The sequence below is a fragment of the Haliotis rufescens genome, unplaced genomic scaffold, assembly GCF_023055435.1.
Source record: "Haliotis rufescens isolate VD_foot unplaced genomic scaffold, xgHalRufe1.0.p SCAF_11, whole genome shotgun sequence".
Classification (NCBI taxonomy): domain Eukaryota; kingdom Metazoa; phylum Mollusca; class Gastropoda; order Lepetellida; family Haliotidae; genus Haliotis; species Haliotis rufescens.
The window spans coordinates 36,189,932-36,334,110 of NW_025963791.1; the positions used below are offsets into that span (position 1 = coordinate 36,189,932).

Sequence of the window (144,179 nt, forward strand, 5' to 3'; positions counted from 1 at the left end):
GAAAAGTTTTACGACAATCTATATGGACACAACTTCACGGTGATTACTGATAATAACCCCCTTTATGTACGAGTTGAACTCCACTGGACACGTGTGGTTGGCTGCATTATCCTCATTCAACTTTGACATCAAGTACCGTCCAGGCAAGAATAATGAAGATGCTGATGCACTTTCAAGATTGCACCAACGGAAACAGAAGATATGGCTGCAACATCTGCCAAGGCTGTGCAACAGATGCCAGACACCAATATATGTGGAAAGTTTGTGTTTATCTGCTGAAATTATTCAAGATGATGACAACAACAAACAGAACATCGCTGTTATGTCTCTCGGGGACTTGAGGAAAACTCAGGTTAAGGATCCAGTTCTCCGCAAGGTCATTGCTGGAATTCATCAAGGCAACATGCCTGAAGATATACAAGTAGCACTGTCCAGGGAATTCAACCATCTTTTACTCTGCTATCGAGTTCTCTACCGTGTAACTGTACATGATGGGGTTGAGAAGAAACAACTGGTTCTGCCTGCTAACTTCATCAAGGTCAAACTTGACAGGACTGCATGAGGATATTGGCCACATGGGAAGAGACAGAACATTGGCATTGTGCAGTGACAGGTTTTACTGACCAGGCATGGCAAAGGACGTGGATCAGTGGATTAAGACTTGTGATAGGTGCATCAGGAGAAAACCTACAGAGAACAGGGCACCTTTAACATCTATTGCCACAAGCCAGCCTTTGGAGCTAGTTTACATTGACTTTCTTTCTCTTGTAATGTCTAAAGGAGGATACCAACACAGTCTTGTACTCACAGATCATTTCACAAGATATGCTCAAGCCATTCCAACCAGGAACCAGACTGCCAAAACTACAGCAAAAGTCCTTTTCAACAATTTGTTTTTCCCCTCAGACTGCACTCGGATCAAGGAGTCAACTTCGAGAGCAATCTTATCAAGGAACTGTGTAAATTGGCTGGAATTGACAAGAGAAGGACAACACCATATCACCCACAAGGAAATGGAATGACTGAGAGATTTAAACGTACTTTAATCAGTATGCTGGGGTTCCTACAGCCATCCCAGAAGACCAACTGGAAGTCCTACGTTGCACCACTTGTCCACGCCTACAACTCTACATGACATGAGTCAACAGGAGGAAGTCCCTTCTTCCTCATGTTTGGAAGACAGCCTCGCCTGCCCGTGGATGTAGCTTTCGGTATTGGTGAGCCTCCAGGAAGTCACTCCGAGACCAACTACATCAAGGAACTGAGGCAACGCCTTTCAGACTCGTTCAAGTTGGCCACAGTGGCAACCGAGAAAGCGCGAGGAAAACAACAGGATCTCTACAACATCAAGATCAGTGGGGCTACTCTTAGTTCAGGGGACGGCGTCCTAGTGAAACAGCTTGCCTTTGATGGGAAGCACAAAGTGGCAGACAGGTGGGGAAATGACACCTATGTTGTTGTGGATCAACCTAATCCAGATGTTCCTGTGTACCGTGTACAGAAGGGAAATGGAGAAGGGAGATTCAGAACACTTCATAGGAACTTGCTGTTGCCAGTTGGTTCATTAGATTCGCCTCAGGATTATACACCGGCTGTTCCTGTTCCTAAATCTAGGAAGACGTGCATGAAGAAAAGGATGGAAGAACACAAGATGCCCGATCCGTCAGATTCGGAAAGTGATTCTGATGAACATTACCCCATGCTGCTAACACTTTCACAGCCTGTTGACCCAGCCGTCAGTTCTTCAGGGACGAACATACTGCCCAATGTTTGTCCCGTTACTGAAGACGTGGAACCCAGTGGATCCAATGGACCAGAAGAATCTGTTTCCACTGATGCCATGGATTCGACGAGGAGAAAGGGTGCTGAGGTCAGAGCAGGAAATGTATCTCAAGCTGAGATTGAAACGGAGACCAACGTGGAACAGGAACCATTACAAGACTTGACACCAAAAAAACCAAGAAGGACACTTAGGAGTGTTCTCCCAACTCCGCCACCTAGGAGATCCTTGAGAGAGCGTCACAATCCTGCATGAAAGACGAGTTGAGATTATTGCATGAGTATTGTACCAACAACATCAACAGACTGGAAATGCAGGCATATATGCAGGTATAAATGTAATAATATATAGCACAGTATTTTAGTACACTAAGTCTAGTAGGAGTTATGTACATAGTTCTATGAAAGTGTTAGTAAATATTAACTGATGTAGTGCATATGAATATTAGGTTTATATTACTCTCTCTCTCTGTGTGTGTGTGTGTGTGTGTGTGTGTGTGTGTGTGTGTGTGTGTGTGTGTGTGTGTGTGTGTGAATGTATGTATGTGTGAGAGAGAGAAATCATGTCTGTGACCGTATTATATACATTTTACTTAATTGTGTCATTTCATTATTAGGCATAGAGACACATATAAAGCCATACTGTTGGCATTGACGTGATGAGCCTGCGTCCCTGAAACGAGGTTGGTATTTATGTGCTAATAGGTATATGTATATATTGTTATATTTTGATGTGTATTGTATCATATAAATATACAACTGATGGTTGTTCTGATAAGATATGTTTAAAATCATGTTCATGGTAAACAGTACATATAATGTGTTTGTTTAATTATAGATTCTTGTAATTGTATATTTACTAATTCAACCTTATTATATAATGTTTTAGGGAATTATCTTCCATAACCATATTGAAGTGGGATTTCCATATCCCCTTCTGAACACAGAATTAATCCCATGAAGAAACAATAGTCTGACGATATTTAGCGCTATCAATAGTTTTGCCAGTGATACTTAACGATATTTGAATATGTGTGGCCTCATAACTCACAGAAAATATATTGCATGGTGTCACTTTCCCGATTATATTAAATTCCTTTCTTGAAAATTATCAATGATAAATAATGATTGTAAGTGTATGGACTTATAATTTCTGTTATTTACAACAGTAATCCGATAGAGACAATGTAATTGTACCATGGATCGTTTCCTGACAAACTCCAGTCCCCAAGATTCTTAATGGTATTTGAAGATGTTCGCCTCATCTGTTCTATGTTCACCATATATCATGTTTTGCCGAAAGTAAGAGGGAATTATAGGGATCTTGTAATGAATGGAAAATGCATTATTACTTTGAATAAATTTATTCGGAATTTCGACGAATCTATACCAAGTTCATTGTGCCCCTATGTATATCATTGTCTATAACCGTATCTACAATGTATAGTAAACAACCGATATCTTGACTGTTTGTAATTGCCATCTATTGCATTTAAGGGCGTTTTTGTTTTAGCAGTATAAATATATATATATATATATATATATATATATATATATATATATATATATATATATATATATATAGAGGTTATCACGCGAGTGTGTTTGGGGATGGTAAATATCCTGCATTAGGAATAAACATTGTATTTAGCGAGCCTTGGCGAGCTAAATACATAGTGTTTATTCCTAATACAGGATATTTACCATCCCCAAACACACAAGCGTGATAACCTCTTTATCATATAATGTCATTCTTTAAGTCTGTGCTTCAAAATCGCTTTCCCTCTCTCACAAACATTACCGAAACATTGCGAGTTTTCCTGGAATGCGCGCATTAATATGTTTTACGTCACAGGGTAAGTGATGTGTCAGTCGGACAGTGACAGTAGCCAATATAGTTCCAACTGAAATCTGTTTCTTATACAGTGGCGAAGCAACATATACGCAAAACAACAATTGTTTTTAATTGCCTTTCGCGGCAATCCATCGGTCTGTCCGCTAGAGTAACTGCCCTTTGTCAAAGGGAAGCTACTCTAACCCTAGTCTATGAGACGTCACGGCCACGGTCAGACGTTGTTGACAGTCGGTCTGTCCTGTCATTACAATAAAAAGTGTAGTCAGATGTACACACAGCGACAAAACGAAACAAGGTAACAATTCAAACATATTTCCGCCAAACCAACTATTTTTATTTGTGGAGGAGGTTTCAAGCCGCAGAGGTCTACAAGCACAGATATGGCTACTGATCCCGCTTGGCTAGGCCTCGTGCCCTCGCTAAATTGTTTCGAAATTTATATCTCCAAAGTTGACAAAACTTATAAAATGCCTTAGCTACGTCACAGTTAGACACAGATTTTCAGTATATTAGACTGTTCTTTTGATAATGATAGCAATTATACCTGTAGTTTATCCAGATTCCCGATGGTTAATTCTGACTCGATCCCCGAATGACAAGGGCGACGCCATGTTTGTTTATAAACAGTGAATCGAAAGTAGTCCCTACTTGACCTTTGATATTTGCATCTCTATCCGCATATGACCCCAACGGATATCGTTTTTATCCGTTGGCTTTATCCTGCCGAGAAACCTACCCATTATATGATATATATATATATATATATATATATATTGGGATCTCTGACACATTTCATCACATCAAGACCAGCGTTCGTGTGTGGATCACTCATCATCCCTGATTCCCTGCCTGGCCCATCTCGGTAACATAACCACTGTCGCCTCTGGTGACAATACAAAGACTATTTTCACTGACTTTTGCTATCACCACTGTATTTTTATATTTGATACTGACCAGTGCCATCATATTATATACTGTCATTGGATATTGTACAACCACTCTATAGTGTACTGCCATTGTAATTGCCGTGAAGTAGTTGATTGTAAACTACTTAATTTTGTAATACATTTGTTGATTGTATACGACTTGTTGTTTATTGGTTTCCCACAATGTTCTTTTACGTACAGATTTCTGGATTAACATTGTTTCAATCTGGGAATCGACACGTAACAATATTTATTGTGCTCACCTAAACTTTGTTTATGTTCAACACTTATGACGCTTGTAGGAAAGTAATGGCACATGAGACCTGTTAAATTATGGAAATATGACGTTTAGAGTATTTATGTATGACTGAGTGATTACTGCATAACGTCGCATCAGCAATTTGTCAGCTATTCGGCGGCGAGAAAGTATTTAGTTTTACTGTGTTTCAACAAACAATAAATGTCATGAAGAAAATCACTAAAATTACAGTCCAATATCACATTCAAAGGTAACACAGCATTGAGGACATAAAGATCCGGGGTAGAATAGGTCTTCAGCAACCCATACCTGACGTGAAAGGCGACTCTGCTTGTCGTAAGAGGCGACTAATGGGATGGGATGGTCAGACTCGCTGACATGGTTCATGCATGTCATCGTATCCCAATTGCATGGCTCGATGTGCATGACGTCAATCACTGGATTGTCTGGTGCATTGCTTGCTGTGACCTCTGTACCTCAGCCCTCGTCGAATTCTCTGGGTTCTACGTCTTCAGTAACGGGATAAACATTGGGCAGAGTGTCGGTATCTGAATAAGTGCCTGCTGCGTCAACGGGTTGTAAAGCTGTCAGCAACACGGGATAACATTATTCGTCTGATTCGATGAATGCATTTATCACGATAATTGTGTCATAGTTTGGATACACGGGAGTTATGCTTTGACGAACTGCTGGATTCCTATTAGATCAAATTCATTACCGCATTCGACGTAATACGCGCCCACGGCGATGTTTGCTGATATATTGACTAGTGAACAATCCCAATTAGCACCCCTTCCGACAGATCAATGTAAACGACACTTATTTATTCGCGTATTATACGCACTCGTGTGTTATATGCACCCTTAATTATGGCAATTTAATTCTGGATAAATATATCTGTCGTATATTAACATTTCAGGCTGTCAGCATAAACCACGAAATTTATCTTTCAATTCTTGGTTTTATTTCACCAAAATGATATTCTAATAAGAGCTTCCTATTTCTAATTTTGAGAGCGCCCTGGGCGCTTATTACGTCGAATACGGTAACTTACATTTAGAGTTATTTTACAGCAGATAACTATGTGCCAAGGCTGCGAGCAAATATTAACATCAAGAACCTGACACATTTTACACACAATGGGACAAGAGAAAAGCTCTGCACAATTACTGTCATTTACTGTTGACACTAACAGGCATAAGGACCTACTGTGTGGATTTGGCAGCTTTTATAAACAACCCGCTGACCGACTGGGGGGACTAATTGGAGAAAGATCCAAATCCATCATCTTTCCCAATTAGACGACACAGACACAACTCGTACACAACATTAGCGTTATATTTGTCCACCATATAATTAAAACCCGGGAAACGTTTGAATTTTGTTTTCGCTTCGATAAACATTCAGGTTTATGCTTTAAAAAGATACCTACGAAATAGGAGTTATATATTTTTAGTACATGTAGCTCTGGTTGAAACGTATGAACGCAACAAAACACTTTCCATATTCATAAAACATCGTTGCTGAAGACGGAGTCGATTGTACGATGCCGACTATATAATGAGCATGGGTTTATCAATCCCCTTAATATAGTGATGATATCTGGTATTCGTGAAAAGACGAGTGCATCCTGGCTCACCGATGGCACTCATGAAATGCAAATCAACTGTTCATCTTAACAAACACGGGAACATGTGGTAAAAATCGAAATAAGGAATTGCATCGGACATTGAGGCGTCAGCTTTGGAAAATGTCCTCCACACGTCTCAAACGTTTCAAACGCTTTACTGAGGCCTTTATGGTTGTAATCTTGATAAAACAACTTTTGAGCAAGAGTAGTATGGCGCTGTTTGTATCATTCGAAGAAAGAGCATGCCTTGTGAAATGTCGACACCAAGCGCTGGAGTTGCGGGAATATTGCATGACATAAAGGCAAAGTTGACTGTTGGAAAGTTGAAGGCACCCTCTTGTCATACAGTCATGTGGAGAGTTTTTCTCACTCTGAATCTTTATGCATATATCTAAATATAATTAAATTTTCGTTGTGTTCATTGAAATTCCTGCATTCTGATTAGCTGAATTGGTCACGTGTTTTTGCATTGATTTCCCAATGAATGTAAAAATTCAAAAATAAGCCCCGCTCGCCGAGGCGCACTACTTTTATTACTGCGGAATTTCAGGGAATCCCAATATTACAGTCGAGGGAATTCCCTTTCTGCTCACATGTATCGTCATGCACAGGACATTTAGCGACATTCATGCATATTCATTGTCCAAACTACCCTTTGAAACCGAAGGCCGAGGATGAATTGAACAGCAAACGTGCAGGCTCACTTGCCTGTTTTTTTCCCGCTCGCCTTGGTTCAACTTTCATGTCTTCGTTTTTCATTTCTAACTAGCATTTTTCCAACTGTGTTTTCCCGTTTACAGGGAAGTAATGTATGAATCTGGTGGTAACTGACCATGTCATCTGAAACAGCCGCCTTTTCCTGTACATATTTCTTCCGGTTCGTTCCAGTCTGACTGTTGCAGTTCTTCTCGCCTCTTGCCTTAATTGACAGGTCTAATGAACATTGTTTTGACCCTACTCTCCGTTGATTGGCTACTGACTGTGTAGTCGTGTCAAGTTATGTGCATGAATTAAACGATGACTTGATTCATGTCTCGTCACAGTATGTATTCATACACCTGGAATGTTTATCAATCTCGTCATTTTTGTCTGCTTTGATATATTTAACTGTTTTTTAGTTAAACTATTGTAGATAAAACATGTTTTACGTTGTCGAATTTAATTATAAGCATTGACTGTGTATTTTTTTCGGTTCATTGTGGCATGAATCGAAAAACCGATGTGCAAACTGTATGAATTCGCGTAGCACTTGAACTGATCGGTTTGCGTACTTGGACGAATAATTAGGAGAGAACGACATGCAGTGTTCCGTCTTTGTTTATTGCCATTCTTGCACAGGGTGACATCCGGTAAGGGGTCCCGCGGCATGGCTGCCAAGAGAGGTTACTCCCATATATTATATTTCATAACAGCCTCTGATGGTACGATACGATAATTGTACACAACCTTTCTTATAAAACAATGGTGGACACCCTGATAATGCGTGATCTACTATGTACTAAAAATGACTGAGTTTGTTTTTGTTGATTTTTATTCATTATTTGTGATTTGTGCAGTACAGCACCCTTTGGAGTTGTGATTATCATGTGCATAAAATAACGTTAATCCATCTCTTCTGTCGGGGACATTCCCGTATCTCTGTATTTGTTAATTATTTTATTTTCTTTGATGGGAGTTAACATAACTCGACAGAGTATCGGGATGTTCCAGTCCATAGTTCGTAATGATATGTAGGGTAAGCCAGACCTAAATACAAGCTATCTTATTATATTATGCTTCCTGTTTGGTGTTAGATGAATACATATTGCGCTGGTATTGCTGCTCTGCTGTGGTGACATACATCCACACCGCCGATCTACATGTTCAGATCTTAGTATTACTCATATCAATGTTCTGTAGTCTTCGAGATAAAAAAATGATTTAGTGCATGCCGAATGTCATGAATTTGATATTATATGTATATCTGAATCATGGATACACCCTGGTATGTTTGATAATGAAGTTGATATCCCAGGTTTCATTCATCGTTGCGTAAGGACAGACAAACAAGGGGTGGCGGAGTTAAATTAAAGATACACTCCATCTTAAAGACAGGGGAAACATGGATTTCTTGGAATTAAGCTGTATGGACTCAGATCACGTTGAAGAACGCCATATGTATGATGTACATTTTATAGAGCAGGTACCAGTTCCTACTACCGGAATTTGATATGTGCCGTAAAAGGCGACTATGCTTGTCGTAAGAGGCGACTAACGGGATCGGGTGGTCAGACTCGCTGACTTGGTTGATGCATGTCATTGTATCCCAATAGCGTGGATCGATGCTCATGATATCAATCACTGGATTGTCAGGTCCAGACTCGATTATTTACAGACCGTCGTCATATAGCTTGAATATTGCTGAGTGCGGCGTAGAACAACAATCCAAATACAGACTAGTGTGTATATCTTTTAACAATCATATTTCTATTTGTTCCAATAGCATTAGGGCATTTATGCAGTTGGATTGCACATAACACGTACCATTTTATGGAAATTAGTAATCACCATAATCACAAATTGGTAAAATGAATGAGTTATATAAAAATTGGAGGCTATTCTTTTGAAGACGGTATTTCAAGCTTCTTAAACAGTTGATCCTCGGACTAACGTTGGGAATAATAATATCGATATGCAACTGCCACTGACCATCACGCTGTAGATTTTGTCCAATATGTTTGTAAGAATTAACAGATTCAGTCTTGCTATAAACCATACAGAGATCTAGCATTTTTGTGGCTGCTCTCATCCTCGAAGAAAAAAGTGGTTCAGTCTTATTATGATTTAAATTAACCTCCCAAGTTTCTGCCAATTTTGCTATCAGTTCTAAATCTGTACTTAATGATTTAGTTTATGAATCAGGGACATCAATAATGACATATAAAGAAGTACCGTCAGCGAATAATTTAATATTGCACTGAATATTATCCACTATATCATTAAAGAAAGGACATAATACTAATTACCCTAAGACCCAACCCCGAGGGACTCCTGCGTTTACTGGTTTTCTATTAGATTTACAGCCATTTATTTGTCAATTGTTTTCTATTCTTTAAATAACTTTAAACATCACGGTTCAACCGCTAATAATTTTAATTTCATTTGTAGCAGATGCCGGTTTTCCATTTTCACTTGTTAGGATGTTTAAGTTAACATGGACTACGTTTTACTGAAGACGTTTAATATAATATAAATAGAGTATCTGCGTAAGACGTCTTTTAATGTAACTTGACGTTTAAGTTTTTTTTGTGATCGTTTGTTTGATATTTAATGCCGCATATAGAGTCAGATGCTCGTTTTCCTTTATACCTGATAGGAGGTATAAGTTAAAATGGATGATTACTGAAAGAAAAGTAAGACGTTTGATTAATATATATTGATTTTTGATAAGTTATTTTCTAGCGGGATGGCCTTTTATGACGATTCTTCATTTATCTTGACATTTAATTTTTGTTCATCAGTTTGTTTGTTGTTTTAAGCCGCATTTAGCAACATTCCAGCCATATGACTACAACCTGTAAATAATAGTCCATGAGCCAGACCCCCAAATTTCATAAAGCGGTACCACCTGGGGTGGCAAAATCGCACCATGGTTTTTTGAAAGTCATATATCCATATATCCTAAAAAGTGGAATAACTTTACAAGCAAAAGTCATATAGTGAAAAATGACCCCTCTGAAATTTGAAAGCTGGATTCTCTATACACTGGTATGTAATAAATGTTCAACACAGTAATTATATAGGTCACCAGAGGTCAAAAGGTCACAAAATTTTACCCCTGACGAAAATCTTACCTCTTCCAAGAAATTCCACTAAAAATACCACATCAATGGTACTTTCTCAAACAAAGTGGGTTATAATTGAAGCCAAGAAGTACACAAGGCTATTAAAAGTCTGAAAAGATGGAATTTATTGTCTTTGGTGGTGTAATACAGAACGGTATTTGATGCATTTTTAATTAAATGTGATTTTGCGCTAAATGCATGCAAAATTTGTAAGAAGTTTTACTTCTTGAAATGTATCGTTATATTTTGATAAAGAACCACTCCCATTGTTATTAGTCATGTCCTTTAAATATTCAGGTGTTGATTAAGCTATACTTTGATGTAATTAGGTTGCCACTAATCCAAGATGAATGCCATCTAGTATCATATTTGAACTTGGTTTTAACCCCAATATATTGCTAAATATTACCCCTTGTCAAATATGTTGAGTTAGAAATATGAAAGGAAGAGTCTGCAAAAAAAAATGTTTTGTTCTAAAGTTGAATTTCGAGACAATGACTGGTCCCTTTCAATGGCTGCCTCATGAAACCAAGAACAGGGATGTGAGCCATGAGCATTTTGTGAGTATTTGCATTGAACATATTTTTTTAAAGGAAAACAAATTCTAATATTTAGCTCTCCTTAACATGTAGAAGAGTTTAAATGATTAAATACACATTTTCTAAGTGAAATTAATTAATGTTTTTAAAAAGAAACCTAAGCAGTGTCGTCTGCTTTTCAAGGGAGATAACTCTCATCTTCCTTTTTCCTAAGGGAGCAGTTAATATTTAGATTTTTTCAAAACAATTTATGGAAATTTGGGAATACATTCCTGCTACTATTTGTTAAGCACTCTTGAATAGAACTTAAGTAAATAATTACAAATTACTATAGCCTGGCTATTTAAATTTCAGTGCAATCATGGAGGATGACAGCACGAACATCAACATCAGATGTTTTGACATTCATGATGACAAAACCTTGTTGCTGGCCAAGCTGAGTCGATTGGCATGCATATTTGATTGTGATGACAAAGAGCCTGAATTAAATTCATCGAAGGACTGGGAATCATGAGTACGTCTTTTGAAAGCAGTAGAGATCCGGAACCATTCAAGTATTCTCAGGATTGCTGCAACAGTTGCTGATAATGAAGTACCACAAATTCTCTACCACAGAAACTGTAGGAATAATTTTACACTGAAGAGAGACCTCGATGCAACTGACAAGCATACAGACGCCAAGGACACAACACAAAAGTAACTCAAGAGAAACCTTGGTACAATGTGTTGATCTGCGCTCAGACCAAAGTGTCAGACAGGCTGCGCAGGATAAAAGTGATACCAGAATGATTGCAATTGTCTCCAGAGACTAAGTCGCTGCAGAAGGACATTTCCATCGATTTTGCTATAGACTCTATACTAAGCATGGTTGGTTGGTTGGTTGGTTTGTTGTTTAACGCCGCACTCAGCAATATTCCAGCTATATGACGGTGGTCTGTAAATAATCGAGTCTGGACCAGACAATCCAGTGATTAATATCCTGAGCATCGATCCACGCAATTGGGATCGATGACATGCATCAACCAAATCAGCGAGCCTGAACACCCGATCCCGTTAGTCGCCTTTTTACGACAAGCATAGTCAACCTTTACGGCAAGCATGGGTTGCTGAAGACCTATTCTACCCCGGAATCTTCACGGGTCCACTGAGCATGGAAAGATGCCACAAGCCCACTCTGGTGCTGCTGCAACTGCCACAGACTCTGTTTCATGCGACACTGACCAAACATATACTCAAACTGAAAAACGTTGTCATGAAAAATTGTTCCAATTCACCAGGTATGTTTTATTTGACACACCTCAAGTGGTAAGACTGACGGATTTATCCAAAAGACTGGTTGATTGGTTGTAAGAATCTGGTGTAGGCCAAGATAAAGTGAAAACTTCAACCAAAAAGCACATCCACAGAAAACTCAAAAGTGAGTTTAGAGAGAGTATCCATATACCTGATGACAAAGTCAAACTTTTAGTCTATCCCGACAACTTATCATTGACTGGGCTTGTCAAAGAAAATCAGAAGTTGAAGGAGCAGCTCCTAGATTCCAAGCAAAACACTTCTCACATTGATAAAATGATGATGAATGTATCTGTTGTGCTCAGAAATGATGTCAAGGGGCAAGATGTTACAATGCCTTGGCCACCAGTACCAACAGAATTGAAGGATGCATCTGCCTACATTCCTGCATCAATAAACGCACGTGAGGTGATACTGAAAGCAGACTGGGACCTTTTCGCCAAAATGATCCTGATTGGCCAAACAAGAAAGCTGGACATGAAAAATGTGCTGTCTCATCGCCTTGGTCTAATACCATGGGCTTTGGGTAATCCAGAAGGAACCATGAGGAAAACAAGTAAGGCAGCTCTGGCTAAACTGCTCAAGAAAGATTTGTCACCAGTAGAATCTATACCTGAAAATTCAGCTTGTGTGATAGACGGAATGGCAAAAAAATACAAAAAATACTGATGTATTCAAATCATATGTCGTTTGCTAAAGTTTCCAAAGCCATCCTTTCATCGGCCTTGTGCGAAGGAACATGCTGTGGGCGTATTGACATTGTATTTGATGTTTATCGAGATGAATCAATCAAGAATGCAGAGAGAGCCAACAGAGGATCCCAGCGTGGGATACCATTCAGGACCCTTGCACCTGGACATAGGGTTAAACAGTGGAAGAATGTCCTCCTGAACCCAGAGAACAAGACACACCTGATTGAGTTCCTTGTTACGGACTGCAGTAAAGATGAACAGAGAAGCAGACTGGCTGAGAAACAATTCTTTGTTACCATGAGAGAGACTTGCAGACGGGTAACGGTGGAGTCAGTCAACAATGTTGAAGCCCTCAGATGTAGCCAAAAAGAGGCAGACACCAGACTCCTCCTTCATGCAAAACATTGTACTGATTCTGGCTTTACTGCAGTTGTTATTGTGTCTGAGGATACGGATGTCTTCATTATTGGCTTTGCATTCTCATCGAAACATGAAGGGTGGAACCAAGACACGCACTGAATATGTTGACGTCCAAAAAGTTGCTGACACGCTGGGTCTTGACAAATGTGTAGGCCTTCTGGGACTACATGCATTCACAGGCTGTGACACCGCCAGCTGCTTCACTGGAAGAGGAAAGGTTTCAGCCCCCAGGTTACTGACCAGTGACGTAGACAGGAACACATTGACTTGCTTAGGCACAAGCTGGGATGTTTCATCACAGCTGTTCAAGGCACTAGCGTCACTAGGGCCAATTATCAATGTGCTGTATGGAAAAGGAGCTTGGAGGCTTTTCCTGAGTTTCCCTCTCCAGTTGGTCATGGTTTGAAGGAGGAGGATGGAGCCTTGGTTATTGACTGGGAGGATGCACCACCTGCTCCTGAGACAGTGATGGAATTGATTGCATGTAACTGTCGAAAGAAGTGCTGAGAGGAGAGCTGTACCTGCCTACAGAGTAACATCAAGTGTACATATCGTTGCAAATTACAGACATGTAACAATCAGCGAATTGAGGACGAGGTTAAATTTGAAGCGGGTGATGATGATGATAGTTCAGATGATGAGTAATCAACACTGTCCTATACCGTAGCAGAATCCTTCGTGGCTACTCTTGTTCAGGTCCACAATTATCAAGACTATTATTTCACACACTCATGTGTTAAAAGTAGTTTTTGACAGTCTAATTGTGTGATGTTATCGAATATCCACCATGCAACAATTAGTTACATTTTATGTTTAGCACATATTCAATTTTACCTTACTTTGACCTTCAATTTAATTTTGTGTGCCCGAAAAACAGAACAATGTACCTTTGACAACTTCTGGCTGTTATAATTTGGATATTATAGTTATTATTTCATGCTTATTTCAGGCAGTCTAACTTTTGCATGTTTTCTTTGAAAAATGACATTTATTTGAAAATGCGTCAAAAATCGTTCTGCACAACACAACCAAAGACAATAAATTCGATCTTTTCAGACTTTTAATAGACTTGTGTACTACTTGGCTTCAATTATAACCCACTTTGTTTGAGAAAGTACCATTGGTGTGGTATTTTTAGTGTATTTTCAGGCAAGAGCTAAGATTTTAGTCAGGGGTCAAATTTTGTGACCTTCTGACCACTGGTGACCTATATAATTACTGTGTTGAACATATATGACACACCAGTGTACAGAGCATCTAGCTACCAACATTTTGAGGGGTCATACTTCACTGTGTGACTTTTGCTTGTAAAGTTATTCCACTTTTTTGTTCCCCTTACCCGGAAATATGTTCTCTTGGATTCGACTCGGGTGTCCGCCTTTATATGGTGATAACTACCACTAAGCTGTGAGTCCCGGATTGCTTTCAATTTTTTTTTTTATCTATGGATATATGACTTTCAAAAAATCAAAGTGCGATTTTGCCACCCCAGGTGGTACCAATATCTGGTCTGGCTCATGGAGTCCAGAACAAAATGAGCTCGAAATTGTAGGCAACGATCCATGCCGTCGGTGAACGATGACAATATCAACCACGTCACCGTGGCAGACCACCTGATGCATTAAGTCGTCTCTTACAAGCAGCAAAGTTTGTTGGGGAATTATTCTGATCCATGAAGTTATATACAAATTTAAATACTTTCTCTTTATCAAATAAGAGAAACGTATTTATCGAGCAATTATTATATTATTTGATACAACATTGGTGGCAGCCTCTGAAGAGAAACCGGATGTGGGTAATCAGGTGAATACATTATCAGGCAGTCTACGGTTCCTTGTGTTTATCTTAAGGAAAGGTGAGGTGAGGTGAAATGGGGTTTAACGTCGCGTCCAAGATTATTGCACTTATATAGCGACGTGCATGTACGTGTGTGTGATGCCGATTTATAGTGCTAGCTCACTGAGATACCATGCCGCAGTTTAACATGAATACCCCACTCAGACACAGTATACTGACTCCGAGCCGACCAGTCCTTGTTTTAGCCCCTTAATGCCGAGCGCCAGACAGGGTAACAACAAGTACCATCTTTTAACGTCTTTTGGTATGACGCGGTCGGGGATCGAACCCCGGACCTTCCGCTCTCCGGGCGGACGCTTTACCTCTAGACCACGGAGGCGGTCTCTTAAGGAAAGAGTAATAGCTAAATAAGAAGACACGTTGAGACGGGCAGATCAGTTGTCTGTTCATCATTGGTATGTATTATCGCATATCATCGAGTATTTCATACCCAGAAATACCATTTTGAACCGTCGGCGTTTGACATCATAATCTTCCTGGCTTGCAAAAGTCTCTTTGCACAATTTCCTCAGTGAAAAAGAATCACAGTTTTGGGATCAAACGTTAAGAAATTCTGCTTTTATGATTTTCAATTTTAAAATATTAAAACGTATTTTTTACGGCTTTTCTATTGGATGAGAGGTCGGTCACATGACCGCAAACATTTTGACGTTTTTCACGAGATTGAATTCTTGAAATGACGTAAACACTGACGGACTACTTCCTGGGAATTCCACAGCGGGAATAAATATTGAAGGATAGTTTCTGGTTATTTACATGTAGAAAACCTAATCTTGAACGTTGCTTCATATCACGCATTGGGATAAGTCAGAGTGTATAACTACATGCCCGTTCAAGGATATCCTCTCTTCGACTCATCCTAGTGAAAAAAACGAAGAAATGCTCACTCGGTTGATGCATGTCATCGTGTCCCAATTGCTTGGATAGATTCTCATGATGTCACACAGGAGTGTGGCGTCAAACAACAAACAAACAAACTAAACTAGTGATTTCCATATTCACTTCAATGTGCTATTTTAGCCGTGTCAAACAGATGCGAAACTACGAAATTCATGAAAACTAAACTCAGACGTTTGCAGAATAGTGTGCAGAATCATCAACATATGGTTGCAGAAGTTACCAAAATTGACCGCAGAATTCTGTTTTTGGGGGAATACAGCGGAGATTGAGTTGAACCGTGTCTTGACTGACAAGTGACAGTCTACACCAATCTATAAATTTACCTAAGTATCCAGTTGATACTTCATTGTAATGACCTTGCAATGATCGGTAAATTTATCAATGATGACAAAGACATGTAATCGCCACAGGTTCATGAACAATTTCCGAAATCTCCCCCGTCACGTCGGACATTGTAACGTCCTGTATTCAATGTAAATGTATTACGGCGCGCTGTCGCTGTGACCGACTTACTGGGGTAGCTCTTAAGATACTTGTTATGATAACCAAACTACCAAAGATGTTCCAGTAGGGCAATTTTAGCTGACATACACTCGTGTAACCTCTCGTTGTGATGAACTATGTAATTCCGCGTTACAGTTCGTTGTTGTGTGGCTTTCTGTGTGAACACGAAGTTACACGTACTAAAATAACTTGTGTAAAACAACCCCCGAGTTATAATATAGTGTTATTAAAAACTTAAAAGAATTGACTTTCTCTTTGTGTGAGTTCCGACGTTCATGCAGCTTGGTCCCAGGTCTCTGAAGGATCATGCTCAAATGAACTCACACAAAGTGAAAGTCAAATTAATTAAACTGACAAATATTCAGCAACGGTCTACGTACTTTGCGCCTGAAAAAAGAAAGGTTTTTAACAAGAAAAAAATGTTCAGTTTTGAAATGCACGCCATCAACCTCTGTCTAAACGTACATGTATCAAACAGCATATATGTACACTACAGTCACGACACACCACACATGATTTGTTATACTCTGTGATTGTTGAGAAGACTTACATGTCTCCGCATGAAACATTTATAACTTATTACCTGTTCGTGATATAGTATTTATTTCCAGTCATTCACTTGTTAGTTTAACCTGGGACCCCTGTGATCTCTTTGAACCACTCTGTCCCTTACTGAACCAGATCACATTATTCTATTTGACGCTGTCTGATTGACCCGCTCCAGAAAAGAGCCTTAATGCATTTATAACGATAATAGTGTCATGGTTTGGATACACGTGAGTAATGCTTTGACGAACTGCCGAATTCCTATTAGTTTCAACACATTAACTTCCATTTAGAGTTACTTAACGTGTATCACAGATAAGTAGGTGCCAAGGCTGCAAGAAAATAATGATATCAAGCACCTGACACATTTGACAACTATTGGAACAAGAGACGAACTCGGCACAATTACTGCTGGACAAATGTCATTTACTATTGATTTGACACTTGTTGGCATGAAGGACCAGCTGTGTGGATTTGGCAGCTTAATACAACCCACTGACCGCTTGGTGTGACCTATAAGCGACATATCAAATTAGCCCCAGTCCCAATTCGATGACACATAGCTCGAATACAACATAAGCTATATATCACCATATGTGGTCACCATATTATGTATAAACACCCGGGAAAATGTGTCACAATTGCATCCGTTTTGAAATACATTGAAATTTGTACTTTCAGAAAGATACCTACGAAATATGGACGATAGAGTTTTAGTAAATGTCGCTCTGATTCAAACTTATGAACGCAACAAAACTCGTTTCACATTTACAACAAATCTCTCCTCAAGGCAGAGTCGACTGTAAGATAGCGAATATATTAGGAGCATGTGTTTATGAATCCACCGGTGGCACTCGTCACAAACATATACAAATGTAAATCAATTGTTCATTTGAAGATAGATAGATAGATAGATAGATAGATAGATAGATAGATAGATAGATAGATAGATCTTTATTTCCTCATTGTTCCAGATACTAGAAAAAGTTGTCACATCTAGTAAATCAATAATAGACTCAACAAGAATATTTCTTTGTTGTTGAGTCTTTTTACAATAAATAAACACATGTTTGATAATATCAAAAGCAAATGTGCCGCATAAACATTCATCAGATTGTATACTGTAGGTGCTAAGACATAATAAATATGCTAAATCATAGAAGTGTTCTGGCCTTTCAATTGTTAGTAACCAAAGTTTGTGTACCTTACGTGATCGTATAAGAGGGTATCGTTTTAGGTTTTCTCTTTGACTGAATCTCTGCATGAATTACGTTATGGGCACACACGCTTATTTGTTCTTTAACTCGACTCGCCCATGCATGTTTTGGGGGGAAATGAGAATAGGTGGTATAGGTGTTTATATCATTGTTGAATTCATACTTGTTTACAAGTGAAAGCATATGGTATACGGGAGCCATTTTACATTTATCATCTTTTTCTTTTATTGTATCGAGTGCATACTGAACAAGTCTGTGCTGCAATAGTCTTTTAAATGCAAAGTTAATGTCACTATTACATAGTCTTCCAAGGAATAAGAGAGCTCGTTGATCAATGTACGCCTGGAGAGAAATTAAACCCAGACAATCTCTGGTGACGACGGAAGGAGTGCGTCCAGACAGTCCTTGGATCTTTTCGCAAAAATAACGTTGAATAATTTCAAACATTTCGTATTCCTTTGGTGACAGTTTACCCCATACACTACAAGCAAATAATCCACATGGTAAAGCACATCGGAGCTGAATGATGTGTCAAATCTCGAAATGTCCTCCACATGTCTGCCACAAAACGTTTTGAAAGCATTAATGGGACCTTTTTGTTCTGATCTTCATAAAACAACTTTTGAGCAAGAGTCTTGTGATGCCTTTTGATACCTTCGTACAAAGAACATTTTCGATTGTAAGACTGGACTTGTGGGAATATTGCTAGACATAAAGGGAAAGTTGACTGTTGGAAAGTTGAAAGCACCCTCATGTTATACGATTGACAGGATCGGGTGGTCAGGCTCGTTAACTTGATGCGCAGATCTCAATTGCCCAGATCGATGCTCATGATGTCAATCCCTGAATTGTATGGTCCAGATTTGATTATTTAAGGACCGCTGTCACATAGCTGATTTAAACTACAAACAAACATGAACGTGTTATAAAGGCTCTTGCACAAAACGTTTTATCTCTAACCCATGAATGACAGTCCTGCTGGGGTCCATGCAGGTAGCAAAGGTACTGTAAGTCCCCATGGTCCTCAGTATGGTGACCTCACTTTAGTTGCTGGTGATATATAGCCCTATTTTATCTATTGTAATGTTATGAATTGTCATATTTTATGGTTATGTACTAGTTTTAAACATATATCTGTGATAATCTAGTTGTTTTACTGTCCTTTGTCGACAGAATTTTATACAGTCTACATATATATTATTTTAGTCAAATTTTGTCTCGTCACGATATGGCTGCAATATTGCCGATGTGACGTTAAATATTACCTCACTCACTCATGAATGAATGAATGAATGACAGAGTAGGAAATACACAAACTTCAACCATCGGAAGACACAAGACTACAAGAAACAAGACAGCCATTAAAAGAGACCATGACATCAACAATCATTTAATCAATAGCCCCAAATGGAAAACTCTATACTGAGATGTTGTTAGCTCGCTCGGTTTATCCCTTAGGTATCCTGTGTGAGATGAACTAATCTGTCTTCAAAAATCCGTTACTGACTTCCATAATTTCGTTAATCATATTGGCTTCCTGGTTGCCTAGTTATCGTAATTGTTCATCCCTGAACTGTAAATCCTGAAAAAATCTACTTGTCCACAAATCAACATGTGATTTGTTCACTCATTTGCCTGATAAGAGCAAGACAAAGCCCGGATACACCTCTTGAAACCATTAAGAAGTTGTTTTGATTCATTTGAAGAACAGCGACCAACTGATTTCTCACTAATCCCGTACTGAGACATCGTGTGACACTTTCTCAGAATCGTGTATGTGTCTTGCTTAATCCGGATAGGGTGATTGTTGTCTCCACAGCAAGGATTAAATAATACAGGGTTCACCAAAATAGATATTACTTTAAATAGTCGTCTACATAAGCCTATACATTGATGAACATCACAGTTTCTATTCATTAATATTTTGTATTACAATATCCGTATTCATATACAATGAAAGCGACAAAACCCTTTTCATAGCCACAAGAAATCTTTGTAAAATCAGAGTCGATTGTACGATTCCGACTTTATCATGAGCCTCTGTTTCTACACAGTCAAATCGCTGGATCTCAGGATTGGAAATGTAACCGACTGCGAGTGAAGAATGTCAATACATTACGATCGGGCGCTGTTTTGAGAACACAAGCTATCAATTTGATTACTTCAGCTAAATAAGCTGATATCCCCGTTAGCTGTTCTGCACAAAAGACCCTTAAGTTCAGCAAAGGTTTTATCCGTGACCGAGATAGCAGTCTAGCTGATGAAACCAATGAAGACATTGTATCAGGACTTTGCAGTCAATGTGTGATTGAAACCAAACGATTCACATATCGCAAAGATGACCGAGTGTTTCCATCCAACACATGTTTCGAATTTTGATACAGCAGCTCTACCAAGTTCTATTGCAGTTGGTTGTTTCTCTGTGCCTGTAGACCTCTACATCTCACGACTTACTCGCTGTTTCAAATGTCAGAAATTTGGACATTGGCAGATTGATGTACAGGTAACGCTTCAGATGTGGAGAAATTATTCCTGATGGAAACACATGTACTAAGCCTCTGAAATACTCCAACTGTCAAGGTGATCATATGTTGTTTTCAACTGCTGTTAATATATGTTTCAGTCCATTGTACCAAACATTAAGTGTGACCAAACAAGATACAAACACCCATGCCAAGACACAAGCAATATTAGTCGCACCTGCAAATACATCAGGACCTTCTTATGCTTCTGTAGTTAAAACGGCACCCGTACACTGCCAGGCAGATCTGTCATGGGCATTAGGAAACACACGAGAAAGTTTCTGATATTGAAAGTTCCAGCTCCAACATCAACCGCAGTAGCATCAACATCAACAGAGACAACCCCAAAAGCTATGGTATCAAATAATGCTGAAAGTCCAAAAAATCAAAATCAAAAGGCACTCAAAGATCCTGTGCAACTCAACAACAAGTGTGGGTTGCTTGAATATAGGTGAGGTGAAATGGGGTTTAACGTCGCGTCCAAGATTATTGCACTTATATAGCGACATGCATGCACGTGTGTGGCTGCTTGTACTAGTCCGGACTAATGCCGATTTATAGTGCTAGCCACTGAGATACCATGACGCAGTTTAACATGAACACTCCACTCAGACACCGTATACTGACTCCCAGCCGACCAGTCCTTGTTTTAGCTCCTTAATGCCGAGCGCCAGACAGGGTAACAACAAGTACCATCTTTTAACGTCTTTTGGTATGACGCGGCCGGGGATCGAACCCCGGACCTTCCGCTATCTGGGCGGACGTTCTACCACTGGGCCACGGAGGCGGTCTGCTTGAATATAGTATCCCCACACCTGAGCACTAGTGGTCATACAAGTGGCCACTCTCCACACAACAAAGTCAGGAGTCGATCCCCTGTTAAATTACTCTACTTTGATGAGTAACACAACTTTTATTCCAAGAGATTTGCAGAGGTCTCAGGACCAATTTTAACGAGTTACACTTATTAAAACAAGATTTTCAGCCGTTAGTAATCTGTCTCCAAGAGACGTATCTTAAACATACAGACACATTTGACCTAAGGCAGTACAAATTATTATTCATTATTCATTCTCTCCCCCAGTCAGGTAGGACGTCAATCATAGTGGTGTTCATCTAAATACTAATCTGCAGGCTCTTGCTATCAATCTTACATTGATATTGCATTTACTTTGTGCTCTTTGAATATCCCACCTTCATCTGCTCTTCAACGATCTTATCTTCAGACTTTAGATGATCTGTTCACTGAGCCCTGCATCATCACTATGTCTCCAAAATTTAATTACGCACTCCCATGTGCAAGGTGAGGCACATGGTTCCAAAGGCACGACGTGCTTATAAACAAAATAAGCGCCAATCTTGGAGGAACTATGTCTCAAAAATTTAATCACGCACTCCCATGTGCAAGGTGAGGCACATGGTTCCAAAAATAAAATGCAAAGGTTCAAAGTCGTCTGTGCATCATCTTAATGGCATTAACAACTGATTAATCTGACAATGCAAATTACATTCGCGAAACGCTAGCCAAAACATCTTCATCATCAAATTATGTCATTGATTTTCAGAGATATCAGAAACAACAGGAAAAGAAAAGTTGTTTTTTTTATTCTAATAATTGTTACAGGTTACAGATGGATCAAAGGATGGTAGCGCAGTTGCTACTGCCACTAACATTGGGTTCAGAACAGTATCTGTTACCATATAACAGCTCTATTTACAGCAGAAGCGAATGCAATTTTAACAGCTCTAAAATATATCAATAACCAATCTAAACATACGAGGGGTGTTCATTAAAGATTTCCCCTAAACCACTTAGGGTTATTATATTTGGTTGAACTTTCACATATGTAATGATACATGTATCTATGGGTTATGTCTAAACTTGCAGCACCGAACTATCAATCTTACCACTTTAACAGGTGTTATGATCGAGTAGGGTATGACAATGGAGCCAGTAGAATACCGAGCAGTGATTAGGTTTTTATATTTGAAAGGTCGCATACCAAAAATAACTTTCGATGAAATGAAAGCAACTTATGGGGAAGATGCCCCATCATATGACGTTGTTAAACACTGGCATCGCCAGTTCAAGTGTGGTCGGACATCTGTGGAAACAGCTGCCGGTCCTGGTCGCCCCCATTCAGCCACTGATGAGGACACTATCCATGAAGTGGAGACCGCCATTTTGGCAGACCGACGTATAACTGTTCGCCAGTTAGCACAAGATGTCAAGATCAGTGTAGGGTCTGTGGAAAAAATCATCCATGACAATTTGAACATGCATAAGGTGTCTGCACGATGGATTCCCAGGTTGCTCACACCTTTCCAAAAGCAGGAACGAGTCAATTGCTCAAAGGATATTTTGGACATGTGCCAAAAAAAACAGGCAAACTTTTTTGACAGACTTATCACACAGGATGAAACATGGGTCCATCACTATGATCCAGAGACTAAAGTTCAGTCGATGCAATGGAAGCATGTGGAGTCACCACCCCCAAAGAAGGCATGTGTCCAACCCTCTGCAGGCAAGGTCATGCTCACGGTGTTTTTGGACCAGCGCGGAGTAGTGATGATGGATTTCTTGGCAAAGGGTACCACAATTACAGGAGCTTATTATGCTTCACTGCTGCGGAAATTGCGGGACACTATCAAGCTTAAGAGGCGTGGCATGCTGACCAAGGGTGTCCGTCTCCTGCAAGACAATGCTCCAGTACACAACTCTTATGTTGCCCAGACAGAAGCGCGGTCCTGTGGCTATGAAATCCTTCCACATCCTCCTTACTTTCCTGACCTTGCACCATCTGACTTCTAACCTCTTTCCAACCATGAAGTCATTTTTGAAGGGAAAACGTTTCACAGATGATGAAACACTGATTTCTGAAGTCAAGTCCTGGTTTGAGACGCAAAATGAGGGCTTTTACAAGCGAGGTCTCCATAGTTGCATAAAACGATGGGAGAAGTGTGTAACACTTGGTGGTTCCTATGTGGAGAAAGACTAATACCTATGCCGAGTTTCATTCCACTAGGTCCATCGGAAGTGGGTCAGGGGAAATCTTTAATGAACACCCCTCGTAAACAGTTCATTATATTTTCAGATTCTCTGTCGTTACTTCATTCTATTAAAATATGTCTTGTAAACATCTTCTTTAACATGAAATTGTTGAATTATCTAATAATATTGCTATCAGCCAAAATGCCATCGTATTTTGTTGATTACCCAGACATGTTTGAATTATTGGTTACACAAATCTGTGACACCACTTGTGATTGTAAACCTGTAAATCGATGTTACATCAAACATCTGATGCAAAAGTAGTGGGACAACCAAGTAGGTTTCTATCGGTTTCACCTACTTTGGTTGTCAGGCCAGACCTGAAGAGGTCGTTATGCAGCGATGTTGTATTGGCCATTCAGTCTGCACTCGTGAATATTTATTGAAAGGTGAACATCCTCCATTCTGTATCCCTTGTGATGAACGAATCACCGTTAAGCATGCCATGCTTGTCCGTGTTGATTTTTCCATCATTATTTCAAATCATCTGTTAAGGATCTTTTTAATAGTATTTATTCTCGTTTAATAATTGATTTCTCTATTGTCATGGAGGGTGTTCAAGTTATTTCATTCTAGTTTGGGAATGGGATCTATATGAAGCATCTTGTGTGTTAGTATGATCACCCGGTATGATCATGATTGCAATGCTCTATTTGATCACAGAAAGACACATAGTGTATAAATCTATAGTGTATATTTTATAGCATCAGCTTTTGAATTACTTTAAACAGAAAAGATGCGAAATATTAAATGGTATTTATTTATTTATTTATTTATTTATTTATTTATTTATTTATTAAGTATGTATGCTGTTCTGTAATACAGTATGTGTATTTTTGTCAAATCAAGTGGTTCAATAGTACAGTTCGGAGTAGACTAAACTTGGCGCACTTAGGAACCACCTATCCAAACATCATACATTTTACCATAGTTACACACACATGTATATGAGTGAGTGAAAGAGTTGGGGTTTTTCTACCCTTCAAACAATGTCACAAAAATGAGTACACATACATGTATATGAAGATCAATAACCATGTCAAAAATATTTGAAAAACAAATGTAAATAGTATCATTCATTCTTAAGTGCATTGACCACATGTGGACAAATACCGCCTTAAGAACACATCCTTATTGATATTTGCCTTAATGCCATTTTCAGCAAAACAGTGCTCACATCGCGTATTTCCCTAACTGCATATACACAAAGACCATGCAGCGACGTTCCATTGATGACGGGGGCGGTCGGGTAGCCTGGTGGTTATAGCGTTCGCTCGTTACGCCGAAGACCCGGGTTCGATTCCCGACATGTGTACAATGTGCGAAGCCCATTTTTGGTGTCCCCGCCGTGATATTGCTGGAATAATGCGAAAAGCGGCGTAAAACCACACTCACTTAATCACTCCATTGATGACGTACTAGTAGGCTGTGTGGTTAAAGAACGTTATGTCATTTATCACAATCACGTGTGACTTACGGAATAAAGTACCAGTCGTAAAAAAAGGGAATTGAATCACAACCATCGGTGAAGTCAGTGACATAAACAAAGGACGAAGCCAGTAATATAAGCAACGGGATTATGGCAGATTGGGGTCTTTTACCAAGGCTATTACATAGCCCCGGCGTACCTTCAACTCATCCAAGATCCCAATCAGCCTTAAGCATCCACCACCTCCTACGTTAGGTAATGATACTATTGGGCTATTAATATCTTACCAAGACAAATAATATTATATTGCGGTTACTGCGAACTGGCTGATGACTCTTATCGTATCCTGGATTCAATATTGATGACTTATTTGTAAAAAAACATTCAGTATGCACCACAGTGCACTACAGCAATACATTATAGTTATTTTATACCATCGGTTCGTGTGACTCTTGCCACATCATATGGTACTAAATATGCGCTTCTGACAAATATTTCTTATTGTTTAATAGCACATGGAGTAGTTTGTCTATCAGCTTATTCCCTGGATCCAGTGTTAAACAGATCCCATTACAACTGTTTTCGCGAGATGAGACGAAGACGTGGAGCAGTTGCTGGCCGTTGTAGTGGAAGCAGGAAGTGCTTCGATGGGTTTCAACATATAGGAGATGCCTTGGTCATTATTTACTGCCATTCATGCAGTTCCCTAATTAATACGTATACACATTTACCTCTTAAAAGGCTTACCCATGTAACACTGATATCCCTCACTAATTCATTTTAAACAAACCAACAGAAAAAATCCATCAGAACAAGTATATGCTTGCACTACAATAGTTTGTGTGTTTTCATTGAGGGCACTGAGAAGATAGTATTGTAACAATCACCAAAATAATTGTTCCGAAGACAAATAGTTTGAGAAATTCTCATGATTAATAATTGTTGTATTTATGTTTATCAAATGGAGGATGACCATTCATTGTTTATAGATTTATTGAGTTCCCTTTTGTTGATCCTTAAAAATGCATTTACGTTTTTTGGTCATTTTAGATCACGTTTGTTTGTTGCTTATCGACTCAATATGACAGCAGTCAATAAATAATCGAGTCTGAACTAGACATTTCAGTGATTGCTGTAATGAACAAGGTTCCACGCCGTCAGTGTACGATGGACGACACCCTATGAAACAAGCCACCAAGCCTGACCATCTGATCATTCAAATAGCCTCTAACGACCAGCATATGTTGTTGGGGAATTATTCTGATCCGGAATCCGCACGGGGTTCAGACAAGATAGATCAAAAGGTTTGCATAGTATCACTTACAGATATCAATTACTGTGTATAAGGAGGTTCCGAAGTGAACATAATCAATTTGCTGTATTCTTACTTCAAAATGTTCCTTGATCAAAGTAATATCGATTTGGAATCTGACCACATGCCATTTCCGTTAAATGTAATTACAAAACCAACCCTTCCATAAATCCACTATGATATTACAGTATACGCTATTTATTGTCGCAGAAATTTATTTCTTTTAATATCCACTCTGGATAAAACCCAGTGCAAGGAGATATACAAGGATACATGTTTCAAATTTCCAGCAGTCTGGGTGTACCCTTTGATCTATATACGATGACAAATTGTGAGATATTTAATCTATTGTCTGTTGAGGCACAAATACAAATGTCACACCGTGATATAACTTGAATACCTTTCAAAGCAGTGTGAAACCCACCTCATTCACTCACTAATACAAACGTAGGATGCGGTGGGTGTGTTTGATTAGTTCTGTTCATCGGTATCACGACCCGAGGGCCTTAACGACAGTTTCTAAGGAAACTATTTCTAATTTGTTGCATTGTTTCCTTCAACTTGACAGAGTGTTGATCAAGAGACAACACCTATGCCATTCATTAGTCGTTGATGAAGATGCAGTTTGCCTCAAACAGGTTTAGAAAAAGCTTCATAAGTTGTTTATTCTGCTTGGTACGGTTTAGGCACCGGAACAACAAATCTGTTTTGATGTTTCATTAGTCACTTGTGTTACTATACATGTATACATGTACTAGTATGCATCATTTTAGATATTTAAGAGAAGTCTCGGGACTCATATGATGATTCAACTCGTGAAGATTGCGTTAAAAAATCAAGAAACGCTTCATCAAACAACAGAAAGAATTTAATGTATTACAAATGTCATTCCTTATGCTAGGGGACATTTTACTGATGTCATGCAAAATGGATGTTATCCTGTCGAATGTCAAAGAAAATGACATATCTCTGTCGGATCATTTGATATTTTCCATACTTTCTTAAGTGTTACAAGGGTCTTGTGCACACTATTATTTACAACTCAGTCCTCAAAATTACATCCACCTTTGAAAATAAACAAGCGTAAGACAAATAATATCCATCTTTGAACGTCAACTCGCATACATTTCTTTCCGGAAACACCTGGCATCATCACTGTTTGATAGTGATTCATAAACACATGGTCATAATATAGTCGGAATGGTACAATCGACTCCAATCGTTATTGGCAGAGGTTTCTTATGAATATTGAAAGGGTTTTATCGCTTATATTTCCATCGGAGCAATAGAAAGTGGGCAGAGGAGCAGTGTGGTACAACATATTTAGAAATCAATAGCTGGGCGTGTGACAGATCTAGAGCTTCTCCACGTCGGGTCCTTCTTTCATTATCACCTGATTCATTATCACAAACGGTCGCCAGAGGATACACCACAGTTCAGCTGCTTAGAATGTTACTAAGTGTCAAGTTCTCGTTTTCCTTTTCACACGATATGAAATTAATGTTAACATGGATGACGTTTTACCGAAAGAAAGGTAAGGTATAATTATATAATTCAGTTTCTACCTTAAAGTCGTTTTCACGTGGGATGGTCTATTATGACGAGTCATTCATTTACCTTGTCTTTGTTAGTTTGTTTATTGTTTAACGCCTCATTAAGCAATAGTCCAGCTGTATAATGGTGAAATGTACATGATCGAGTCTAGCCCCAACAATCCTGAGACCAATATTGTAAGCAACAATACACGCCGTCGGGGAACGATGACAATTCCAAGGATCCAAGGAATTGAAATAAAATAGTAGCAGCACCGTACGCAACCGGTTGAGGGAACACCTGGCCCCGACATCGAGCGATGCACCAGATTTTGCGTCCACGCCGTAAATGGCACTTTGAAAGGCATATGTTACCGGGACGACATCGTTCGAGATTATGTTGAACCCTTTGTACACATGCATGTGAGATGTGAGGTCACCTTGCAGTCCTCCCACATATTGTAACAGACATTTTAAGGAAGCGTAACATTGTTGTACTGCCATGCCAGGATCCAGACCTCTCTCCCATGGAACTTGTCTGGAATGAGATGCAAGGAAGCCTACGACTGGCCCATATCCAGTCGGTAAGTATAGAACAGTTTGACCAATCTTTGTTTGACATTTGGAACGATGTCCCCAAAGATGTTTCCTGGTGTATTCATTGTGCCGCTGCTTCGCCTGTATCAACGCAAATGGTGTTCACACATTACTGACATTGTTAATTGAGTTGTGACACCACTCCTCTTAAAGAGCGTGTCGCTTTGTCTCCCTTAATCAGGTAAGGGTTTTGTGAATGTATACTAGGAACAATGTTGAAGGTAACACCCAAATTTCATCAGGAATGATATGTAAAGAAATGACATTGTGGAATTCAATCTTCATAGTCGGGTCAATATCTGGCCCACACATAGATCATCGATGAGGTGAGGTGAAATTGGTTTTAACGTCGCGTCCAAGATTATTGCACTTATATAGTGTGTCTGTATGCGTGTGCGCGTGTGTGTGTGTGTACTTGTACTAGTCCGGATTAATGCCGATTTATAGTGCTAGCTCACTGAGATACCATGCCGCGGTTTAACATAATAACCAACTCAGGCACAGTATATTGACTCCAAGCCGACCAATCCTTGTTTTAGCCCTTTAATGCCGAGCGCAAGACAGGCTAACAACAAGTGCCATCTTTAACCGTCTTATGGTAAGACGCGGCCAGGGATCGAACCCCGAACCTTCCGCTCTCCGGGCGGACGCTCTACCGCTAGACTACCGAGGCGGTCAAAATCATCGATGAAAGCACAACTTCTGAGCAAAATGGACTGACTCCCCTGGTATCCTTTGCCATTCTTCTTTTAAAGCCTGTCCAAGCTGTTGCAAAATCTGGAAACGCTAAGCTCGGTTGTAAACTCCTCGGCCCATAACATCCTAAAGGTGGTCAATAAGTGACATGTCTGGAGATTTGGCTGGCCAGGGCAATGTTGTTACTGCAACACGAGCTCTGTGAGGACCTGCGTAGTCATCCTGGAACTCAAGTTCTGACCTAAGTGCTAGGCCAATAGGATGACCACTGCACGTAACATTTGGTCCACATAACGATGACCGGTCAAGTACCCTTGGGCGAATATCAGATCCGTCCTGTTGTATGTGATGCCAGCCGAAACCATCATTCTGTCACCACCGTATCTATCGTGCTCCTGTACTGCTGTCGGATAGCACCTCTCGCCACACTGTCTCCAAACATTTGTCTACCATCAGTAAAGTGTCAACAAAACTTCAGTTCATCAGAAAACATGGTGTATCTCCAATGACGCGGGGGCGGTCGGGTAGCCTAGTGGTTAAAGCGTTCGCTCGTCACGCCGAAGACCCGGGTTCGATTCCCGACATGGGTACATTGTGTGAAGCCCATTTCTGGTGTCCCCCGCCGTGATATTGCTGGAATAATGCCATACTAAACCATACTCACTCACTCACTCCAATGACGCTGCTGACGACCTCCAATCTGCTGTTTCCACTGTTGACCGTGTGCCAGAGTCATACGCATCACTCTGGAAAGACGTCTCGATTTCAGACTCGCAGTTTCATATTGTTGACGTCGAAAGTCGGATTCCTGTGGCAGCACGGAAGATGTCCCTCAGTTCTGATACAAAAATGAATCTGTCCCTCAATGGTGCATACATATCGATCGTGCTTGGGTGTAGTCATTCATCTACCCACCCTAATATTAACCCCGCCCGTTTTCCGACATCATTCCATCAGTCGTGCAATCACACTTTTAGATTTACCAAGGTGTCGTTTAACGTCACATGCCAGTTACCAGGATGTGTCACCGTGGACGGCATGCGATACATGTGCAATGTGCAAAGTTTGAGCGCGTTAGTTTTCCACGTTCAGAAACTGTGTCTCGTGTAGCAGGAATTACAACTTCCCTTAAATATGCTTCTTTGCATATGGCTTATCATAAACCAAAGATCAGACGAACAGCCAAATACGAGTATTTTGTTGTTATTTACAAGAACACAACATTGACACCACTTTTTTCTAGTATATTACTCTTGGCTGTACCACTTCATATGGGCGACAGAGAAAGAGGTCTCCCACACCCGACAGTTGGAATTGCAATCATGTGATCACACAAAACATAAAAGCAGTCATCCTCAAACAACTATCTGAACGCTGACGATATCATTATAATCACAATGACTAGACATCTGTCTTCATCGATGTTAACAGTGTCTAGTTCTTTTAGTGGTAGAAAAATACAACGCCTTACCGACATCCACTCACTTCCCTTGATCTTCACACGCTAAGGACGCCTCAGTTAGCTCACCTATTTACATACATACAGGATTTACATTCATTCTAGTACGTGTTTCTTTCTTTTTGCATAGATTGAACGTTTAGTCCATGTTAAAGTGTTATTAAAATAGGCTTGCATTAAGTTTGGTATTTGATCTGCTACGTTAGGAAATGATACTATTGTGACACAAAATACCCTACCAAGGCATGATTTTAAGAGATCATTTTCGGCTGTACATGCACGACACCTTGATATACTGGCATACTGATAATTAATTTGCGCACGATTGCCCTTGGAATTGTCTACCATTCGACTAAAAAGCTACCCAAGCTTGGTCACGTTGGCAGGTGCTTAGTCCCTGGCGCACTCTCCGCTCGATGTGCTTTGTTGGGTCAATGACAGGGCATGCCTGTACGCGCAAACGTCGGAGATAACTGCTGGCGACCTGTGGGCACGATGTGGCCTGGCAGTGTCATCTTGCAATTCAAAATTTCTGCCAATAATTTATTTGAATTGCATCCCCACCGGTTTGACGGTACTTGTCCCACTGTTGATAAATTATTTTCCACGAATTCGGGCAACTTGGGGTATTGACGTCTACCACAGGTCCACACGGGGGAAGAGCGATTAGCGTTACCCAGCACTGACCACGTGGAGGTTGCTCTTCACGAGTGCCTCGATACATTGATTTGACTCTTGCCATATCACTAAATGGTACTAAATGGCGCTTCTGAAAATAATTCTTGTGGTTTAATTGCCCAAGGAGACATTTGTCTGTCAGAATTTTCCCTTGCTTCATTGTTAAACAGATCCCATTACAGATGAGTTCGTGAATTGTGAATCAGATGTCCATTGTAGTTCAAGCAGGAAAGTGCTTCAATGGGTTTCAAAGTTCAATTTGTATTGTATGATTGGCCATAGCCTCAAATACATTTGAGGTTGCAATAAAGCTAATAAATTGTTGGACTGACGGTCGAATTACATATTTATTTGGAATGTATTGCTTTCGAATATATTTTAAGCATGGACATTGATTAACTTTATTCATTCAGTATTGTAGGTCATAGGTCCATTATTGAATGGTAATACGGGTAGTCAGAGTGAGTGAGTGAGTGAGTTAAAGTTTAACGTCACATCGGCAATATTTCAGCCATATCGTGACGAAACAAAATTTGACATCAACAATATATTTTAAACTGTATAAAATTCTGCCGACGAAGGGCAGTAGAATAACTAGAACATCACAGATTTACATGAAACTAGTTAGAGAGGGTAGCCAGAGACTCATGGTGCCAATTAGTTTCTAAAACACATTGCTTTATGTACAGATGGGTGTTGGATGGTGTATTCGTGAGTGGACGACATTAACATATTAAACTTGTGTCTAGTAGCATAAGTATAATATGCTGGTGCTATTAATTCGGCTCTCAGATCATCACAAGTTTTACTCATCAAAATGAAATGATATTCATCTTCTTTATAGCTCTCTTTACAAATAACACAAATTCTATCTTCTCTCTTTTCTTTAGTAGGGGGCACGGGTGGCCCAGTCGTCTAAGGCGCCGCGATTCGCTGTGCAGAGTTGCGTCCTTTGGGCACGCCAGAAACCTATGATTGTGGGTTCGAATCCCGTTTCGCCCCGATTATGTTTCTAGGTTTTTCAGCACCATACCCGTGCTCGTGGGTTTCACCGAAGTGGTAAACGTCTGAGACCTGCATCACTTCGGGCTTTCCTTCCACACTAAGCTGACACGCCGTGATATAACTGGAATAATGTTAAGAGCGGCGTTAAACCCAACTCACTCACTCACTTTTCTTTAGTAAACCTCCTGATTCAATTCTTAGGCGATGGGATCTGCATCAGTGCCATTGCACTACTTACGTTCACAAGACCAAATAGCGTCCATTCCAATTTGGAATGATCGTTGGATTTCTTTGGAAAGATCGCTCATTCCAACATTTCCAAAGCTTGGAAAGATCGATCTTTCCAAAAAATCCAAAATTGGAATGGCAACATTTCCAAGCATATTTCCAAAATTGGAAATGTTTGGAATGGCTTGGAATGGTTTGGAATGGTTTGGAAATATGGTTAGAAGGAAAAAGTTAAAATATGTTTTATCAGTAATTTGGACAATAACAACAGTTATTTATTGAGTTTAAACTATATAATAATATATTTATCTCAAACATTCACTACTTGTCTGTGTAGCGAGGGGCTTTTACAGTCTCAGTCCCTAAGGTGGGAGAGAGACCCGCACTTGACTCGACAAGACCCTAATAGGTCTCAAGATTAAGTATTCGGCTGGATGGCAGCTGCCATTTAATGACAAAACAGACGGTCGTCTAGACGGCTCACATGTAAGTGCGCCGACATGTGCCTAAGATCATAGAATGGACAATCTTTAGTAACATCTAATTGATTGTTGTCTCAGGCCAGAGCTGTGAATAATTCTGTTCATTGAACAATTGGAATTCAGGAAGTTATCAATAATTGTTTTATTTAACATGTTTACGACATAATATTATGACATCAGGACGTACTACAGACAGAACCATATATTTTAAAATCAGTTTGCAATCAGTTTAAACTCTTTAACCGCGGGAAACGAACACTGAATTATTTATGAATGCTTCAATAGAATACAAAACATGTTTTTGTTATCCTTATTACAAACAAAAAATAATAATTCCAAACCGACAGATTTCAGATAACCTGAAATTACGCTTCGTGAACAAGTCGGGCGTCCTTATAGACGTGTATTTATGTCATATAATGAGAGACTATGATTTCCAAGTCCCGATTATCATGTCAATGATATATCAGTTTTACCACATGTGCACAGACCGCCTATACTTTTGCATAACTATTCTCAACTGAAAGTCCTATCCTCTTATCAAATATTCTGTGAGAGTAATCATCATTAATATAAGAAAACTCATTCTCATCAAAGAATACAGAACAAATGACTCAGATGCATACATTTATTACCATGCTTCATTCACCACGAAGCAGATTTACATAATTTGTGAACAGCCCTTGAACTGTGATTATGAATTTTACCATTGTCCATATTAACGTAATAATATATACATATATACAAAACAGGTCAAGTTTGGAATTTTGAAATATGCCATAAAAGGTAGAAGGAGGGGGGGGGGGGGGGGGGGGGGGGGGATTCCGTCAAACAACTGTCAAACCATTTATTGCCATGTACGTACTTGCACACAGGGAAGTCAGCGCTGTCTGGGGCTCCAGGTAAATAAACATCGTGGTTTTATGACGGGAGATCAGACGAACCGTGAACCAGAGGCATGCGACGTAATTACACCAGGGTATTGTCTCTTGAACTGGCTAATTGACTTCATATAATTGGTAAATATATTCGTTTTGACGACCGTGATTCATGCGCATCCCGGCTCATTAAGTGGGCTCCAGGCCATAAAAACAAAACCACAAAAAACGCCCCAAACTAATACAACAGATAAAAGCGCCAACAATCTACGTAAACTAGGTAAAGACATAGAAATAGTTTGGATCCCTGCCCACGTTGGGGTGTTTGGCAACGAACATGTAGACAAAGCAGCCAAATCAGCACTAAAATTAGAAGAAGTAAGCATCCCAAGCATCAACCTACCAAAATAAAAAAAAAGAAATTAAAAGTATCTCAAAGGAAAATAGCGGCAAAATAACAATCAGAAATATGATTGCAAACTAAAACGCCACTCAAAAAAACATATCCATCATAAAACCAAAAACATTGACAGAGTAATAACCAAACTACAAACAGGCCACACTAAGTTAAGCTCTCACCTACACCTAATTAAAAAAACCACCAAACCGGTAAATACCCCCACTGCAACTTAAAAAGAAACGCCCGAACACGTATTATTCCCGTGTGACATTTACATTTAGAGCGCCCTATTCAATACTTTATGGAACACATTACCAGCAACACAGACCAAACAACACTCCAATCCTCACTAAATTGCAACAATCACATGACTGTACTGAACCCCCTACATGACTTTAAACCTTTGAAGCACTAAGCATATATCTAATCAAACCAGGCCTACTTGGCCGCATTTAAAAAAAAGGACAAAAAACAAGCTGCCAATAAACCCTAAAATTCCTAACCTATAAAAACACCCCTTTTAGTAAGTAAGTAAGCATGTTCTGATGAGGATATGAATGATGATGATTCTAAACTACTCCATGGTATGTCAGTGCTGAGCTGACCCAGCTGTCTTCTTTCTGCAACCAGGCAGGAGGTGGTGCAAATGACGAGACGCCTGTAATTCGTCTCGTCCGTGGTACGATGGACGCTGCTGTCTTGGTTGTTTTACTAAATGTCTCGTCGGCCACTTTTTTAGCGGCCCTCATTTCATGACTCTCCCAGTCCCTCCTTCTCACATTGAAGACCCGGTTGCCATCCTCGTCGACCGAACTCTCTTCTGACGACATGAGCTGCGTTTTTTTCATTACTCGAATGTACTTGGTCCTTGTGTGATGAGGTAGTTCGGATTTTTCAATGCCAGTTACACGGTTTCTGCTTTTCTGAAAGCAAAACCGTTCACTTTATAACACCCACCTTTCTTAAACACGAAATAAAACGAAGACAAAACAGAAATGTGCCCATTACTTCAGTAGAATAGTTTGTCCTGAGCATGTTGTGTTTAGAGTCACTATAAATCGAAATTCTGTAAATGGGAAGAAATATATATCTAAATCTATAAAAAGAAGTCTACAGATAATCTTCAAGTTTCAGTAACATTAACTTACAACTCATAGTACATATTATTTGCAGTTGAACTCCTAAAGTAAAACTCACTGCGTACAAGCAGGAGTTATTTAAGACGTTTTAATGCAGGAATAACAAACATGAAACATTTTATTCTCATTTCAGAGAAGCAATTGCAGCAACTATAGTTATACGCATCGTTACATTCCTAACTATCTTTCTGGTACTTGGTGTGAATATTAGTCACTCCCCACAGAGTATGAAACATGAAACATTTCGTAGTATAGATAAATATACTACCAAAAGACATGTTACAACAATGATCTGAAGGTATGATTGGATTTATATACGTTTTAAAATGACACGACATTTCTAACAACATTGGAACATATCGCAAGTAAGGGAGATATGTCAGTTACGATTCCGATTTTCTGGTTTTGTTTATCAGAACAATTTAAGAAAAATCTCTGTGGAATGGCTGGGCAGCTGAGTGGTGATCTGCTCGAGGCTAATTTGTGTCGATTTAACATGTTTGACAACGAAAGTCCGGATCGATAGTAATGTAACTCATCAATATAGAATATTTGGTAACGGAAAGAATTGGATAGTACATAGTACATTTAGATAAGAACGTAGTGAAATAAATGGCTACAAATTTGATAGATTTGCTCCTCATAATTTATCTTCTAGTTGTGGTTACTTTTATCAGGGTAATGTTCATTATCTGTTTCAGTACCCAAGGTACAGTCCTCTGAGATGCAATAGTAAATTATGTGGAAGGAATTTGTCTGGAGGGAACTTCATATAGGCATTGTCTGTTGGCCTTCTTTATTTGAGATAAACCATTCTTTAAATCATTAAAAACAAATGCTTCCTAATTTATCATATTCTGAGAGTTTCTGTAATTGTATTTGTGGCATATCTACCTCTAACCAATTTTCTATGTGCATATACATGCGGCCGCGGGTGACAGATTTATTAGGGTCATTGGGTGACGCTCAGGGTTTCTATAAAGGTAGAAAGATGGCGTTATGTACCTTTTTATGGCGGAAAGTGTTATTTGTGTAACATTAGTTATTTAGGAAATGATTTCAACTATTTGAATATATTGACAACACATTTACATTGAGGGTGCAATGTAAATTCGTCAAGTAACATTTAAAAGAAACTATTAATTTCTTGCAACGACAATAATAACTACCAAGAAATGGTAAGATTTAAACCTTACCTAACAACGTTTATACAATTCAATATTACTGAGACCGGGCAAAACCCTGCTGTTAAAAGAGAAATTCATACGCATATAATAGCAAGCCAATGATTTTTTAAATTTTGTTGCTAAATCGTATTGCTCAACACAAAATAGTATTGAGGACAACAGGCAACCTTGCCTTACTAGGCTTGGTAATTGAAACATATCCGTCGGATGGGCATTAATGGATACACATGACCTATTATTTCATATATTGACAACTGCTCAAAAATCCGTTTCAGTAATACCTAATTTTAACAACAGAACAGTCACGGTTTACTTTATAAAATGTTTCGAGGCGTGATGTTGACAAACAAAAAGGAGTACGCCTCATAATATCCTTTGATCAATGACCGCTTAAAATGTATGCAGGTTCAGTCGTTTTACTCTTCTGTATATGAATTGATTCAAGCCAGGTAAATAGGAAATTCAATAAGTCAGAGCAAAGTTATACATGGAATATCAAAGATATCCCGAGGTGATTAGCGACACACCTCTTAATAAGTATTATGATGAGTTTATTTCACAGGTTGAAATACTGTGAAAGACTTAAAAAACGATATTATATATATTGACTGGATTCTATTATCTACTAATGTGCAAAACCACAAGCCCTAACCACTGACGTCAGTACCGGCAAAGCACTCGGGAGCATCGCTTGGAATCTTCTTCTTCTTATTATTTTCTAAACACGTTGTATGATGATATTGCATTTACATGAATTCATTTGCCAATGTCCTAGTTGACTCTCCGATGCATATGTGCATCAATGGACGCCCAAAATATTATTTCGAAGCTGTTATGCGAATACATGGAAGAATACCGGCAGAGATGTGCCCCACTTTTACTCTTATGTAGAAGACGAGCGAGTGGTAGCTAGACTGGCAAAAAGCTCTTGTAAAATATATACTTTCATATTAAAGGTTAAAAAAAAATCTCTTTCGCGCCTGTGGTTTATTACACCTCCACAAATGTTTTCTGAACAGTGATTGAAATTATAAACAAGTTACACAAGTCGTGTGTGTTGTCCCAGTCATTAGAAGACTGACTAAAATAGCTGAGCTACGCGTGTGTCGACTCTGGCGTTAACTAACAAGACAGAGACTGGGGGATAATAGAAATAGTCTGTCACGTAACACATTGAATATATACAGGTGTCGGGTGATGGTCGTGCCACTGTTCATAACAACATTTTCTCAGAACTAATTACAATGATATAATGACAAAGCAATATATTGACATGTTACAAAGGTGGGCATTATAGACAAGCTAATCAATGCTAGTCAAGTGATCACGGTTTGTTAACTCACGTTGATTGGACAGTCTAGACAACACATGACGGCCTTTCCGTCTTAGAATTGTAGTGTATACTTGTAAAATTACCTGGGGCACTATGTATATATATACACTCATAATATAAACAACAGAAAATTACCCGGGGTGTAAACTATATAAGGGTAAATAGGTAAATATTAAAAGCAGGCAATTTACCAATTTTTATACACCCCGGTTGTCCTAATAAAATTCTCTATTCTAATCTATCCTGCTGTTAATTCTGCAAAAAACATATGTATTCCAAATTCCACCTCTCCCTATAACCTTACTCCACTGGGCACCTTTTAATTATATATTAATAAGGCGCCACTCACCTCATTCTAAATTTCTCTTTTTTTTAACTCGGCGGCCATGGCCAACAGGCCTATATAAAGTCACACCTCAAACACTTCCAACAATTGGCCTTACTTTGCCCAAGTTAAGCTTCACTCAAAATTCATCTTCAATAATCCAAATTTTATATCCTAAGGGGGTATTTAATCCCTCCAGCAACACAAATCTTTCAACTTACCGTCAGTTTCCTTGAATTCTTTCTGGACGCGTCCGTGTGTTCTTTCTCTTTTCCGTTACGTGTTCGGGATAGCTTCTCTTTCTTCGTTAACATGATCCTGGTCATACCATCTGGAACATAATGTTTCTTTCCTTATTTGGATGTGAACTGCAACATACCGGTCTTTTTTCCATATCTTCAAATAGTGTACAGCAAGTCTTTAACCATTAGTTTACCTGTGAATGCTGCATATAATTCTTTCCTGACAGACTAATGGGAATGTTACGCATCATAGATAAGTCATTTCAAAACACTGAAAAAAGGTTTAAATCTTTCCACTAGTAGGCATGTGTACCTTTGCATTGACTTATGGAATTGAAATGTTTTAAAAATGTACATGACGGACACATGCATTTGAAATACACTTAAATGATAAAAATACCTTTAAATTCCTGTTTTGTCATGCTTGGAGCTATCACCTTAGAAAAGTCCCAGATGTATTTGACAACTTGTCGATTCTGTGCGGACTCCAACCTGCAACAAATGTTTTACTTTTATTATATGACCAGAAATATACATATGCCAATAACTATTACATATAATCTTCTTTAACGACTTCAGCATGAACTTATTAACTTATTTTGAAGTAACTAAAAGAAGCAAGATTATTAGGTATAATTTCACTGCATAATTAAGACATATTCGTTTAGATTTGAGATATATTGGTGGTACAGTTTTCTGGTACAAAAATAACAAAAAGATATATATTTATGTGACTGTCTCATATAATTTCCCATTACAAAGATTCCTAAGACTTTATTTATGACTATTTTCTACTGAAACGGGATTCATGGAAGAGAAGTAATCGTGGTGGTATTAAGAAAATATTATTTTTGCCAAAATTGCGTAACAGTCTTTTTCGGATGTACCTCCAATTTTATCAGAAAAACTTGAGGCACACAAAACTTTGCGACTCGTTCATTGATTATGGAGGTAAAATGAACACTAAAAATGCGATAAGATTTTAAAACAAGCCTATCTATTCATCTGAATAAAAAGTACTGTAATAAAAGTATAAGTGAAACAAAGATAAATTACATATGACTTTTGATAGTTTTGATTAACTTTTATCAGCGACAAACCTATAGGGGTTTAAAAAGAGATAAATAATTATATAGGTTACATACTCGGTCTCACAGACGCAAAGATACACATATCAACAGAAATAGTGCTTACAATGCCACAGCGTTTTCCTGGTGTAAGTCGACTCCAAACAAATGGTTGTCAAGTATGGTAAAAATGATATTTTCGAATTATTTAAATGATTGTAACAGAATGAACATATCGTCCTTTCCAAAATGATCACTGCACACTACGATACTTACGTGAACATAGGCTCCATAGTCCACCCTTTCTCAGTTTCAGCATGGTCGATCGCTGCCTTCAATGCTGCCTAAGGAAGAAAATTGATAAAATATAGTTAACAGACAATAGAAAGAATCAATATTGGTGATTTTATCTGTGAGATAAATCTATCGAAACTTGATATTGTCTTATGAGAAACGCATCGATTACTGTAAATCGTGAAATTAATGCGATTGCTGAACCCAAGCTATTTAAAATAGATACACCTGGCCATTTAAAAAAAATTAAAAAATTACAATAAAATACAGTTGCATCCCACATCCACCTCTGTGGACACACCACAACATACCTACCTCACTCAGATACCTCCATGCACAAATTTACGTAACGTTCACACACATACACTCAAGACATAATTACTTTCATACTTGCATACCGGGGTACATACGAAACTCATACGCATTTACCATTCTGGACACAAACACAACGTTCACGCATACAAACACTTTCTCATCCAAACACTCTCATCCAACATACAAAAACACTCTATGCTCCATGTCTACAATATACCGTACCACAACAGTAACAGGTCCATGCGTTGGTTTACAACTTGATTGTTTACAACTTGATTGTAAACAAAGTGGTGTTTTATCATTACACTAGTGCAATCTCCCCCATGCCAAATATTATTTTAGATAAAGAAAGTGAATGCTTTCAAGCCGAAAGTATCTGAATTCAACCTTAATCCGCTTATTAGTGCCGAGTACTTCGGGAAAACAATCGTTATGGTGTTTTTCTTCCCAATAACAACACATAGTTTATGTTGATTGCCCTCGTTTAACGCGCTGTATAATCTCGGTCGCTAAACACGGTTTTCCACATATCCGCCGTTTTGATGTTTTGCTGGGATCTTACCCTTATGTTTGTACTGACTTTGCTGGATTTGGTCGAAGTTTGTGTTGGTTCCTGGACCCTGTTGTCCAAACGTGTAACTTTTGCAGTTAGGGCGGTAACCTGGAAATACAAATATAGTGAAAATTGACGGTGAAACGTATCATGGTATGCCCTACTAGTTCACTTACTGTTATATCGCATGATCCAACACTGGCTGGATGCAATTTTTAAAATCAATGTTTCCTTGTAATGACACGTAAATATATATTTAACTATAATTTTCCCCTTGAAACACGATAAATCATATCGAGAATGCATTTTAAACTGAATACACTGTTGACTATCATCACTTACCTGTGTATTCTTTTCAGTAAGTTTGCTCTTGAGGTCTCTAACCTCGCTGTTTAAGTTTCCAATTTCCTTTTTAAGGTCGCCGACTTCGCCCTTCAAATCTGTAATGGCCCTGTGAAGTCGTCCTTCCATGACCCTCATGAGTTGGAGAAATTCCGCATAGGGGATTGACTTTCCTGTAATTAAGAGAAACATTAAATACTTACATAGCACCTGGATGACCGTTTTACGTTCTGGGAAAAATTCAAGTGCAACCTTCTCCAAAATATGCACTCAAATATCAAATTCAAAATATATTCGAGCCAAACAGAACTACCCCTCCTTGATATTCTTATTAAAAAGAGTAAGCTAATTTTGCCATCAACTGCAATCTGAAGTGTTATAAGCACTAGGTTGCAGTCATTTGAAATCCCGCTGGAATATAAGACAAGCCTCAGCGGCAAACATAAAAAGGATAGTTACATTAAATGATCTTGTTGCTGGTCGAATGTAATTGGTGTTGACGAATGAGTGTTTGAATATCATTAGCTAGGGCATTTTAATGTCGATTAAGCAATCCTTATCAATAATGGAGATGTTCCTCCTGTGTCATTCCGCGTATCTTGTGGCAGCTAAAGATGTGCCAAAATCATATAAATGTATGATTATTCATACAATGCGAAAAATCATTTCATACGTTGTGTGACATACCTTTTCTCATACGAGGAGTCTCAGCTTGAATTGCAGCTTGTTTCTCTGAAACATTAATTTGTTTATCAGATGCCGTATGAGTGCTATTTTCTAAGCAAATTGCAGACACATCGATGCACTACATACCATTGATCGCCGATGGATACGGATTTCATTTATCTTTATGAATATCCATTTAGATGTTGAAAATAACTGCGTGTCTAAGCATACCTACGATAATCTCTGATTGAAATGAAAGCAAATTACATGTTAAACTACACGAATGTGACAAGAAAATTCATGAACCTGCTCATAGAATTGTGTTTGATGAAAATACATACTACAGCTTGAGGCTCTTCTCAGTAAGTCCTGACCGTCATCTTCTCCATCTGCATAGAAAAGTACAATTTAAGAAATGGGCTTGGGTTGATGAAAATATATGAATCAGTTATCTTGAACGTGCTTTATTGCTCAAACATAATAGTTTTTAGACTGCATACATTTGCAAAGTTTATATACATTTTGCCATGCACAATAATTTACAGTTCATGTTTTTCTTTGATGATTGAGCCCTGGACATTTAAAAAGGTAAAGAAATTCATCTGCGACTGCAGGCGAGTCACAAACGTTATACTTTTTTTGCTTCACGTGGACTGCTAAAGCTAACGGTCAGTCCTACTTGTCGTAATTACAGACAGATATTTTATTACAGTCTCACCTCATATTTACAATATAAAATCTATTTAAAACAATTATGTATGAACAACCCATTACAGGTTATGAGAGACACTTTCTGCAATCACAGACACATTTCAACAGTTCAACCTGGCCACTAATTAGGAACCATTATTGTAAAGTTCGGTAAGAAATACCTGAAAAGTCGTAAACTCTTGTCATAGGTGTAGATGAGGCAACTGGACCGCTTCCTAATCTATTCTTTTTTCCATTTTCTTCCCTTTGTCTCAAGATTTTGTTCTTGCGCTTGACTGGACTCTACGATGAGACCAAATACAAAATTAAAATGTTTCCACAATATGGTTATGCGGTAAAACTTGAATTCGTCAAACACTTGTTTTCGACACTAGCAGCAGATGATGTAAACGGGTGATATAAGTGTTAACACATTTAGTAAAACAATCCCTGACAATATGAATATTACATATATAACTGACAGATGTATAACAGATAGTGCACAATGTTCAAGTTTATAATATATTACAACACCGATTTCATTAACATTACTGAAATCAGACCACTTTGACAATGAAATCGTTAATTGATTCAAGAAAGGTATAGACTGGCAGAAACTGAAGCAAAGCGATAGTGGCATGTAGAGCTATGTCTCGTCAGGCCAATGAGGCCGCGTGATCTAAGGAGCGTGAACAACATGGATGCCGCGTTTCGGCCGTACCGAACAGTCAAGCTGCGATCTCGGAGCTGCTCGTCCGATTGAAACCAATTGCAAGCGGAGACAAAATTATCTCCCTTACCCAAACATGATCGTTGCTCAAATCTATCTTGAGTAAATCATGAAATTAATGCGAGCATGACATGTATGCGAAAAATGCGACCGTCATTCCCTCTGATTATTTTTTTATGTTTCATTTCATCATGATAAAACAGTTAGTCACTTATAAGGTTACCAGGTTGAACATAAAAACGATCGTTAACAAAAACGACCAAATTTATTCTCTCATCACTCAGCCTAACAGTGATATAGCTGCACATAAAACGTTCAAGTGCGCTAAAGTATTACACATGGTGGGTGGAGGACCAGGGGCACTTTGAGTTTGACAGGTGCCATCAACTGGTCAAGTATCATCACGGTTTGTATATTCACGTTGATTGGACAGTCTAGGCTGGCGCCAACTAATCATGACGGCGTCTTCAGAACAGAACAGGACTTTATTTATTTAGTCTTCAGATCACTTGTTGTTACTTGAATAAAACTGATATGCATACAGATTTTATTGTTTATGATTTTTTTCCCATGACTTTTTTTCCTAACCTACTCTATGATTTTTTTCAATATTTTTGTCTCGTTCACCTTGGCGATATTCCTTTTGGGTCAACACTATGATGATACAATTCAGTTCATACAGACACACATTCAGTCTACTAATAAAACATTTATGTTACTCTATTACAAGAGATCAGCGTCTAGTTTCCTGGGACATGAAGAAACCGAAATAAATGATACAACATTACTTAACTGTCTCACCGTATTTCCTTTTTACAAAATGTTATTCATTTACATTAGAATATAGTTACTGCGTACATTATTGTAAGAGGAAAGATGTTAGACTTAGTATAGATATTTAGTTTTCGGTTCACCTTTTCCCTATTCTGTATCGTTATATTATTTCCGAATGAAATATTGTTTAAATAAAAAATGGTTAACTTCCCCGGATAATCAGTGAATAATCTATTCACTATTTCAATTAATACCTGGTAATTGGTGGCAAATTCCGACGATGTGTCACTCTTGTCCTCCTCGTCGATCTGGTATTCGGATCCTTAAATTGAACATGATAAATATGTTGTAAGTATATAATGCATTGCTTACCTTGAATCTAAAATGCGAATCAGTATTTTGCGATTGACTAGCATGTGTTTCAAACAATATGTAAGTGAAATGGGATTGCTTGGTTTTAGCGTGTTTGTAGGGATATGGTCACACACAAATGAATACTTAGTTTGGTAGTTTGGGTAAGAAGCATAGTTAAGCCTTTGTCCTATCGAATGATGATAACTGTTCGGTTTTCTTATAACATAAAACGCAGGTAGAATAATTACAATTGAAGAGATACTGATTATAAATTCAGAGGAAAACATGTAGTTTGCATGGTGGAACTAGATTTAGTCAGAACAATCTACTCAAAATGCCAGCCAAATAGAGGAATGATGTTAATAAACTCTATTTCAAGAGCCTGAATTCATATTAATATAAATCATTCATATATCAATTATTTGTCTTAAGTTATTAAGAAAATATCCAAATGACAAATAACCCAAAATATTGTAGTAGGTGACTGTAGTAATTAATAATTACGTTTACGATTTGAGAGAAATAAACATACACGCCGTGGTTCCCGTGCACAAATGCCGATGTCATAGAGAATTGGCTAAGTTTCATTGCAAATAAATCGCACACGTATCACTACCCATCATAGAAAATAACAAACTCATGCGGCAGTAACGCGTGTTACCTATGCATATTGTCAAATCAGTGTGAAAGCGGCAGACAGTCAAATTAAGCGGCGCCATACTGTCTATGGTTATTCTCAATGTTTATCAATAAACATGTGGTAATGTCCTCTTTAAATTGGCGTTGAGTCATCGTTAGTCAAGCCTTGACAAGACATTTACAGTGATAACAGGTGTCAATCATTCCGCTAGACATTCCAAGGCGGCAATTATCTTTGATCTTGAACTAGGGCCCGGTATGTGCGACATGTTATTGACAATCTATACTTTTTTGTGGTTTCTGCCAAACCGTCATTGGGCATATACTATTCCAAATTAAAAAGGCTGTTTTTGATATTTTTACCAACGTTTTATAGTGCCATTTGTCAAACATGTGAACTGAGAACTGAGCCGCGCAAACAATCTCATCAAGTGTATAATATGTCCATGTTAAAAAGGGGATTCAAACTGTAGTTACAAATTGTTTAAACGAAATAACACATATGCAGCTTCTTAATAAAAGATAGTTAGAGTTTCCGTGGCACTGCATGTTTGCAGAATAAATTACTTTTCATAGGCGATACAAAATCAAAATCTTCAGTTTTATTGTGACACTGCTTGTAGATATCACAAATAATCTTTGTTTATCAACATTGTTGTATTGGAGGTTTTTTAATAGTCGTATACCCGGGTGTCGCATTGTGCAGTTTTAGCAATGTACGGGGATCAAAAATCTAATAGATAACAACTAACGTTATACTATGTACATGCATACGGTAAAGCGATACGTTATTTTAGAACATATTTTAGAAATAATTTTCTTCTGTGTCAAAGGTTCTCACTATAACACTGCAGTTCACAACGAAGTGTGCTTTCTGCGACGGGATAATAAAAGATGGTAGATGTAAATTGTTAGGTCCGTTCACAACTCTATATCGAACGTCTTATGTTAATAGAGTAGTCATTACATTTCTATATTCATGTATATGGCACTAAACGATTCCTTTACAATGTATGTATATTTGTCAGATATGAGCAATATCTCAGAAAGGGAAAACATTTCATAATCTTATGTGTGATGTTTTGCATAATATAATAATATCGAACGATAATGTATCTCCTCTATATGGTGATTTACACAGAAATAAACCGATGTCTTTACATAAATAAATATGTAGATATTTGGTCTTACCTGAGCTTTCTCCTGACTCTGACCAAATTCCATGCAGTGATGCCTCTTCCATTGCAAAAAGTCGATCCAAGATAATGAACAGCCTTTTTTCAACGCGTTTCAAACGTAACTGGCCATCAGACGTCTAAGTATATATGCATTTTGGATTTTTTAAACGGAAGTGAGAATTTGTATAATGTGGACGTCTCTGCCCAATACTAAAATGTTTTCACAATTCAGTTGAACGTTGAGTCGCAACGCACAGTTCATAAACGGCACCTTTCTTCTCACGATAAGATAATCTTATTGAAGGATTAACATATTGGCGCACATGTTTGGATCAGTGATTGTGATTTAAACAAAGCAGATTCTTCTAAAAACATCATGGTTTGCCTAGGTCACAGCCAGCAAAAGCGTTTACAAAATATAATATATTAGTTCAAATATTACTAATGAGGCCCTCTATTGTAGAAACGATCTTTGTTCTACGACAATCGTCAGTCGGTATGGGAAAACAAAATATTTGTTTATTTATTCAAATTTCATAGGCAATGTCATATGATTATAGACAAGGAAGATAAGAAAATAAATATAAAGAGTAGCCACTTTACATTTCAGTTAAATTTGCTCATGATTTGGTCTTTTCGTGGTAAATAGTGCCAAAATATAATATGCAGCTACCAGTAATTGTATCTACAATGATATAACTCAATCTGTTTTTCTCATCATTATTGCAGTGAATTGTCGTATGAAAGGCGTATGGCCTTTCTGAATAAAAACTGTTAAATTTAAACCAGACAAAACAGGTGAAAACTAGAATCTTTGAAAAGAGAAACAAGGGTAGTATTTTGATAGGGGTTTCACTGAAAAAATTAAGTTCACAGCGAAGCATTCTTGCTTAGTCTGTTCCTACAAATAGAACAGAAGGCTATAAGGACCAACCGTATTCCGTTATATATGTTGCTTCTGTTTCATCGTTTCATACATTGTCCTTTCATCATGCCGGGTTACTATCTTTAGATACAAAAAAATCACCCCAAAAAGCTATTTTTATTCATTAAAAACAACAACAAGGAAAAGATTTATTAAAGGTAACAGTAAGTGTTATCTGAAATATTTATATTCTATTATCCCCTTTATTTGGAGTGGGAGTGTCACATCATCATTCAACATCGGCTTCACAAATGGGATGTGCCCGACGGGTACAAACACAAAACAAGATATGGTAAATAATCTAACTGAATATTATGTAAAAACTAGAGGTGAGTTTTAAGATAATAAGTTAAGGATTACTTCAGATACTAAAATGAGTTGTTTCTTTCGTTTATTTAACGTCTGCTTCACAGAAAGTGAATTTTATTTAAAAAAGGTAAGTAAAAACTAAATGAATAAAATATAATGTTGTTTGTATAAAAGCACTGAAAGATGGCGTCAGTTTGGAATGAAGACTATTTCACACCATGGAATTAACTTCTCGCGCGTAACATATCACGTGACTGCTCGCTATGTCACGTGGTAGGTCATTGGTGCTATATGACACGTTCTCCTCAGCGGCAGAGTATACCCTGATTGGTATGCTTCAACAATCATCACATTCCTGTGTTTGCCCAGCTGCCTGCTCAAGTTGCCATTCATCGTAGATTAAGAAACTGGTCAAGTTTCTGGAGAGGGCCGGATTAACAACTGAATAAGTAAGTAATCATTTTACTTCTCCCATGTAGATGTTATGTTGCGTAGAAGATATTGATTAATGAAAGCTGAAAACAATGTCTTGTTTGACGATATGATGTAAATTAGATGGCAATGCGTTACATGTAAACAGCTTTTCTTTGCGATTTTTCAAACAGATTTAGAAGTTGCTTTCATACCATACGAAACTACTGTCTAAGTTGTCGAAAGTGAATGTGAGTCGAGAGTATGTTAATTTCTGAAATGTCTCAGTACAACTCCGGCTATACCACTCCCAGATAAAATATTTAATTAGTTTAGTGTCCTTGATACCATTTCACGACTGCGAGGTAGGTTTTTCATAACGAGAATACGACATTGGGTATGTCCGTAGTTGACGAGAACGTCTTTTGAACTATGATATATTAAAAATATCATAGTCGTACATAGACGGCACAATTTCACCAATAGCGAGAACCAATAAAGACTTATGCGTAAAATGTTATGATAAGATACACGTGAGGGTAATCGGAATTCAAAAGATGAATATGTTGACAATCTTCAGATAACCGTCACTTTAGAAAGTGTGAAATTCAAATATCATTCTTCCATAATGAAAGCTATCACTCTAGAAAGAGATAAAACTGCCAACCATTAATTGCCGACCTGAGCATTATGCCAAATCTTTTCTTCTTGATACAGGGAAATTATAAAACTGTAACTAGTTCGCAACCAGTTATTGTAGATCTTAACTTTACTGTAATTTCCATGCACTAAAACAGAATTGGATCCGTTGTGTTCATCAAGCATTCAGATATAAATCTTATACATGACCAGTTACATAACTAAACCCGAGTCTGAGGCGAGCATGCACTAGAGAAATATTGAACTGTAGAATGGGGTATTGATTATATTTCGAAAACTTACCGTTTTAATGTCTGTTAATTCGTTCAGGGTTCTGTTAGATAATAGAGTGACGCCTCTTGACTCGTTTTTAGTTATCTTACTACAAATAAATGTGAACGGTTCATATATGAATACAGTGTCAATATACTTCTTGTTCCAATAAGAGTGATGTTGGAAACACTATATACGACTCACTAATTTACGGCAACGAAAGCGCCGATAAAGCAGCTAAATTATCTCTCAAAATCCCAGAAATAAGCCTAAACCTACCCATCTCAAAATCAGAAATTAAAAGTGTAAACAAACAAAAAATAACCAAAAAATGGCATAATCAATATCAAAACTCAAATAGCCAAATCAAAAAAGTGCTCAGAAAACCACTAGCCAAACCTAAAATCCTTCACCCCTCTAAAAAAATTGACAGATTAATTACAAAACTCCAAACAGGACACACGAACCTAAATAACCACCTAAAACAACTTAAAAGACACACCACAGGCAACTGCCCCCACTGCAAACAACCCGAAACCACAGAACACGCACTCATCCACTGCACCCACTACCAAACACACAGAACCACACTACAAACCAACCTCAATCTAAATAAGGTTCCTACTCTAGATGAAATACTAAACCCTCAAAATAAACTAGAAAACTTCAAGGCCCTAGGCGTATTCCTAATCAAAACAGGCCTAATTAAGCGCATCTAAAAACTAATTAATCTACCAACCCAAAATCCAATAAACATACAAATACCCACCTCACCCAGCTCCCTTAGTTCCCTCCTCCATCCACCTCGGCATTTATTCCAAATTTTAAAATTTCAAAAATCGATATAAGCAACCCCTAAAAGCCCCCCTCTTGTGTTGCACACACCACTTTCACCCTTCTCGGAATACACTAAATGGTCTGGCCAGGCCCGTGTGCGAAATACGCTGCAGTCGGAAAGCGCACGTTAAATCTTCTATATCAGTCAGTCAGTCAGCGGCAGAGTATACCCTGATTGGTATGCTTCAACAATCATCACATTCCTGTGTTTGCCCAGCTGCCTGCTCAAGTTGCCATTCATCGTAGATTAAGAAACTGGTCAAGTTTCTGGAGAGGGCCGGATTAACAACTGAATAAGTAAGTAATCATTTTACTTCTCCCATGTAGATGTTATGTTGCGTAGAAGATATTGATTAATGAAAGCTGAAAACAATGTCTTGTTTGACGATATGATGTAAATTAGATGGCAATGCGTTACATGTAAACAGCTTTTCTTTGCGATTTTTCAAACAGATTTAGAAGTTGCTTTCATACCATACGAAACTACTGTCTAAGTTGTCGAAAGTGAATGTGAGTCGAGAGTATGTTAATTTCTGAAATGTCTCAGTACAACTCCGGCTATACCACTCCCAGATAAAATATTTAATTAGTTTAGTGTCCTTGATACCATTTCACGACTGCGAGGTAGGTTTTTCATAACGAGAATACGACATTGGGTATGTCCGTAGTTGACGAGAACGTCTTTTGAACTATGATATATTAAAAATATCATAGTCGTACATAGACGGCACAATTTCACCAATAGCGAGAACCAATAAAGACTTATGCGTAAAATGTTATGATAAGATACACGTGAGGGTAATCGGAATTCAAAAGATGAATATGTTGACAATCTTCAGATAACCGTCACTTTAGAAAGTGTGAAATTCAAATATCATTCTTCCATAATGAAAGCTATCACTCTAGAAAGAGATAAAACTGCCAACCATTAATTGCCGACCTGAGCATTATGCCAAATCTTTTCTTCTTGATACAGGGAAATTATAAAACTGTAACTAGTTCGCAACCAGTTATTGTAGATCTTAACTTTACTGTAATTTCCATGCACTAAAACAGAATTGGATCCGTTGTGTTCATCAAGCATTCAGATATAAATCTTATACATGACCAGTTACATAACTAAACCCGAGTCTGAGGCGAGCATGCACTAGAGAAATATTGAACTGTAGAATGGGGTATTGATTATATTTCGAAAACTTACCGTTTTAATGTCTGTTAATTCGTTCAGGGTTCTGTTAGATAATAGAGTGACGCCTCTTGACTCGTTTTTAGTTATCTTACTACAAATAAATGTGAACGGTTCATATATGAATACAGTGTCAATATACTTCTTGTTCCAATAAGAGTGATGTTGGAAACACTATATACGACTCACTATGACAAATCCAATGACTATTTATCTATAAGTATTCTGGCAACTTCAACAATAGATCGTGTTATTTTGGAAACAAAACTACTTTGTTTTTAATTGAGAGAATATATAATTATGTGAACATAGTGAGAATTGCGTATGAACTCTTTGCTTTCAACGATGATAATATGAAAGGGGTGGGATTTTGTACAAGAACGCCACGAAACAAACGACAGTTGAAAGCAACAAACGCAGCATTAAAAACCTTTCATACTAGATTTATATGTGAAATTAAGCATTATTTCGCGGTCCATAACCAATTTAATTGCATTTCACACCGAAATATTAATTATTCATTATTTGTTAAGTCCACTTAGATTTGATGGTATAAATGTTCGAAGTATTTTACCGACTGATGTTATATTGATACTTTCGTACGAGACAACTTACACTCCTTTGATACCTCTGATTCAGTTTGACTGACCACATCAGAATCCAGAACAGGCTAACATCATGGTAGAACCAATATGATTAACCTAAAAGTGTATGGATTCACGTTTTTATTGTTATCGTATAAGGACGTGACGAAGCTATGGCTTGAGCATTACATCAATTTTTATTTAATGAATTATTGCTTTTTGAAAGGCTGTATAAGTTTATCATTATATAACTGGCACAGAAACTCGATCTCTGTAAACACTATCACCATGAATACGTATTTGGTCGCAAGTGTTTATTGTATGGAATGACATTAAGATGTGGCATGTGACTTTACTGCATTTAAACCAAACCTTTCGTCCAGTTCTTCGTCAGTAAATTGTACCTGCATATTCTGCTATAGAAATAGTAAACCATAGAAATAGTGCTTACTAGTTTTTAACATGTATATTTAAGACAGTGGCATCCTTACACTGCAAACACGAAAACGTCGGTTTTTTCCGTATATGGTCATTGGACGGAAAAACGACGTTATTTGGACGTTTTCAAACCATCGTTTTTCCGTCCAAATAACGTCGTTATTTGACATCGGAATTTACTGGGAGAGAACGATAGCGTTAAGCTCCTCCCTTTCTTGATTGACATTGTCAATCAAGCAACAGCGTCTACCGGTATTTCTACTTCTCAGATTTCATTGGTCAGTCTCCGCGTGTTAGATTACAGGCCCGCGTTTGACGCTGCACTCGAAGCGCTTAGCGGAAGTACTGAAATCAATCGTTCTGCGCATGCGGATTACTTAATGCCTTGACCAAATTTTCCGTTCTCTGCATGCGCGACTTCGCGTATTGTTTCCTAGATTTAATGTCACCACTATTTGACAATGGTTCATAAACTCAGTCACGTGAAGGTTCGGAATCGTAACGAGTAACTCCATTTAAATTAAAGAGGAGCCCCAGTGATATGGGAGATTCCAAGATGAAACTATTCTATGGCTATCTAGGCTGCCGCCCAAACCGATCTAAACGGGACCCGATAGCTTATTGTATGCTATATAGTCATATGGAAGTGGACAAGAACTATACATTTTATTCCGGCCGATTGTTCTTGCATTTACTTATAAGTCAGGAAAATGGACTTAAAAGGGGAGTTGTTGAATGTAATTATTTTAATTATTAAATGTTGCCTGTACACTAATCTGGACGAACTTCTCATTGTTCTGTTTATGTCATCCTATATACTATTAGTATGTTACCGTTCTAAAGTCAACCTCTCACATAACATTATATTGTTCACAGTATCAAAGTTTAATCAACAATATCAAGAGCAGCGATTTAAACCACTGAAACACCCAAACACAAGGCTGTTATCAAGCGCAAGTGCAGACGTGATGCATCAGAAAAACTGTATCGTAATGTCTTCAGAAATTCAATTATACTACGAGATAGTACGGCTAACGCTGACTCACCGGTGGAACAAAGACAATATCGCTAATACAGATACATATATAACGTATTTGAATGTTAATACTAAAGAAAAACAATCATTATTTTTGCAGTGACGATATAACACGTATACACGTTTATTGTTAACTTTCATCAGTTTTGCTCTTCATTTTAATAACTTTGTTTTCACATATATATGTAGCAATACCCGACAAGCATGTCATACATAATTATGGGGCAGTTTTCAATCTTGTACTGACTTACTCTGGTGTTAATGAGCGCAGTTTATTGGCTTGTGTGTAAAACCCCGTTTTTCTGGTAATCCTATTATTACTTAGTTTATTTCTATCTAATGACACCCTGTTCTCTGGATCATGGCTCCGTGACTATCCATAACAATTAAGATGAACATTCAGTTCAAGTAAATGAATGAGTTTGTTTTGACGCTACAGTCAGTCAAAAAACCAATGCTGTGAGGTTTGATAACACTTCTACCAGGTCGAACATCGTGGATCCTCATTTTCTGCCTAAAGAGAATCATAGTTCATATGCTAATCCATCTGCGAATACCCCCCCACTCAAGATGACCTTACTTGTTGCTAAATCTATCATCTATCCCCCCAATATCACCCCCCACGCCCCCGCCCCCACCCCCCACACGCACGCACGCACGTCCACACGCACGCACGCACGCACGCACGCACACACACACACACACACACACAAACAACTGACCTAAATAACCTGGATAGGAAATACTGCTGATAGCCTCTGGTCAACTCAGCCGCGCCACCGCAGAATGTTCGTCCAACTCTGCAGGGGGCATTCTCAGTGGCTTCAAACGCGCTGAAATGTTTTCGCCTTGCATCCAAGATGGTGGACAAGTGAAATCGTATGAAATTTGGCTATTTTAGGCCCTATCTCTTTTTTGATTACACAATAAAGTCAATTCATAGTTACACGGTTGTGAAGAAGCTTACAACTTTATAAGACTTATTCATCTCATTCCAAAAAAGCTACTCGCGCTCACATAAAGTTGTAGTTATTATGTCACTGTTTTATTTCTTTAAAAATATATTACATGTTCAACAATATCAATTAAGATGAACATTCAATTTCCGATATAAGTAAATGGAAAGTGTGTTTTACGCCACAATCAGTCAAAGACCAACGTTGTCCGGTCTGATGACACACAATCTACCAGGTAGCACATTGAGTACAACCTATCCCCATTGAAGTCTCCACTGTGGGTATTCCTGAGGACGAAAAGGCCCCATGTACCTAGGAATTTCATCAATACATTCATGCGCGGCATTCTCTGCCTAAAGAAGATCATATTGTTAACATGCTAATCCAACTCGAACTACCATCCCGCTCAAGATAAATGTTTTATGTAACATCCAACAGGCCCACATTTACGCACGCACGCACGCACGCACGCACACACACATATTTGGATTTACCAATCCCTGAATTGAGAAGACGTGCGTTACGAAGCTCCTCCAAGTCATCATCAATATCCGTATATGTCTGTGATATCATTACCCTTCCAAAGCCGAATATACATTTATTGTGTTTTCTTGACAACAAATGTTATAATTGGGATAATACTTTCTGAGTAAAGTACAGATTCTCGTACTTTCTTGGGTTGAGCCCCGTCCGGGATTTGAACCCACACTGTGAGTGAGGCACCCAATCGCCAGAACACAAAGTTGGCGATCTAACCCAGCCACCGAACCAAAAATGTTAGTCCAGATGACGTATACTTTGTGTACTCCTCTGACAAGAGAAAAATGGCACGGCTTCTATGACCGAAAGCTTTGAACCAAAATGCCTTTAAGAAAGTGATCAACAGTAACACACATTATATTTGGATACCACTTTCTCAGTAAACTACATATTTTTAGGGTGGAGATAATAGACGTTGATGGTTGATTATCAATGGACTAATTAAAGCCAAAACTTAACTTATGAATGATTGGTAATGGGAAATGGACAATGGGCAAACGGGAGGCGGGGTAATCAGCGCCATGCCAGTTATCTGTTGGCTTCCCTTGTTGCGTTCCCTTCTTTGCTATCGTTTTACTTTTGTTGTTCTTACAGGTACAAATATATGTTCTCTGCCTCATAGCATTTAATAATATGCACCTGATGAAGGAGAATGTATATATTCCGAAACGCAGTGTTCCTCCGTTGACATCCATAAATATATTTCCTTGTGTGTATCAGTTCTTAATGCCCTTAAAAGACTCAATCTAGCTTTGTTTTTAAATGTGGTGATATGTGCGTACAATATAATATGGTCATGCCTATATACATTTGGGTCTTTGTCTACATAAGCATTTAGACATACAATTTAGAGCTAAGGACATTGCAAATTCTGCAGTCATGAAGTACACGTCATAGCAAGCTGTGATCTTTATTCATACTTTAGATATTCGTAATGGAGATCTGTAACTGAAGTTTACCGTAATCTTCCGCAACTCTCACCTCCTGACCAGTTGAACGTCTTAGTGCATTCAGATGCCATTGTAAAATTCCAGGCTGCCCCTCTTTCTGTGATGTTTTGACGGATGAAATCTATTGCGTTATAATAATCTCTGTTTGCTGATATATAATATGTACAAGTTGTAAAATATTTACGATATTTTAAACGTGTAATTCGATGCATATGCAATGCAATGTGAACATAAGTGCGGATGCACGAAGGCGGTTATAGTCATAGTTATACTGCGATGGATGTAGGGGAATGGTAGAGGGGTGTATGTATGTATGAAAGCACGAATACCGATACATGAGGGCGGATATAGTTATAGTTCGATGGATGTTGGGGAATGGTGGGAGGATGGATTATGTATGAAAGCATGTGCATGGATCCATGTTGGCTGACGTAGACATAATGGTGGGGAAAGAAGAATGTGATGTGGGTGGGGGTGTGTGCGAGTGTGCGTGCGTGCATGCGTGCATGCGTTGTGATACGAGGGTTGGCGAACATGTTGTCAGATGATAGTGTGAGTAAGTTAAGTGATTGAGGATGTGGCAGGTATGAGTATTGATACATGCAGACTTGGGGTTGTGGGACTGGGTGTGCCTGTACTGAGGTATTTCGTTTCACTCACTTATAGTGTTTTCTTTCACTCAAATACTGTTTTACGCATTTTAATGACTGAAACTGTAGTGACTCAAAGGTCATACTGGCCGGGCATTCAACATATCTACCCCAACTACATACGTAGCCATTTTTATGGTGTACAATTCTTCTTCTACCTCACACACACACACACACACACACACACACACACACACACACACACACACACAAAATACTAAAAGTATATTTAACAAACCGGATATTCCGTCACTTTAGAAATAGTTATCAATAAACATTTATCTGTTCATTGACCTCTTTATGCTGTAGGCATATAGGTACTTCCCACATGAACGGATGATGTGTATGTTTATTAATGTAACAGGTTTAGATGTATTGTCTATCTTATGTACAAACTACTAATTTGTTACTATCTTTTTCAGGAATCATGGCCTCCTTTATGAAGAGAAAACACTGTGAAGACTGTGGAAACTCTTTTTCCTCTTCTTCTAATTACAAGCGACACAAAGGCACTTGTCCGAGTACAGAACCTGAACCTGCATCTCAAGACAGCTCTGACGATGATGAAGAGGTATACTTTGATGAAGATGAGATTGACGATCTGCTTCAGAGTTTTCAACCGAGAAAACCTCAGCAAGCTGAATCCTCTCAACCTGCCTCACCGGAAGTGAAACCATTTTTTAAGGCACTCATCTTATGGACATGTTTCTTCCTCTGCATTTGGCAGTCTGTATTTTATATTTCCTCAAATGCCATCGCATTCCTTCTGAAATACCTTCATGCCCTTCTCGCCGTTGCCGCTCAGCATTACAAGTTCCTTGCTGTTGTAGTACCGATGTTCCCAAGTACTATTTTCCTGCTCAAGAAATTACTCAGAATTGACGACAATAACTTTTTCCACTATGTTGTATGCCCAGCATGCTGTAGCATATATAGATATTCTGACTGTATTTCTGTTTTCGAAGGAGAAGAAGTCAGTATGACTTGTTCAAACGTCTCCCAACCTAATCACCCAATGAGACATTATCGCCAGCCTTGTGGTGCACAACTGTTACAAAGTATGACCCTTTCCTCTGGCAAGAAGAAGCTTGTACCACATAAGAACTATTATTTTAAATCTCTGAAAGATTCACTTTTTAACTTTTTGTCAAGACCAGGTTTTGAGGAGAAATGTGAACAATGGCGTGACAGGGTCGTTAGTGATGGTACTTTGCATGACGTGTATGATGGTCGTATCTGGAAGAGCTTCAGTGGGACATATTTGAAGAAGAAGAGAAACTATGGCCTTATGCTTAATTTAGACTGGTTTCAGCCATTCAAACACGTCAAATACTCTGTAGGTGTAATGTATTTAGTCATCCTCAATCTACCTCGAGAAGAACGTTACAAACGTGAGAATGTTATCATTGTTGGTATTATACCGCACATGAAGAAAGAACCCCCTACAAACAGTTTTGTACAACCTTTAGTTGATGAGCTTCTTGAAGCATGGACAGTAGGTTTTTCATTCAACTCTAAGATATTTCGCTTGGCCTTAATGTGCATTGGATGTGATATCCCTGCTTGCCGAAAGTTATGTGGCTTTCTGGGACATGCAGCCGTCAAAGGGTGTTCTCGGTGCAAGAAGTCTTTTCCTGGTGAATTCGGCAAAAGAGACTACAGTGGTTTTGACAGAACTCAGTGGATACCTCGCACCCATGAAAAGCATATACGAGAAATTAGACACATCACAAGTGCCAGAACCAAGACAGATAGAGAAGCACTTGCGAGTTCGTATGGAACAAGATACGCCGTCTTGTCTGAGCTGCCATACCTTGATCTGATCAAAATGTCTGTTGTGGACCCTATGCACAATTTGTTTCTGGGGACATCAAAACATATGTTGCATGTATGGAGAGACACTGGTGTACTAACTGACAAGAACTTAGACACTATCCAAGCAAAGGTGGATGCAGTTAACTGTCCAAGTGACATTGGTCGCATCCCACATAAGATTTCCTCCGGTTTTGCAGGGTTTAGTGCAGACCAGTTTAAAAACTGGACGTTACTGTTTTCTGTGTATGCACTGAAGGATGTTATTTCTGATGATCATTTAGAATGTTGGCGAAATTTTGTATTGGCCTGTAGATATTTGTGTTGCCGAGTATTAACTGAAAATGACATAAAAATGGCAGATTTATTACTGATGCGCTTCTGTGAGAATTTTGAGCGATTATATGGCCGTGACAGAGTTACCCCTAACATGCACTTGCATGGTCATCTGATTGAGTGTGTTCAGGACTTTGGACCCATTTACTCGTTTTGGCTGTTCAGTTTTGAACGGTTTAATGGTATGCTGGGCGACTACACAACTAACAAGAAAAGCGTAGAACTGCAGCTGATGAGACGTTTCGTAAGCCATTCTCATCTCCTTGGATTGGTCTTAGATGACGAGTTTCACTTTGGAGACACCCTTGAGCCGATCATCGCCACTGTTACAGCTAACATTAAAGTGGGTACTCTTGGCAAGATTAATTCAAGTGAATGCTTGCAGCTCCGACAGATGTCATCCCGACTTCATCACATTGAAAACCTTCAGTGGACTGACATTGACAGGTTCATTTTTTCAAAATATAAAGTCCGTGGCCTCACTGAAAATGATGAACACTCCCTTCAAGAAATGTACAGAGCCCTCTATGGCGAAACAGTCGAGACTTTGCCGGCCGTTAGGGAAATAAAAACTCTATACCTTGGATCAGAAGTCTTTGGATCTGCCAAGTCTCAAAGTGTGAGATCTTCTTACATCACTGCCTACTGGACAGACGGGGACGGGAAAATTGGTTGGGGGGTTTCTCCGAGACCTGGAAAGGTATTGAGATACCTTCAGCACTCAGCAAGAGTTGACGGCATAGAGAAGAGACACATCCTTGCAGAAGTTCAATGGTATCGGGAACTTGAAGATAAACTAAAAAACCATTGTGGCCGACCAGTGGAAGCCTGGCACTCTTCCATGTATGTTGACTCTGGTCCATCTTCGTTTATGCCCATTCAACGAATTAAGGGTAAATTCGTCAAAATTGAGGGACAAATAGGTACCAGGACAGTTACATTTGTGTCACCAAGGGACAGATTTGTGTGTGTGTAATTTATTGGTTTATTGTTGTTGTAAAGTTTTGCTTTAAATAGAAATTTTAATTGTACATTCTATATTTTAGTTCTTGTATGTGTATTATTGTAGATATAATTGTATACATGTATGATCATTACCCAGTGATGTGCCCAAGTGTTATTTATTGTACATATACCTTGAACTATGACATGATATCCTGAATATAAATTCACGTTCATCCTGTGTTTTGTATTTTTGTTATTTCTGCATGGCTTGGTGAAATGTAAGATTTGGAATGAACACCTCGACAGCAGTTTAGTTATAATGCTATCAATTTATGGATTAGTTCTGAGAAACAGAGAGGGAAACAGCCATATATAACAGGGTACCAATCCGGTGTTCAATCGCATCGCCATGTCTGATAAAGGTATATTCGATTTGTAAAATAGCACTAGTAAAACCACGATGCCTCTCTTGTGGTGGTGTACATCCTGTGATAAATTTCAAATCATTTATGGTGCTAAGTTCATATTACAAAATATTTGAACAAAGCGCAACAACAAACTGAGAACCAGAAGAAGCACCAGTAGAAACATAATTCTTAATTTATTGAGGCTTACATCTTTTATGTGAGCTTGTTAAACAACCAAGAGAAATTCACTGTACTACGCTATATTCAAATTAAATAAAAAATCTACCCTCAGTGACCTTTATTTTGCATCTTTGAAATAAAATCATGATGTGTTGCGATATCTAAATATTGCCAAAATATATGATGGCCATAAGTATGATACACTTATGTAACGTATTACAGATGAAATGTTTTCATCGACAAATGAGCTTGGTGACATAAAATCAAATATGTAGACATATAAGTCCACCATGTTCCGTTATACAAGCCTACGAACTGAAAGAAGCGGCAATAAAACCATGATGTGTTGCCAACACATCCTAACATTTGAAAAGTATCTAATGGGGTATTTTATGAAAGCATTCGTTTGAAGCTTTAAGCCAAAGATGCACTTGAAAGAGTGCATTACCGACGTAATAATAATCTCAAGTGCACTCAAGTTGAAGAAGCGGCAGTAAATTCTTGATGTGTTGCACCGTCAAATACATTTATAAACAGTATTATGTATTCAACTAAAGCGTTGGGATAGAATATTGCAGCAAATCCACTTTGGAAACGATCTGAACAGCTTAACCAGCAGACAGAAGAAGCAGACATAAAATCACCTATGTATTCAAACATTTCCAAACAAATCCAAACAAATCCAAACATTTCCAAACATTTCCAAACATTTCCAAGCTTGGAAATATGACCTTTCCAAATTTTGGAATGGTCATATTTCCAATTGGAATGACGGTATTTCCAAGTTTTGGAAATGTTGGAATGGATGATATTTTGTCCAGTGGTTATAGGGGCGGTTAGGTAGCCTCGTGGTTAAAGCGCCCGGGTTCGAATTCCCACATGGGTACAATGTGTGAAGCCCATTTCTGGTGTCCACCACCTTGATATTGCTGGAATAATTCTAAAAGCGGCGTAAAACCATACTCTATCAATCAATCAATCTAAGGTTATAACATGTTAGGGCTAAGATACAATATTCAGTATGGAAGTTAAATTCATACAATGAGCCATCATATGATTTTGTGGTCTCAGTTGACGCCTCATGCCAATCCTGATTGTATGATAGTTTCATTCTTTGATAGAATTCTGACAAAAACCTTGATTCGTTTGCAACTGACTGTTGTTCCAATCGATAGCAAAAACCTGAACATAATAATTGCTTTCAATTTACCCATTGCTATTTCTTTTCATTTACCTATCAGTGCTGATTAACCCCGCCTCCCGTTTGCCCATTGTCCAATCAGTGATCATTTAGTCATGGCTTCCAGTTGTCCATAACTGTCAGCGCCAATTCCTATAAAGTGTTGACTTCCATTGTCTATTTCTAGTCACCTATCAGCGCTTATTATCCGTTGGCTTCCCTTGTTAAGTTTCCACCTGTTGTTACCTTATTACCTTTGTTGGTCTTACATGTACATATATATGCTCTGTGCCTCATAGCATTCATTCACCTGATGAAGGAGTAAGCATATACTCCGTAACATCGTGCTCCTCATAATAAAGAAGTTGACATCCATAAATTCTCTTCCTTATAATAATAGTTGTCTAGCTTTAGAGGCCTAGTTTGTTTTACCATTGTGCACAGTATTAAGTAACAAAACATAGGATTTTCTAACAAATCTTGAGTCAGGCATATATAGAAGTTTACCCCAACATATTACAATGCGTTTACAGGCATAAATAAAGCATCGGAAGTAATATTATTAGCCCCAATCAATATTAAGTTGCAAAATCGGTAGGAAATTACACAAGGTTGAATTTATTGAATATTTCTCTGATTCCAGGCTCTTTTTAAGAAGTGTATAATATTCATATCTAGTAGGGGGCACGGGTGGCCCAGTCGTCTAAGCGCCGCGATTCGCTGTGCAGAGTTGCGTCCTTTGGGCAAGCACGAAGCCTAAGATTGTGGGTTCGAATCCTGTTTCGCCCCGATTATGTTTCTAGGTTTGTCAGCACCATACCCGTGCTTGTGGGTTTCATCGAAGTGGTAAACGTCTAAGACCTGCATCATTCGGGCTTTCCCCCCACATGAAGCTGACAGGTCGTGATGTAACGGGAATAATGTTAAAAGCGGCGTTAAACCCAACTCACTCCGTCACTGATATCTAGTACTATATGATAATATATTGGTCCATTCTTGACTGTGTATATTTTTCAAACGGGCTTGAGAAAGGTTAATAAGAAAAATAATTTTTCTTACCACATCTTTGAAGACCCAAGCATACCCAAGACCTAAGGTAAAAGTCTAACATTATTTGCCCAGCTTTGTCTACCCACTGAATAAAGATAAAATAACATTTCGTATGCCTTACGCGGAAGTCTATTAAGTGGCATATGAAGTAGTTTTAGATAGCATTTAATGCATTCCAGTGGTGTAGATTACGTAATAATAGGATCGTTATAAAATCAAGAAATGCTTCATCAAACAACAGAAAGTATTTAACGTATAACACATGATATTACTTATAACAGGGGGAAATTGTACTGGTTCCATGCATAATGAATGTTAATCTGTCGAATGTGAGCGAAAATAACATATCCCTATCTGATCATTTGATTGTATCCTTTCATTTTAATAAGACAGTGATACAACGGTCATGTGCACACTGTTACAATTTCGCCCTGCAAGCATTTACAACTCATGATCAGTCCTCAAAACGGTATCCACACAAACAAGCGTATCAACTAAATCCATCTTTGAACGTCAAGTCTCGTACATTCCTTTCCACCGGACTAACAGAAATTGAGCAGAGGACGGCTGGTAACATATTTGGACTTCAACAGCCGGGCGTGAGACACAGCTACTCCACATGCTTCTCCATGGGTCTCTCATTATCACCAGGACTGTCCTATAAACGTCTCAGAGAGGAAACACCACAGCTCAGCCGCAGAGAATGTCACTTAGTGTTACTTTTCACCTGCTGAGTTGTTCAAGCTAATATGACGTTTTACTGAAAGAAAGGTGAGATGTTTGATTAATATATCGATTTTTCTGCTTATAAGTTAGTTATATCAAGTAGGATAGCCTTTAATGACGATTCATTCATTTACTTTGACGTTTAAGTCTTTGTTTCAGCAATATCCCAGCTATATGGCGGCTACCTGTATGTAATCGAATCTTGACCAAACAATCCTGAGATCGATATTGTAGGCAGCGATCCACCTAGTCGTGATATGATGACAATTCCATGGGAATGAGACCAATAAGTGGCAGAACTGTACGCTTGGCGTTCATTTGAACGTACCCCGTAGGGACCTGGGGAAGCATGTGTCCTTGCTCCCCATTGCTGGTCGTAAGAGGCGACCAAAGTGGACAATCTATTTGCCGTAAGTTTGCGTCCCTGGGTTGGCAGAGAAAGGTAGTATGGTTGTTGAGGGCACCGCAGCCGGCAATAGGGTTCTTTTTACAACACACCCCTTACCCCTAACTTTGCCCAGACTTTGCCCAGACGGGCCCGATTCTATCAATAGGCTGGTCATGTCACGCCAGTACAATATTTCGCACAAACATTTGGCATTTTTAAAATAAATTCATTTATCAATTGATTGTCATGGGCCGAACCGGCCTGACTCTGTATTCGGAAGATGGCTATACCGCTCCATGTCAAATTTGCTGGTGTATAACACCCTTTTATCCTCGGACTTTGCAGCTTGGAGATCCGCTGCAGCATAAAAATGTCCTTGTTGACAGTGTGTGGGGTAAAAGGGGTGCTGAATCATTTGCTTTCGACATCGCTTTCCAACATCCTGGTTCAAAACAAAGACACAGAGATACTGACAATACTTCTTCTGACGAGAATACATCCATTCGATCTTATTACAGGCCTCGTTTTTGGCTATTGAAGCATGTGACACGGAAGCAATCAAATTACATCCATTTGCAATCTCCAAATGTATCGGTGGTATCTTTGGAGTGAATGAGTTGGGTTTAATGCCGCTTTTAACAGTATTCCAGTGATATCGTGGCGTGTCAGCTTAATGTGGGAGGACAGCCCGAAGTGATGCAGGTCTCAGACGTTTACCACTTCGATGAAACCCACGAGCACGGGTATGGTGCTGACAAACATAGAAACATAATCGGGGCGAACCGGGCTTCGAACCCACAATCATAGGTTCCTGTCGTGTCTAAGGGACGCAAGTCTGCACAGCGAATCGCGGCGCCTTAGACGACTGGGCCACCCATGCCCCCTGGTATCTTTGGAGAGGTTACAAATATCTCCAAACTTCGATCCGGTTCTCTCCTTGTAGAATGTTCTTAGAAACAGCAATCCGTATTTCTGCACAAATTAAAATAGTTTCCCAACATTAAGGTTGCTGTCTCTGAACACAAGAAACTGAACTCAGGAAAAGGCATTGAATGGGACAGAGCATGCTGCCTGTTCGACATGACCCAAAATCAAATCCTTCAAATCCTTCAAGAACTTGTCCAACAGTCTGTCATAGCTGTTGAGCGATTTTCTGTCAAGAAGGATGATGTGGTTGAACAGACAACTTTTGCCTGTTTAAAGATTCCACAGTCGATTAAAGCTGGTTATTGTAACATTGGGTAGGAGGTGTCCATTCACTCCGTTGCTACACCTGCCAAGCATTTAGACATTGATCAAAGTCCTGTCATGCCTCTGCTGTTTTTTACTCCCGATGTTGACAAGCACGAGACCACTGACTGCAGAAAGGATGTGAAGTGTTCAAATTGCGGTGAGGACCATATGGCCTATTCTAAATCCTGCCCATTGTGGCAACGTGAAATGCAAATACTGAATATCAAACATGAACCTCCTTTGAAGAAGCGCTTCACTAGAAAAAAACACCTGTGGTACCTAAATCTGTGACACCTCCAAAACCAAAATCTGAAAAAAACTGTCGAGTCCCAGACTCAAAAATCAGAACCTGAACCAGAACCAGAAATTACAAAGGATGAAAGATATTTTTAAAGCAAAAGCAGCAAAAGGAACAGCTGCAAACACCACCACCAAAGGCAACCTCTAATGTAGAGGTCCTCATAGAGGTCCATAGCTCCTTTGGTCCTCTGGGCATGGAGGTAACTCAATCTCCACATGGCACTTATAGGAGTAATACAGCATCTTCCACGCGTTCACGTGATATATCTCCTGTGGAAACATCAAGACTCCACAAAACATTATGCAATGGAATTACAAAGTTCAATTTGTAAACATCGATTTGATAACCGTCCGGGTGGCCCAGTCGTCTATGGCGCCGCGATTCGCTGTGCAGAGTTGCGTCCCTTGCGAAACCTTTGATTGTGGGTTCGAATACCGGTTCGCCCAAATTATGTTTCTAGGTTTGTCAGCACCATACCCGTGCTCGTCGGTTTCACCGAAGTGGTAAACGTCTGAGACCTACATCACTTCGGTCTTTCCTCCCACATTAAGTTGACACGCCGCGATATAAATGTAATACTATCAAAAGCGGCGTTAAACCCAACTCACTCACTCACTCACTGATATCCGTCTGTACCACTCGTTTTTTCTATCCTGATGAGGCAGGGCATAATCGATAGCCCTGTTCCACTTAACACTAATCTTCAAACTGTTACTGTCCGTGTAACTCTGAACATAGTGTTAAGATTCACTTCAACGAGTTGGAACTTTACAAAGGCCAACGCTATGTACAAGAAAAACTAAAACCTGACATATAGTATACCATGGCTTAATAATGATTGTAAACAAGCCAGAAAAACACGAAGAAAGCTTTGAAATATTTCCGCGAACATCCTTCCGTACACAACCTGAATGATATTAACTTCACAAGCGACAAACGAGACACACTTTAAAGCTACATAAACGTCAATTCTGGAGAAACTGTGTATCTAAAATCAATTCCCGCACAAGGATGTCCAAGGTTTGAACATGACTCAAAATATTAAGTAAATCTCAACTGTATGATAAACAGAATCTATACGATTGACAGAAATAATGGTCCACACAGATTAATCGACCTTCCTTGAAAGTTTTACAGACACGACCACGCCTATCAAGGAAATGCAAAGAAATCGGGACTCATCCAAAAACATGACACGTGACCAGCGACGATTCTCCCAGTTTCGATGTGTCCCAGTGTACACCATTGACAAAGGTTGACAATATGGTGATTTGTAAGGAGCGGCACAACACGTGGCCGTCAAACATGGAGATGAGCTGCATGTAGACTATTCCTAATTGTCAGACCCATAACTTGTTCTCAAGTAGACTGATGAAAGCTGATTCGCCGTTTGAGCTCGATTTCGGAGAGCCTGGTTTCCGTACTCTTGTTGTTGACCTTGGACGCCCTGATCAGGGTCGATCGTCAACATTTTGGGTTTGTTGGTACCTGTTCCACAGACTGAAACATTGAAAGTTTTGGCTTCTGCCAGTTTCCAGAATGCCAAAAGCCCGTAGACTTTCATCGATGGAAAGCGTCAAAATCAGGAATGACACCCTACGCACGTATGTGGCGCTACTGCGCGAGACACGTGCATACTATAGAATGTGCTTTGGTGTTAAGTTTTACAGACAAAAACGTTCTTGCATAAAAAGGATGTTGGTCGTCAACAGGGATCTTTGTTCTTATACTTGGTATTAACATAATTATATATTTCATGATCCCCTACTTTTTAAAAGGAGTATAGTTCTACCGTGTAATAGTATATTGTGCTTATTGCGTTCTGGTTGTCATCGTAACTTGGTGATTTTGATTCCTGCTCACGCAACTTATTTACCTCTTATAATGAATGCTGTATCTGTCTATTTGTGTTGAAATTTTATTTTCGTCAATGAAGCTTCGGTTGCACTATTTTCCTCTGATGCTGAGCAAGAGACCACATGTGTCGTAAACGATCCTTGCCAATGATTTAGTTGCCTCAAAAAAAATTAGAAATAGCGTTATTAACACATTGTTTGTCAATTCTTATCTGGCTGGTAAGCAAACATTGTTTAGTTCTACATCAACTAGTTTATATGTTTCACGTTGTCGTTTGGAAGTCGTTTTTCATTATAAAAAAAAGCTACTGTGTAGAAATGTAATGACGATCTTCAGTGATGTAAGAACTCCAATACTATTATTGGATCACATATATTATCAAGAAATGATCCTTTAAACAACAGCCAGAATTTAACATATAATTACAAATGATATAATTTATAACGGTCTGAAGGTGTACTGGTCTGATGCATAATGGATGTTAACCTGCGAATGTGATTGAAAATTACATATCACTATGGGAGCATTTGTTTCCATACTCTAATAAGGGATACAACGGTCCTGTGTGCCCAATGGAATCTTTGCCCAGCACGAATGTTCCACTCAGCTCTCCAAACTATTTCTACCATTGAACGCCACCTCCAGTGCATTCCTTTCCACTGAAGTGATAAAAAGTGAGCAGAGGACTGTCAGAAGCATATTTAGAAATCAATAGATGGGCGTGTAACAGAGCCTAGCTCGGAACCTCATATGTGGGTCTCTCATTTCCACCAGGATCATTATAACATGAGCGAGAGGAAACGCCACGGCTCAACCGATGAGAATGTTACATACTGACAGATGCTTGCCTTCATTCTCACCTGATGGGATGTTGTTTAAATTAACATGGATGACGTTTTACTGAAAGAAAGGTAAGTTTGTTTAATACACTGATTTTCTGCTTATAAGTTATTTCCAAGTAGAATGGTCATTTATGAAGAGTTTTCAATTACCCTGACGTTTAAATCTTTGTTTTTTGTGTTTTTGCTTGTTTAACGCCGAGTCTGGACAAGGCAATTCGTGATCATTATTGTGTGTAACGATACACGTCGTAGAGTTACATTACCTTTGTCAACCGAGTCTGACCAGATCGCCAGCATAAATAGTTGGGGAACTAGACTAAGCGTAACCTGAAGTCGTTGAAGTCACTTAAGTTTAGTTCTATACTTTCATGATATATCACAAACAATTTAAACAGCTTCCCTTTACCAATTAACAACAGCGTATTTATCAAGTACTTATTGCACTGTTTCATATAACTTTAGTAGCGTCATCTGGAAGCAAACTGTATGTGCTGGTATTGAGGTAAGTGCATGTATCAGTAAACATGTATTTAGTTAATTTGCCGCAGTTTCCTTCACATGGAACAACATTCATGTAGCTACAACACATACTTAGACACAAAACTCAAATATCAAAGCTTTGTGTGCATCAAGTAATTAGAGAGGCTCACAAAGATTGTGCTCTATGGATAATGTTTCTTGCCTTCCTCTCAAGTCTCAACCACAGCAGGATAATCGTGAACTTTAGCGTTAACAGGTATAGCTTATCTATGTTCCCCAAGTTTACTGAAATCAGAGAGCACCTGCTATCTTTCACTGACAGCATAAGGCGGGAGTGGGGAGTAGTTCTCTGTTTGTAGATTGTTTCACCGGGTTGACTGCTTTACCGTTTTATTTGTCGATCGTCTAACTCGCCGCACAGTGATCGACACCTCGGCCTGTTTAAGTCTCAGCGTTTATAAGTAAAACATTAAGTTGTTCTTGGATCGGCCCTTTGTATATTGAGGCATTGTGCGTAGAAGGGGTTATACATTAGTTAGATTTAAGCATCAGTTGTGTCACGGTTCTCTTTGTGTAGCTTGAGGTGAGAGCAACGAATACAACATAAATGTGACGATCGTCCCCTAGGCCTCGTGTCCCCAAGGTTTTGTGAAAAGTGCAACCTTTTTGTTGTCTTATTCAACCCTAAATACGAGATATCCAGTTATTTAAAGCTGCTTGCAATAAAAGATCAAGGTATATACAATTGCATTTATTTGTTACATGAAAGAGCACGTTCTAGATTTAGTTCTGCCCCGTGGTGGATTCTAGTCACAGCTAAATATTCGAATGTATACTACTCCGAACCCACGAAGATCCGGGTTAGAATAGGTTTTCAGCCATCCATGCTTGCGGTAAAAGGCGACTATGCTTGTCATAAAAGGCAACATACGGGATTCGGGTAGTCAGGCATGGTGACCAGGTCGATGCATGTCTTCGTATCCCAATTGCGTGGATCGATACTCATGATATCAATCACTGGATTGTCTGGTCCAGACTCGATTATTTACAGTCCTCCGTCATATAGCTGGAATATTGCTGAGTGCGGCGTTAAACAACAAACAAACAAACAAACAAAAAACTCTGAAATATTTTCCTCTTCATAACCTATTTCAGTTCAGAAATAGGGATTGAGTTATTCACATTCAAGTATTCCATCAATCAATTCCGAGTCAAAACATATCCATAATAATGTTAAGGCACAATACGTGTTGTGACAAACGTATGCACAATGTGCAGTCAAGTGTGTCAACATCATAAATTTAGCTTGTGACAGCTTGCAAATACAAATATTTATATGAATAACCAATTCGTTAAAACATTCGTATATGACGGCCACAACACCTGTGTAAATGAGTGAATTTCGCCGCTTTGAACAGTATCTCATTATATCATTAATATAATGGCGTGTCAGCTTGATGTGTGAGGTGAGCCCAAAGTAATGCAGGACGTTTACCTCTTTGGTGAAACCCACGACCACGCGTCTGGTGCTGACAAACCAAGAAACATAATCGGAGAGAACCATAAACTGGGATTTGAACAGAAAATCGTAGGATCCTGGCGTTGATGCGTGAGGTAGGCCACATGTAATGCAGGTCCTGGACAAAATCATATAGACATAATTACACAGCCTGATCTTCATTATCGCATCCAAAGTAATCGTTAATAAATACATTTCTCGTTTACACTTTTGTGTGGCGATAATCAGTGTTAAGTTATTACTGTCGACGTATTTATTCATAAGAATTGACTTCAATATGTTTTGCGTTTATGAATGTATAAACTTATAATCCGGTGTGTACACTTTTCGTAAATACGCACACAAGCTTTTACCCTTTTTACCTCCATAAATACAATATATTTCAAAAGACAATTCTTAATTATTTATGGTTTAACAATCAGTTCTTCAGAATACCATTGTGTGTTGGAATCGCCAATAGATTTTAGTCTTTAACGATGCCGCGTGGGAGGATGCATGAAGAATCCAGGTAAAACGTGATCATTTAAGGCCTTTGGAAAACTTTCAAAATCCATTGTGGTTACCGTGTTGTTCAGTTGAACACTTGACTTGCATGTGTTTGTTGCGGTGCCACCGGTGGGGAGGATATGTTCACGTTTTCGCGAACACCTGGTGTCATCACTATTTGATAGTGATTCATAAACACATACTTATAATAGAGTCTGAGTCGTGAAATGGACTTTTAGCAGGGACTTCATATCATTATTGAAATGGTTTTGTCACTGTAATTTTTTCTCGGGTCAATCTACTCGACGGACACTTCTCTGTATTTCGTCTTTTTTATTAACTAGATTCCGCGTCGAGATTGCAGGCAGCATGTCGTCAGGTTACAGTGCGTAGGTGCGAGACTACAATCAACAATACCATCTATGAATATTATGTTCTGGTTCAGCGAGACGGTTTGTGGGATGCTAATTGATTTCTTAAACGACATATCTATTATTAAGTAAAGATACTAACATAGAAAGAGCGCGAGGTTCACCTAGTGATCGACTTACTATTGTCAACGCGCATGTTGACGGGGAATTAGCTCTTGGGTGAATAAAGGACAAAATCGGAACGCTTTATGCACAACATGTTAACAATAAACAACAACTGCACAATGAGCGGAATACCTGCTCTGACAACACAAACACAGCAATGAGCGGACCTTCCAGCTCAGGCGTACAAGAGGTGAGCGGAGCTCCAGCTCACCTCAGGGCGTTTCCTACGAGCGGCACATCCTGCTCGAGGTCGTCCCTATGCCAGCACTCGGAATACCAAGCCTGACTAACACCCTAGTAACTGTGTAATGGTAGCACATATATAGTAATGAACAACAATGGACAGACAAAGAGACAACGACGTTGCTTTGGACATTGGACATGTGGGCGTGATTAACCAACACAGTTCATGGGCAATAAATGCCATACTATAAAAAGCAGTAGTTAAAGGTAAGTGATATGGTAGTCCAGGCTGACTGACAGTCAAAATACAATGAAATGTTGGTGAGGATTAACAACGGGGATTAGTGTCTTATAAATAATGACAATTAAGTTACGGAGACATATACATGTCATGGCTACAGGGTAATTAGCCTTTGCAATCAAATGTACTTCAGACAATGGTAGTCGTAAATCAGTCGCTATGACACTATTACATTCACAAACAAACAGCTACGAGGACATTCGTTCACAAAACACAAAACAATCAGTACTTCAGTTTTGAACTGACTATTCTCTATGTTACCAATTTAGAACAGAAAATGCATATTCAATAAAAACATGAAGTAAATTGTATAGTCCTGATAACGTATCGGTATCAATATAATTACTTAAATCTGCCCTACGTGGAAGACGCTTCGAGGATGACAAGGACAAAAAGGCTGCCACAGAGACGTGGTCTGAGGGCCAATCTGCAGATTTCTATAAAAGTGGTACTAAAGGCTTGAAGGACAAATGGAATAAGTGTATTGAGGTGACTGGAGATTATATTGAAAAATATAACTGCATTTTGAAGTTGCAAAACTTATTAAACGCCCCTCGTATTAAATGGAAAGCCTCGATTTTCGAACCTGTACCTAAACGCAAAATGCTAAAGCGCTGATGTCATTCGCGATCCTTTGAGGATCACCTATAACACTATCGTCTCTCACGGGAACTATGCTATTCACGATCGTGGTCATGTTGTGTGCCTTTCATTGATGGTGCTAGCAAAATGAGCTAAATGGCTGCTGGCAGAATTAATATTATAATACATGTTTGTGAAGCTTACGAGGGCGCCGGTGGGCAATCCATATCATGAAATCTTAACCAAAATGATTGCACTATTGATCAGTATCATAACTACTCAATAATCCTAAGTAACATAAACATTTTACCAAATATGCTTATGGTGAAGCCAAGCTTACTTTTTGTGAAGATTCAAAGAAACAGTGTTTTGTGTGTCTATTTTTATACCTGTTTCATCTTTTCCTGGGTCTTTTTAGAGACTTAACCGCGATTCCATGTGTACTTAGGTTGAAATTGGATCCTCGTCTGGGGAGAAAAAAAGACATATAGTTGAAACTGGCTTAAGGAAATAGCTTTAAAAAGGGGAATGTAGATGATTTAACTGTGGAGGTTTGCCAAAGTTCCAACATATTCCTGTTCAGAATTGACGTGATCAAGAAAACAGCTCAGGAAAAAGGTACATAGATGGCGTAAAGGATATGAAAAAAAATTCAAAAGAAAGAGTACGCTTGAAAATTGGATTTAACCAAAACATTACAAAAGTTATTACATCAAAACGTTTCAGGGCTGAAAACAGTTGCCAAAACACTGCAAACATACGGTCAAAACACACCTATGATACCTGTATAAAAATACATCACATTTGAATAACCGCTTCTTGTTTGATTCATCTCTAGCTACCATCAATCGTGGTTGTAAACTTTCTTTTGTGCGACAGTGTATATCACGGCGCGCCAGCTCAAATTGCTGCCTGAGACGTTGCTTCTGAAACTCAAAGTATCAAAACATCGGACAATGGAAATATTGATTAATATGGAAATTCATCAAATCTTACTTGCATGTAGATGCGGAGGTATACACGGAATACGAGTCAGGCTTTCAAAACATCGATAGCAGCTACTACATGGTGAATGTCAGTTTGTTTGCTCTTTGTTATCACAACAAATGCAGTCAATGATATAACGTAAAACTCCAATCTTCAATAAGCATAAACTCGATATCTGTCATCGTTGTCCGTCTGAGCAAAACCAATTTTCTATTCATCTATGTATAAACATAGTCAGGTATGACTGGTGTATGTTTATCGAGTGTATAGAATGGCATTTCAGACATCCGTGTATGGAAAAGCAAAGCACCGGGATCAGTAAATGGTATTACGTAAAAGATATGTTTACACCGTTATGTTCAGTACGCATGGAAAGACAAAAGGGATTGGGAGGAGGAGACTGGTGAATGGTTTTAGGTGTCAAAACACAGAATCAATAGACTGCAGAGCGGAAACCGTAATTGCTGATGCCAAATGCTTTTGCTGTAGACCTAGATATGTAAATGACCAGCATATGTCACACTATGTACACAAATGCGATAACAAGCCTCCCCGATACTTGAAATGGTTCTCGCTGTGTGGTTTCGAATACATAATGTGTCCCTTAAAAGCCTGCGTCTGGAGTGAGTGTGTGAGTGAGCGAGTGAGTTTAAGCTTTCATGTATAAACAAATCGCGACTTAACAATACCTGAATAGATCCATCACAACTATAATTATTGCGTGATATGGTGGCCTTACGCAGTTTATGACAAAGGGTGAGTGAGTGAGTGAGTGAAATGGAGTTTACGCCGCTTTTAGCTATATTCCGGCAATATCACGTTGTGTCACGTCAAAACGAAAAATGGCGTCACGCCCGCGAAACATCAGCATCACCTTACATAACTCTCATCTGACTCAATAACGATGTAGACGTGCTCAAAAGACTTTCGCAGTACTTGAATCCACAACAAGTGTTTTTCTTGTCCGACAGTCTTTTGCTTTCAAAATTTCCTAATCCATGAATTGTGTAAATAGTATTTTTTTCTCTTGAAGTCTTCATCCAGCCTTTAATGGAGTCAATTTAGCTCATTGTACATGTACAAACATTGTGTGCTTTTACAAAAACGTGCAAGCATACCGAATCAGGTTAGTGCCACATGTAAATCAGACACACGATTATAAATCGCAACTAAAAACTTAGATGTTAAGTTTCCCCCGACCGTGAATCAGGGTGCCGTTGTACAAAACAACCTTCGCACTACGACCATCTTAGCGCTAAGATCGCTTTGAACAGCGGTACCCAGGTTGCTCATGCCAGATTGGTGCTCACACCATCCGCTGTCGACTTCCTGAATGCAGTTTGGCGTAAAACGTTCATGTCGCTGAACCACACAGTCGAGATCTCCATCGCAGATACGACCCCACGTTATGGACATGCCTTTGTAGTCGACTATGTCTAATTTCGATTAGAAGCACACAAGAGCCTGACTGTAGATGGATTACTAGTGGCACTTACTTGCTTCAATACATACAAAATCGGAGTGTCAATTCATGTTCACCACAGTATTCATGCAAACACACAGTTCATTTCATAATTGTATCCGGCATCCACGTTTAGTGAACGTGATGGCCACAGACCGAAGCCTTGACAATATGCGGGGGATTAATCATAGATCATTAATACAGAAGCACCTGCTACCTGAGAGAAATGAAATGAGGTCAGTTTGACCGGTTTGCGAATTACAATGAAATTGATTTCTCTTTGGTGGGTAAGCGAAAAGTAATTGGTGAAGACTCAGGTATAGAAGGCGATGTTATATAGTGTGAAACTGACGTCATATCATTGGAAGTTCATTCTCTTCCTTTTCAGAGCTTCTGGCTTTTTAAGAATAATGATTGTCAATGGGTTATTGGTCGTTATCCACAATTTTCTGTTGTGTCCATTTTATGTGAAAGTGCGTTGCGTTTGAGTTACCAATTTATTAATCTTGCTCTGTAAGGCGAATACCCGTCCTCGTGGGTTTCACAAGAACGGTTTTCATCGACTGTTAAAACACTAGCGACTCTAGCTTTGGAATTAACAATAAATTTGACATTCGTCAATTCAAGTTTCGATTTTGTCGTTGCTTACAGCTAGTGATATCGAGTAATATCACGATAGGGACTGTATGAATGGACTTCATACGCTGTAGCGATGAACAGTTATCAAAACCAGGGTTTGAGTAATTTTCTCACTGACAATCTTACAAGGCAATTTACTCTGACCCAGAGGCTATTATACTGACTGACTACAAACTTCAACCTGAAAACTGATTTTATAAATAATTGAAGAGCCTGGTTATAGGTCAAACGAAGAGACATTAAACGTGAAAAAATGGTATTTGCCAGGGAAGTGATATTGGATACTGATACAGGATGGCATCAAGTGTAGATGCATGTTAAAATGAATCTCAAAATCCGGCTCCGATATTGAGGTGATGTGGCCTTCACACTAATGTTGTTTTAAATATCTCCCTCGTGTGATGCTTACTGTGTTATAAATAAAAAACAATTAAAAATGGGAAATGTTAGTTAGCCACATGTTAAACAGATCTTAGTTTTTACCAAAGGCATTTATTGAAGCTCCATCTCAACAGTCTCAAATAGAATACTTGACAGTCGCTCTCAGGGAGCCCTTTGGTAGAATCCCCGAAGTAACAATGCTTTAGGTTTGTTTTATTCTATAAAAATAAGTACATGTCATACGCAACTATTGTAGCGAGTTTAACACAAATATCGGTGTGTATGCATTTTTGCCGTTACATAAATTAGAACTAAAACATCATATATTGTTTTAATCTTACTACTACTACTACTGCTGCTGCTGCTACTACTACTACTACTACTACAGCCGTTGCCAGGGGTGGCTAATCGTAACAGTTGATGAAGGAAATAAATATTTATTGCATACAGCTGGATTCAACATACATAAAGAGTAAAAGAAATACACTTTGGAATGTGTAGAGGACTTTTTGACAACCGATGAGGAAATAATAATTTGTATACATGTCAGTATTTTGTTATGTTGGAATTTTTTGTATATAAAACATCAACCACCATCGAAACTATTACTGACAATCGATCCCCGTATAAATATAAAACGTCGACGCCAGATCTCGATTTTTGCCAATCACACAATTTGCGTGAAAACGTATGTGTTTATCGTTGCCTGGCACCACAATACAGTACTCCTGCCATGCGACGGCGGTATGCAAACAAATCAGACAATCAAGTGATGGACAAGAAGTCACTAAAAAACTGAAAAGACTGAAAATAGCACAATTATTCAATATATTCCTCTGAACATAAACGATTGAGAATTGACAGGTCATGCTACACTACAATCGAGTCGTGGGAGCAACAGCCATCATTCGACCTTCAAATAACCGCTATGGTCTGACTTATCATGGCCTTGCCGGCTTCATCTTCTCCAATAAAGTATATGTATCCGATTACTTCTGAAACCCTGTCCTAAAGACATGCTTGTTTAACCAAACCTAGTCTGGTTGAACTCAGACTGCCAAAGCACCATGACAGATGTGAAATGGAGATTTGTCCTAACGAGGCGAACACCACAACCCAAATGTTGACGATCGACCCGTTGGAACAGGGCGTTCAAGGTCAATAAGAAGACTACAGGTTCGATTGATCCGAAATCAGGGTCTACGAAATCGAGCTTTTATCAGTCTACTTGAGAACGAGTTGCGGGTCTGACAATTAGGAATAGTCTACATGCAGCTCATCTCCATGTCCGAAGGCCACGTGTTGTGCCGCTCCTTACAAATCGCCATATTGCCAACCTTTGTCAATGGTGCACACTGGGACACGTCGAAACTGGGAGAATCGTCGCTGATGTCCCAATTAATTTGCACTTCTTTGATCGGCGAGGTCAGGTCAATGTCAATCCGAGACATCGTGACAGATTTGGCAGTGGATCGGTTATTGTGTGGTGTGGCATCACTATGACTCACTCGATAGTGATATCGATTCCCACCCGATATTGTGCAAGGAAGGATCTCGAGACAGTACTATCGGAACAACATACTGCAACCATGTGTTGTCCCGTTACAGCGATGGTCGACGTTTTGTCCTTTCAGGACGTCAACGGCCATGCCCACCGTGCACGAATCGTAAATGATCACCTCAACAACACCAAGAGAATGCCATTGCCAGCAGTGAGCCTCCACGTTTTCCCCACTGAACACGCCTGGGACATTTTTAGGAGACGTGTGCCTTCATAACGGCGACGTGGGCGCCATCTGACTGGGGAAGGATGAATGAGTGAACTATATGCAGGACGGGGGAAGGTTGGGTGGGATATCTAGTGGCTAAAGGAGTTCGAATCCCTACTGTGAAGTAGATTTCTGGTGTCCTCTTCCATGATATTGCTGAGATATTGCTAAAAGCGGCGTGAAAACATACTCACTCACCCAGTGGATCCGATTGTGCAGTCTGGAACATTTCTCGTTTTCTCGTTTCAGCTCACCTATGTCCTTAAGAAACTATCAATATAATGTATTATAAACATCTTATTTAGGGTTGTAATATAGCTGTAGCTAATGAGATTCTCATTAATATAGTACAGTACTCCAATAACACGTGGAATAGTATACGAACGTATTATATCCCTCCTAAATGCATTTTGTATTAATACATGGTCCTTAGTGGCACTGTCATTGAAAATACCTATATGTGTTTCATTTACTTGAGAGGTCTCTACAATCATCATGGTTGCAAATTCTATGCTTAGGTTTCCATATCAGCTCAAATGCCGATATTATGTCTGCGTTATTGCTTACCCTATGTCATAATGGGGCGGCGATGAAGCCGAGTCATGAAAGCTTTCGAGCGTCACGCCGAAGGTCCGGGTTCATACAGTGTGTGAAGCCCATTTCTGGTGTCCCGCGCCGTGACATTGCTGGACGATTGCTAATATAAAATCCAACTCATTCACCGGGTTGATACAATGTGTGAAGCCCATTTCTGATGTCTCGCGCCCTGACGTTGCTGGACGATTGCTAATATAGCTAATATAAAATCCAACTCACTCACCGGGTTGATACAGTGTGTGGAGCCCATTTCTGATGTCCCGCGCCCTGACATTGCTGGACGATTGCTAATATAAAATCCAACTCACTCACCGGGTTGATACAATGTGTGAAGCCCATTTCTGATGTCTCGCGCCCTGACGTTGCTGGACGATTGCTAATGTAGCTACTATAAAATCCAACTCACTCACCGGGTTGATACAATGTGTGAAGCCCATTTCTGATGTCCCGCGCCGTGACATTGCTGGACGATTGCTAATGAAGCTAATATAAAATCCAACTCACTCACCGGGTTGATACAGTGTGTGAAGCCCATTTCTGATTTCCCGCACAGTGACATTGCTGGACGATTGCTAATGTAGCTAATATAAAATCCAACTCACTCACCGGGATTATACAATGTGTGAAGCCCATTTCTGATGTCTCGCGCCGTGACATTGCTGGACGATGGCTAATGTAGCTAATATAAAATCCAACTCACTCACCGGGTTGATACAGTGTGTGAAGCCCATTTCTGATGTCCCGCGCCCTGACATTGCTGGACGATTGCTAATGTAGCTAATATAAACTCACTCACTCATGTCATACTCATGGTCATATTAACATATCACGTTATACATATTGTGACTAACATTATGATGGTTCTAGTCAGGTATTGTTACATCGTCATTTGTTTAAACACGAAAGCTTAAACGTTATTACCTTTTGACATCTGCTGAATTGTATTGCACTGGATCTGGATGTTTTTTGTTGTATTATTAGGGCGCATAGTGCTTATTCATTTTTCAATGTCTTTTTTTAATTTGAAGTTTACACAACATATGACTTTTCTATCGGACGAGACGTCGGTCACGTGACCATATCACTGACACTGTGTGATCGACACATTTTGACATTCATACGTTTTTCACGAGATTGTGTTCTTGAAATGACGTAGACTACTTCCATATTCCTGGGTGGAAACACAGCAATTCCCCTGCACAAATCAACACAGATGCGTTGTTTCTCATCATTTGGACCCTATAATCCTGGACTAAGCGTTAAACATATATTTGGACAGCCGGCGTGTTCGATTAATTGCCTGTTCAAGAATACCCTCGATACAACTCAACGGACCCATCCTAGGGAACAAGACGAAGAGGTGCACTTCCAACTATGGACTCGATCCGTGTCTAGACTGACAAGAGACAGTCTACATCAATCTATAAAGTTACCTTATATTAGTACCTATTTGACACATTTTTGTAATTATTATAATCACCTTTCAATGATCGGTCAGTTGATCAATGATGACTAACCCTTGTAATCGCTAAAGGTTCACGAACAACTTCGGAAACGTCGGACACGTGTATCATATCGGCAATTTTGACGTCCTGTATTTGATGAAAATGCATTACGACGCGCTGTCACTGTAAGAGACATTTTCCATCTAATTACAATATCATTTGTTTGTTTGTTTGTTGCCCCCAGCAATATTTCAGCTATATGACGGCGGTCAGTAAATAGTCGAGTCTGGACCAGACAATCCAGTGATTGATATCATGAGCATCGATCCACGCAATTGGGATCGATGATATGCTTCAACCAAGTCAGCGAGCCTGACCACCCGACCCCGTTAGTCGCCTCTTACGACCAGCATAGTCGCCTTTTACGGCAAACATGGGTTGCTGAAGACCTATTCCACCCCGGATCTTCACGGGTCTATAATATTATTTGAAGCTTAAGATGTTCCTGAAGAGCACACTGAAAATACATACGCGCATGTAAACCTCTCCTTTTGATCAACCAATTTGTCCGCGTTACATGTACAAATGGTTGTTGTATGGCTGTAAACATTCAGTCGCACATACTTAATGAAATTATGTAATACATCCCTAAAGGTATATAATAGCGGTATGAAATAATATAAGAATTGACTTTCACTTTGTGTGAGTTCAAAGAAGTATAATCAGTTATCGCAGGGTCACTGGGGGTACATGGGGATTTATGCGTCCCTTGTTAGGTTTTATACCATGAGCCGGTGGCACTTGTCGCCAGCTCCGACATTCATACATTTTGGCCCTCGCTATGTAAAGGGTTTATACCCTTTATGACCTCACACAAAGTGACATTCATACATTTTGGCCCTCACTATATGAAGGGTTTATACCCTTTATGACCTCACATAAAGTGACATTCATACATTTTGGCCCTCACTATATGAAGGGTTTATACCCTTTAGGACATCACACAAAGTGACATTCATACATTTTGGCCCTCACTATATGAAGGGTCTATACCCTTTATGACCTCACACAAAGTGACATTCATACATTTTGGCCCTCACTATATGAAGGGTGTATACCCTTTATGACCTCACACAAAGTGACATTCATACATTTTGGCCCTCACTATATGAAGGGTTTATACTGCAATGACCTCACACAAAGTGACATTCATACATTTTGGCCCTCGCTATGTGAAGGGTTTATACCCTTTATGACCTCACACAAAGTGACATTTATACATTTTGGCCCTCACTATATGAAGGATTTATACCCTTTATGACATCACACAAAGTGACATTTAACATTTTGGCCCTCACTATATGAAGGGTTTAGACCCTTTATGACCTCACACAAAGTGACATTCATACATTTTGGCCCTCACTATATGAAGGGTTTATACCCTTTATGACCTCACACAAAGTGACATTCATACATTTTGACCCTCACTATATGAAGGGTTTATACCTTTATGACCTCACACAAAGTGACATTCATACACTTTGGCCCTCACTATATGAAGGGTTTATACCCTTTATGACCTCACACAAAGTGACATTCATACATTTTGGCCCTCACTATGTGAAGGGTTTATACTGCAATGACCTCACACAGTGACATTCATACATTTTGGCCATCACTATATGAAGGGTCTATACCCTTTATGACCTCACACAAAGTGACATTCATACATTTTGGCCCTCACTATATGAAGGGTTTATACCCTTTATGACCTCACACAAAGTGACATTCATACATTTTGGCCCTCACTATATGAAGGGTGTATACCCTTTATGACATCACACAAAGTGACATTCATACATTTTGGCCCTCACTATATGAAGGGTTTATACCCTTTATGACCTCACACAAAGTGACATTCATACATTTTGGCCCTCACTATATGAAGGGTTTATACCCTTTATGACCTCACACAAAGTGACATTCATACATTTTGGCCCTCACTATATGAAGGGTTTATACTCCAATGACCTCACACAAAGTCAAAATCTTTAATGTTTTTATATCGTTCTTTTATACTTTGAGGTTCTAGGGATGTCAGGACAATTTGATTTAGTACGTGTGACTTCATGTTTACACTTACAGCCACACAACAACCAACTGTACGCGGAATAAAATGGAGAGGTTCCATGACATGATGATCGTGTGCATGCACACCGATCACTAACTTACTCATAATAAGGTCGAAATCTGGGATTGGAAGTCACGATCATGGAATTCTGGCACGCCTATGGTACATCACTCTGCACAGCTTCAGGCGTCTGGGCCTCTCGCTGGGCAAAAAATACAATGTTATAAGTCTAAACACGTCAAAGATGCCAAAGTTGGAAGGAAATATATACGCGAGTCTATTCTAAATTGGCCTTTCCTGGCAAAGGATATACGTTTGTACTAACATGTTAACAATGGTAGAGTTAAGAGTTTGCCCTTTTCTGAGATGTCGTGTATCGTGTTTAGCCTTTAAAAAAGACATTAGTTGTGCGGGCCACCTTTCATACAGATACTTATGTCAATAATAAATAGACTTTGTCAAACACACTTATCACAAAATAATGTACCTACATAAGTCATTATTATTTACGTTAGAACTGTGTACGCCTTTGTCGTCATAACCTTCTTCTTCACGAGAAAAAGACAAGTGTCAGATTTGGGACATACGAGTATCTTATTGTTTACCCAAGGTGACACTCGTTCTGATTTCGATGCGAAGGTGATTTCCTCTAAACGTACACAGAGATTTCTACTAATCTAAACTAACATAATTATTTTTTCATTTATAAAATGTAGAAATTTACATTTATCGAAACGTACACAATTAATGCCGTTTATGAAAATGTAAACAATTTATTCAATCAAAGAAAACGTTAAACTATATTATTTAATTATTAAAACGTACATTTTATATTCCATTTATGAACTACTCACACTAATTTTATTTATCAAAACAAACCTTATCTTGAGTGGTCCCTTGGGAGCGCTGACATGGTGGCCGCGAGTTTACGTTAATTGAATCAAGGTCGCATTTAATTCCTCGCGTTATCACACTGTTTACCTCTTGAGATTAGCCTGATGCGACTAACGAGGGTGTGGGGACGGTCAATTATTCCGTTATGTTTCAAACATCTCGTCTCTCTATGACCTACGCACATAAACATCTATCAACTCACTGACATTTGCATCGCTTGAAGTGTGCAAGAAAGTTAACACCTATATACATCGTTACGTGTAAACCTGGTTTATTATGCATGTTATAATTTGTAACGTATGTCAACAGAATCTTTGATAAGGGCTTTCTTTGTAAGATAAATCACGAGTTCACAGCTTCATATCAGGAAGAGACCTAAAAAAGGCACTCCGGTATCAGTCACATTTCAGCGAGGCGTTCGAATAATTACCACCTTTGAGAAAATCCTTTTCTCTAACATGTATAATACTTACTCGGTGACATCGATTTGTACAACGGTTACCCTTTCCGTTTTAGAATTGTGAAAGAAGTTATTGGTATCAGCAACTTGTAAGAAAGTATTCATGTGTTGCGCCGCTTATAGGTATAACTGCCCGATACTCGTACTCGCGGGTTTCGACCGCCTCCGTGGTCTAGTGGTAGAGCGTCCGCCCGGAGAGCGGAAGGTCCGGGGTTCGATCCCCGGCCGCGTCATACCAAAAGACGTTAAAAGATGGTACTTGTTGTTACCCTGTCTGGCGCTCGGCATAAAGGGGCTAAAACAATGACTGGTCGGCTCAGCGTCAGTATACTGTGTCTGAGTGGGATATTCATGTTAAACTGAGGCATGGTATCTCAGTGAGCTAGCACTATAAATCGGAATTAGTGCGTAGTCCGGACAAGCCGCCACACACACACACACACACACACACACCTTACACACACCACACACACACACACACACACACACACACACACGTGCATGCACGTCGCTATATAAGTGCAATAATCTTGGACGCGACGTTTAACCCAATTTCACCCCACTCGCGGGTTTCACGGCAGAGACTAGCATCATTTCGGGCTTTCCTCCCACATTGACATGACACGCCGTGACATAACTGAAAGACTGTCAGAAATGGCGTAACACCAAACTTATTTCAATTTGCTCACACAGCGGGTGTTGGCAGTCAGGTAGAAGGAGAGACCGTTCTTGAATCATGGGTAATATAAAGGACATTCATAACCCTATATTAACCTGGGTTAAGTGAAATATTGTGACAATGATATATGGCGCAGCATAGTGCTGGTATTGTATCTCTATGACAGAGTTAGCGCTTTTATCCTTTTCAGAAGCCAAAGTCTTGCTTCAGCCCCAACTCAAACACTGATTTCGGATCTTTTTGCACTTGGATAACGACTGACTAATAGTGTAATTAAAATCTTACGAACCCTATAAAGTGACATTCATTAATTAAGTCCTCATTTTCCATAACGTTGCACTGACATTTCATCTCATGTCTTTGAAGAAACCGATTGTTTGAAATTGCATCTTTTTGCAATCAGCGTAACTTTTTGTTTGATTGATCTAGAATATAAAACTTGAGCCATCATACAGCAGAGTGGTATTTGAATTAAATATTCAAAGACAGCAAACTGGTTTGGTCCTACTTCCCATTTAAAGACGGGAGAATGAAGCGAGTTAGTTTAAACGCCGATTCTGTATTACAGTGACTGCCTATATTGGACATGCCAGCATGTGTGGGTCGTTAGGAATGGTGACGCATGTCATAGTCGTTTTCGTATGAGTATAACACAAATACTATTAGACCAAGGATTAGTATCAGGGAGAATGTGGGATTCGAACCTACGTTCAACTGATCCTGGCACAACTAAGGGACGCAACTCTGCACAGTAAATTACTGCAACTTAAATAAGACCAGTTGGCCATAATCTTCAGTAAAAGGCTGTATGGCACATCCAAGGCCCTGAGCGATCATAGCACTACTGATATTGTAAACCTTTGTCAAAGTCTGGAAGTAATAACCATGGGCCATGGGCCCAACAAGAGCAAATCAATGTCAGCGCTGTAGTTATTGTAAATCCTTTAGTTCGCGATTTAGGCTTCTTCTACACTCGCCAGCCACTTGCACAGAGTGATTATAGGCTAAGATCACTGAAGCCTCCATCGAAATTTACAATGGGCCCGGACCAATATAAAGTACCATACATCATTGTAGGCCCTGAAACTACGAGACAAAATGGAGTCCACAAATGGTGTTTTTTACATAAATAATCACCTTTACTTTCATGCATTGACTTTTCATTTGATTAAACTGTGTCATGCAAATAGACACTTCGAACACACGAACGCATCCCATATGGCACGTCGGAAATGTTTTTAATCGCCATGCTCTTCCGATAATTTAAGGATGAACAAGAGTCATCAGAACAATACCATGGAATTTGGATTCGGAACTTTGTATTTCTATGTCAGGTACACACCAACATGAACAGTCAAACTTGTTGCCAGGGAAACGGATAAAATATTAATTCTAACAATCCCTAAATAGCAAAAGGCACCAGATGACAAACTGGTCATATATGTGCATAATTTCAAGGAAGAATACCTATTAGTTTTAAAGATGTAGTCAAAGTCAAATTTCTTGCCATGGAAATAGGAAAACAATATCTAAATTCCTAAATAGCAAAAGACACCACTTCAACCCCTGAATAAAACATGTTCCAAGTTTGATTCAACACTGTTGAACAGTTTTTTAGTGCTGCTCCAGAAACGACACCTACCTCAGCAAAGTCTAACTTATGTCCATCGATACAGGGAAAAATGAAATTTTGAAACATTCTTAAATAGCCTAAAAAATATATATATAAATTACAAAATAGCAAAAGGCACGACTTCAGCATGTGACTAATACATCTTTCAAGTTTCGATCAAATATACTGAATGGTTTTCGAATTCTGCCGCGGAAACGAACCCCATCCTCAATGGAGTCTATGTCCAACTTCTTTCCATTAACATAATGATTTAAAAAGAAAAAAAAATCGAAAAATCCGAAAAACATCAAAAGGCACCACTTCAGTATGTGGCTGATAGATTTGCCAAGTTTCGATCACATGCACTGAATGGTTTTCGAGTTCTGCCCCGGAAAAGGAAATGATTACGGACAGACAGACGGACGGACGGACAGACAGACTGGCTGATCGCTATATCCCTATAAAAAGGTATGACGCACTATTCAATTAAACCCTCAAACCGTTGGACAGTGACAATTAACGTGTCAAGATTAATGCTACAAAAGAGAGAAGATGTCGTTGGCATGATACGGCGTAACGTCCGACCACATCTCAAAGAGTTTTGTCTGAGGCCGAATGTCACCAGGTTCATGGCCTGTTACACGGATACTGGGCGTACGGGAGACTTGCCTGGGAGCGACTGACCTGTCACCACTGACACTGCTACGTATGTATCCTCCATCTGAGGAATCGGTTTTTCACGGTGACGTTATCATCAGCGACTGGGATCGACAGTGTCCAGCAGACTGGGTCGGAACAATCTCAGATCCTGCAGACCACTACGAGACATAAAGCAGACACCGACGTCGAAGACATCGATGAGATCGAACACTGCGACACTGGCGGAACAGAAACAGGCAAAGAGACATGTTCACAGACGAGAGCACATTATAGCTTTCAGCGCCGATTAAAGAGTTCGTGTCTAACGCCGAAGACTCGACAGAAGACGTCTTTTAAGACATGTAATGCACACCAATAACGTGAACAAATTGCCTTGGCAAGCACGATCACCAGATTTATCACCAATAGAAAACTTGTGGGATTACCTTGAACGTCAAATTCGAGCACGACCTGTTCGCCCTTATAACAGGGTTCAGTTAACATAGACCCTCCGAGAAGAATGTCGTCGAATTAGATTTCCCATATCCTATAGACGGTGTTGACTGAAAAGTTTGATATTCTGAAGAATGAAATGGCGTTTCATGTTTTGAATTCAGTCTTGATGGTTGATCGATAATTGATAAACTTACCCAATTCTCCAAACTGTGGACACAATACCTTTAGTTTTGTTCTCATTCAGGGCACAACAGTTACTGGTGATGATGTTCTTAATATATAATTCATGTCGCTTGACAAAATTAGTATCTTCCTTAATATTGGTCCTGTTCTGTTTTCAGGAACAAACAAAATGTTGGTTTATTAACGGTTCCTTATTACCCGAAGATCCGGGTAGACAAACGGTCTTCAGCAACCCATGCTTGCCGGAAGAGGCGACTATGCTTATCGTAAGAGGCGAATAACCGGATTGGGTTGTCAGGCTCACAATTACACATGTTTTTTATGCAGAGCCTCTCCATGTGAATTCGACCCGTAAAGATTCGGTGTAGAATAGGTCTTGCAACCCATGCTTGCCGTAAAGGGCGACCCTGCTTGTCGTAAGAGGCGACTAACGGGATCGGGTGGTCAGGCTCGCTGACTTGGTTGATGCATGTCATCGTATCGCAACTGTGTGGATCGATGCTCATGATATCAATCGACCCGTGAAGATTCCGGGTTAGAAAAGGTCTTCAGGAACCCATGCTTGCCGTAAAAAGAAGACTATGCTTGTCGTAAAAGCCGACTAACGGGATCGGGTGGTCAGGCTCGCTGACTTCGTTGATGCATGTCATCGATCCCAATTGCGTGGATCGATGATCATGATGTCAATGACTGGATTGTCTGGTCCAGACTTGATCATTTACAGACCGCCGTCATATAGCTTGAATACTGCTGAGTCCGGCGTTAAACAACAAACAAACAACAACCATGTGAATTCTTTTTAAAAAATTGCGATTTCAGAAAAGAAAAGTTCAATTCTCTGAAAAACATTGGATTTTTCACTTATGGGAAACCTTCATTCCCTGAGCCATGGGACATTTGTTATTTAATGTGGTGACAATAGAAACATAGAGGTTATCACGCGAGTGTGTTTGGGGATGGTAAATATCCTGCATTAGGAATAAACATTGTATTTAGCGAGCCTTGGCGAGCTAAATACATAGTGTTTATTCCTAATACAGGATACTTACCATCCCCAAACACACAAGCGTGATAACCTCTTTATCATATAATGTCATTCTTTAATTTTGTGCTTCAAAATCGCTTTCCCTCTCTCACAAATATTACCGAAACATTGCGAGTTTTCCTGGAATGTGCGAATTAATATTTATTACGTCACAGGGTAAGTGATGTGTCAGTCGGACAGTGACAGTAGCCAATATAGTTCGAACTGAAATCTGTTTCTTATACAGCGGCGCAGCAACATATACGCAAAACAACAATTGTTTTTACTTGCCTTTCGCGGCTGTCCATCGGTCTGTCCGCTAGAGTAACTGCCCTTTATCAAAGGGAAGCTACTCTAACCCTAGTCTATGAGAGTGAGACGTCACGGCCACGGTCAGACGTTGTTGACAGTCGGTCTGTCCTGTCATAACGTTAAGAAGTGTAGTCAGATGTACAGACAGCGACAAAACCAAACAAGGTAACGATTCAACATATTTCGGCCAAATCCAACTATTTTAATTTGTGGAGAAGGTTCCAAGCCGCAGAGGTCAACAAGCACAGGTATGGCTACTGATCCCGCTTGGCTAGGCCTCGTGCCCTCGCAAAATCGTTTCGAAATTTATATCTCCAAAGTTGCCAAAACTTATAAAATGCCTTAGCTACGTCACAGTTAGACACTGATTTTCAGTATATGAGACTGTTCTTTTGATAATGATAGCAATTATCCCTGTAGTTTATCCAGATTCCCGATGGTTAATTCTGACTCGATCGCCGAATGACGAGGGCAACGCCATGTTTGTTTATAAACAGTGAAAGTAGTCCCTACTTGACCTTTGATATTTGCATCTCTATCTGCATATGACCCCAACGGATATCATTTTTATCCGTTGGCTTTATCCTGCCGAGAAACCTACCCATTATATGATAAAGCTACATATCTTCCAAGATTAAGTGCAATGTGTCAGAAGTGAATCGGTTCAAATAGCTAATTCCCTGCCACTGGTTAACCAACCTGGGCGTCGTTTTACAAAGCGATCTTAGCCCTAAGAAAAGCGTAACTTCTAAACTTTATCATAGACCTAGGACAGTCGTGGCTCTAAACTTTATCATAGACCTAGGACAGTCGTGGCGCTTAGGTTGTTTTCTACAACGGCGCCCTGGGCTAGAACTATTAATTAATAGAGAAAATGTTTCATATTTACATTTATGCGTTAAGATTCACAGTGACAAAACTCTCCACAAGACTGTATGACAAGAGAGATGACTTCAACATTAAAATAGTCAATATTCCGTTAACGTCAGGCAACATTCGTCCTGTCTTTGGTGTCTACATTTCACATCTTTTGAGGTACAATCGGGCATTATTTTTTTCCACAAAGATTTCATACAACCCTGGCTAAAAATGTCTTTGATCAACACCCAGGGCCTAATCAAATCTTTAAAAATGTTTTCTGGTTGACATTTCAAATTTGACGCATCGGTGACAAAAAATGATATCTGATGATGCAGTTCCCTTGACTTGTACAGTGTTACCGTGTGTTTCGTCAGGTGAACCATTGACTTGACTTTACATGTTTTTGTTGCGGATGCCACCGGTGGGACAGGATGTGATAATCTCGCGAAGACCTCGTGAAAGTCATTCATAAACACATGCTCATCATATAGTCAGAATCGTACAGTCGACTCTGCTTTTGGCAGAGATTTCTTGTGTCTATGGATAGGTTTTTTTCGCTTTTTTAGAATATATGTGAGGTATGACGATCGTACATTTAAATGTGCAAGAGGGCCCTGTGCAGCTGGGAGTGTTCCGCTTAATGGTATTCCGAGCATAAGTTTTGTTTTGATTAATCTGAAAGCTTCTTCACATTAAATACATCATTAAAAATCAAAGTAAAATCATGACGTGATTAATTTTGGACATAAACATTCAAGACAGACTGCTGCTTCCATATTCCACCAACCCTTTACCGAGCACTCGTCTCTTCTCTGGGGTATTGATTACTTCGTTATGTTGGCGTATTATTCTCGTTACTATTGACAAACAGCTCCGCAAATAGAACAAAAACATCAAGCGGAAACGTAAACGGTGATAATGATTTCAGTGACCGTGCCCATTATTTGTAAGTTCGTGTTATGCGCCACAAGGGGATTTATTAACAAAAGAGGATGATGGTCCTTAAATGTGCTCCTATTGGAAGGTATGTATCACCAAATAATACAAGCGACTTAACCCGTTCTACAACCGTAAGCAATCACTGCTTAAAAGAATATAACAAACATGTGTTTATGAAAAACTATCGAATAGTGATGATACCTGGTGATCGCGAAAAGCCACCCTGTATCACGGACTTAATACAGGATAATGATTGATCAGGATTTATTCAAAATATATTTCCCTGCGATGCAGAGTGCGAGTGGCGGGGATACACGGCATTGTCTCGATCGCATCACTTCTGTCAGGGTGAGTGAGTGAAATCAGTGAGATCGGGGAGGGTCAAGCAAACCACGTAAATGGGGAGCTACGCTTTATGGTCTGGAGCCCATTTGTAAAGTCTAGGTGTAGATTCAAGGTCTAGACGTAATTTGTGTCGGGTGTGAAACTGCACAGATTACTGCTTGTGCTGGTGTACTGCTAATTGAGACTGTCAGTGTTGATAATGATTGGTTGTTATCAGCTTCTTATCAGATATTAGCGGGTCTAAAAGGGCCCGGGGTGCGGCTAATTGACGAACTTTTGGACGCCTGTTGTGTTTATGCCTGTTTTTATTATCGCTCTTGTAAAAATATGTTTGTTACAGTAGTTGTAGTAGAAGCTGCAGTAGTAGCTGTGGTAGTGCAAGTAGTAGTAGTAGTAGTAGCAGTATGATGATGATGAGCAGCAGCAGCAGTAGTAAAGGTAGTAGTAGTAGTAGCAGCAGCAGTAGTAGAAGCAGCAGCAGTAGCAGTAGTAGCAGCAGTAGTAGTAGTAGCAGCAGCAGTAGAAGAAGAGGTAGTAGTAGTAGTAGAAGTAGTCGTAGTAGTAGTAGCAGCAGTAGCCGTAGTATGATGATGATGATCCGATAATGTGAGGTGAGGTGAGGTGAAATTGGGTTTAACGTCGCGTCCAAGATTATTGCACTTATATAGCGACGTGCATGCACGTGTTTGCGTGGCTGCTTGTACTATTCCAGACTGATGCCGATTCATAGTGCTAGTTCACTGAGATACCATGCCGCAGTTTAACATGAATACCCCACTCAGACACAGTATACTAACTCCGAGCCGACCAGTCCTTGTTTTAGCCCCTTAATGCCGAGCGCCAGACAGGGTAACAACAAGTACCATCTTTTAACGTCTTTTGGTATGACGCGGCCGGGGATCGAACCCCGGACCTTCCGCTCTCCGGGCGGACGCTCTACCTCTAGCCCACGGAGGCGGTCTAAAACATCAAGAAATGCTTCATCAAACAACAGAAAGAATTAATGTATTACAAATGTCATTCCTTATGCTGGGGGACATTTTACTGATGTCATGCAAAATGGATGTTATCCTGTCGGATGTCAAAGAAAATGACATATCTCTGTCGGATCATTTGATTGTTTCCATACTTTCTTAAGTGTTACAACGGTCTTGTGCACACTATTATTTACAACTCAGTCCTCAAAATTACATCCACCTTTGAAAATAAACAAGCGTAAGACAAATAATATCCATCTTTGAACGTCAACTCGCGTACATTTCTTTTCGTAAACACCTGGCATCATCACTGTTTGATAGTGATTCATAAACACATGGTCACAATATAGTCGGAATGGTACAATCGACTCCAATCGTTATTGGCAGAGGTTTCTTATGAATATTGAAAGGGTTTTATCGCTTATATTTCCATCGGAGCAATAGAAAGTGGGCAGAGGAGCAGTGTGGTACAACATATTTAGAAATCAATAGCTGGGCGTGTGACAGATCTAGAGCTTCTCCACGTCGGGTCCTTCTTTCATTATCACCTGATTCATTATCACAAACGGTCGCCAGAGGATACACCACAGTTCAGCTGCTGAGAATGTTACTTAGTGTCAAGTTCTCGTTTTCCTTTTCACACGATATGAAATTAATGTTATCATGGATGACGTTTTACCGACAGAAAGGTAAGGTATAATTATATAATTCAGTTTCTACCTTAAAGTCGTTTTCACGTGGGATGGTCTATTATGACGAGTCATTCATTTACCTTGTGTTTGTTAGTTTGTTAATTGTTTAACGACTCATTAAGCAATAGTCCAGCTGTATAATGGCGAGATGTACATGATCGAGTTGATATTGATTGGTTGTTATCAGCTTCTTATCAGATATTAGCGGGTCTAAAAGGGCCCGGGGTGCGGCTAATTGACGAACTTTTGGACGCCCGTTGTGTTTATGCCTGTTTTTATTATCGCTCTTGTAAAAATATGTTTGTTACAGTAGTTGTAGTAGAAGCTGCAGTAGTAGCTGTGGTAGTGCAAGTAGTAGTAGTAGTAGCAGTATGATGATGATGAGCAGCAGCAGCAGTAGTAAAGGTAGTAGTAGTAGTAGCAGCAGCAGTAGTAGAAGCAGCAGCAGTAGTAGTAGTAGCAGCAGTAGTAGTAGTAGTAGCAGCAGCAGTAGAAGAAGACGTAGTAGTAGTAGAAGTAGTCGTAGTAGTAGTAGCAGCAGTAGCCGTAGTATGATGATGATGATCCGATAATGTGAGGTGAGGTGAGGTGAAATTGGGTTTAACGTCGCGTCCAAGATTATTGCACTTATATAGCGACGTGCATGCACGTGTTTGCGTGGCTGCTTGTACTATTCCAGACTGATGCCGATTCATAGTGCTAGCTCACTGAGATACCATGCCGCAGTTTAACATGAATACCCCACTCAGACACAGTATACTAACTCCGAGCCGACCAGTCCTTGTTTTAGCCCCTTAATTCCGAGCGCCAGACAGGGTAACATCAAGTACCATCTTTTAACGTCTTTTGGTATGACGCGGCCGGGGATCGAACCCCGGACCTTCCGCTCTCCGGGTGGACGCTCTACCACAAGACCACGGAGGCGGCCTGATGATAATGATGATGATGATGCACAGCAGTGGTGGAAGTAGTAATAGTAGTAGTTGTTGTTGTTGTTGTTGTCAAATAGGCACCATCAGAGGCATCAAGGACTGATGTATCAGTCACCGTTTGAGTACCCTTGCGCTTTTAGCACATAAGCGAGCCTGTCTAATCAGTGTTCCACTGAAATGTTTAATCATGTGTCTGACGCACAGAGGATTTAAAACGGATTATAGTGCAGAACATTGAACCAAGTGCTTCCGGATAAATACTTCTCGCAAGCTGATGCGATTCGTGAATGCGAGCCAAGGATTATTATGACATGACATGACACCCTTATCCGGCAATCAAACTCTGAATGTCCAAAGGAATCATGAAACAATAATTAAGATAAAATCCTGCCAAACATGTAGTGACTCTCTCATGGATATTTTTATGTATTTCCTTGGCAAGCATGAAAGGGCGTGTGTAATGAAAATAACCTTGGGAGATCAATTGACTTGCGCTACATGTCCCGCTCCATCAAGATTAGACAAAGACGAATAAAGTCATTCTTAGAGAGATAATAGGACATGTTGCCATGACAGGCAAGGGGGAATAACATTTATGTCATTTATGTAGCCAAGTATAAGATGCAAGCAAGTTCAAAGAAATAAAAATCGAAATGCAAGTCGGTCCAAGAAGAATTTGATTGTATGGTGTTGAGTGACAGCTACAAATTAAGATTTAAAGGAAAATGAGGAACGTTGGGTTGGTATTTGGTTCCACATTTATATTATCTTTATATTTGTAATGATTTAGAGATATCAATTTCACATCTTATTTTTATTACACGAGGGACATCAACTGTGAATGAAATAGGGGCGGGGTTTGGGTCCCTTTTCTTACCAAGCATGAGGTTTGTATCAATTGCCAATAAAATTACGCCACGGATTTCAATTTTACTAACTTCCATTTTCCATTGAGTCATGTATCTGTCAGAGATTTCTCCTGTAAATCTTCAACGGAAGATGGCTTTTTAATCCTCAATTATTACCATGTAGGTAATACCAATATCACTCTGGGCAATAGCAACCAATAACAGCTTAAACGTCTTTACGATATTCGCTCCATGTAAAATTCCCCTTATTTTATTTGTCGAGGCTTATTACCCCTGCACCCGAGCCCTTGTTCGTTTTAATTATATATGCATCTGTGTTAATGTGGTTCAGGATAGAATATTATTATAGTTCAAGATAATTCTTTCAAATGTTCCTGACATCAATAGTTTCAGCTCAAATATATTGAACAATTACAATGTGTATGTGATTGTTGATGTTTCTCAAGTGAGCTATCGATATATGGCGAGTGTAATAATACTGAGTTTTATCGTGTTCAGTGTACTGACAATTACTGTGATAGTTTGTCATAATCAAATGCTTATGATATAGTCGTGCAATGGAATCTGCTTTTAGAGAGTTTTCTTATGGTAATGAAAGAGAGTTTGCAGTTTATATTTACAGTGCCCCACACTAGCACATTTTGCAGTTTATATTTACAGTACCTCACACTAGCACATTTTGCAGTTTATATTTACATATTATTATACATATACATTTACATATTTATATATTATATTATATTTACATCTATTTATACCTGAAATATTGCTGAGCGTGGCGTTAAACAACAAACAACAATAAAACCCTGAGCTGTACGTTGAGATAAGGGAACAATAATGTCACATAGAACACCTTAATACATGATTTCGAGTATGACATTAAACACAGTCACATTCACAGTTTCCGAGATGTTTTTTATACAAAAGCTTTAACATGCGGTTTCGCCAAAGAATACTGATTTCATTTCTGCCAATTTTCTCCGTTTTCAGCAGAAAAAGATGTTTAAACCCGATTCTATAAAAAAACAACATTGACCTTATTCTGTGATTCTCTACACACTACATAGCGTGGCATTACTCAAATGTGTTCTTGTTTACAATAAGATGATACTCTAATGATTCGGCGAAAGAAATAACTATCACGAATTAGGTGCCAAACTTTGACACATTGTAATTTGGTGTCTTATATAATTCAACGGCTGGCTGAAAATCAATGGGTATGCTGCAAACAGGATTGACGCAAAGGGAAGTTGCCAGATATTTTAATTTTCATTTCTTGGAGGGCTACACTCATGACTTGCCATGGGCCGGTCTTCCACGTCATATTCGGTTGTGCATCTACGGAATTGATACCAATCTGCCACATTGACATCTCGGACAATTCCTGGGTTGAGGCCAGTTCGTGACACAACTGATACGCCAACTTTGGCTAACACGTCACCGTCAGGCACGCCTTGCCTGATGTAGACAACATCTGAGCTTCTGAAGACAAAGACAAAACTGGGACAGTACAGTGTTCACAGATGACTCCAGGTTTCATCTGGACAGCTCTGATGGCAGTACAAGGTCAAGGTCGAAAGAGGACAATATGACAGATATCCACTATGAATATTGGCGTTTAAACGTTGAATCAAATATGGCTATGAATTGTTAAGAATGGCTGGTTCTGATCCTGTTGTTGGCGTCGTTTAATCGCACCCTAGACATGTTGTATGGGGGAGAGATCTTGAGAAACATCCGGCCATGCAAGTACAGCAATGTTATGCTGCCTCAAAATGTATGTTACAACATGTGCAACATGTGGGCAGATATTATCCTGCTACAACGTGACGTCACATCCCTGCATTTGCACCAATCCTATTCCGACTACACTTTTTTTCAAAATCGCCGATTGTTTATTCGGAATAGCTTTATATGTCACAAGTGCTTTCAAGATAGAAAACATTTCTTTTTAGCCTGGGATGCTGCACCATTGCAGTGTTGTTGACCAAGACACATTCGTCGCAAGACAAACACCTAATTAGTTATTGGATAAAAACTATACTTCTTCCGTTCATTTCTGATAAGAATTCCACCATTGTTCAAGACATGTCTATTCTTTTCTGCAAACCAAACACCGTATCAGAAACATGTATTACATCGTTTGCAAACATCAAAGAAAAAGCTGTATGACATCTGGGTTGATGTGGATACGAGGTCCTGAATTCTCCCTTCTATTTCCCTTCCTAGATTAATAGACCGCCTCCGTGGTCTAATGGTAGAGCGTCCGCCCGGAGAGCGGAAGGTCCGGGGTTCGATCCCCGGCCGCGTCATACCAAAAGACGTTAAAAGATGGTACTTGTTGTTACCCTGTCTGGCGCTCGGCATTAAGGGGCTAAAACAAGGACTGGTCGGCTCGGAGTCAGTATACTGTGTCTGAGAGGGATATTCATGTTAAACTGCGGCATGGTATCTCAGTGAGCTAGCACTATAAATCGGCATCTGTCCGGACTAGTACCAGCAGCCACACACACACACACACACACACGTACATGCACGTCGCTATATAAGTGCAATAATCTTGGACGCGACGTTAAACCGAATTTCACCTCACCTCCTAGATTAATAAATAATAATAAAAAATGGTTTAAAAATAGTCCCAACTCATACATTTTCAGAAAAAAAGGATTATTTATTAGACTTAACAAATCAGCATACTCTTTCGTATGCAGACTGTGAACATCCCAACATCTTTGGTGACACACCATTATTATTGAGAATGATCTGTATTCGTTGATTTCGTCTAAAGTGGGCACCACAACATCAAGCCGGTGTCACGAAATATATTCGCCCCCAGAATAAAATCTCCCCCGGCGAATTTATACCGGTACAGTTCCGCCCCTCTCGAAATAAACTCGCCCCCCACCTACGAAATAAAATCTCCCCCCCAGAATATTCTCTCCCCCCCTCCCCCCATTTCGGTCGTTTTATAAATACTTGCCATGCTTGTGTAATCGGTTAAATTGTACGGTATACATTGTAGACAGACAGACAATAACTTATTAATGTCTCACTTCTGTACATACATAAAACAGCTTTGTACAAATAAACATTGATAGAATGTACAGAACCATTCAATAGAATTATGAGAGAATATCCCACTGCTAAGTATATGATAAATTGTTGAATTAACATTAGATAAGGTTGAGAATAAAGTGTGTGTTTTTTAAATACATCTTAGACTGGTGAGTCTTCTGCTCGATGATAACCAGCCTACTCATATGTTTACCCTTTTCCCCATTGTTGGAAAGTGTGTCGTCTGCTACCCCAGATGGAGCAACCTGGTAACAATTAATCACAAGCTGTCAATATACAATACATTATAATACATCAAGATGGCAGTTTCCATGTAAAGATTAAGTATTTCTAAGCAACTTAAAGATATGCACAATATCTAGATATATGTATCTTTAATTTGCTTAGAAATACTTAATCTTTACATGAAAACTGTCATCTTGATGTATTATTCTGTTTTGTATATTGACAGCTGGCGATTGAGTATGAGGTTAAACTGTATCATCTTTACTGTTTTGATATTTTGCAATATGTTGTGGTCATCAGTTATGCAAATCAGTTTCGTTGGGTCTTTTTAACAAGGTGTTTTTCATTAAGATTCACCGCCAGCCCGATTATAACAATTACATGTGCACTTTGCTTTGACGATGCCGGTTGATGTTGTTCAATACAAGCTGGCGGTGGGCGTTTTTTAATCTTTTCTACATGCTAATCATTTCGGGAAGATGATACACATTTCTCTATATTTTGGGTTACTTTGCTTATATAATTTCCGATTATCATTCTTAGTTTTACTTTTTCTCTTTTGCTGCGGTGATATCCATCCGAATCCAGGACCTTTGCATAGTCCAGATTTAAAGTTTATACATCTAAACGTACGCTGTCTTAAAGACAAAGTAGATTTAATCAGTGCTGAATTAGATAGTTATGATATTGTATGTTTAAAGCAAGGACTGGTCTGCTCGGAGTCAGTATACAGTAAACTGTGGCATGGTATCTCAGTGAGCTAGCACTATAAATCGGCATCAGTCCGGACTAGTACAAGCAGCCACACACACACATACACGTGCATGCACGTCGCTATATAAGTGCAATAACCTTGGAGGCGACGTTAAACCCAATTTCACCTCACCTCACCTACACTAATACCATTTTCAAATCGTAGCCTGTATTAAGGAATATATTTTAGATCTTAAATCAGAGTATAACGGACAGCGTGAGCTGGAGGCGCGCGTGGATATGTTGACAGTTTTTACGTAGTTAGTGTTAAAACCGAATGTTTGCGAGGATTAATAAGATTTCTGAATTTCAGTTACGACAGTAACCGTACATGTATTTGTCACATTAAGTCATTTCATTCAAATTTGTTTGGTATGATTATGTCTTATAATTATTTTAGGATGGAAGGTACAGTTACCAAATAAAATATGCTGAAATATCAATTCATTATGACCATATTTCATAATCTATATTTTAAAGTAACCCTCCTTACATTAAAGATAACTATTTAAAGAATATAGTACTTAAAGACATTGCAACAAACCGAATAATCAGAGGGGAGACTTTATACTGAGGGGGGCGCGACATATATCCGCCCGGGGGAGATTTTATTTCAGAACAGATTCTCCGGGGGAGAATCTGTACCGGTATAAAATCTCCGGGGGGGGGGGGGGGGGGAGAATTTGTACGGGGGAGAGTTTATACCGGGACACCGGCACGCCGTGATAAAGCTGAAATACTTAATCTCAAATGCTGCGTTAAAGCAAACTCACTATCAACGTATCACTGCAGTGTATGTCTTGGGGCAGAAGTAAATGCAGCTGTGTCCTTGGGATTCAGTTTCAAACACGACCGGTGTTGGTACAATGAGAGATTGTTCTTGAATCCACTGCCATAGTACTACATTTATAACGTGACATTGGACCGGGATTAAGTGAGATAGAGAGCTTGTGACGGTAATATAGAGCGCGACAATGTCTTCGCATTTCCTCATTAAATAAAGAGGTTAATACATCTTACCTAATATTCTTCTACATTTTATAATCCTCCGAATCACGTTTCAGTCCTTCAACTCCTCCACTGATTCTCTCGGATCAATTTACACTATATGCACTATTAGGGTGAAATAAAGTCTTTGAAACGACGATACACGCATCTGGTGAATCAAATCTTGCAAACAATTATCCCACCGTGTCTCAATTCCCTGGAAATCAACGTCCAACAGCTGGGCTTATTGTCTTTGAAAGTGGATGGGTGAGAACGTTCCGTTTGATGCTGCTTTGTATAATTATTACCCCAGGAATACTCCAAATCGGTGCCAATGTCTCTGCACATATGTGTACACTTTTCACATAGAAATTTTCTAGGCATTTATTTGGCTGATTGTATTCTTTGACCTTTACGGGACAACCTTTGCTACATTTTTGCACAAATGCAACCAAACCTGTTGACAAGCCTTTTGGTATTTTATAGTAAAATGCAGGTGAAAATCCTCAGCAAAGATATTTTATTTATAGATAACCGTTAATTGCATTTTCTGATCACTTTAAATGTAACTGATAATCATTTGCTTTGAATGAACGTTTGGGATGACGCTACGCGGGAGCCTATTATCAATGAACTGACAGAATACACATTGGAAATCACAAAAGTGCGAGGTCAGAAAACAACCTCCAAACCTCACTTGTTCCGAAGAGCAGAAACGTGGAACAACTGATGTTTGAGATTATATTTGTGATTATTTTACAGGACTTGATAAGTTTCTTCCAAGTGGAAAACGTAATTTGACCAGCAGCGATTCCGTGTTGGAATAGTTCTCCAGTAACCTATAAACTATTGCCAAAAGAGGCGAGTTAATGGATCGGTTGGTCAGCTTCGGTGAGTTTCTTGATTGCGTGTCATCGTTCACCTAAGTCGAGGGAGTTACTTACAGTAATAACTGATTTGTCTGGTCAAAGCGAGATTACGTACAAGCTGTCGTCTTATATTTGGGATGTCGCAACAAGACATTGTCGGGTCGCCATTTAGTCTCTGAAGCTGAAATGTGGTGTTTTATTATCGTGATAAATGCCGATATGTCGTGCAGATAACTTTGAGAAGTATTCAGTATTTTGTGCATCAAAGAATAAGCATCATTTAATCTGTTTCAGCTGACAATTGGCGTTGATATATATCTGATTTATCTATTTGAAGTTTTCTTGCAGGTCTGGAAAAGAATAACATTGGTTCTGGAAGATATAGCAATTACTGTCAAGACTATTCAGACTAACCACTGGCTCATATCGATGTGGAAAAATATGTGTGCAGTCATTGGGCGAAAATTGAACGTTGTCATCGATGGCATTGTCAGGTGACACGCTAGTAAGCTACGTAACACTATACAGTAACAGTGATCGTCTGCAAGTCAACTTACCAGTATGCCGTCAGTCGCGTGGTGACAACTTTGCTCATTAACTCTCGGTAGTTTCCGGAATACGAGTAGGTTTTATCGTTTTTGTCACAAATATTGCCTTCAGAATGTTTTCCTTCAAGCCACTTGTTTTAATAGACTTTATAAATGAGTTAATCCCACATTTATAGTTTACTGTAAATTTCCTTTAAGAGCAGCTCGGTACCCAGCGAGTAGACTTGTTCACCACAAATAATCAAAGGGAAATATATTATGTATAATTCATAGCACTGCATCGTCATGACCCTAAAGCCTGGCGACGAATGTACTGGCCCGATGAATGTCAATTCCTATGTCTACAGGCAACTCACAGGACTTCTCGCGTCCGCCACACCTAATACTGGCCATGCACACAGTCCAGGGAACAGTTCCATTTGTTGGCTGGCCCGGTATGGTGTGGTGATGATTTTCCAACATTTCAGACTCGACGGAGTAACTGTGCAAGGCGGATTTTTCGGCATGTCGTTAACTTCCACAAATATAAATGTGTTATTTTATTCAGTCGCGCTTTCGTACAGCTGGAGTTATAAAATACAGTACATTCATCAGTTTGTCTTTTGCTCTCTTTAATCTTTTATTGGGTGTCGTATTTCTTCTATCCACTAATTACTTGTTGTGCACAGTGATAAAGAGTACACTTGAATGTCGGGTGAAAATAACAGATTGGATTTTATCCTTAGATCCAGATAAAAGGAGTGCCGATATGTAATGTTTCATTATCTATTTCAATGTAACAAATATACGAATATAAGATTAAAGTGTTTCTTTTATATAAATGGTTGTAAAATATATGTCAAACAAATATTGGACTATTCGAATCTAATTTAAGATAACAAAACGCTTTAAAAGTCTTTAAAGTATGTTGGACATTGTTCTACTTTTATATATATCTGATGTTGAATCATTTGTAATCCACTGCGTGTTGTAATATATGTATTGTATACGTATTTTTGTATCTGACATGTATTCAAATAGGCTTTGCGCCTGTTGCAAGTGATATATATTTTTACACCGACATGTCGCTTCTAATTGTAATAAAGAAGTTGTTCATCCATAAATCTTATTCTTACTTATGTTTTACTGTCCTTTAGTCAACAATTTATGTATTTTTAATGTTCTCGTCACGATACGGCTGAAATATTGGCTATGTGTGTGTCGTTAAATTTTAACTTACTCACTCAAACTGAAACAAAAAGACAATGGTTATGCCTGTTCGAATCCCAGATGTTTGGGATGGCAAGTTTATGCTATATTATGAAGTAGCTGTGCTCCACCCTTTCAATGCCTGTGATGTGTGGTTGTAAAGTATGTTGGTAATATTGAAGCAATGTTCGATCACAGAAAGCACCATACTTTGTTTAATGGATATTATCCGTGTTCCCTAAAATCCTATCGACAACCCACTCAAAACATTGGACCCAACCCATCTCGCTTCGCTCAATATATTCACTAACATCAAAGCGGTTGGCGTTTGATTTCGCCATAGTAGAGAGGAGATAACATTCTGTGCCTTCAAGGTCGAGCTACATGTTGGTTACCCGTAGATGTAACCGTGCTGTACATTGTTATCTCTGAATACACAAACCATTCATGGTCATTCATTTGGCAATTAGTCTTCTATTATTGTGATCAAAGTTGATTGGACCACAAAGACAGATTCCAATTCCTACATTCCATTAAGTTAATTAGAACTGCTGTAAACAGGAAAGATGTTTAGAAATATCCCGGAAATTATCTTTATTGTTCAAGCAAAATTGGGCGTGCATGCAGACCATGCTGACTTCTGTGCATTGAAAACCTGCTGCTGGATAGGGTAGACGTGTATGTAAATAGAATACGTTCATGTAAGTCTATTTGCTTTAATTTCAAGAAAGATCGCGATACTCGTTAAAATGCAGGAATCGCCGATGTCGGAGATATATTCAAACTATAGTCTCATTTCCCATGCAGTCAAACATGATAATCATCACTACCGGCGACAGGAAAAGGAAGCATGTGTTCGGAAATTCAATATGATTTGAAACTCAGAAATAGATTCACGTGTGAGTATAACACTATTATACATTTTTGAAGTTATACATTAACGAATTTTTGTTATTTGGGGACATCTAGAATGTATGTATGTGAATGTATTTCACATGTAGCGGAACATCTGTATGATACAATCATGAATGTTATAATCTCTATATCATCCTCAGTTTAATGTTACATTAGCGGTAGTGAAGAAGTATTTGTATATTAAAAAACCGTTTCGAGGAGCTGATTCACGGTAATTGCGTCAGCAGTGGAGGGTGTGAAATCAATCTCTAAGTTCATGAGAATCATTTGAAGATTTTATCAACACCCAGTCATCATTCCATACTTAATCATGTACATAATAATAATGTATACAGTCTTCGGTAGTATGGAATGGTTGTCCGGATAATCGTAACCCTCGTGGCGATTCCGGGGAAAATATGTCCCCAGTACCCCTCATGTCGTGAGGGTCAATTGGATTACCAGGCTGTGTGACATGGCTTAGTTCGTGTTATCGCAATCCGATGGTGGGGATCATTGCTCATGCCTAAATCACTGTTTGTTGGACAAAATCGAATTATTTACAGGAGCCGTGGTATAGCCCAATAGCTAATACGTTCGATCGTCACGCCGAAGGCTCGGAATAGTTCCCCAATACAGGTACAAGGCGAGGACCAACTCAGATAGAATTAGTGGATAGAGCGTTTGCCCGGAGAGCGAAAATTTGTTGTTATCCTGTCTTGCGCTCGGCATTAAGGGGCTAAAACTGGTCGGCGCGGAGTAATATAACGTGTTTGAACGGAATATTCATGTTAAACTGCAGCATGGTATCTCAGTGGGCTAGCACTTTTAACTCGGCATTAGTCCGTACGGGTACGCACGCACGCACGCACGCGCACACGCACACACACGTGCATGCACGTCGCTATATAGTGCAATAATCCTATATGCGACGTTAAACCCCATTTCACCTTACCTATAATGCGAAAACCCTGTTTTCACCTCTACAAAGTAACGCCCAAAGCATCCAATCATGAACGATTTGTTTGTCATTTGGGAAATTGGCTTTATGGTACATTTAACTTCAATTTCAATTTCCTAGTGACGAAAACTGTGTCACCCCCGTAATATCAAATAATATTTCTATCCTCCAATAAATACCAAAGTTACAGCTGACCCAATGTGACAACTAAGCTGAGCGCAACCACGACGTAGAAAAATAGCAATGATCAAGGGAAGTCGAATTAGAAACCGTTAAACGTTGGTATTGATTGGTTATTTACAGCGTTATACCTCAGGTCAATCATGAAGTATTACATCCCTCCTCAAAAGAAGAAAAATACATTCAACTTACGTTTAACTGCAAAAGGCACTGTCATCTTTCGTTTTTGACTACACATTACTAATTAATATACAACACATTACTAATAATATACAACACATTACTAATTGCTCCTTTTATAGCATAAAAAAGTAACATGATATACATGTATGCATATATGATTTTAATTTTAATTCCCATTGATTATTATCTACATGGCTTCTGCCCGTAGTTGCCAGATATACTGTTGTAGTTGTATTCACACTACTCTGGACAAGACTTGACAAGAATCAGTTGCACTGATTAATCATGCAAAACTAACCATCTTAATAAATCTTTGTACGGTGAACACTCACGTCTGTCAACCGATAAACCAAGCACCGTCATTATTTTGAGAACAGCTTTTATATAACAGCCGCACACGTGGATCATTCGGGCATTGCAAATCGCTGTGCAGAGCCGCACCTTTAGGCAAACCAAACACCTATAGTCGTTTTACAATGTAGGCTTTAGGTTTCGTAGCACAATTCCCGTACTCGTGGGTTTCACCAAAGTGGCCTGCATCACTTCAATCTTTCCAACCACATCTGGCTGACACGCCGTGATTTACCTGAAATACATTATATTTAATACAACATTCCCACTTTTTATTCCAGTTCTAGCAAGAAGTGTCACGACAGAAACACAAATATAATTTAGATTTGATTAATTGATGTAAAAACACATTCAGATATCGTTTTGGGTCTGATGAAGATTAGTAACAGTAGAGTTTATTGTAGGACAATGGTGCCATTCTTCAAAGGAAAATAGGACACACATGCAAATGTGATACATGTCGTCATATATGTGAACTAAACTGCTAGGCCAAAGAAGTATTTATTTGAAAATTGGATTGGACCAAAAACAAACGTTATCAAAACGTTATTGGGCTGTAAACAGTCGCCGAAACACTGCAAAAGTGAGGCCCAAACCACGTCTGTGATACCCGCATACAGCAATCACCATCAAATATCGATTTGTTTTGGTAACATTTTAGCCACCATCAAACATTTGTGTATTATGACCACATGAAAGAGGACTTGACTGGCATCGGAGCACTAATTGATGCGCTACTGCATGTGAGCCAAATTAATGTTAATGAATTAAATATAAGTAATGACAGTAATACAGCCTAGTCCATCAAACGCTAATTTAAACGAACGGCACAACTCTCATAAAACATTATTTTTTTGTTTTTGCAGGATTCGCGATGTCATGGAGCACACAGATAAGAGTTTAAGGTGACACCCCTCTTGGTATTCTGGACAAACACAATGGACATGACCTCAGAGGACATGATGAAGGAAGACACCATATTTTGTTCGTTAAGATTAATATTCTTCAATGAAGAGAACTGATCAAACTTGTTGAGTATGGCATCGTATTCAGTCTTTAACATCAACACTGTTACAGTGCCTACAGTGACTACAGTCGATCCTGCAACTTCCACTCACCTACCCGCACTTGGATACAAAGTCATTGGTTCAATCTTCACCACTGTTTCAATTTTCGCTTTTTTCGCCAACGGATGCGGATTACTGGTGTTCCTCAGAAATAAGACACTACGCTCGCCGACAAATCTATTCATCATGTCGCTAAGCATCTGTGACATTCTGATGGCACTTTGTTCAAGTATGGCATGTGCAGCCAGTTTTAGCCATGGGTGGGTGTTTGGTGATGTGTTCTGTGTTCTTGAAGGATTCATGGTGTACTTCCTAGGCCTTACCTCCATGTACCTTCTGGCCGCCATATCAGTTGACAGATACATTGTGATGTCGAAGCCACTTATGTCCTATAAGATTACCCATCGTGTCGCAGCTACCGCTATCTTCGTGTGCTGGGGGATGGGCTTCTTCTGGGCAGCTCTTCCTCTGGTAGGATGGAATCATTATAGCTTGGAAGGGGTCGGGATTTCTTGTAGTATTGTATGGCAGAGCGAAGACCCCGTCAACTTCAGCTACATCATCGTCATCTTCTCCTTCTGCTTTATCTTCCCCTTGTGTCTCATGGCCTTCTCCTACTATCATGTTTACATGACGGTGAGTTGGGGATGTGCACTCAATAGCAAACACAACTTGACCGTGTTCATATTCATCATGTGAAATATTTAGAGCTCAACCCCATTTATAACGTACTGATGTTTGCTAGGGCCGAAAAGTTTTCCAATCGTTTTTCCAAACATTTCATAATTTCAAATTCTGAGTATACCAAGCAAACTTCTTTCGAAAATGTCTTGTTTGACTTTTTCTTTTTGAGCTGTACAAAAGTTAAAAATGGAAGGCATCTTCTGGTTGGCTTTCTTCTCTTTCCATGGCACGCTTTAGAGCGGAATCAAGCTACCCTTGTAAATAAAGCTGCAAAACCCTTTCCATATCAAATAGGAATCTGCACAAAGATTGTACTACTCCGACTACATCATGAGCATGTGTTTATGTGTTTATGAATCATTATCAAATAGTAATGATACCAGGTGTTCGCAAAAGGGTGAGCATATCCTGCCCTACTTGTAGCACCGTCACAAACACATGCAAAGGCAAGTAACCTGAAAACACAAGGAACATATGGTACAAGTCAAAATAGGGAATTGCATTGTCAGTTTTGTCAAATTTGGATATGTCCCCCACATGTCTACCATCAAACATTTTGAAAGCTTTACTGAGGCCTTGAATGTTGTAACCTTGATCAAACAACTTCTAAGTAATAGTGTCATGACAAGTGACTGCTGTTTCCAATAATCAATCTGTAAGACCAGAAAATCGTAATAACTATATTTATTATTTAGCAGATAACAGCCAATTCATTATCACTTTTACTATTTCCTATTTATATATTGTATATATAATTATGAAATTTTTATGTTAGCGCGTAATAGTCAGTTGGACGACTCAACGCATACACAGAAATAAGGACTTTAATTGTATTGCCCAAGTTGTAAACGAGTGGGAGTTGGAGTGTAGCTGCCCTTAAAGGCAGGTTCCAATCATATTTACTCAGTTTATGTCAATGATGAAATCATAAACGTCCCTGTTGTCGAACAAACAGTTAGAGATACTGTCATGTTTTGTCTGCATTCATAGGTTATGTTGAAGTCAAACAGAAGTCTTTCTTATTACATATTATGTCCATTATGAACACGAGACAAAACCGCGTAGGTGAAATCAATCCACACTTGTGTGTGTGGTACATTGCACTCAATGTCATCAGTAGAACTTCAAGTATAGACGCGTGTTGGGTTCCCAATACTGATACCCGAGCCCCTACAACACAGCAAAGGCGCAGAGATATGATTAAATATATGCCTTAATGATGATGCCCCAACGACATGAAAAAGGCAAACTGGCATCTCTCGGAGGAGTAATGCAAGTATTAACAAAAAGACGATGTCATCTACATGTCCCGCCAATTGTCCAATATAAAAGACAATGATATGTGGAATCAAATGTGACATTGTAGATTATCAGTTTGTCCACCTGCTTGTAAAAGAGATAAATATCCATAAAACTTTGTACAATTATCTGCTCTAGTAAAACTGTAATGATAAACAAAGGTTAAAATCATCTTCCATTATGTGAAGGCATAGGATATTTTGTATCTTTGAGCACTGCACAAACTCACTCATTTTGATATCATGAATTGGATTGTAGGCAGGTATTGTGGCAGCCCTACCCTTTACGGGTAGTTACCAAATTAAGGTACACGGTACAGATGAGGTACAAAAGCTGTGAGCGTGCTGATCCCTCAAAACATGGTGAATTTCTAATACCTCTACTATGAATCGTTTTATAGCTTTGTTTGTTGCATGGTCTACAGGTGTGCCACTGAATTGAAAGAAGAAACTATGAAATAATTTTTAAAAATTTAAAGAACAAAGATACGGTTTTAGACTGATAGTGTACAAAGTTCGCTGAGAAGTACATAAAAGAACTGAGGTACAAATTGTTAAGATTCAATTCAAATCAAGTCTAAATTTATAAGATTTATATAATTACGAAATAATTGGGAGAATCATAAGGCACTTCTACACTATGTTGTGAATGTGCTTACCAAGGTTCTTAAAACTATCTCTAAAATAATGACGAACGGATGATGAGCAAAGTAACACGAGGCGGGAATGGAACATTGGGTATAAGAGATTTCAATAAATCGTGGATAGGTTTATTACAGAAGTGATAGATTCAGCTTACATGTTGACATACAATCAAGAGATCACAACTGACACATCAAGATGAGTTCAGAACAAAAGAGGTGTTAGTTTGAGTATTACTTGGAGTGAAGGGTCTGGATAAACACAAAGTGTAATAATAAGTTAACATAACATACACTGATGTGTGAAACGGTTATGATGGATTAAAGGGATTTATAGGGTAAGTCAAAATTATTCGGACAGATTTGGGGTCATGGTTGGATGTTTAACCGGGATCGAAAAACCGATACACTGCAGGACAAAAGAAAGTATCTACATGGAAAATTGATCGAACCAAACAATTACAATTACCATACATTATTAGGCTGAAAAAGTGGCTGGCACGCTGCAAATTTAAGGTCAAAACTGAAATATGATACCTGTATCAAATACATCACCATCGAATTACAACTTCCTGAAGTTTCATTTCTAACCAGCATAACGATGGTGCATACTTTCTTTTGCCCGACAGTTTACTTATATTGAATGATTGTTCTATTCATACTTAGTTGTATAACAAACCGATCTATTGGTTAAAGGGTTGCAATGAATTGATTACTATCAAACCGCCTTGAAATTGATAGTACAGCGTTGACTCAGGCGAAAACTAAAATTCACTTACTAACGCATACGTTCTTTGATACAATTGTAACAGCGAGATAGACCGTTCAATCAAGTGAAAAAAGTAATATTTCCCAGGCAATATCATCCTTATCTCAGCTTCATAGTCCAAGAAAGGCGAGTATTTAACGCTGGATGGTATGACATTGTTACATTATTCTTACGTTAACATGAACATGCATGAGCGCTAAATCCCTTTATGTCCGATGTTCAAAAACGTTGTCAGTTCTGTACAGCTTGTTATCGGTAATATGTCAGATGAAACTACACATGCATATTGCGAAGATTACAATGTCTCCCAAGCGTCCCAAAGGCTGCTGCGTTCAGTACCGTCGAATTGGTTTCCTATAATGGAATTCATCCAGAGATTGTACACACAGGCTGAATAGAGGTCTAAAGAAAATCTGCTCATTTGATCAGATCATGGGACTATAAATTAAACGTGTCTATGCTGGCTATGCGTTACTTTAAAACAACAACGTTCATACACACAAACACAATCCCCAAAGAACTATTGAGGTTTAATTTTAATTGAAGATTGTAAAGGTAATATACTATCAAATCCTATTATTCAAATAACAGAAATGTGTATGTGGTATTTACACATACAGTGTATTTGCTTGTTCAGTAAATTAACAATAATTCAATTTCACATTTTCATTTTAGATCCGCAATATTGCAAAATGTAATGTGTGGAACTCAAAGAGTCGAGTGGCAAGAAAGAATCTCAAACTGGAAAGAAAATTGTTCAGAACATGTTTACTCATGGTTTGTAAGTATATAAAATGAAGTATTAATAATAATAATGAGTCCATTTGTATGGCGCCAAACTCCATACCAGCTCGTGTGCTCATGGCGCTTACATATTATTACCCCGGTCAATGGATCAATGAGCACTCGATTTTGATTCTCAGCTCCTTGGGGACTATACAACCCAAGCTGCCTGTGAGGCGCTAGGTTAATAGCCACATTACCATCTCATCCAACCGGGTACCCAGTCACTGCTGGGTGAACAGATGCACATTTCGAACAAAGCCACTTGCCTAAGGACACCACATGTGGTACATGTGCTTCAGTGTGGGGCAGGACCGAAGCCCTAGAAACCCTCAAGCTGTCAAGCTGCTTAACGGGGTCACCCATCCAACTACTCTCAGACCGACGTTGCATAACTTCACCTGATTTGTGATCTGTGCGCTGTGCACAGGACCACCTGCCTCGTGTCAAGTATTACCAACTGTATATCGAATGAGAGAGTGAGTATGGGTTTACGTCGCTTTTAGCTTTCTTCCAGCAATATGGCGGCGAAGGACACCATAAATGAACACGCCTGAGCCCCGGGTTCGATTCCGCACATGGGTACAATGTGTGAAACACATTTCTGGTGTCCTCCGCCATGATATTGCTGGAATATTGCTAAAAGCAGCGTAAAATCTCACTCCCTCCCTCGCATATTGTTTCCATTTATAATGTTCAAAACGTTCATCAAGATGTGGTCTTGGACGACTGTTTGATTATTATCATTTCTAGTTTGGTGACTGCTTCATTTCTACCAATCGTATCATTTGGGGCACCCTTGTGTTGCGATTATGAAGTTAAATGTGGTGAAAGAAACTATAAAGTTTATCCATCAATTGCCATTTACTTTCTTCTGTTTTAGGTATGTATCTGTTGTCATGGCTGCCATATACAATCGTATCGTTCATGTCGGCGTTTGGTGCAGCTAAGATTATTTCTCCGTTAATGGCCACAGTTCCAGCCCTTGTTGCTAAGTGCTCAGGGTTATGGAACCCTGTGATTTACATAGCCACAAATGCTCAATTTAGAATTGCTCTCTATGAACTCCTACCCTGCTCGCCATTGAAGAAGGACCTTGATAACAACACTGACGCGAGACTGGTGTCTTCTGAAGATAGGACATACAAAACAAGGTCTGGATTCTCCTGTGAAAAGAAAACCAAAGCCGGTCAAATGTTTGATCTAACTTTAATGAAGGATCAAATTCCTGTCGATCAAACTGTTGTGGAAGAATTGTCGCCAAGGGTGTCGCCTGTGAATGGTAGATGTGTGAGAATTGAGCTGTCCGACCTGGGTATGGGAAATAAGGCGGACATTTGAGTCCAATGTATAATACAGAAGTTGATCAAAAAGTTATTCCTTACTTTAATTAAGGAAATAATATTATATCATGCCACTTGTAACGTTGTGCCTATTGAGTTTTTACACTGGTTACATTTTTACATTCCATGTATATGAAATCGAATCACTATATTCCTGTGACCTGCTTAAGGTACCAATTGTCAACGGTACGCACAGACATGTAAGTCTGCAAAGGTTACACATTATGCTGAACCTTTTTTTTTTCATTTTACATGAAATTAACACTCTCGTTATATTTCTATTGTAGCTATAAATATCCTTCAACCACGATGTGGTAATTTGCTCACATCCATTATTTTCGAATGGTGTTCTGGTGGTAGTCTGTACCCCCGACCCAAGATCCTTGAGAATAAATTTAAAAACCGCACCCAACTCAAGTCTAGAATGATTTGGCAAGTCTAAATTGCCTCAGCCTTGAAATTAAGCATTGATCTCAGCTCAAATTTGGATTTGTGTTGTATTTTGTAGATAATTTTGTTTTTTTAGATAAGATGACTGTTGCATTAGATAATAACGTTTTAATGCCCTTATTTTGGAAGCACAATCAATGTATACCTTGATTAACTTAAATAATGCATATAAACTGCCATTAAATTCAGCGTTCGTATTGAAATATCCAGAATAGTCTTTGTGTTCAAATTTCTTCTTTTTTCAACTCTAAAACATTAATCAATCTCCATTCGTATTATAGAACAGTGAAACACGCATTAGCTTATTGATTAAATTTCATGGAAATCTCAAACAGATAAGAAATGCAAATAATTCAAAATTCGAATGCAAAAAATATATTCGTAGGAAGGGAAGGTTAATATATATTATCGGATTCTCTTCAGCATTTGTCGTTTGGTCTTTTGGATAACAGAGAAATGCATGTATAACGATAGGTGGTTTCCATGTCATAGGCTCAAAGTGTCTTCACTACAATATGTGTATACAGAGGGTCGTAAGCTCAAAGTGTTTTCATTTACATGTGTATACATTAGGTCGTAAGCAAAGATATCACTGTGAGGAGCTTGTGTTTGTCACATTGGAGATATACAACGTTATCGGTGGACAGCAAACCAAGTCTACAACGATTTCGCTGGAAAGAACTCCAGTTAAAACCGTCAGATTGCATCGAATGGGGCATCTATATAGCTGGGATCCGACTGTGCACATGAAAGTCATTGTTCCAATGACCAATGCAAACGTGGTATTACCTCATGAGATTATAATGTATTTACGTGTGTGTGTGTGTGTGTGTGTGTGTGTGTGTGTGTGTGTGTGTGTGTGTGTGTGTGTGTACATGCGTGCGTGCGAGCGTGCGAGTGTGCGAGCCTGCGTGCGTGCGTGCGTGTGTGTACTCAATTTTGATTTTTTTTTTATAATGGGGATGGTCACAGAAGACTTTACCCTTACTTAATTTAACGATATGTTAAAGTTCATATTCGTATATTTCTTCAAGTGTAAAAATCAACATTGTCCAATATACAATATGTTTTAAGAAAGTCGTTTTTTATGTCCATGTGCGACGTGATGACATTTGTGTGTTGGCATTGACCATTTGATTGTTATCCTGTTGAAATCATACCTTATGTTATGTTGTACACTTAACAGTTGAACATAAAGTTGTATTGTCTACTGAGGATATTTTGTTGATATTTGCTATGTTTTCGATCTGTGTTTTACGATTTAGAAGATTGTCAATATGTATCAATGTCATATATTAAAAAAAAAAAGCACATGTCTATTTCTCCGTTACGTGAAACCAAAAGGGGAGGTAAGGTTCTGGTAAAATTTAGCAGTCGAGTAAACCCCAACATGTATCAATGCATCAATTTGGTGATTACCATAATAACACACATATGTCTCCGTTTGACACTTATTATTGCACACACCCTATAGACCTCGACCTACACGTAGAGCACAAGTTCATGGATCACTGTTTCCCTTTAATGTGGTTCAGAATAATATGAAAGGACAAGATGATGGATCAGGTCGGAGACTTTACCTTTTGCAGGCTAGGATCATACCCGTATCCTAGGCCATATAAACTGACGTCCAAATATAACTTTACAACTTTAAAAAGGAAACTGCACAATTTAAAAAAACACTAGTTCAAACTAACTAAATGAATACAAAACACATCGTCCAAACACAACAATGCTCTATGCAGAAAGTTATACACGTCCGTGGCAGGAACGTTGTGGGTTTTTTTTAAATGCGAAAAAATGAAAAACAAGTGCCGCTTGGGCAGCTGAAACTACGCGTGCAATGAGGGTATATACATAATACGGACTGCATGTCACACACTGACACTGATAAACAAAAACTCCACAGAAATGGCACGCTCACACCCGAACAACGTGAGCAGGCCCTGGGTATGATGATGCAGATGGGAGCAACCCATGTCCACATTGATAGAACCTTTGGTTGCTCCGTTGTAGCTGTAACTAACCTGATGCTATAATGTACGTCAGGCAGGCCAACAACGGGCGGACCCAGGGTAACTACGCCCAATGAAGGCCTCTAATTGCGTACTTTGCATCTGCGGAATCGCTTCCTGACAGATACGTCATCTGCGACGAATGCCTAAGGGCATATGGTTAGTCGACAGACAGTGGCCATGCGATTCAGGACACAGGGAATTAGGACTTACAGACCTTACAGAGGCACAGTTATTGACAGGGCAACATCGTCGGCAGACATTGGGATTAGGGACAGGCTGTACGTGACTGGCAGAGGGTCTTTTACTGATGAAAGACGGTTCTGTCCAAACATCATATTGAGATCCATGCTAAGAGTGGCTTGCGCGACCACCATTACCAGCAAATCTGTGTCTGTATCAGTCCACATCTTGAGTGCTTTGATTGACAGTCAGTTGTCCGACTTCAAATTTGTTGATGAGTTGTGTAATTAGTCTATCCTTGATTTTGCCATTACCCAGAAAAGTCTTTGATGTAGTCGGTTTCATTTCCAGTTCAAAAGCCATATCAGTAAATGTATTCTGTCATGCTCTGGTGTTAGGCAGCTTTTGTTGAGGAAGCATTGCCAAATCCATAAGACACCACTATGGTCTCTAGTCCATTGTGATCATGTACATAGAACACACAATGGTCTCACACCTGGCCGTAGGTGGCATCAATGGGCCAGGGTAAGTTTTGGAACAGGTGGCCATCGTCAGGGATGAAGCATGAACCATCAGGAAGATCATCGACATTGACCTGAGATGAGCACACTTCCAAGGACACTCTTTGTGTTTTTACTCATGATGCCTTTCTCGAATAAGGAGGGTCGTAAAGAAGATATGATTCCATTTCATATAAAGCTATCCTTTATCACACATGTGGCCCTCATGAATAATAATGTTGAGTTCACTTGTACCTATACTCCACGCACAGTGATCTGGTTCTTGTCACCACTAATGCTGGTCACTCGATCTTTCCTCTTCAGCCTTATGTATGCATATATTTGACCAGTTATTGCTGACGTTGACTGGATACCGAGTGAAATTGCTTGATCTTCATTACCACATTTACCAGAACAACGCCACTTGTTATACATACCACGGAGTCGTGCTCTCCATATGAGAAAGGGGAGCCAGTGTAGAAAAGTCTCATAGTCTTTGGTATCCCTGGTTGTACTACTTCCTTGCAAGTCCATATGTTGCTCAGACGTTTGACTGAGTGTTTTAGAGAATCTTTCAAAGGTATTACAGACTGAAATGCATCGGGGCGTGGTTTGCACCCATTTGGCGATTGTGCTGTCTGTGATTCCTCGACCATGGGACAATCCCCGGTGTGCTCTGCTCGGTTGAAGCGTTGAATGATGGACACTTGATTCAAATATTCATTCCAGAGTTTACCTGTTAAGAGCAAACAAAATAATTGTCATGGCAACAACACTGTTACATCGATGTTAAGATCGATAGACATAACAAAATTAATAATAATCATAAGTAATTTGATAATGCGCTAGATTCCATTCACCAAGTTAATGGACAGACCAAATGAAAATGGAGATTAGTCTTATGAAGTATTGTTCAGTCATTATGACACAGTATTAACAAGTACATGAAATCTTTCCATAACCAGTCGTAAATCGTCTGAAAAATTCAAATTGTATTATATATTATTATAGATTTTAATTGGCTGGTATGACTACAAATGTAGGTGATAAGCTTCGATAACTGGAGGAATGTTGAAAGCCGAACTATTTATTGAAAATATTACTTTATTTGGTAAACTTTCTGCTCAGCTATGTGGTAACTACAAATACTTATTTGTATTCTTAGTTCACGAAGCTATGATATCCTGAGACAGAGTCAAGCATGGACGTTGCGTGGCCTTTTCTTTGACTCTATGGGCGTTGGCTAACGGGAATTTTTGTGGGTTTACGCTTACATGTACCAGATTGCGTGTATTTTGCTCCAGACTGTTTTAGCATTTGTTTTTTCGTTTAGGGATTTTCAGAAGGCCTGCAATGACTCGTTTTTAGAATCGTCTATGAGCTCTCTTACTTTTGTCCTGGCTGCTCGGACTTTGGCGAAGGCTGATTTATCCCTTTTTGACCTTTTTAGGGCTTTCTTTCTCACTCTCCTATCTTTTGCTATTTCCCTGTTCCACCATGGTACAGGAGTTTGCCAGTTTTGTGGTCTTTTGAGGGAATTGATTTTTCAGCTGCGGCAATAATTGCTGAGGTGAGATTTTGGCAAAAAAGATCAGGATTATCCGAAGCAATTTCTGAGAATTTGAATGAAAAACATTCCTTCCTGAATTTAGGCCAATCAACCTTTGCATAGTCCCATGTGGGCTGAGGATTGGGTTGTTCCTCTAATTAGTGTGGGCTACCTATGTATGTGAGTATAGGAAGGTGATCGCTTCATGGACTTGCCATTGGCAATGTGAGGCGAAGTTGTTGTGGCAATTGTGAGATCAATTGAACTCGACGTGTTGTGGACTTGGTCATAACGTGTGTGACTGGAGTGAGTTATGAGATTGTAGTCCTGAACCTATTTCTCTACCATTTTGCCGAATTTGCATGAGTCTTTCCTGTCTTCCCATTACATTCACCAGGGATTATCCCATTATTGCGTAATTCATTGCCATTTGCCATTTTCCTCTACTATGAATCGTTTTATAGCTTTGTTTGTTGCATGGTCTACAGGTGTGCCATTTAATTGAAAGAGGAAACTATGAAATAATTTTTAAAAATTTAAAGAACAAAGATACGGTTTTAGACTGATAATGTACAAAGTTCGTTGAGAAGTACATAAAAGAACTGAGGTACAAATTGTTAAGATTCAATTCAAATCAAGTCTCAATTGATTAAGTTACGAAATAATAAGGAGAATCATAAGGCACTTCTACACTATGTGGTGAATATGCTTAACAAGGTTCTTAAAACTATCTCTAAAATAATGACGAACGGATGATGAGCAAAGCAACATGAGGCGGGAATGGAACATTGGGTATGAGAGGTTTCAATAAATCGTGGATAGGTTTATTACAGAAGTGGTAGATTCAGTTTACATGATAACATACAATCCAGAGATCACAACTGACACATCAAGATGAGTTCAGAACAAAAGAGGTGTTAGTTTGAGTATTACTTGGAGTGAAGGGTCTGGATAAACACAAAGTGTAATAATAAGTTAACATAACATACACTGATGTGTGAAACGGTGGAAATGATGGATTAAAGGGATTTATAGGGTAAGTCAACATTATTCGGACAGATTTGGGGTCATGGTTGGATGTTTCAAGCCCCACCCTGACTATAAATAACCCGCAAGGTGGCGGTGTTTCAGTTTCGAACAATGACTGACAATGTAAACACAACCGAGTGTCGGGAGAAGTTTTTTGAAAACCATACGGGAACAAGATCGCCATTGACCGTTAAAATTCGTATCAACTTGAATGACAAACCATGGATACAACAAATGGCTCCATATCTAGATATAAGTCAATAAATTTTCTTTAGTTTTATCATAAAAAATCGAATCGATCCTGTTTGGCGTCTGCATCAATCACAGTGGGCGGAGCTTATTTACGGTTGCACTATAAATAGCAAAGCACATGGTCATGTGTACATGAGACACATTCAATGTATCTGTGGTCAAAGTGTATTGTGTTGTATATTTTTACGGCAGAACAGCAGCAGAACATCAGTTTCGGTTAATGTAACGTACAGTAACGATACTTAAATACGAAATTGACGTAATGATTCTTTTAGTTCAATCCGAAAATTACAGATATTTGTTTAGTTTTGGTCATTTGCATTTAACAGTTAGATCTGTGCCACACAATACCAGATTATATTTTTAAAACTTAAATTATTACACAGAGTTTTCAACAAGTGTTTAGGAAGGGGCCTTATTTGAAGCACAAGAAGTTGCGCCAATATTTCTCAGCTTGACTACAATAGACGAATATGTCACGCGTATCAACACAACAGTGCACATAGGCAACTGGTAAATAAGTAATGAAATATACTTCATGTTTTGACCTTCATAAGGCGTATCCAGATAATATTGTACTTACGATAAACGAAAACTCCAATACACATATTCCAAGATAACTTTAATTATGAATGTCCTTTTCCTTCACAGAATTTTCACACACAAAACTGGGTTTGATCATTAGATCCACACTTGTCCCATGTATTTTTTGTTCGGGGTATTTGGATACACTTCGCGCACAAGTTTTAAAATACGATCTGGGATCCTTTTCCCATTTTGTCCACACCAATCCTTCATCTGCTGCAACGTTTAATATCCGTTTTCTTCAAGTCCAAGTATCTACGATATCTCCAAACACTTCGTTTATTTAGCTCAGTCCAGAAGCAATGTGTGCGAATCGACGAATTTCTGCAACATGGTGGCCGCACCATTCCCTATCTGCGATCGCCTGTGCCGTGTCACGCATGGTTGACAAAAGAAGTGTGAACATACATATTCGGCTTCCTCTGGTTCCACAATGAAATCTCGCTGTGACACTGATTCACTAATCCCAAGAATCGGCATTTGTTAAAGTTTCTGTTGCACTTGCAAGGGCGGGAAGAGAGGCGCCATCTTGTCGAATCGAGTTGTGAATCGGAATGATGTCATCTTGAATTGGAACTTTCTCCACGATAAAGTCACCAATGTCATAATCGAAATGACCAAAGGCTCCCCGATTAAATCGAACAACTCTTTGTCAAATTAGGCTTTACATGAAAATGTTTTGTTGCTCATATTGAAGACAAGCGAAATTGCAAAGTTCTTGACAGTTGTAAGCAGCAACTCGATGCGCTCATGGGGCGTGGTTGCTAGGAGATTGCGTGGTCAGAAAGGGGAAAACAAAAAGTTTTAGAAAGTTATAAAAGAAATCCGCAGTGCAATCCAAAAGTACCATGTACGGGATATTTTTTAATAATGATATTCACGAAAACATTTCTTTTCTAAAAGTGCAAATTAATTTATTAATTCATCCCAAGGTCGTAACCCTGATCACGTGGTGGGTATTTGGAAGGAATCTTGTGATGACACCGTGAATGAGGCCGTGTGTATTACATTGGTGAATTTAACTGACCAGGAAGATTGTTGAGACAGATGCTCGTCATGGATGGAGAAAAAATGTATCTGAGAGAAACATTGTTGCTTTGAGCTTCGAGACAAAACATGTGTTCATGCCGAAGTACAAGAGAGGATGATCTGTGAAGCCAGCGACCTGAATAAGCTTGATGAAAATAATGTTGAAATCCATTTTCACGCACATGACAGAATTAATGTGAACAAATATTTATTTGAACATCGTTTCCAAGTCTGTGAGGCTGTCCGTATTTTAATATTTTTATCTCCATTCCGACGTGAAATAATATAATGTTTTCGTGTCTCAATTTTGCTGCCGCTGTGGAAAATTGCGCACCGATCTAATAAAAGAAATACTACTAGATCTACCATTGCCCCGTCATAAAAGAACCAGGTCAACTTTATCTTTCTTCCGTTGTTTATTAAAAATTCGTTTCCGAAGCAAAGCGAATCGATCTATATAATAAATTAATTCATAGAAAAAATTCTAGTATCAAGTGTTTAAACTTTTTTTTTAAATGTCATAAAATAACTTTTATTGAACTCAATAACACAATTATTGAAAGATAATTTTTTTTATAAGTAATATATTTCATTTCGTCCGCCCGCTCTCTGGTTAGTTGAGGCTTGAGGGGAGAGACACATACATAAAATATGGATAGCATTATACAAATGACACTTGGCATGTCAATCAACAGGGATCGGGGTCACTGGGACCCGCGAAGTTTCACGGATCGAGTTACTTCGGCATGCGGAGCTTCATCGGACAAGTGTGACTTGGCCTTAAATACATTGCTACTGGGCAATGAAAAAATGTCACGGAAACGACAAAAAACTACTTTGATCACTTGAAAATATGTTTGACCATTACCAGGGTATTTTACACGATCCTTGTCATCCCCATTCCAGATGAGGCAAGACGAACACAACGAAAAAAAACATTGTGGAAATCACCGATTGCCGTATATATTGTGAGAAATGCTATTTATAAACTGCAGATATACCGTACACCACAGGATAACGATTGGTGCCGTAACACATATTATGTTTTTTTGTTCAATTACACTGCTCATATTCATCACGACAAACGTATTTCGTTCTCGTCCAGAGATCTAGAATAGCTAGAACATCAATAATTTCTGTGTTGGACTGCGTTGGGTAAATCGTGGACATTCCGCGGTATCATTTTCTGAAGATGTGAAGACGTCATGGCAGGTAGGTTTTGAAACCAAAGACGCAGTTGTTGTAAAGTCTTGGAATCGTTTGATAGATATTTATTACATTTAAAACTTACGTCCTTGTTGTCAAACGGTCCACGTGGGTGAATGTTTACATGACGTCACCCGTTTACGCATTAACCAATGAAATGTGTGTGTTATCATGACGTCATATTGACCTGTCAGATCACTCGTATAAGCTCCGCCCACTAGAGTGCGGTAGTTCCTACCGCAGATGCCCCTTTAACCGGATCGAAAAACAGATACACTGCAGGACAAAAGAAAGTATCTACATGGAAAATTGATCGGACCAAACAATTACAAACGGTACCATACGTTATTAGGCTGAAAAAGTGGCTGGTACGATGCAAATATAAGGTCAAAACTGAAAAATGACGAATTACAACTTCCTGAAGTTTCATTTCTAACCAGCATGACGTTGGTGCATACTTTCTTTTCCCCTACAGTTTACTTATATTGAATGATTGTTATATTTCGTTAGGTTCTATTCGTAATTAGTGGTATAACGAACAGATCTATTGGCTAAAGGGTTGCAATGAATTGATTACTATCAAACCGCCTTGAAATTGATAGTACAGTGTTGACTCCGGCGAAAGCTAAAATTCACTTACTAACGCATACGTTCTTTGATACAATTGTAACAGCGAGACAGACGGTTCAATCAAGTGAAAAAAGTAATATTTCCCAGGCAATATCATTCTAATCTCAGCTTCATGGTCTGACATTGTTACATTATTCTTACGTTAACATGAAAATGAGCGCTAAATCCCTTTATGTCCGATGTTCAATAACGTTGTCAGTTCTGTACAGCTTGTTATCGGTAATATGTCAGATGAAACTACACATGCATACTGCGAAGATTACAATGTCTCCCAAGCATCACAAGGCTGCTGCGTTCAGTACCGTTGAATTGGTTTCCTATAATGGAATTCATCAAGAGATTGTACACATAGGCTGAATAGAAGTCAAAGAATCAATGGATCAGTGAGCACTCGATTTTCATTCTCAGCTCCTTGGGGCGTATACAACCCAAGCTGTCTGTGAGGCGCTAGGTAAACAGCCACATTACCATCTCATCCAACCGGGTACCCACTCACCGCTTGGTGAACAGAGGCACATTTCGAACAAAGTCACTTGCCAAAGACATCACATGTGGTACATGTGCTTCAGTGTGGGGCTGGACCGAAGCCCTAGAAACCCTCAAGCTGTCAAGCTGCTTAACGGGGTCACCCATCCAACTACTCTCCGACCGACGTTGCTTAACTTCACCTGATTTGTGATCTGTGCGCTGTGCACAGGACCACGTGCCACATGTCAAGTATTACCAACTGTATATCGAATTAGAGAGTCGCAATATGGCGTCGAAGGACACCAGAAATGAACATGCCTGAGCCCCGGGTTCGATTCCTCACATGGGTACAATGTGTGAAACACATTTCTGGTGTCCCCCGCCATGATATTGCTGGAATATTGCTAAAAGCAGCGTAAACCTCACTCACTCACTCACTCACATATTGTTTCCATTAATAATGTTCAAAACGTTTATCTTGATGTGGTCTTGGACGACTGTTTGATGGTGAGACTGGTGTCTTCTGAAGATAGGACATACAAAACAAGGTCTGGATTCTCCTGTGAAAAGAAAACCAAAGCCGGTCAAATGTTTGATCTAACTTTAATGAAGGATCAAATTCCTGTCGATCAAACTGTTGTGGAAGAATTGTCGCAAAGGGTGTCGCCTGTGAATGGTAGATGTGTGAGAATTGAGCTGTCCGACCTGAGAAGAGGAAATAAGGCGGACATTTGAGTCTAATGTATAATACAGAAGTTGATCAAAAAGAGATTCCTTTCTTTAATTAAGGAAATAATATTATATCATGCCACTTGTAACGTTGTGCCTATTGAGAGTTTTTACACTGGTTACATTTTTACATTCCATGTATATGAAATCGAATCACTATATTCCTGTGACCTGCTTAAGGTACCAATTGTCAACGATACGTACAGATATGTAAGTCTGCAAAGGTTACACATTATGCTGAACCTTATTTTTTTATTTTTAATGTAATTAGCACTCTCGTTATATTTATATTGTAGCTATAAATACCCTTCAACCCCGATGTGGTGATTTGCTCACATCCATTATTATGGTGTTCTGGTGGTAGTCTGTACCCCCGACCCAAGATCCTTGAGAATAGAAGAAAAAACCGCGCCCAACTCAAGTCTAGAATGATTTGGCAAGTCTAAATTGCCTCTGCCTTGAAATTAAGCATTGATCTAAGCTCAAATTTGGATTTGTTTTGTATTTTGTAGATACAATTTTTTTTTAAATAAGATGACTGTTGCATTAGATAATAAAGTTATAATGCCCTTTACTGGAAGCACAATCAATGTTTATATTGAGTAACCTGAATAATGCATATGAACTGCCATTAAAACTTGTACACATTTACCGGCTTTGTAAATTCAGCGTTCGTATTGAAATATCCAGAATAGTCTTTGTGTTCAAATTTCTTCTTTTTTCCACTCTAAATCATTGATCAATCTCCATTCGTTTCAAGCTATGTATTAGAGAACAGGGAAACACGCATTAGCTTATAAATTAAATTTCATGGAAATCTCAAACAGATAAGCAATTCAAATAATTCAAAATTCGAATGCAAATAATATGTTCATAGAAAGGGAAGGTTAATATATATTATCGGATTCTCTTTAGCATTTGTCGTTGGGTCTTTTGGATAACAGAGAAGTGCATGCATAACGATAGGTTGTTTCCATGTCGTAAGCTCAAAGTGTCTTCACTACAATATGTGTATACAGAGGGTCGTAAGCTCAAAGTGTTTTCATTTACATGTGTATACATTAGGTCGTAAGCAAAGATATCACTGTGAGGAGCTTGTGTTCGTTACATGGGAGATATACAACGATATTGGTGGACAGCAAACCAAGTCTACAACGATTTCGCTGGAAAGGACTCCAGTTAAAACCGTTAGATTGCATCGAATGGGGCGTCTATATAGCTGGGATCCGACTGTGCACATGAAAGTCATTGTTCCAATGACCAATGCAAACGTGGTATTACCTCATGAAATTATTACGTATTTACTTAACCCTTACTTAATGTAACGATATGTTAAAGTTCATACTCGTATATTTCTTCAAGTGAAAAAATCAACATTGTCCAATATACAATATGTTTTAAGAAAGTCGGTTTTTAGATGTCCATGTGCGACGTGAGGCGATTTGTGTATTGGCACTGACCTTTTCATTGTTATCCTGTTGAAATTATACCTTATGTTATGTTGTACACTTAACAGTTGAACATAAGATTGTATTGTCTACTGAGGATATTGTGTTTATATTTGCTGTGTGTTCGATGTGTATACCTTTACGATTTAGAAGATTGTAAGGGAGGTAAGGTTCTGGTAAAATTAGCAGTCGAGTAAACCCCAACATGTATCAATACATCAATTTGGTTATTACCATAATAACACACATATGTCTCCGTTTGGAACTTATTATTGAATACGCCGTATATACCCCGACCTACTAGTAGATGGATCAGGTCGTAGACGTCTACCTCTTGCAGGCTAGGATCATAGTCGTATCCTGGCCCATTTTAAAGTACGGTCATATCCTGGTTATGTATGTAGGCCATATAAACTGACGTCCAAATATTACTTTGCAACTTTAAAAAGGAAACTGCACAATTTAAAAAGACACTAGTTCAAACTAAATGAATGCAAAAACACATCGTCCAAACACAACAATGCTCTATGCAGAAAGTGATACAGGTCCGTTGCAGGCACGTTGTGTGGGAAAAAAGGAAAAACAAGTGCCGCTTGGGCAGTGGAAAATACGCGTGCAATCAGGGTATATTCATAATACGGACTGCATGTCACACACTCACACTGATGAACAAAAACACCATAGAAATGGCACGCTCACACCCGAACAACGTGAGTAGGCCCTGGGTATGATGATGCAGATGGGAGCAACCCATGTCCACATTGATAGAACCTTTGGTTGCTCCGTTGTAGCTGTAACTAACCTGATGCTATAATGTACGTCAGACAGGCTAACAACGGGCGGACCCAGGGTAACTACGCCCAATGAAGACCTATAATTGCATACTTTGCATCTGCGGAATCGCCTCCTGACAGATACGTCATCTGCGACGAATGCCTAAGGCATATGGTCGACAGACAGTGGCCATTCGATTCAGGACACAGGGAATTAGGACTTACAGACCTTACAGAGGCACAGTTATTGACAGGGCAACATCGTCGGCAGACATTGTGATAGGGACGGGCTGTACGTGACTTGCAGAGGGTCTTTTTCATTGATGAAAGACGGTTCTGTCCAAACATCATATTGAGATCCATGCTAAGATTGGCTTGTGCGACCATCATTACCAGCAAATCTGTGTCTGTATCAGTCCACATCTGGAGTGCTTTGATTGACAGTCAGTTGTCCGACTTCTAATTTGTTGATGAGTTGTGTAATTCGTCTATCCCTGATTTTGCCATTACCCAGAAAAGTCTTTGATGTAGTCGGTTTCATTTCCAGTTCAAAAGCCATATCAGTAAATGTATTCTGCCATGCTCTGGTGTTTGGCAGCTTTTGTTGAGGAAGCATTGCCAAATCCATAAGACACCACTATGGTCTCTAGTCCATTGTGATCATGTACATAGAACACACAATGGTCTCACACCTGGCCGTAGGTGGCATCAATGGGCCAGGGTAAGTTTTGGAACAGGTGGCCATCGTCAGGGATGAAGCATGAACCATCAGGAAGATCAGCGACATTGACCTGAGATGAGCAAACTTCCAAGGACACTCTTAGTGATTTTACTCATGATGCCTTTCTCGAATAAGGAGGGTCGTAAAGAAGATATGATTCCATTTCATATAAAGCCATCCTTTATCACACATGTGGCCCTCATGGATAATAATGATGAGTTCACTTGTACCTCTACTCCACCCACAGTGATCTGGTTCTTGTCACCACTAATGCTGGTCACTCGATCTTTCCTCTTCAGCCTTATGTATGCATATATGTGACCAGTTATTGCTGACGTTGACTGGATACCGAGTGAAATTGCTTGATCTTCATTACAACATTTACCAGAACAACGCCACATGTTATACATACCACGGAGTCGTGCTCTCCATATGAGAAAGGGGAGCCAGTGTAGAAAAGTCTCAAAGTCTTTGGTATCCCTGGTTGTACTACTTCCTTGCAAGTCCACATGTTGCTCAGACGTTTGACTGAGTGTTTTAGAGAATCTTTCAAAGGAATCACAGACTGAAATGCATCGGGGCTAGGTTTGCACCCATTTGGCGATTGTGCTGTCTGTGATTCCTCGACCACGGGACAATCCCTGGTGTGCTCTGCTCGGTTGAAACGTTGAATGATGGACACTTGATTCAAATATTCATTCCAGAGTTTACCTGTTAAGAGCAAACAAAATAATTTTCATGGCAACAACACTGTTACATCGATTTTAAGATCGATAGACATAACAAAATTAATAATAATCATAAGTAATTTGATAATGCGCTAGATTCCATTCACCAAGTTAATGGACAGACCAAATGAAAATGGAGATTAGTCTTATGAAGTATTGTTCAGTCATTATGACACCGTATTAACACGTACATGAACATCTTTCCATAACCAGTCGTAAATCGTCTGAAAAATTCAAATTGTTTCATATATTATTATAGATTTTAATTGGCTGGTATGACTACAAATGTAGGTGATAAGCTTCGATAACTGGAGGAATGTTGAAAGCCGAACTATTTATTGAAAATATTACTTTATTTGGTAAACTTTCTGCTCAGCTATGTGGTAACTACAAATACTTATTTGTATTCTTAGTTCACGAAGCTATGATATCCTGAGACAGAGTCAAGCATGGACATTGCGTGGCCTTTTCTTTGACTATATGGGCGTTGGCTAACGGGAATTCTTTTGGGTTTACGCTTACATGTACCCCTGATTGCGTGTATTTTGCTCTGGACTGTTTTAGCATTTGTTTTTTCATTTAGGGATTTTCAGAAGGTCTGCCATGCCTCGTTTTTAGAATCGTCTATGAGCTCTCTTACTTTTGTCCTGGCTGCTCGGACTTTGGCGAAGGCTGATTTATCCCTTTTTGACCTATTTAGGGCTTTCTTTCTAACTCTCCTATCTTTTGCTATTTCCCTGTTCCACCATGGTACCGGAGTTTTTGCCAGTTTTGTGGTCTTTTGGGGGAATTGATTTTTCAGCTGTGGCAATAATTGCTGAGGTGAGATTTTGGCCAAAAAGATCAGGATTATCCGAGACAATTTCTGAGGATTTGAATGATATACATTCCTTCCTGAATTTAGGCCAATCAGCCTTTGCATAGTCCCATTCGGACTGAGGATTGGGTTGTTCCTCTAATTATTGTGGGCTACCTATGTATGCGAGTATAGGAAGGTGATCGCTTCCCCAAGTGTCATCATGGACTTGCCATTGGCAATGTGAGGCGAAGTTGTTGTGGCAATTGTGAGATCAATTGAACTCGACGTGTTGGGGACTTGGTCATAACGTGTGTGTCTGGAGTGAGTTATGAGATTGTAGTCCTGAACCCATTTCTCTACCATTTTGCCGAATTTGCACGAGTCTTTCCTGTCTTCCCATAGACGACTGTGGGCATTAAAGTCACCAAGGATTATCCCATTTTTGCGTAATTCATTGCCATTTGCCAGTTTTAGGGAGATTTCTTTGGTTTCAATGTTTCCTAGGTTTGATTCGATATTTTTTAAGGTACAACTGTTGTGGACATGGGTGATTAATCCTCATCCCTCGTTGCCAGGCATAAGTCATTTTCTGTCTGTTCTATATAGGGTGTACCAAGGTAGTATGAATTTGGCTTTTTCGCTGAGTTTAGTCTCCTGTATTAAAATGACATGCGGCTTTATCACCTGGTTTTTTTACGCGTGCATTCAGTTCATTGCCATGGCTTTTAAGGCCATTTGCGTTCCACTTTAATAAAAGCAAGTCCATGGTTGTTTAGATGAGCGCTTATTGAGTTTTAGGGCATACCCTATTTTAGGAACTGTTTCTTTGTTACTTTGTATTTCAATATTTTGGAAGCCAGTTTGAGGATGCAGGTGGCTTTGGCTTTGACACTCATGTTTCTGCTTGTAATTTGGATCAATGCCGTGGCAATGAACTCCACAACTTTGTTTGTGTTCTGAGCCTTTTGTTTACCATGAGCTGGTGTTTTCTTTGCCTGACTGATTCGGTGGCTGTGTGCCACAGTTTGAGAATTAGAAGGCATGGTATTTGATTTGGGTATTTTTCCCCTTGCGTTGTGCAGTCGCTTTATGTCTGTGAGCAGGTTGATCATTGCTCACTGATTCGATTGTGTGCTCAGTGATCACTGATTTCATTGTTTGCTCAGTTGAGTGATCAGTTGGTTTTTTTCGACCTGAGTATGTTGAATAGATTTGGTCTCAGATTGCTGAGGAGGTATTTCATTTTGCTGATAAGCAAGCGTTTAGGACATTTCGGCGCCAAGGATGAATGACCCTCTTTCCTGCAATTTGTACACCATGGTTTGCAGTTTTCTTTGCAAGAAACTCGGGAGCAGTTTTTGCACTTTGGTGGCTGGTTGCATGATATTTATGTTTGTCCCTAGAGCATACAGTTTGTGCACTGGGTTGGCCTTTTCCTGTATGGCATAGTTTCTATGTCCTTACCACCAAGATTAAGATGGTCGGGGACTGACTGGCCTAGTAATGTGAGTATTACTACTCGTGTGTAGGTTGTACCCATTGATTTGATCCTGAACGCCGACAGGATTGTTGGTGTGACTTTCTCTTGGGCTGGACAGACAATTTGATAAAGCTGGTCGTCATTAATCTTTTTGTCCAGATGTATAGCGCATCTGACATAACTAAGACACTTTGGGGTATCCCATTTTTGTTTTACCCCGTTTATGCTTTTGGACATGTCAATTGAACTGATTTGTATGAATTTTCTTTTCTTTCCTACCAGTTTTTAGTCAGTTTTTGACGACAGCACTAGTCTATTCTGATTTAAAGGATTATATTACACACCTGATGTGTACCATTAATATTGAGTCGCATTTTTGGCTAGTGGTCAGTATTCGTATTAATTTGGAGACGCATTAATTTCAATATTTACGGTATAAGTTTCCTAACCGTAGCGCATGATGGTACGTACAATAATTATTTATTGATATTTCCCTTTGGATTTACAGTGGATATTGGATTCGCAATAGAAACAAATTACTGCGCCTTCTATGGTTCAGATACTACGTCGTGTTAATCTTTGCATTCAGCAAAATGTACTGCACAACACAATTCTGATATGCTGTGAACTAAAATTGGTCAGTAAAGCTATATACTGAGTATTAATTGATAAAAGCATACCCATACCTATGTAGTCAATATTTCACAAATGCGATCATCTTATTCTGTTTAACGTTTCGCACTGTTTTCGGGGACATCAGATATACATTCCATGCTCGTGAGGGACGATTGTCCATAAAGTAGGATTTGGTAGATATGTATAAAGGTTTTCTTGCAAAATTATGCTTAGGGTTGAAAGAATGAATCAAGCAATGGTAAATAATTTGCCCTAATCGAAATATGTGAGTGAGTGAGTTGGGTCTACCGCCTCTGTGAGTGAGTGAGTGGTCGTCTAATTTATAGTGAGTCAGTGAGTTGGGTTTAACGCCGCTTTTAACATTATTCCAGTTATATCACGGCGTGTCAGCTTAATGTGGGAGGAAAGCCCGAAGTGATGCAGGTCTAAGACGTTTACCACTTCGGTGAAACCCACGAGCACGGGTATGGTGCTGACAAACATATAAACATAATTTGGGCGAACCGGGATTCGAACCCACAATCATAGGTTTCTGGCGTGCCCATGGGACGCAACTCTGCACAGCGAATCGCGGCGCCTTAGACGACTTGGCCACCCGTCGCCGCTGTGAACAGTATTCCAATTACATAACGGCGTGTCAGCTTTATGTGGGAGGAAAGCCCGAAGTGATGCAGGTCTCAGACGTTTACCACATTGGGGAAGCCCACCAGTGCGGGTATAGTGCTGACAAACCTGTAAATATCATCATGCCAATCTGGGATTCGAACAAAAAATCACAGGTTTCTGGCGTGCCCAAGGGACGCAACTCTGCATTCCGATTTGCGGCGTTTTAGACGACTCGGCCGCCAGTGCCCCCTACACACTATGACGTGAACGTGTGAATGCGCACATTATTAACAGTCAGTTTTCGATGCAATATGTTTTTGATCAGAAGCCCTACAAAACTCATTTTAAACTGACATCATATATATTGAGACGAATGAATGATTCGTACACAAATGAATGATTCATACTCCTGGCAATGTACGCTCCATTATCAGCATACGTGTTCATCCCTGATCACAGTGGACGGCACCTTTTTCACAGTTTATCAAGTTCAGATCGTGGTAACGTCAGATTTGTCAAAATGCACCTGTGTCTCCCATCCCTGATAAATATTTACAATTTGAAATCCTCTTAGTAAATATATCAAAACATTGTTTGAACTAATAAGTACAAGTCTGTTTCAGGACAACAATTATAGCAATATCTAGACGAACAAATTAACTACTTAAGCTGTCATTTTACACTTAAGTGTAATGGTAATATTCAAATAACGACTGATGCGGACAAATCAGACTTGGCAGCAACAGCAGCCGTGCTGATGGGTTTAACAGGGTAACCGTCTGGGAACTGAATTATGGTATTTTGGGTCTTTCCCTTTACACTTTGCTGAAACGTATACCGCTGAAAGGATATACACAGTTAAAACCTAACTCATCCACTCGCTCACCTTAGTTATGACCCGAGCAAAAAGAAGAACATCACAACAATAACTATGGCGTCTGCATGGTAGGATTTTGTATCGCGTTTGACATATGGTAAATCAAATTGATTGGTTTCTCCAATTGAGCAATTTGTGGGAATGTTCATCCCAACAGATGTGCCACTTACACGTAACCAAATTGATCCTGTGTTGATTCATGTTCACAGACAGGCTTATCTTGGACATTAAATGTGTAGGAGTCCATCATATTTGTTATCCCCTTTTTTAATCGCAGTATCTGCATTAGGACAACGCTGTCTTGCAAGCAATCCGACGAATTTCTGAACAGCTTTAAGGTGATCCACGTACAGGACGATGCTAAGCCTTATTTCAGTTGGTATAACGTTATTGTAACTACGACACAAACATATGTTAAATGTCAACCATCATAGTTGACAGTGTGGATTGGATGAATGAATGAATGAATGAATGAATTAATGAATGAAAGGGTTGGCATTAGCACCGCTTTGAACAGTATTTTAGTTATATCACGGTGTGTCAACTTGATGTGTGATAAAGCATCACAAGGTGATCCACGTACACAACGACGCTGAGCCTTATTTCAGTTCGTATAACGTTATTGTAACTACGATACAAAGCATATAGTCTGTATCAACTAAGTTAAATGTCAACCATCATAGCTGACCTTGTGGATTGAATGCCTCAAAATGAATGAATGAATGAATGAATGAATGAATGAATGAATGAATGGGTTGGCATTAACACCGCTTTGAACAGTATTTTAGTTATATCACGGTGTGTCAACTTGATATGTGATAAAGCATCACAAGGTGATTTACGTACACAACGATGCTAAGCCTTATGTCAGTTGGTATAACGTTATTGTAATTACGACAAACACTCAAACGTACATGCACGTGGCTATATAAGTGCAATAATCTTGGACGCGACGTTAAACCCCATTTCACCTCACCTCACCTCACCTCACCTCACCTATTGTAACCACGACGCAAAGCACATAGTCTATATCAACTATGTTAAATGTCAACCATCATAGCTGACCTTGTGGATTGGATGTCTCAAGATGAATGAATGAATGAATAAATGAATGAATGAATGAATGAATGAATGGGTTGGCATTAGCACCGCTTTGAACAGTGTTTTGGTTATATCACGGTGTGTCAACTTGATGTGTGATAAAGCATCACAAGGTGATCCACGTACACGACGATGATAAGCCTTATTTCAGTTCGTATAACGTTATTGTAACCACGACACAAAGCACATAGTCTATATTAATGGGTTTGGACTAGCACCGCTTTGAACAGTACTTTAGTTTTATCACGGTGTGTCAACTTGATGCGTGATAAAGCATCACAAGGTGATCCACGTACACGACGATGTTAAGCCTTATTTCAGTTCGTATAACGTGATTGTAACTATACGACGCAAAGCATATAGTCTATATCAACTATGTTAAATGTCAACCATCATAGCTGACCTTGTGGATTGGATGTCTCAAGATGAATGAATGAATGAATAAATGAATGAATTAAAGAATGAATGAATGAATGAATGAATGAATGGGTTGGCATTAGCACCGCTTTGAACAGTGTTTTGGTTATATCACGGTGTGTCAACTTGATGTGTGATAAAGCATCACAAGGTGATCCACGTACATGACGATGATTAGCCTTATTTCAGTTCGTATAACGTCATTGTTACTATACGACGCAAAGCATATAGTCTATATCAACTATGTTAAATGTCAACCATCATAGCTGACCTTGTGGATTGGATGTCTCAAGATGAATGAATGAATGAATGAATGAATGAATGAATGAATGGGTTGGCAATAACACCGCTTTGAACACTATTTTAGTTATATCACGGTGTGTCAACTTGATGTGTGATAAAGCATCACAAGGTGATCCACGTACATGTACACGACGATGTTAAGCCTTATTTCAGCTCGTATAACGTTATTGTAACCACGACACAAAGCACATAGTCTATATTAATGGGTTTGGATTAGCACCGCTTTGAACAGTATTTTAGTTATATCACGGTATGTCAACTTGATGTGAGATAAAGCATCACAAGGTGATCCACGTACACGACGATGTTAAGCCTTATTTCAGTTCGTATAACGTCATTGTAACTATACGACGCAACGCATATAGTCTATATCAACTATGTTAAATGTCAACCATCATAGCTGACCTTGTGGATTGGATGTATCAAGATGAATGAATGAATGAATGAATGAATGAATGAATGAATGAATGAATGAATGGGTTGGCATTAACACCGCTTTGAACAGTATTTTAGTTATATCACGGTGTGTCAACTTGATGTGTGATAAAGCACCACAAGGTGATCCACGTACACGACGATGTTCAGCTCGTATAACGTTATTGTAACCACGACACAAAGCACATAGTCTATATTAATGGGTTGGGATTAGTACCACTTTGAACAATATTTTAGTTATATCATGGCGTGTCAACTTGATGTGTAATAAAGCTTGAAGTGATGCAGCTCTTGGACGAATATAATGTTGGTGATACCCACAACCACGGGTATGGTACTGATAAACCTAGAAACTTTATCAGTTAGCAGTCGAACCCACGATCAATAGGTTTCTTGCACGCTATTAACGGACGCATTGCGGCGCCTAGTCCAACTGGATCACCTAGCATATAAATGGATTCATGGCGACGTTCCCCAGTCAACATGAAGAAAACGTAGCCTCTTTTATAACGGCAGCTATCAAAACCTTTAACATGATATCAAACCAACCAGGGATAAATGCTTCAGATTAGTTTAGAGACTCGTGCCGATAGGGAGGAAGCATTGGAAGCCGCGATGCACGCATAAGACGTGCATGACCTTCTGATTCTGATAATGATCCTTGGTTTGTCACCACAATACTCGTGCTCGCGGCTTTCACCATAGTGGTAAACCTGCATACGCCGTGCTGAGGTGCCGTTATGTTCCTGACATACTGTTCAATGTGGCGTAGATCCCAACTATCTCACTCACTGTATCACTGGAGACCTATCATCCTTGCTTCTGCTCTGCTGAATGTCATTAAACAAAGCCGCCGCATCTCCGCAAACACAAATATTCTTGTCAATTGTGTTCATCTTGATCCACGATATAAACAGCGCACTTATGTCCTTTGTGTGCATAGATTTGTATAATTCATGTACTCATCGATGCTACACCGATCTGTTATCCAAACAAAGCACACACAAAACACACACAAAACACACACAAAACACACAAACACACGCACAAGCACATACAAACACAATCACACTTACAAGCATACAAACACACTCATAACCCACATTCCCCAACATCTACACGTGACCACTAATTGATCGTGCGGTGTCCTATTTAACAACCTCTTCTTTACCGACCTGCACAGACAGTGACAGTGCCGCCCTCTGCGCAATGGTCCTTGATCCAGTTTCAGTCACGATAATTGAAAGTGAACATTGTGGTCGATATACATATAGGTGAACTTTCGATGTAAGTACTAGCACACAGGTGTAACCCACATACGTACAAAAATACCTATACTGTGCCAGTGATATATTATCGGTTTTTATTTAATTAGAGTTCAAACTGACAACACGCGGCGTTGTGGACAGTTGAGGTGAGGTGAGGTGAAATGGGGTTTAACGTGGCGTCCAAGATTATTGCACTTATATAGCGACGTGCATGCACGTGTATGTGTGTGTGTGGCTGCTTGTACTAGTCCGGGCTGATGCCGATTTATAGTGCTAGCTCACTGAGATACCATGCCGCAGTTTAACATGAATACCCCACCCAGACACAGTATACTGACTCCGAGCCGACCAGTCCTTGTTTTAGCCCCTCAATGTCGAGCGCCAGGCAGGGTAACAACAAGTACCATCTTTTAACGTCTTTTGGTATGACGCGGCTGGGGATCGAACCCCGGACCTTCCGCTCTCCGGGCGGACGCTCTACCACTAGACCACGGAGGCGGTCTGTGGACAGTTGAAATTATGCGGCTTGAGGGTGCACGTTTCTGGTTAAATTGAGTTCTTTTGTACTTGCTACATTCCTTAGTGTTCATTTCAAGCCCTTTCTATGAAGATTTCAAAGAGCGTCTTACTACTGTTGCTCAAACGTAAACTGTTGTTTGGTACAGAATTCAAGGCCGCAGTAAAGCTGTCAAAGAGTTTTATGGCAGACATGGAGGAAATTTCCAAATTTGATGTAGTAGTAACCAAAATGATGTCCGATACAATTCCTTATCTTGACTTGTACAACACTATATAATGTTCCCCTGTTTTCTCGGGTGCACACTTGACTTGAGTCGGTATCGAACACTGTACTCTGCTTTTAGCAGTTATTTATTGTTATTATGAAACGGGTTTGTGATTTGTTTTATCAAAGGAACAGAACAGTATTATTAAGGATTTTCAACTTGTAACGTTTATATCTAATGCCTATGTACACTAAGTCTTGTAAAAGAGCTGAGGCTGAATGGGGATTGATTATGAGGAACATCCTGAAAGTCTGGCACTTTTAGGATGGCTATGACCTATGTCGAAACCTATGTTTTTGGAAAACTTGACGTGAAACCTTGGCAAATACTGTTACTGTCCTTAACAAAAGCAGTTAAAGATTACTTATGATCGAATATGTTTGGTCGACTGGGAATATAATCACGATTTACAGTTTACTTTGAGAATATTCAAGATTATGGACTAACTATTCGATGTGGGGACAAGAAATACAATCTGATGAAAATGTTATCGTTCACTTTGTTGTCTCCGGGTAATTAACGAGAGCGAAAAATTATACTTTGATCATTATAAATATAACTGCAGTTATCAATGGATGATTAATAAGAATGATGATCATTTTTTAAAGGAAACTACAGAAATCAAGAGATGTCTAATGTGAATTGTCATTGTCATTGTAAAATAAAAAAGCGAAAGAAAATTAATGTTATATTCTCTCTTTGCTGTTGATTTATGTCCAAAAGATTGACAATCCGTAATCCTTAATAGAAAGGTAATTGCATCAGTAAAATGAAATTCACACACGAATGACGACAATGTGGAGTGTTCCTTCCAATAACACGACCGATTGCCATACGTGTGGAAATTGAAGGCACTTTGACCGTGATGCATTCGAACGTAACTAAAATGAGGATTTTCGTCTCTCTTGGATGTTTTGCTTTCACCTAAGCACCTACACTAGAGGGACTGTAACTAAATTACTTTCAAGAAACTAAATTCATTGAAAGGAAAAGAAAAATAGGTCACGTAAAGGTATCTTTGTTCATGGCCTGTCATCGTCTGGGCTGAAACCATTGGCATGCCCGTTCAAACGTTCAATTATGACTAATTTATTCAAAGAAATACTGAAAACCACGTCTTCTCGTGCAAATCGCGTGAAAATGCATAAAACGCGGGGTTCCACTACGCATTCAGAGATCATTTAACTGCATCCGGAAATCACACCTTAATTTTGAACAGCACTAAATTGTTGACTTTACGTGAAGCCACGTTTATCAGCAGTTGAGAGACTAAGAGCTGTTAGGTTTCTCGAGGTTGGTTTGTCAACACGTGGCCAACAGGTTTAATTGTCACAATTCAACAATCGTCAGGGTATCTCAGCGACTACGATAAACTGGCACCTTATCGACCACGCCGAGGCCACCTCGTGTCACGACCCCGGCCCAGGATCGTCACATCATCCTCACTTATTTAAGGAACAGAGTCCAAGACAGTCACTACCATCCGTGGACGCCGGGTTATTATCAGTCTAACGACGGTACAGCGGCGATTGCGTCAGCGAGGACTGCGTGCGCGTAAACCTCATATTGGTCCGATGCTGACGAAGAGATATCGACAACAACGTCTACTGTGGTGAAGGACATATCGGCGTTGGATCCTTAGACGGTGGGTGTTCTCTTTACTGACGAGCCCAGATATCACGTCGCCATGGAGAACGTTACGCTGATTGATGCGTTCAGCATGCGAACCGCAGAGGTGGTGGCAGAGTTGGGATGGATTTATGTTCATGGCAGGACAGCTCTACACATCTGTCGTGGTCGAGTTACAGCTCAAACGTACACAGCGAAGAACAACGTCTTCACATTCTGCAGGAATAATGCACGACCCAATACTGCTGAATGCAGCATGAACTTTCCTGTCCTGTCTTGGCCATCAATGTCTCCGGATCAAGCGCCGAAAGACCATGTGTGGGACGAGGTGTAAGAGATGGGGAGAAGACTTGCCGTTGGAACACAACTGAATAGCCTCCATGAGGAACTCGAATATGGCGTCAGATACTGAAAACTTTCATCGGGAGGGTCATCTTATCGATGAGACGAAGATGTGTAGCTGTGCTCGACGCAAATGGTGGTGAGGTGAGGTGAGGTGAAATTGGGTTTAACGTCGCGTCCAAGATTATTGCACTTATATAGCGACGTGCATGCACGTGTATGTGTGTGTGTGGCTGCTTGTACTAGCCCGGACTGATGCCGATTTATAGTGCTAGCTCACTGAGATACCATGCCGCAGTTTAACATGAATACCCCACTTAGACACAGTATACTGACTCCGAGCCGACCAGTCCTTGTTTTAGCCCCTTAATGCCGAGCGCCAGACAGGGTAACAACAAGTACAATCTTTTAACGTCTTTTTGAATGACGCGGCCCGGGATCGAACCCTGGACCTTCCGCTCTCCGGGCGGACGCTCTACCACTAGACCACGGAGGCGGTCCAAATGGTGGTCATACCCGTTACTGAGATTGACTGTGTAAAAGTTTTGAGCGCGTATGAAATTTCAATTCAATCCCCGTCATTGTTCTCGTCAAGTTATGGTTGCAATAAATGATGTTTTCTTGTGTTTCCATTTTGATTGACAATTTTAATTACAATAGGGACAAGTTTTTTAGCATTTGTCAGGGACATATAAAGCTTATTTTGTTATATCTGCATTGAATTAGTATTAAACATAACATTTCTAACCTGGAAATTGAAAACCTCTTGGGCACCAGGTGAGAAGAGGCCCCAGACGGCATGAGAATTTCCTTACAATATCAACTAGTTTATCAGGTCTAAACTTGATTATTATAGGCACGCAACCTCGATAAAGCTGGAATATTGCTCACTGGAGCGACAATTAAACTGTGAAATAGAGTTATATCTTTTCATGTCAGTCAATAAAATCCATAATCATATTAAGGGGCACGGGTGGACCAGTTGCCTAAGCGCATCTAATCAGAGTTGCGTCCCTTGCGCACGTAAGAAACCTATGAATGTGGGTTCGAATCCCGGTTCGCCTCGATTATTTTCCTAGTTTGGGTTTCACCAAAGTGGTAAAAGTGTGAAACTATGCACACGAACATACAGATACAGTCGACTGAGCACTTGGACTGATGATCATTGTGTGGTTGTTATACAGCGAAACCTGACAGCGATTCGGAACCATCGAAAATAGATCAAGTTATTTGTAGTTCAAATCACACATAATCGTTTAAATCTATATCGTCAGTTAATGTACAAGTATATATTTCACACAAGATAATGACAGTCACTTGTCCTCATGATGATATATACATTGTACTAAAACATTTTAACCATTTTAAATATTGATTCGGGTTCATGTACTGGTGCTAGCTCCAACACTGCCCTTCTGGCGAGTTTCTATTATTTATATATTTAACAATTATTGAAGAAACGAGAGACGATTCGTTAGGATTCAGGGTTAGAATTTGTCCCCAGTAACAAGTGCTTGCCTTAAGAGGCGACTAATAAAATCGGCTGGTTAGACTCGATGATCAGGTTGATTACGTGTCATCGTAAATCGTCCCTGAGGGACGTTGCTGATGATATCAACTACCGATATGTGTGAACCATACACGATTGTTTGGCCATATAGTGCATCAATTATTGCTAAACGAACAAAGAGACGATTCAACCGTGGGAGGTCACAACGTACTATGTTGTGTGTCCTTTATCTACTCAACGGTGGAGGTCTAATTATTAGTTTGTTTTAGAAATAATTACCAAAGGGGGATACGTTGTTCGTTCTGCAAACACATTAATAATTTAATGTTGGTAACCTAATACTGCGGAAATGTTTATGTTCATGACGCATCATTGATGTGTGTCCGTGTTTAATGTCTCCCCAGGTATGCCTGCCTCGTGGTCTTTGTTGGTTGAACTCAGGGGAGTCAAATGTCAGAGGTGAGGTGAAGTGAAATGGGGTTTAACGTCGCGTCCAAGATTGCACTTATATAGCGACGTGCAAGCATGTGAATGTGGCTGCTTGTACTAGCCCGGTCTGATGCCGATTTATAGTGCTAGCCCACTGAGATACCATTCCGCAGCTGAGAATGAATACCCCACTCAGACACAGTATACTGACTCCGAGCCGACCACTCCTTGTTTTGGCCCCTTAATGCCGAGCGCCAGACAGGGTAACAACAAGTACCATCTTTTAACGTCTTTTGGTATCACGCGGCCGCGGATCGAACCCCAGACCTTCCTCTCTCTGGGCGGACGCTCTACCACTAGACCACGGAGGCGGTCCAAATGTCAGACAAAATACGCCAGTTGGAGTTGGAGAATCCGCACTGAAACGTTCATTTTAATGCAATTATTAACAATGGTAACATACGAGACACTTTTATCCAACATTATTTGTTCATAAAATAATCCAAGGAGATGTACGTATATATATATTAGACATTTATAAATGACTTGCAGCATTTTGTATATTATGACCAGACTATTTGATATTAACATTGGAGGAGAGGGCTCGGATTTATGTCAGACACAGGATCCCTGCTTGAAGACATACAACCCTTTTCTCCACATTTTGTGTCAAAACATTTCTACTGGATAATCAGCATCTTCAGCGAACAGTTTTATTTATAAATGGCCACGGAAGAGGTCCCTAAATTATTACAGTGACTATACATCCGTTGCAAAGTCATATTGATCGTACCGATTGATCAATTGAGCGGCAAAAGAAGATGTCATTTTCCAAGAAGATGTTCAAAGTTAGTGTTCATTCTTGATCTTTGAAGCCGAGATGATATCTTATTCTGATTATATATTTAGACATAGCCTGATTATGAGCTTTGAAGTAATAATGACCATACTAACCGTCATCTCATCCAGTTCTCAGAACTGTTTCTTCTTCAGCGTAGTCTAAATTTTAATTAAAATATACTCAACAACAAAAGTTCCTGTGACACCAATATTTTAGTGTATTTTTCAAACGAGTAAAGTTTGGTTTTCAATATTGTAGTACATGTAAGGAATCAAGTCACAAAAACGCAACTGCTACAGAAAAGCGTGCATTCCATGCAAAAGTTGACTTTTATGCAAGCCCCATGTATTTCACAATCCAAGAATGGGTATAAAAACATGTGCGTTAACGGGATTCCATATGCATTGTTTAGCATCGTTCTGACAACAACCACTCAGATAAACAACAAAATTACGCAATTATTCAACATTACGAAATGCCACGCCTGTCAGAAAATGAGCGTCTGCGAGCCATTGGTGATGTTGCAAGACAATTTAACGTCCACAGAAACACCATTTGGTGTTATTGGCAACGTTGGCAACAGACGAATGCAGTCAGAGACCATCCTCGGAGTGACAGGCCACGCGTAAACAATAATCGACAAGACAACTGGATTCGAACAACACACCTACGAAATCGACTCAAGGCAGCAACAGTGACTGCAAGAAGCATCACTGGCCTTCGACGAATATCTTCACAAACCGTACGACGTCGCCTCAGATGTGCAGGGATTGTCGCCAGAAGACCCGCCAGACGTCCCATTTTGACAGGAAACCACCGTCAAGCACGTCTACAGTGGTGCAGACAGCGTCTACGCTGGACGGCCATGCAGTTGGGACAAGTTCTATTCACCGATGAGTCTCGTTTTCACCTAAGCCACAGCGATGGACGGATTCGAGTGTACCGACGTCGAGATGAACGTTACGTCAATCATTGTGTCATGGAAGAAGATCGGTTCGAGGGCGGCAGCGTTATGGTATGGGGTGGGATTACAGCAAGACAGAGGACCCGTTTGATAGTGGTAGAGGGAAATCTCAATGAACAGCGCTACCGCGACGAGATCATCGGCCCTGTTGTTCTACCGTTTTTGCGTCGTCATGGCCCAGGCATTACCTTTCAACGTGACAACGCCCGGCCTCATATTCCTCGACTTGTTCAGGATTCTCTTCAACAAAACAACGTGAATGTCATCCCCTGGCCGGCTCGCTCCCCTGATCTCTCACCATCCGAGCACATGTGGGATGAGATGGTTTGGCGCCTTCGACGTCACACACGTGTTCCACCCTACTTTGTGCGACACCTGGTCCATTCCATGAGACAAAGATGTGTTGCTTGCATCGCAACCAGAGATGGACACACACGCTATTGATTTGTAAATTGACATTTTGGCATTTCATGGTGTGTTTTTTATGAAATTACGTATTTTCTTAAGTCAGTATGGCAAATTAAACCATTTGAACACTTACAGGAAGGAGTCTTTTATCTGATGCAAACCAAACGCCTTGGGTGGTATTGTATTACCTTAGTTATAAGGAAGTATGACACATCGATCGATACTTAAATGGAATAATACGATACAGGTTCGCAGTCTCCAGAAGAAAATTGAGGTTGTTTGTCAAATAGATGAGCAATTTGCAGACAGAAACTAGTCACTGTTACAATGTTAAAATATACGAAGCAAGCAACGTACTCATTGTGGGACGTTATATGTGGTCGTTATAACTACATATACCTCTTCTAGTGTTGTGCTTAATAATCTACGCAAAATAAGTAGGGGATATTTTGTATTGAGGTGAAATCACAGGACAATACACCACTGTCTGGCAATGAAAGAAGGTGATTTATGTGGCAAGAACATTTCAGAAAACACCAAGCTCCCAAACACACCAGTCATGAAACATGTGGCCCCGGACAGCACGTGCAAGGGGTAGTATCATTGTCAGACTCTGTTGTGAGCAGACGCATCATTTTTTCTTGAAACCAAACGATCAAAGATACTTTTATTGAACACATTTAATCATTGCGGAAGCAACAGCATTGATCGTGCAACGTTTGAATGTTTGCGTGCTTTAGGTATGCTGCAGGTAGTAAGTCGTCAGAATAATTTTGCCCAAACGCTGCATGTTTCTTAGTCTGTCGTCAGCAGATTGTGGACCCGATACCAACAAACACATAACGCCGCTCTAGACGCCCAAGAGCAAACAATTTCAGCCCAGTACAGATTCGTCAGAACGATGGCATTAAGAAAACGGTTGCAAACTGCCACTCAGATAAGGGACCGGCTGCAACGGGCAACTAGTGTAAGAGTACATGCCACGATAGTAAGAAATCGTCTGAACAGATGGCATATGCGTGTGAATGTGTGTTGGAATTATCATTAAAGAGACATTTATTGTTGTTAGAAATAAAATCTTCCAGTACTTCCCCTTATTGTTTGTACGTTCACTTACCCATAGGGGGTTATGTCCATTAAAATCTCCCATGATGATGCGCTTGACGAGAAGAAGACGGAGGAACGTGGAGAGAGAGCACAAAGTGAAAACAATGTGCATGGTACCACGAACAGTGTCAGTTTGAAGTGGAGGAACAGGGCTGAGCATGGCTTCCCGCCTCACTGAGATTGAAGAACCTCCAGTGGATTTAGCCGACAGAGGCGAATAGAAATAAACTCACTTATACTGTCTGATGCTGATTTGATCTGTGCGTTTTAAGTATGTTTCCTAAATACTTAATGCTGATGGCTTAAAATATTTTTTCAAGCAATTATAAATCTTTAAAATTATTGCACAGTCTTCTGCAGTTCTACTGAATGATATCACATAAACCGCTAATGGAAGCTCAATTGGAGATCTTAAGTAAACATGGTAAAGGGAAAATCCACAAAGGATTGGGAGTGAGGAACTGGCCTCATCTTAAGGGGCTCAAGCGGATTATGAACATCTAAAAAAAATCTGGAGAACGCATCTCCATATGTTGCTTTTCTTTACATTTACTTTTTTCTACTTTTTTTTTTTTGATAAATGGGATTCGCACTGAAATGTTTCTGTGTTCGTTTATGGGGTCTGGTTCTGAGTAGTGATTTTGATCTGTAGTTCTGTACAGTTTGAATGTCCTCTGTTTGGGTGGCAGATGTGGATATCGTTGAGTAGTCTTAATGTCATGAAGAGTATTTTGGTCATTGTTTCACCAAAATATAAATGTCTAAAATCGTGTAGAGACCTGGGGAAGAGACGGTAGCTGAATAACTTTTATTACAAGGTAATGAGGTGGAATGAGTAACACTTTTGCTTCAGTGTAATGTGTGTACATGGTTTGCTTAATTTGAAATATTTTAGGTTCCCGATCAAAAACAGGACAGGATTTTATGAGGACAAGTGCTCCCCATCGCGGTTGTCAAACTTGATCTCATTTGTGCACTCTGAACTCTCACGAGTGTCACTGCTGAGGAAGCACCTTGCCTTGTCAGTTTTGGCCCCGTGACATATTTTCCCACACTCCGATTGACATCATGAGCATCGATCTACGCAATTGGGATACGATTACATGCATCAACCAAGTCAGCGAGCTTGACTTCCTGATCCCGTTAGTCGCCTCTTACGATAAGCATAGTTGCCTTTTACGGCAAGCATGAGTTGCTGAAGACTTAGTCTAATCTGGATCTTCACGTGTATGAAAGGGTGTGTCTGGTGGAATCTGATTGGTCGAAAAATGTTGTTAATTTGGATTTGATCACGGAAAATATTTCGGACTTGCTAACGCCGTCAGAACAAAATAAATACTCAATAACACCAGAAATTTTGAAAAATAACAATGACAATACCAACCTGATCGCACCATAGAGTGTTTCTCCGTGAAGGTAGTTGTATTTTTATACTTATATTCCTAATAAATTGATAATCTGACATCCTGTATTTGCTTTAGTCATATTTGCTTTAGTCACATGTTTTTAGCGAATCCCTTTGCAATCCGTCATAAATGTTATGCCATTTTCAATATTATATTATGTAATATATGGAGAAAGTACTGACATAGTCAGAGGTACTAAATTTAATCTCCACGTATATCCATGCCCAAACAAGTAACGTACATGTATATATAAGTGAGCTGTCAGATGCAATTCCTATTTTGCCCGAAGCTATGAGTTCCCGCGGTTTTTGAGGTGAATAATTAACTTGCCATTGCGTGTGTTTGTGAGGAGTGCCACTGGTGCACCATTACGCTCACCGTTTAGCGAAAACCTGTTATCGTCACTATTTGATAGTGATTCATAAACACGTGCTTATTCTATAGTCGGAAATAGCCGTAAATCGACTCTGCATTTAGCAGAGATTTATTATTGTTATGGTAATGGTTTTGTCGCCTTTTATTTATCAGGAGTGAGTGAGTGAGTATGGTTTTACGCCGCTTTTAGCAATATTCCAGCAATATCACGGCGGGGGACACCAGAAATGGGCTTTACACATTGTGCCCATGTCGGGAATCGAACCCGGGTCTTCGGCGTGACGAGCGAACGCTTTAACCACTAGGCTACCCGACCGCCCCATTTATCAGGAGGATACATGAACAGTTCATCATATATGATACAAACAGTAGCAATGGTATATAGTATCGTCATGCAGAGAATAGTAAATACATGAATGTCGACGTCTGATGCAATTCGGGTGTTATCCCAATAAATAATCACAACGTCTTGACAAGATTCAAATAAATTAGTACATTTTATATGACAAAGTGCACGATATTACCGCTATGCCTTTCGCAAACTACGGTCCCTATTGCAACATAAGTGTTATTGCCTTGTTGAAAAACAAGACCGAGAGCTGTCAGACCTTCACCTAAATATTCACGGATGCTTAAAAAATGTTATTTTCACAGATTGCGAGCTAAAGTGCGTGGCTCTGGCACGCCTCTTCAACGCCTTAACATGGCACAAATAGACACTGTCATCTGTAACCTAGAATCGCCGACTGAGATATGAGGGCTTTGACCTGCAACATTCAACGTACAGTGTTTAGCTCAACATCGTTATGGAAAGCTTATTTTGCATATTGTCCAGACTTCATGTTTTCTTCCTTATCAACAATACATGTGTGCGGTGCACAACGAGATGCATACATAATTGGTGTTGCTTTGAATAACAGGAATCTTGTCACTGAATGATTGTTGGTTGGTTGGTTTGTTGTTTACCGCCGCACTCAGCAATATTCCAGCTATATGACGGCGGTCTGTAAAAAATCGAGTCTGGACCAGACAATCCAGTGATTAATATCATGAACATCAATCCACGCAATTGGATCGATGACATGCATCAACCAAGTCAGCGAGCCTGACCACCCGATCCCGTTAGTCGCCTTTTACGACAAGCATAGTCACCTTTTACGGCAAGCATAGTCACCTTTTACGGCAAGCATGGGTTGCTGAAGACCTATTCTACCCCGGAATCTTCACGAATCTTGTCACTGAAAGGGTATAGTGTAGTAATATTTGGACCATATCACGACAGGAGACACCAGAAATGGCTTCACACACTGTACCAATATAAGGAATAGAAACCGTGTCCTTGGCGCTGCCTCACAGTCCTAAACGTGTCATTAACACACAGTTATAATTAACGTGTTCACTGATCACTGTGCCAACATTTAGGTTGAATCGGGAACAAAGTTAAGAATACATTATTGTGTTGTTTTGGGGATGTTCGAGTGTTTGTTGTTTTACGACTCTCAGCTAGCTGTATTCCAGCTATATCACAGCAAGCCAGCGGCTGGTATGACAAGAAACTACCCACAATTTAAGGGTAAAATAACCCAAATCAGCGAAGTCAAAGAGTTTGACCAACCGCTCCTCATTTCACTCCGTCCTTTGGACAAGCATTGCAAATGGGAACTGACCGCGATTTCAGATGGATTGTTGGACAATTTATTACTTAAAATGTAGGGCATGAACAACACAAATATAAATACACGTTTACAAATGTCAGTAGGTTTTAGAAAAACAAACAAAAGTATGATGTATATGTACAATTCTTGTGTAATCCATGTTCATTCGAGCCAAACATTCGAGGCTACCACCTCCCACAGACTTTTGAGTCGTCGTGTGAAACTTTGACATTTACAGATAAACAAACACAAATTACTTAAACGTTAGAAATGTTCTTGTTGGAAGAAAATCTTGGAAACAAAAAACATTTCGTTCAAGGCTGCAAGGTATCGCGTTTTTATTGGAAGTGATAGGCAAAGTATTCTCATACAATGTGGGCTTTAATATGTTTTCTTTTCTTGTGTTACTTCTTGTGTCAACAACTTAACAACAACCAAGCCAAAATAGTTTTAAAAAACTCACCTTTGAAATTCGCTGAAGATCTGAATCCCATTTGAGTTGATTTGAACATAAGCGCCCGAAAATGCTATGATTTGGTGGACTGGTATTAAACGCTGTATTTCCTGGTAAGACTGGTTACGCTGTTACAGTATGACTTGCCTTTGCATGTGTTTGTGATGGGTGCCACCGGTGGGTAAGGATACACTCACCTTTTCGCGAACACTTTGTGTCATCACTATAATGATTGTGAATCATAAACACATGCTCATGATATAGTCGGAATTGTGCAATAGACTGCTTTTAGCCTTTCCATAATCATATGAAATCTATGCTTAAAGCAAAATCCATAGTACGATTCGATTATACCATGAACATTTATGAATGACTATCAAATAGTACTGATACGATGCACCAGCGTAGCCTGTTCCACCTGTGGCACCACTCTCAAACCCACGCAAAGCAATTACTGTTTTAATGTCTTTAATAGCTAATTAACTTTCAATCAGAATTCAATTTTTTCAATCTAAAAAAGTTAATATGTAGTGAGCACGAGTGTATGAAACACACA

The 144,179-nt window shown here is 39.4% G+C and overlaps 2 protein-coding genes and 1 long non-coding RNA gene across 4 annotated transcripts; 1 reads left to right on the plus strand and 2 right to left on the minus strand.

The window, feature by feature from the left end:
- Positions 1-34,465: 34,465 nt before the first annotated feature.
- LOC124145159 lies at positions 34,466-41,477 on the minus strand. The gene is made up of 6 exons (XM_046514847.2): positions 41,309-41,477; positions 40,976-41,074; positions 40,081-40,148; positions 39,138-39,229; positions 38,717-38,826; positions 34,466-35,434 (listed from the first exon to the last, which is right to left on the minus strand). The coding sequence occupies exons 1-6, from the start codon at positions 41,444-41,446 to the stop codon at positions 35,081-35,083; spliced, it is 861 nt and encodes a 286-aa protein (XP_046370803.2). The 5' UTR covers positions 41,447-41,477; the 3' UTR covers positions 34,466-35,080.
- Positions 41,478-41,999: 522 nt separating this feature from the next.
- Positions 42,000-46,035, minus strand: LOC125378026. Its single transcript, XR_007219986.1, has 4 exons — positions 44,423-46,035; positions 42,847-42,967; positions 42,316-42,363; positions 42,000-42,040 (listed from the first exon to the last, which is right to left on the minus strand). It is a non-coding gene; the product is annotated as an uncharacterized LOC125378026 (long non-coding RNA).
- A 21,142-nt stretch (positions 46,036-67,177) lies between these two features.
- Positions 67,178-111,161, plus strand: LOC124152306 (parapinopsin-like). 2 transcript variants are annotated; one of them, XM_046525205.2, is made up of 4 exons: positions 67,178-67,399; positions 103,783-104,619; positions 108,051-108,156; positions 109,042-111,161. In XM_046525205.2, the coding sequence occupies exons 2-4, from the start codon at positions 103,954-103,956 to the stop codon at positions 109,497-109,499; spliced, it is 1,230 nt and encodes a 409-aa protein (XP_046381161.2). In that variant the 5' UTR covers positions 67,178-67,399; positions 103,783-103,953; the 3' UTR covers positions 109,500-111,161. The 2 variants fall into 2 exon arrangements, with proteins under 2 accessions (XP_046381161.2, XP_048248648.1); XM_048392691.1 differs by lacking the exon at positions 67,178-67,399 and adding an exon at positions 90,761-90,898.
- The last annotated feature ends 33,018 nt before the right edge of the window (positions 111,162-144,179 follow it).

Excerpts from the sequence above, each read along its gene's own strand:
- LOC124152306 (XM_046525205.2), top strand. The coding sequence starts at position 103,954 with ATGGCATCGTATTCAGTCTTTAACATCAACACTGTTACAGTGCCTACA. Across the intron at positions 104,620-108,050 it reads ACTATCATGTTTACATGACG|ATCCGCAATATTGCAAAATG; the intron begins GTGAGTTGGGGA and ends TTTTCATTTTAG. Across the intron at positions 108,157-109,041 it reads AACATGTTTACTCATGGTTT|GTATGTATCTGTTGTCATGG; the intron begins GTAAGTATATAA and ends CTTCTGTTTTAG.
- LOC124145159 (XM_046514847.2), bottom strand. The coding sequence starts at position 41,446 with ATGAGGGTCATGGAAGGACGACTTCACAGGGCCATTACAGATTTGAAG. Across the intron at positions 40,149-40,975 it reads AAGTCAGTACAAACATAAGG|GCAGCATTGAAGGCAGCGAT; the intron begins GTAAGATCCCAG and ends TTTCTTCCTTAG. Across the intron at positions 38,827-39,137 it reads GACAAAACAGGAATTTAAAG|ATGGTATGACCAGGATCATG; the intron begins GTATTTTTATCA and ends ATTATGTTCCAG.